Here is a 121,896-nt window from a genome sequence, read left to right as displayed (position 1 = left end):
TGTCTGAAGCTCCAGCTGTCACATATTTTACAGTGGTTTTAAGTTATTCATACTCAATTAAGTATACCATTTTAAAATAGGATCTACTATTTCCTGTAATTGTTCTTTCATTTGTTGCATATAGTGTGGTGTGTTGGGTGGAGTTCTGTGTTTCGCACTCCAATACCATTAGTGATATTAGTATTGAAAGTAGTATTATAATGCCAACTGAGATTAACATTAGAGGAGTGTATAAATGCACACACCGGTTGCAATATTTTAATGTTTTATTACCATTTTTCTCAACTTGTATGTATTTGTATTGCTTTCTGGAGTAAGTACGTTAAAGTAGAAGTCCTTGAGTAATATTTAGATAATATTTAGGGAAGTCTCCAAGAGAACAAAAAATAGGTCCTTGTATTTTTTGTTAACAGTATTTTTCAGTTTGCCCAATCAAAATAAATCAGAAACAAATGATCTTTGATGGATTTATCTACAAGTTTTCCTTGTATTACTTAATACATGCCAATAAGCCACTAGCTATGGCTTGCTTAAAACCTAGCAACCATTCATGTCCTGCCACACAGTGCATTCATCAATCATGGTGTGTATGATAACAGGAGTAGTTTGCTTTGCAGCAGCTAATTCCAAGCACAAACATGAACTTCTATTTAATATTTAATCACTAACAGAAAATTGGCAGCTGGGGTGTGAATAATCTCCTTGCTATTATGTTTAAAAAGCTGTTAAGGGCAACAAAAGGATTGGACTTCAGCCCATGCACTTAAAAGTTTTCATAAGATCTATTATTGGTCAAACTCATTAATGGGGCTGAAGTTTTTATATACTAGATTGCGGTAAAAAAAGAAAAAAAAAAGTCCAGCATCATACCATCACACGGTTATGACGTCGTGCTTTTGGAAAGACAAATAGACATATGTAAGAAACTGATCTGCGGCCTGGATAAGCAGGCGTTACCAATGGTGGCAGGCACTCGGGTTTAGTTGGTCTTTGGTTTCAGTTGGCTTGGTCATAGATCACAGCGAAGCCTTACGTCACTGTTTGGAAATGAAAAACAGCCTCACCTTTCATTACCACTGTTACCAGCCTTGTTAACACTGGTCAGCAAGAGCTGCGGTACTCATTAATTATGGTGCCGGTGATGAACTCTGGTAGTTTGACAATGTTAGATCAATATTATTGATTAGATTTAATCTCTGCGTCACTGCATAGCTGCTGCCCTGGAGCTGATGTTCATTCATGTATTTATTTCAAGATCGGCCCCTAAAGTGATTGTTATTTGGAATAGTTCTTTATTAAACATACACAGGAAAAGTACAAGCATGAAGTGTGGTTACATTATGCTAGTATGAGACTTGCTGCAGTCTAAGTAGTCCGATATTTAGTTTAAGTGCATCTTTCACTTCAACCCCCATCCGCCCCCCAGCTCATTTTAGTAACCACACTCCTGTGTAAGTACAGCTGACGGAGAACTCCCTGTTGCAACAGCTGCTGCTTATTGTTTCGTCCCAGTTAATGAACATGTATTATGTTGGTTCTATCAAGTGAAGCCATAGACCTGTTGAAGCCCCCAAAGCTTAATAAACTTCCAGCACCTAACTAACTTCCTTTAAACAGATGAAAATCATATATTTGATTTCTTACACAAAGCACCCACACAGTTTTTTATATGAAACAGATTACCTTTGGGTATTGTAAGGAAATGTAGTTTTCCTGTGAGTGATCTTCGTGTTGGACTTTATAAGACTACATTCGTGTAGGAGCCCTCTAACTACTGATCCCCTGGGAATCTATTCTCAAAAAGGAATTTCTGACTTTTTTTGCAATACGGTAATCTATTTCCTATTACCAGGCTCCTTCTGGGAGTGAAATAAATGCTGGGATGACATTGTGACATTTTTCAAACACATTAAAAAGATGTAGCTTAATTAGAGCGATGTATCACAATAAAAATGAATGTGAAGCAATATATTAAGAAAGTAATGTATTAAGAAAGTATGTTTAGTGTTCGTATAAATATTTTATGGCCTGAGAATCATGCCGAGAATACATTTTAGTGCACAGAAAGCCTTTGTCAAGCATTGCTTTTAACACCACTGAGAAATACATGAAGGTACAGGGAGGGCAGGAGAAGAAATCGAACACCACATGGAAACACTGCCGACACAAAGTAAACACTGGAAAGCAACAGCTACATTTTATTAGGCTTTTTGTTCGGTTCCAAAACAATAAACACGCGACTGCTTTGAGAACTTCATCATACATTTTACACATCAATTTAAAACAATATAAAAACAGAAGTGGAACACTCACAACAACATGAAACCAACACGCGGTGCGGACGCAGGAGGGTAGTGCCTCTGCCCCTTTGTTTCCAAAAACAACTGACAAATGTTACAAAAAAACAATATGTACAGCACATGCCAAGTATTTACATTAAGGCATCTCACATACAAATGATAAATTATTTGCTTCCAATGTATACCAGGCTATATAAATAAATAAAAATGAAAAAAGGAACTTATGTACCGATGAACCAAGCAATCTTTTTCACAAGTGCCTAAAAGATCATTAATTTAACCAGAAACACATTTTTTGTTTTCTGAAAGGGCCTTGAAAGGCATTTGACTGAATTTCATTTTTAGAGCTTCTTATAGACAATTGTTTGTGTGGTTTTATACATTCATTTGGCTTCAAACAAGATTAGAAATAAGAAAATGAAACATGCACATCAGTAGAAACAACTAAATGCTTGTACAAATGGTACCTCTATTTGAACCAGTTTGATCCCATGTTGGGTAATCCCTTTTTTACGCTATATAAAATTAATTAATTAGTAGTTAATTAATCACTCCCTTATGTTTAAAAACAAAATCAGTAGTAATACATTCAATTTTTGTTAAGGCGATAAAACTCAAACTGAAATCCAGTTTGAAATGCAAGTTTTAATTTAGAAGTAATAAAATAAAACTCCAGTCCTACATTTTTCTTCCAGTGCGATTGAAACTAAATATCAAAAAGTCTCTGATATTTTCTCCAGTATGGTTACTGAAAAATAGTGTCCAATGGATTGTAAACCTTATTAGTCTTTTTTATGAGATCAATCCGGCATTTATACCCATTGTTAATAAAGGCCACATTTTTATTTCACCAGTTTCAATGGTTTTGCATTATCCTGTGTGTGTGTGTGTGTGTGTGTTATACCATAAAATCACAGCAGGCCTTTTGGCGATTCTGACATCGGCAGTAGTATGGTGTTTATCTCTTGTAGGCAGGAATTAACAGTGATTTTAAAGCTTCTAACACTAGTTGTGGTAAACAAATAAATGTAGTTCAAGCCCTTTACAAATATATGCTGTACAATATGTGTGCTATCACATAATATTATATTATGTAAATATTTGTCATAATAAAAATGTCTAATTCAAAGTAAAATATTCCATAAAATTTCAAGTAGATTCCAAGTTTTGTTCTTTGGTTTGAAATTCATTTTCATATAAGGCCTGAAGGTTTTTTTTTGTTTGTTTGTGTGTTTTTTGGTTTTCTTCATTTAAAAGATTATTTTGTCTCGGATCTCTGCATCAGCTTCTCTTCATTGAAACATGCTTTGGTCAAAAAACTAAAAGATAGAAATGTAGAAACTTTGGTTTCTTGTCATAATGTGAATGATAAAGGTCTCTTTAATTTATTTGAGAAGAAACATTATATTTTTGGTTTTCGAAAAATAATGCATGGATCCAAGCTTAAAAAGAAAAGTAACAATCATAATAATAATGATAAACAAATTCTTCCGACTTCCTCTTCAGCCATGTTGCATTAAATCTATACAAGTAAAAAGTTCCTGTCCCCCCCCACCCCCCAAAGTTTACTGTGAAAATAGTTCAGGCAGCAACCTCCAAGGTTTCGTGCTGCTGTCGGTGGCAGGCTAATTCTGGTGGCGCTTCATGTGCAGAGCCAGGTGGTCTGAGCGCGAGAAGCTGCGGCTGCATACGGCACACTGGAAGGGTTTTGCTCCCGTGTGCTTCCTGAAGTGACGTGTCAGCTCATCTGACCGGGCAAACCGCCAGTCACATCCCTCCCAGGTGCATTTGTAGGGTTTCTCACCTGAAACGTGGAGAGAAAAATGATCAGAAATGGTTTCTCGCCTTATGCCCACCTTCAACCTTTAAAACGTCTTACTGTAAACTCATTTTAAACATTTAAGCTGTGTATTGTTAAGATGCGTGCAATGAAAATGTTACCTCATCAAAAATTGATGGCTTTGTGTAAATGATAGGCTTGTGAGTAGTAGTGTGATTATCATTACTTTTATTTAATAAAAGACCAAGTGCTTTAATGCAGCATTGGGCTGTTAAAATAAGCAGAGAGAAGAAAAAACACTTTTTGAACAGCAAAGGCTTTACTTGTACACACACACATTCAATTTAAAATTCTAAATTCACCCACACTCTTGTTTTATTATTTAAAGTAAAGAATTTCACTACAGTAGCCATGATGTGTTAAGTAAGAAACTTTCGATAAGCTCAGAGTTTTCCATTTAATGTTCTTGATTTCTGACTGGTCATATATCTTTCTGGTTTATTTCTGACGGTTTCATAATAAACACTGTATCAGGGATGTTACACAGGGAATCTCCAAGCTGCTTTAGGATTTGCACTGACGTTTACTTAGTATTAAGAATTATATCTGCTTTTGAATCCATCTTCAAAAAAAAAAAAAAAAAGTCAAAGCTAGTTCTGCCATTTCAATTTGAAAGATTAAACATGCTGAAGCTTGAAAAGGCCTAACAATATTTGGCTTTCAGAGATTTCTTAATAACCCGTTTTTGTTGAGTACAGAATTCAGAAAAGTAACTCCCAATGTTACTCAATTTGTGACTATTCTAATGCTACAGTGAGGTACTTGGTAATTCAAAGACACAAATGTCAAATAAAATGTTAAAGTACATTTATCTGAAAACATTCCCTTACAAAACTACATAAGCCAACTATAAATGAATAGATCAGAATACATCTTAAACCAGGACTGCTATGACCTAAGATTATTATAGCAGTTTTCAGGCACATGTATGGTAGGAATCCTAAGCGAATTTTAAACTTTGCTTCAGCTGGTGCTTCTAAAATGTAGAACATTAAAGTCATGAGATTACAAACAAATGCACAACTGAGGGTTATTTTGAATAGAGCTTTTTACAAATTTGCATTCAATTATTGGAAAAGAATATTTCCAGAAAACTACTGTGATTTTAAACAAGTAGAACAAGTACAAGAAAGCAGCTCAGAAATAAACCAGCTTTATTTTTCTCCAGGCACACTCCCTTCTTTGCATTTCTGAGAAGTCTGGTACACGTTTCTAAGGAATTCCACCTCAGCTCTCTAGATCTTAATTGTTTCACAAAGACATGACAGGTTTTTAGAAAAATGTATGTCTTTAAAGAAAACATGACACTTAAGCTTTTACATTCAGTTTTCATTACAGTCAACTCAAAATTATAAGCCACAAGCAATATAATACTAAACAGTTTTTTTTAATTACCACCTTAAATACACAATGAAGCAGTATTGAAATGTACTTATAAAAATGTAATGTTTTATGAATTACGCGAATGCATTTGAACCATAAATAATTATAGGAATCATGGACCACAAAAAACATGAGGTAGGCCTAGACATCCATTAAAATACAGTACAACCACAACAAAAATATTGTGCAGAATGCACCTCTTTTAAAATGTAAATTTAAAAGAGGCATTTAAAATGTATATTTTTGGTTCTGGGATTCTAGCTGACACAGCATCTCACCGAACAGTTTTTATAATAGCTAAACCCTGTCTTTCGTTAAAAATGGCATAACTGATTTGTTCATAACATTTTCTTAAAGCACATCTGTTTTTCATGAACAGTCTGTGTGGTAAATGCAGACAGTGGCTACACAAGCACAGAATATGAGAAATGCTAACACATTTAAAAGTTCTTTAACATTCATCCAATATACTGTGGTTTACACATTAGCTTCTCCCCAACTGGTCAGTAACAATGATAATACTTCTCACAATGTATGGAATAACTAAAATCCAGGGACAGGCTTTGCACAGACCATTGACAATCCACAAATAAACTACAGCCATTCTACGGACAGAAAGAGTAAAATCCCCAAGAACAGCTCAACAGAGACCCGAAGCCTAGGTAAACACGCTGCTGCAAAGGGGATGTGCATTAACCTGTTTAGACTAATGGTAGACAAACTTTGCCTAAAGCACTTTTCACCTTAAAAGACAGACAAGATTGTCTTCATTGCAGGTGATTATAGCGCTTTTGTGTAGACCCTTTCAGATTAGAGAAAAAGCCCCCTTCTTCAAACAATATGGGATTTCTTAAGATAATGAATGCTGAAAGAAATGATGCAGGGCCTCCCAGCAAGTTTTGAAAGGAACATTGAATAGGCAGAATGTAACATCAAAAAAAACTTTTAAGACTGATTATGTTAAGAGGGTTTAAATAATCATGTGGAAATGTACAGGTTCACATCAGATCCATTATAACCTTATATATCCTTCTGTTGGATGTGAACAAAACCTCCAGCTAATCCTTGAAATTGATTAAATAAATAACAAAAACAGCCAGTTTAGTAACATGACCTTTATGCTGATAGATAAACATTGCAAAAACATCATTTTAGATTTATAGAGGCTTAAAGTAATGCAAGAGATAACTTCACCATTATCTTAAACTGCATTTCCATAGTAACACCTTATCTAAAGGGTCTCTTGACCGTAAACAAAACATTTAGATTCACGGAGTCCTACGGTAACTGTGAAATACCTGTACTATCACCTCAGTTATGGCAATAATTGGTTAACAACAACCAGAAAGATAATATTTATGAAATCCCAAGTCCTGTCCCCTGTAGCCCAAGAATGTAAAACACTAACCGCTGATAATCTCGCTCTTATCAGGTTATTGGATGTATAAAAAGCACCTTGCCTTATCAGGTGCATATGTGCAGAGCAATGCCCCCCGCGCCCAAAAAAATAAGCTGGAGTATTGTTGAGGTTAAATATAACTTTTCAGCAACTCAATATCATATATAAGTATGTCAATTTTGAGAAGCAAACAAACCAAAACAAAAACTGGTACGCACTGATTAAGCCGACTGATAAAGTTTTTTTTCCATACACCGTGCCTTGCCAAGACCAAACCCACCGAATGTCAACATACTCCGTTCAGCTTGTTTGATGTGGAAGGAAAAGGCCAGTTCAAGTCAGTTCAAACATTGCTTGGCATTCCCACGTCTCTGACTGTATGCAGCTCTAACACACGCTTAACAACATACAGACTTCCACGAATGTTTGTACACTCTACGAAAAAAAAAAAAAGAAAATGTACTGATGGTCAATCTTTCAACACTAATTTATATAAAAGAAATAATTTTAAAAAGTATGCTTATTAAACTAGCATTTTGATTTTTTAAAGTACAAACAATGTTCTATAAAGGGGCGGGCAAACATTAGTCCATAACGGTGCGTCTTTTCTTGTTGCAGGAACAGACATGTAGGAAGATATTTTATAACCACATCCAAAAGGAAATATATGACCCTTCACCATAAAACGCATTTTATTTGAATAGCTTTTATGTATTTTTACATATTTCCGTACCTCAGAACAAAAAAACATTTTATAGAAATCATTTTTTCACAGGAGGCAAAGTTCTCACAGAAATACAGTTCTTTAGATGCTTCCTTTCCCCTCCCTCCGAAAACACTTTCCATTTTTCCACTAAATAAAACACCAAGAATGTGTGGAAAAGAGGAGGATGGCTACATTGGGGTTTGTATGCGATTGTTTTATTTTCTGGCAACACATAAAATCCATGTTGATGCCAAAAGTAAAATTCTGCTGCCTGGCAACATGACATGGAACAACCCAAAAATAAATTGACTGCCTCTTAAAACAGCCCCCCTAACATACAGGGATAATCAAAGTGCTTACCAGTATGAGTCCTTAAGTGGGCTTTCAGGTGAGAAGATTTGGTGTAGACTTTCTTGCACCCTGAATTGGAAATGAAATAGAATACAACTTAAAAGGCATGCTAGGTACAGTAATTATTCTACAAAATAGTTTTTATATGTTGAGTTTGTTCAATTTTTCCATTGCCACTGAATAGCTTGTGATTTAGTCTGGATAACAGCTTTTATAGATTAAAATAAACACAATTAACAAATTAGTATTGTGTTTTTAAAGACACAAAAATAAAGCACCAAATGGATTTTATCATTATGCTTCTTCATACGTTTCAGTACTTGAAACAAGAAACAAAAATCTAATCTGCTCTTTTAAGTAGCACGCACTAGTGTAGCTTTAGAAATAAAGTATTCTGCTTAAATGGACTTTTAATGTCTTTATCCCTCAATCATTTTTTATTTGTTGAAAACCTTTTTGAGGTAACAGTATTGAATCATTTGACAGCAATTTCCTTTCACATGTTGAGAGTTGGTAAAAGGCTCTGTACCTCAACTAAATAATTCAAAGCAAGACCTGCAGTCATACTAAAGTAAGTCGGAATATTTAAGCAAAAAAAATAATGCGTTCTCTTAACTTAATTGTTCCTTTACCTTCGATGTTCGTATATATCAGAAAGTTGAAAGCAACACACTCCTTACCTGGAAAGTCACAGTGGTGTATTCTTCTTTTCTCCAAGTCGGGGTTAGTCCTGCGATTATACCTAACTGGCATAGACTGCTGGGCTACCTGCAAGGCCGGGGTGAGGTTTGGATTGTGGACTCCCAATTTGGAGGCAATGCTGGCCGCATAAGAGGGAGGGGGCGACAAATTCTGCAAGAGTTCTGTTTGTCTGTCTGGGCTGCCAGGCTCGGAATTGGGAGGAGAGGGTGGGAGATAGGTGGGTTTTGGATGTTGTTGTTGTTGTTGTTGTTGTTGTTGTTGTTGTTGCTGCTGCTGCGGTTGCTGATGATGATGATGATGATGATGATGATTATGAACAAAATGGGGGGGCAGGGAATATGCCCCACTGTGCATATGACAAAATGATTTGACTGAAGTCTGTTGGGTGGCTAAGTGCAGGTCATTAAGAGCGGGCATCGTGGCCGTCATTTGAACGCTGCCGTGAGAGTCCGCACTGGTCTGGTTTCCAGTCAGGGGTCCTTCCAGATCTGGAGAATTCAGGAGCTGAAACAAGGGCCCATCATGGGGGATATCAAGAGAAGGCATCTCTTGTTTGATGAAGATGCTGTTCATGTCCGTCCCCACTGAGGAGCTGAAGACGCTGGTGAAATCGGGAAGGGCCTGTGCTGCACTAGTACTGGGGCCATTCTGAGGCACATAACAGGGCATGGGTTCAGTCTTGATCTGAGGCATGGGCGACTTCTGCGGTCTGCACAGGCCGGTCCGGAGGTATGTGAAGTCAGGGAGGAAGACATTCATGTTGATACTGTAAGGTGACCCCTCATCCTCGTCGAAGAACTGGTCCACCACAGAAGCACTGTCACGGCGGAATTTCTTCGCATCTGGAACGATCAGGGGTGGCGGCGGCTGGGGCGTCAGGTACTTATCCATCTCTGATCTCGTCTAAGACAGAAAAGGCAATAGAGTTACTTAAAAGTAATTCAAGGAAGAGGTACACACTTCCACAGTGCCTAAAGATCATCTCTCTAAATAAATAAATAACCATGCATGCAGATACATCATAACTGAAGTCACTCATGTCAATGTAACTTTACCAAACTAACACCATACATATAAAATCTCATCCTTACATCTGGCTATAGGTTTGCCTGGAAGCCCAAGCACCTCCTAAACACTATATAGGTGTTGCCAATTCTAAAAATCCACTCGAGCGATTTGAACTATTTATAGTCTTTATTCTTTTCTTCGTCTTGTTTTTAACTAGAACATGCCTTGACATTAAGTAATTAGGCACCAATATTGTTCAAGAGCTTTTAAAGGAAACCAGAAAATCCAGCACTGGATGCGTAATTTTTCCTTCGTACCTGTTAGACCTGTATTCAGTCTCCTCCCCCTCCCCCTAACCAGCCTGCCTACTCTGACTTGTTTTTGCTTTATTGGTATCTCCAACTTCAGCCTCGAGGATCTGTAGCATAATGTTAGTCTAATAAATCAGCATGCCCTTTCCATCACTCACAGCTGATTTATGAATATCAACTGCTGGCTGGATTTCTGGGAAATTCAATATAAATAGACAAACAAACAGAAAAGGGAGCTATTCAGATACACAACCACCATGCATTCTTGCGGTTTGTACACCTTACAAACATGATCAGTCTACAACATATTTTTGATATTAAAATATCCTGTATGAAAAAAAGGATACTATTAGTATGTGTTTAGTAGGCACTTTATCCTTGCTGATTAAACTAGAAGAGCTTTTTCCTAAGGGGTTTTCCCACAGAAAATGAGAAAGGTGACAAAATAACTCCCCCTGTAAAAGAAAGGGATGCAAGCTATAGTCTGAATAAGTATATTTCACATATCTGTTCAAGATTAGATATTCTTCAGCTCGAAACCGTCCCAGCGTTTCATGTGCAGCTATTAAACTGTAACCCTAGCCCTGACATTTTGATGCCGAAACTGTACCCATTCTGCGCCGCGGCTAAAGCGCATGTGGGTGGACGGAGGCTGATCTGTTACTAGCACAGTCATCTGCAAAACATTTATCAAGTCCTCTTCAATGGGCTGATGCTACATTCCCCCTTCTGCTGTAAAAAACTCAGCTCATACCAAATCCCAAAACAGAATCAGCTGACCACTGGGAAAAAACAGGGTAAAGCACTCAACTTTTCCCCGTCTCTCCTGCACACGCAAGGGTGGGGTGTCACAGCAGCACATGCATGGGCAAGTTAATGAATAAATAAAAGTAAGAGGACCTGTAGATTAGAGTAACTGACACATCATGGAGTACCAGCAGAGAGGGGGGGAAACTCCTTTAAGTGGGAAGTGTCCTGCTTAGGCTGCGGTTTAGCTCTTTCTGAATTTAGCCCCTCCAGCTGTTCGCCGCACATGTATCTCTTTCAGACCGGTTTTGTGATTCAGGTCGGCGTTGCTGGGAAGTCTCTCCCGGTGTCCAAGCAGGGCTGTGCGGGGGCGAGGGGCTGCTGGGGGGGTGGGGGAGGCAGTTGTTGACGGGATGGTGGTCAAGTGCATGTGCAGCAACTGCGCCTGAGCAGAGCCTGCCAGAGCTAAAAACTGCCCTCCGCCCACACAATGCCTCCCACCTCCTGCTGCGCGGCTCGGGAAAGTCACTTCAAAAAATGGCAGGTTATCACTGCTCTCTCTCTCTCTCCTTAAGGTATGCAGATACCAATGCTAAGGTCTATCCTGACAGAACAGGGAATGCATGCTTAGCCTATCGATCTATCCACGTCATCCCCTATTATTATTATTATTATTATTATTATAAACAGTGGCCTTTGTCATAAAATGTATATCATCAATGTAAAGCAACAAAACCCTCGGTCACAACCAACAACACAACGAGTCACGCTGCCACTAATTACAGATCATGCCACTCATCTATAATAACAATCATAATGGAAAAAGTTGAACCGATTCAAGAGCGAAGTCACTAGTTGCGTCCCATTCAACTCCAGCACATGCACACACTTTCACACGCGTCCGCTCCTCGGCTCTCTCAGCCCTTACCTGTGCGAAATCGCCGCCCAAAGCCCTGGCCGAGGCGGCGCTCCTCAGCTCCCCGGCGGGCTCTCTGTGCGGGCTGCCGTCGCCGTGCGCCGCCGGTCTGAGCAGCGTGTAGAAGAGCTCCTCCTGCCCCGGACCCAGCCCCGCGTTCATCGGCAGCAGAGTGGTGGTGGCCATCGGCGACAACTAAAAAGGGGGTCAAAACCCGCAGTGTAAGTCCGAGTTACGAGTGAAGGGTTATTTCTCTTGAGCGCAGGTATGGTGGCGAGCTCTGTCTTCACACGCCCTCCTGCCTCGAAGCGCCGCGCTCTCTGCTCCAGCGCCGCCCGGGTCACTTTTCTTTGCTCCGCCGCTGGGCGGGGCCGAGGTGTCGACTGACGCCGTGAGACGCCAATAACCGCAACACAGCCCGCAACGCGATTTACAGCCGGCTCGGGGTTTCAACGTGTGCGGCTCGGTGATGACAGGGCAGACCGGTGTCATCAGCTGGCATTGTGTAGTGGGAGCATGCACACATTATTGCTGCGAGCCCCGTGGCTCGGTGTGCAATGAAAACCGGGTCATCTTAGCAGCATACCGTGCAGTTTGCTCAGCTAGGGTTAGTTAAGGTCCCGCACGATGGCATGCATTATACACGTGTCAATATGTGTAGTCTCTAAATATTAAGGCTGTGCGCTTGCAGGCAGTCGTATTGAGTGAGGGGGGACTTCCAGTTGCGGTGCTTTATACTAAGCAGGCCATGCATAGGGTGAAGCCACGATTCAGCTATAACTCCTAATGATGAAGGCATGCATCCCTATTTTTAAACAGTGTAACAAATCAAGACCCGGGGGACCTGTGAGCTTGAGAAATATGTCGCACGTCTTTTTCCGAGGCAAGGCAGTCCACTCAAGAGCGGACGTCCCACACATGCGAGATCTGTGTTGATGGGAACAGTGTTTTTTTTCCTTTCACATACCTTCCGACTACTGTATTGACAATGCACTAACCCCAGCAGCAGCCGAAACACTTGACGACTTTAAATGTAAAACACACAACGCTTTGAGGACTAAGCCGGTTTGTTTGGGTGTGTTGTTTTAGCCAGATTGAGCATTTGAAAACAACGCCCAGGACAATTATATACTGCCATCTAACCTGCTCCGCTTGCGTGAGGAGAAGGACATTATTTACTCAAAATAAGATTCGTTAAGGTGTTGACCTTTTCTTTTTCTTTTTTTTTTCAATCCGAAAAAGGGAAGAAGAAGAAAAAAATGAATCACGCAATGCAAATAGAAGCAATTAAGCAAACGTCTTTGTGTGCAATTAAATGTAGTGGATTCACAGTTCAGTGCGTGTGCTGCCACACATCAGCCAGAACTGGGCACAGCACAGCACTCATTAGACTTTAACGGTGCTTACTGCAATTGACACACAGTAGGGTATTTACATTGTCCTGTGAAGAGCTTAACAAATAACAATATACCACCCGATGCTTGATTGTAAACAGGGTTGCTTTCCATTGAATCTGACAGCAGGTGTATTTCATACTATTTCCAAAGGAGCATCAATAGAACGTGTGCAGAAAAAAAAAAAAGAATTTATTCCGATACCTAATTACTCTCTCCTTCCAAGTGTCCATTTTAAACAGTAAACGAATAATTTGTTCAATTAAGTTATATCAAACATGGATTTCAAGTGTCTTTTAGCGGCAAGAACATAGGGCACAACCCTTGTCAAAATGTACTTGTTAGAAACCCATCAAACATATATATTTTTTCTAGATTCTAGAATGTATATATGTATATATAGAAAAATTGTATATCAATCTATATATGTGTGTGTGTGTGCCTATAGAAAGTCTACACACCCCCAAACGTTGTTCACATATCAGTGTCAGTGCCTCGGAGTTTCATGCATTTAAATTATGTATTTTTTCTCTTATCTACACACCATTCTCCACCCCCCTGAGTTAATACTAGGTGGAAGCAGCTTTGGCAGCAATTACAGCCTTGAGTTCTGTAAAGAGCATTGATGGACGGCAAACTTTAAATCATGCCACAAGTTTTCGATTTCAGGGCTCTGACTGAGCCACTCAAGGACTTATTTTTTGTTCCTTAGCCGCTCCAGTGTAGTTTTGGCTGTGTGCTTTGGGTCATTGTCATGCTGAAAGGTGAACTTTTGTCCCAGTTTCAGCTTTCTTGCAGAGCGATGGCCTGATCTAGGCAGGGTCTTAGTGGTGTCATACACCTTCCACTTCTTAATAATTATCTTGACTATGCTCAAAGGGATATGCAAGGTCTTCAATATATTTTTTTATACCCATCCACTGATCTGTGCCTTTGTCCCCAGAGTTCTTTTGAAATTGGTGCTCATTGTAGAGTTTTAGCTTTGAAATGCACAACCCAGCAGAGGGAACCTACAGGAACTGCTGAAATTACCCTGAAATCATGTGAAGCACTACAATTTAACACAGGTGGAGAGCATTTTTGAAGGTGACTACTTACACTGGAGCTAATTTAGTATTGCTTTTTATTTTTAATACATGTTTATATGTCTAGAATATTTTATTTCACTTGGATGTCTACAATGTGTAGATAAATAAAATAGAAGGTGACAATTTTGAAAGGGGGTGTAGACTTTCTATAGGCACTGTATAGGTTTATTTGTGAAACACTGACTAACATTGTATGTAAATCACTAGTTTAATGTAGAACATATAATGGAATATATAACATATTCTACAAGGTCATAAATATACATTTCACAAGAATTACATTACTGCAATAAGCAGTAAATTGTCCTAATAGAAGTATCCAGGCAACCCATAATGCTCTGAATTGGAAAAGCATAGATTACTATCCTTTTTCATCATCTGGTAATTTGCATGGCCAGCAGCTTAATCTTGAATTGAAGCTAATTTGTATGACTGGGCTACAAAACCCCTTATTAACATGGGATTCATGAAAATATGACTTATCTTCAAAATGCAATTACAAATGAGCCAAGAAATTTAAGGAATGTAATTAATGTTATTTGTATATTTATATGGGCAGCAGGTCAGTTCGGGATGGAGTACATTTCTTCCAAACTTGCTAATTTATTGGAACAGGTGGAATTCTTGGCTTGGCCATTGAAAATACTATATGAGTATTAAAACAAATATTAAAAACAAAAAAACACATTTATCCCAGTCATTTCCCAAAGTGTAGTAATATGCAAACTAACAAAAACAAAGAAAGCAATTTCAAAGTCAATAAGCAGGCTGGCTTCTCCATGCTAATACTTGTATTAAATTAATGTTAATGCATTGTTGTGTTTGCCTCAATGTTCTCAATAATAAAGAATTACTACCTGGAATCATTTTCTATTTTGTACAGGAATATCAGTTTTGAGCTACATTTCAAATAAATCTTAAAATGTAATTTGATATAAACTGGTCAATTGAACAAGCAGGACAATTATACACTGAAGACAAATCCATTGAAAACAAATAATTAAAAAATGGAATAGAGGCACTAAATATCAGATCATAACTGTAGTACTGGCTACAAATATTCAATGCTAAAGCTTCAGTGTTCAGTGTGGAATAAATGTATCTAATAACTATTTAAGGAAGGAAATGTCTTCAGTAGTTTAGGAAATAAAGACCCCAAAACATGTGAATATAAATTATTGTTTACTTGATTATTTTCACAAATATTTAGCACAAAATAAAAAGTTTGACAAACATTTATGCACATTAATTCAGACCATTATCTTACAAAAAAAAAGTCTATATGATTAGTAAATACATTTTTACTTGTCACTTATTTTTTATGCTTCAGTTTCTTATACCATTCAGGAGCCTCTTTTTTTGTCTGAAAACAAAGAAGAGAGAGTATTAAACAAATGTATCATTTTTTTATAGATCAGATAATAACCCTCCAAAAGTAAATACAAACATTTAGAATAATATTCCAGCTGAAGTTACTGAGTATGACAACACCATAACGACACTGAACTGGGTTACTTTATTCACCTGTCAAAGTAAACAATATAAATTATCAAAAGGTCTAGAACTATTCTAAGCCATTTTCCTTTTAGCCACAAATGTATTACAAATCTCAACATCACAAAGACTGCTTTGATCTTCTATAGAAGACCATAAAGCACCCCCCAACCCCGCCCTCCCCCACTTACAAACAGTGTTGGTTTGGGTTTGGGATTATTCTCCTCCTCTGTGTTAGTCGAGCCTCTCGGCCCGTACACTGCTGTTCCACTCGGTGCTTCATTTCGAGGGTGAGGTAACCCATCACCATAGTGCCTTGTGTGCATATTAATCAGAACTTGCTTCATTACAGATAACTCCTATAAAGTACAATGGAGATGATAAGAGATGTCACTTAACAGCAATTGACAAACTTTTAAGTTACTTAACACTTATATTTGCCATGGATTGTCCTATTCATTAAATCGGAACAATTTGATAATTTCCCCCCTAGCTGTCTGTGATGTATTTCACACTTACATTTGCTCAATGCATTTAAATCAACATTGCAACTGATGTCAAAGGGCTTCCTTTTAGTATTTTATGGTAGATTAATACAGAGTACTGTGAATATATATATTACAATTTTATACTTAAATGTGCAAAGACAAAACCCACATAATAACACATTATAAAATTAATATACAGATCAATAAATATGACTATAATATATATTCTATTATATATTTAAACTGACAAGAATAAATAGGTCCAGAAAATTGAATGTATGCATTTTTTATGTTAGACTGCATGCATCTCATACCATCTACTAGTGAGAGAAACAGGATGGCTTGTTCAAGGACTCAATTTCTTCAGCTTCACAAGTTATTTCCACGATTGCCCAAGGAACAGTACAACTGAAGGCAAAGTGGTCCTTAAGAAGGTTATGTTAATTAAATAGGTAATCTTATATAGAAGCCAACTAGATGCCTTAAAGCAGGAGGACCTTGGAAGCTTGGATGTCCACAATAGCTTTCGAACACACCTTGCAGAAGACCTAGGAAAGCAGCTCATACTTTGTTCAACTGAACATTTCCCTATACAGTATGAAACATCCATGTCCAGATTTACATGTACTTGTCCCTGCACGGCAAACCTCTGTATGGCTTTATACATTAAACTATTTGATAGGTAATAAAATACACATTCACAATTTGTTCAGGATTTCTCTAGGATTATCTGTGGCTCCTGGAATAGCAATGCAACCCGAAATCCAAACCCCAAACTTAACCCTCAATTCCAGTCTGTTGAGGTTAGTGCCGGTTTAATAAAATGCAAGTTACTTTTATTTGGAGTTTCTCTCTTTAAGTGAATGAGATTCGTTTTAAAAGGGAAATGCTCTGATTGCTAAAGTCTTCATTATTTGTACATGAGAATAAAATAGAACCTCAGAAATTGATCATTATAACTATATAAATAAATAAAATAAATGCCCCTGTCCAAATGGTTCGATATCCTTAATTTAAATCGAAATTAATATAGGGATTTACAGATTTGTCTTCAACTAATTTTAAAAATATATTAAATATAATATAATCATCAATACAAATTCGGATGTCTCTTCAGCAGAATGAGCCGAGGTCATTTAATATTTTTATTTATCACTCCTCAGCCATATGTGCTGGCATGTAAAAAAGCTCAACTGCAGAGCAGCTGTCTACGAGCGCTGCATACTTTATGCCAACATGCTGCTAAAAGTTGTGAAGTCGGCAAAGACGTTGCCAAGGGGATGCATTGAGAGAATGTTTTGATGAAAATAACTTGTATAAGATCATATAAGAACTATGCATCTTCAATTCATGTAATATTTGCACAGTTCAAACACTTGACTCAAAAGTCAACCTTAGCTAAATGACAACTTTTCTCCCAAGGTGAATGTCAAAATTATACCCTTTCAATGCCCTTAAACTCTTCAAATCAATAAAAAAAATATTATATATATATATATATATATATATATATATATATATATGACAAATAAAAAAGGGTTATTTTAAATACATATTTCAAAATCCAAAAAAGCTGAAAAATCGTAATGTACTTTTGAATCAAATATGTGCACCAAATTAATCACAAACTATAAATGGGTAAACTAACAAAACAAAACAAATGGGCTATAATTTCCATTACATTTTACATGAATCCCACAGCAAAATGAATAAATAGTGAAATATAAACTAGGTTTTAATAATTAATAATGAAAACAGAAAATACATGTTAGATAGAAATGGCAGAGCTTCTGTTCCAAGGGTCTCACTAGCTCAACATTAAAAGCATGATTGGAATGACAATGGTAAACATTTTCTTTTGGGGGTAATAAAACTCACTCATATTTGTCTTTGTTTCTAGTTCTAACCATTTGTTCTTATTCTGCAATTATTCTTATTTTTGTATTGTTGTTTGAAAACATGGCTTCTGATAGGAGCACATGTTGTTGTAACATAACTAAGAGAAACTGAGTGACTAAGATTTGACAAACTGCAGTTGCACATGTCCAGCCATAAACTGGGGACAAACCTGCTTAAGAGGTAATTATAATGGCACATTCTTTGAGTGTCTCAAATTATATTTAAAAGTTAGTTTCATTGCATTCAGAATGGCGAGCACCTCCCACTGTCAGTTGAAAAATCTTTTCAAGAGTATGGTTTCAGTTACACCTAAATATTTTGTAATCTATTGCATAATGTACTGTATGCTGTGAAGAAAAAGACTGTTACTGACACTAAAGGCAATAAATAAAAAGTGTATTCCAGATATAGGCTACTACCCCAGAAGCTAACAGTTAATCGAACACTATAATAGTTATAATAATAATACAAATAAATTCTATTGATAGTGCATGCATACATTATATCAGGCATTTCACATATTGTTTAAGCATCTGAATCAAGCATCTGAATCAGGAAAATGTCTGACCTTCTTCAAGATCTAGAATACAATGATTTATTAAATTATTTGAAGAGTAAAATCATTTTCTTCCCCACGTCATAAACATACATTTTTGACGTTTGCTCAAAGCACATGCGATTTTCCAGTATTTGTTTAAGCAATACATGTCAAATTGGTCGTTAATACTGGCTCTATTGACCTTTCCAAACAAGTTAAAAAAAAGTGAGTATACTCTAGAACTGAATGGTAAACAAACAAATTTCTACCATTTCTAACAAACGTATACGTGTTATTGAAGAGAAAATGTGACAACAAAAGGCCATGTGTGCATGGAGGCCCTCAAAACCACTGCCATGGTGAGCAGCGTATCCAAATACAGAACACTTACCTCACGATGATTTAGAAGTCTTTCTAAATCTGCCGCCATGTTATTCTTGACATGCTGTAGAGCCGTTTTCTCTTTCTTTAGTGTTCTGAAATAGACAAAAACATGCTCTTGTTTTTCAATTTTAAATCTCAAAGCCTGAGAGCAAAATCTTCACATCGGCAGTACAGATTCTTAGTGGAACTATAAAGAGATGAAAGAATGCAAATGAAAACCCAAATAACTTTTTTAAAGAAAACAATGTAAACCGAGTGTAAAGTCCACATATCCAGTATTCAATCACTATTGCACAAACACAATAAAAGTATAAATTGCCAAGGCAGGTTTACTTAGAGGAATACTAATTATTATAATTAACTTTATAGGGCCACATAATTTAAGATCGTCTGTTGTGAAATTTGAACAAACCGGCTCACTTTACCTTGAGGGTGATTCAGCAAGCTGCAACATAAACCTATGAAGTAACTTTGCGTGCAGTGGTGTTCAGGTCGGAAGATTTCTTTTTGGTTGCTCAGTGATTTTAAAGGAATTTTTATACTCCAACTCACACTGATGATAATCACATATGCTTTTGAGTAAGAGGTTGTGTCCTTTAGGAACTGGAAGTATTGTAGTGACATACTGTATCCAGTTTCGCAAGTATAAAAGAGGCAACAAATAAAAATAAATAATGAAATGTACTCAATTGCTTGCAATGCAGTGTTTCCCTCCAAGCCCATGAGAGAAAGCTACAAATGTTTTAATATAGAGACTACAATTAGAACCACGATTTACACAGAATTGCATTCGCTAGAAATTAATTAATTTGTGTTAGGAATAATGTCTCTATAGATTAATGACATCCTCCTTTGCATTCTGTACATGCTTTTTAAATAGTGGAGTAGTTTTCAAGGGTTCACACTTCTGGTTTCTTGAGTGAAAGAGATAATTAATAGACGATAACAGACCCAAATTATACACAGTTTTTTTCTTTTTCTTTTTTGAATATATGCAACAATAATTTCTGTGTCAGAAAAGGCAGGAATGTTAAATTCATTTGTTAGTGTTTAAGTTTTAAGTGACTACATGATTTGCTTCTTTTATAGTAATAGTAATTTTCTTAATGTTTGAAAATTATTAAACTATCAAGATCAGAATTGGTTTGAAACAATGTACATTGAAGATAACTGAACAGTTAACAAAAAATAAATGGGGCTGTATACCGAACATCCTCCTCCAGCTGTGAGACGCATTCTTTCAGCGAGAGGATTTGTGTGTCCCTCTGGCGAACTGTCTCTATCAGGTAGCTATATGGCTGCTGTGCCTGGTTAATGAGGTAATTGGCTCTGTCCAGCTGAAAGAAACATCAAATAAATAAACACATTTATTTTCTTCATATTCAACTTTAAAATATTTTGTATGCTTATGTGTATTGCATTGCAGTAGTAAAGCCTACTTGAAAATCACCAGGAAAATGTTTAAACATCATTGTCTTTTGTTAACAATTGCAGCCATAACTTGCGCATGTGTCATATCTTGACTTACTATCAAGCCAAAAACTTAATCTAGGACTCAATCTTAGCAAACAAGCAATCTAAGCTCTTATTTCTGCATTTAAAATCCTTACAAAAACCTGAATGGTTAGGACTTTCACAGGATGCACAGTTACATTTAAATCTAGAATTATCTTATCACATCTCTATTGATTAATAAGAAACTTGAAAGGGTTAAAAGGTGTAGAATGCATTGTTTTCATAGCTGATCACCATAAACCTGTTCAAGGTCTATCAGTGACTCGAAAATACATGTAATCACATTTTGCTTCAGTACATCCCTGTAAATGTTTTTATTATTATTCACTTACAGTAACCTAAGTTAGAAGTACAATTCAATCACTAAGACAGCTTGCATTCAGTGCAACAGCAGTGTCACCAAAGATGTTCTGTCTGACATTACTAGCAGCTTGAAAAGGCTCATCAGGATTTTAACAATTAAAAGAAAATATACCATTCATACTATTGTATTATAAAAACAATTTCCAATTTCCAGTATTCATGTGTAGAGGAATGTAGAATTTAACCAGTTTTTAATAAGAGACAAATACATGTGGTGTGGAGAGACGTTTATTTTACCAGTTGCCAATACAGACTTTTAGATAATGTTTATATGTTGTATTAAACATTTGAAGCATTATTTACTATATCTAAGGGGAAACAATATGTAAACTAAAAACTGTTCAAAAAATGAATAATTTGATTTATCCTACTGCCGAATTTAGCAGCTTTAGTATTATACTACTTGTTACTTAAGTGGGTGAAATGGCTCTAAAAGCTAGGGCTGTACCCGACTCAGAATTGTGTCAGTCGAATTGGATTTGACTGTTCAATACAGAGATTCGACTATTCGTTCCTTTTTTTGTTCTTGTTCATAATAGACTATCTGGCAATCAGCAAATCCATTGGCATGAGTTTCAGTGATGATTTCGACCACATTAACATAAGCAAATGCAACAGAGTCATGGGAACATATTTTTTTGCATTTTGCAATCAATAGAAGACAGCTGCATATGATGCAAGATTTGAATTGTTGTCTATTTCAACTGCCGACAACGTCAGGCTACCATATGGATTTGTCGGAATAATGTGATAGGCAGCATACATGTATTTCTTTTTAAATTAAGCTAACCCAAATGTTTTATTTGAGTAAATGAGTAAAAAAATGACTGTTTAAAATTAATTCAAGACATTGCCTAACTGACATCTCTTCTTACAACAGGATAGGCCTACTTCTTTATTTATCTTTAAACAACTAATAAATAAATCGAAATGTTGCAATACTTTAGACTTCTTCTGAGACACAGCCTTTACCAACAATTCCACCACCTCAGGTTTCAGCTTCTCTCATCAATTAGGCCGTGTGTCCATCAAAGCATTTTTTCCTGAGGCCAGCGTATATTTTCAGTTGTTTACAGTGGGAGTGCTGCGTATTTAAAAAGCCGGCAGCGTGACGCGGTGCTGCGCGTCTATTTCCTGCTGAGCATTTTTTTTTCTGGTCGCCGAGAGTTGAAAAATGTTAAAACGCAGTGCTCGTCACTGTCACTTTTTACCCAGCTGTCCAATCACAGCAGAGGAGGGGCAAGACAAATACCACACCGACCTCCTCTCTCTCTACATGCTTTAGCCTTCCCTTCATCCAGAGCAAGGGCCAGAGTGATTACTCTACCTTGTGCCGACATTTTACATTCAGTGTTTGTTAGCAACACAAACATTCTGCGACATTAGGTACTTCAACACATTGCTTCCGCAGATATTCCATATCATAGCACTGAAATAGTGCTGTGCCTCCAGAGCACTGAGGCGCTGCCAGCGGGGTGCTGTCAGACGAGCGCCGGCAGTGTCCGCTGCACAAAACGCCTCCACCAGGCAGCGTATGTTGCCATGCAGATTCTTTTTGGTGCAAATAAAATAAAATTTTATACAATTTATTTATTTTACCAAAGCCTGTATTCACAGACAGCCACATTCAACAACAACTGTATATAAAAATTACAGCAAAATGTAAGAGTGTATATTGTTTAGGGAAACAATGTAGAATACAGCAAATGGAATGGTTATAGGGAATTAAACAGTGTCAACTGACCTAGTCCTGCTGATAAAAAAAAATTATATATATATATATATATATATATATATATATATATATATATTTACATTATATTTTTTGTTTGACTGTTGAAAACATAAAAAGTCCTTCATAAACATGCACACATCCTGTGGGAAAACATTTAGATTCTGTATTGACAAACACAGAATTACTGTTTAAAAACAATTTTAAAAAGTCAATGCCATGGAAAAGTATTCTACACCAAGACAACTGCATCTTCCAATATATCCTTCTTTAAAGCAAACATATAAAAAGCTACACAGTATAGAGTCTAATCAGAACAACATTTCAGGAAGTCTCGCGGTAGGTCTTTAAAAAAGCATGTTAGGATATAACCACAGAAACACACTAGGAACATTTAGAAATGACAAAAATATTTTTTTCAGCATTCTGAAAGTAAGGTCTTATTTCACCCTTTGGGCATCCTAAGCCTTTAACTAGAGCCTTTGATCTTTTTTTTCATACACTGGGTGGAGCAGTACATTTTCACCATGACAGCAGTTGTTCTAAGGTTGTCTAAACCAGACCTAAAAGGAAATCACTTACAATGAATTGTCATGAGTTCGTGTCGAGGGAGTCAAGTAGAGAGTAGAATAGCTCCAACAAAAATAATGAATGGGATACCTCTTTGGAGACCTGTTCAACGTGAGTCGACTTTCGTTCCAGGTCTCTTCTCAGTAAGGTGTTCTGTTTCTCAAGTTGTAGTAATCTCCTGGCCAGGTGAACACTGTACACAACAAAAAGACTACTGCTTGAATCACTCTTTCCCAGATGTGTTTGTCTGAAAGCAAATTCTTTAATTGACTTTACACAAACAAACAAGAATTTAGATAAACATCAGACATACAACTATACAACTCAAACATACATATGACAAATACATACGATTGAAGGCTATCACAAATGGAAGATCTTTACAACCTTAAACAACTTAAAATTTAGTTTACTTTAAGCAAAAAGCTAGAAGGATTTGTAACATCTTTCAGTAGCTTGTTTCTTCATTGTGTTTCAAATCCATACTGATGAAAGACGTACTAAAAGCTCAAGCATTGCTTTGTACGTCTGCTTGCCAGTCTATTATGCTATTTGTCTCATAACCTTTTTTTTTTTTCCACTTCAAATTAGGTATGACTGAAATAAAATAAATAACAATTGTCAAATTGGTTTGGCAGGTGAATAAACATTTTCAAGCATAAAATCAAAGAAATCTAAATTAAAATCTAAGATTTTCATTAGTCTGACTGACCACACACATTGTTCTCTTGGAGGAAAAGGCATATGAGTTATGATGCCTGGTCCCAAGATAGTTTTGCTAATTTGATGCTTATTGTGTTTTCTTAGTAAAATCCCAGTGCTTCACTGAAACCAGAAGATCTAGTCTTAGTATTTCAAAACAAGCTTGATGGATGAATTAGAAAAACATAAATGTCTTTTACACAATACAGGTTTAATCATGCTTTCTTGGCCTGAATTCAAAACATTTCAGTGCAGGGCTTTTATACATGTACACAATATAAATACCATAAAAAAGAAAGAAAAGAAAATAGAAAGAAGAAAGAAAAAAAAAATCACCTTTGTTTTAGGCGTCGTTTAGCTGTTGTAGGAACATTTGCTCCATAGCCATATGAAAAAAGAACTCTCTCTGCCTCATCTTCATTTTCCACTGTAAGTAAAATCAGTTTTAGAAATCTTGTCTGACAGGATTCAGATTAAATGAACAACAATATAACAAAGGACAAGTAGACATGTTAAGCTTATGTTTTTTAAATTTCTGCTGGTTTGATTGAATTTTCATATGAAATTATAAATTATCTGCCTCATCCCAAGGAGAAAAAACAAATGAATGGTACATGTTAAGATCCTGTCATCATTTACATGAGACTAAGTATTCTGAAAATGCACCAGGGAAACAGATTGTCTGAGAAAGATCAATTTTCTGTATTTACACAATATTCCAGGTAAATTTCCATCGTATGCATGGAGATAATGCTAATCAGAAAACAAAGCACTTGTGCATGGACAGTATAAGGCGAAGCAAAAAGTCCAAAGTTATCACATGTGTAGCTCACTTTCAGAATATGCATCAGAAAAAATATGCTTTTTTTATTCAGAAAAGTATTGTATATTTGGGGCTTTTTACATTTATTTAAAACTGCATTTACATGACTTGACATTACAGAGTACATTTTCAGAAACAAAATGCCCTATTTTACTGAGGTGTACTCACAAAAGACCCAACTTCACTCCTCTAAAGGTGCAATGTTTTCTGGTTCATGTTGACATTGAGCTCTTAATGACAATAATGCTGATAACTAAACTCTGAATGTGCTGAACTGAATCAGTTCAAGCTTTTGAGGGTGTTGGTGATCAAACTAATTCCAAGAATGTTTATTTAGATAGATTGAAAATACAAATGTGATTAAGTTACGTTATTTATGGCAATAAATAAATGTGTACTATATGGATATTTGGGACCTACTTTCTGCAGCTTGCATGGTGACATCATCAAGCTCTTGTTCTAATCTTTCATAGGTTTCCAGGCGGGCTTGGTACTCTGAATTCTGTGCTTGCAGCTCAGTAATACGTTTCTCTGATGATGTTTGAAGGCCATAAAACTCCTTTGTCAAGACCTGGAGGATAAACAAATTGGTTATAAAGATGGGATTGTCTGATGGGATCTCTTACAGATTATTCCGAAGCCACAGTTTTCTAACATTGATCAACCTACATCTAAAAAGATATATTTATATGTATATATGACAAAATAGAACAAGAGAAAGAAAGAAATCCTATGATGCATCATTTTGCTGAGTATGTACTCTTAATGTAAGAATGTAACACTTTTCTCCAATAGTAGGTACGTATAGCAGGGTATCATCTATGACACAGTAAAGTGGCTTTAGATGTACCTGTATTTCTCAAACAAATATAAAAACAAATTAGTAAGAGCTGATACAAATGTAACAAATAACTAACAAGGTGTAACATGGCTTATATCAATAGAGCACTTTCATAACAAGCACTGCTCTTTACAGGTATCAGCAGGTAGGGACTTCAAGGTTAAGTTAAATTTTAAGCAATGTCAGGCTGGTACTTGTGGGGAACCCCAAAGAAATCACAGAGAAGCAATCTGTAGCATTATTATGATTAGAAGTGCAGGCTATGAAAACATTCCAAGAGACATTAGCAAGTTCCTCTAGTATAAACGAGAATGCCTTTCAGTAAATACATAATTGAATCATACTATTATACATTTAATTTCATACACAATAGGAAAGTCAGCTGAAAAGGAACTTGAAATATAAAGTATTTGATTCATGTGTTCATCTCAGGACATGTCATGCATGAATCCTTGTATTTTCAGTTCTGGAGTGAAGTTTACAGATTGGAATCTATAAGTTAGAACATACGGAATCTATCAACAAACCTTGCATAGTTTAAAATAGCTGCATTTAACAACTTGTCTTTGATTTTACAGTTTAAAGAATTAGGCCTTATGGTCTACACGTGGATTCTATTTTACTGATCTAAACATTGTTATATCAATTTTTGGCATCTCCAAAATGTTTCTTAAAATGGAGATAAAATTATATTCATGCTTCCAGAATTAAACAAAATAAAACTAAATCAAACAGACAAAACAATGACAGAATATAGGTTTGTATATATACATAAAGAATAATAGTACAAGAAGAGAGGTCTACTATAAATGGGTGACTTGCCTCTAGCTTTTTTTGATGCTTCTCACATTCTATCTGGCACTGGCTGAGATTCCTGGCAGTTTCCTCCTGAATCATCTGAGCACGCTCCACTTCAAAGGATTTCAGTTTCACTTGATTTAGCAACTCAGCCACTCGGCTGTCCATCCCAAGCTGGAGCTGCCTGAACCTGGAACAACAAGACAGTTGGCAGTGTGTGCTGACTTCCACTGTCAGGGTGGATTCTGTGCTTAAAAATGTACAATGATAAGAAGTTATTTAGACGTACAAACGCTGCACACAAAAATGTTTTTGAATCAAATAGCCACGAATCCAGCCTGAAGTCTTAAAACGAGCATTTTAGTGCCATGAAGAGAACTCCACTTGCCCCTTAATGGTGTTCTTGGGCAGGTCAAAGAGGATTGGAAATGAAATCTTCGAGTTGTCTACTGGTATAGGAAACTACTGTTTGACCACCACTGTTTTAGACAAAGCAACCAGTGAAGCCTTGTTTAAAATGTCACAAAATAAACACAAGAACATGTCTCTGCATAATGCAAATGCTGTGAATACACAGAGAAAGGGCTGGAAAAACATACAGAAAATGCATAATTATAATAACTGGTATAACATGAGTCAAAATTTTCCAATTAGCACAGTTATTAATACTGGAATTCCACCCTGGCCAGTAAGTAATGGATCACGTTGCTATGAATTAATAATTGTAGGTAAGTGTGTGAAATTCACAAGTGATTTTGGAAGACGATATAACGGTCTTCCAGTCCTAAACTTTAGACACTAATTGCATTGGACTGACAACTTGAGGGTTTGGGATGAAAACCAGTAAGGTTGTTCAGTCTTACTCATGAATTCAGCAGGACCGTACACAGCAAATATAGCTTTTTGGCACCGTGAAAAGTATTTTTTTGAAACAAACAAACAAAAAACACAACAAACTGTTATTTACTTTACTACTGCATGCTAAATAGCATCTCTGCAAGCACTGATCTTTTGATAAATGAGGACTACCTAAATCAAACAGCACCAGAATAAAGGCAAATGTTTCACTATTGGTCACTATTATTGTTGTGAAATGTTTTACACCTACCAAGGAGTACCATAAAAAGGTAAAGCAAAAACATTCCAATTCTATGACTGATTCTTAGAACCGATTGCTTCCCATTTGTCTTGAAACACAAACTGAAAAAATGTACATCTGATTTCATGGTTAACTTAAAAACTCTCAAACTGTGACAGATAGTGTTAAACAGAAAAGTGATTATTTTACAGGTTTATGACAGCTGGGTGAGTTCATGCCATCTATCATGAGTTCTCAAATTCTTAGATTAAATCTCTTGTCTCAACAGTCATACTGCTCATGTACCTGACTTTCATCTACTCTTAATATCTGGCATCACTTAACTAACTTGGTGAGTTTAAACAAGAGTGTGAAATCGAATACTGAGAAAATATAAAAATATAAATATCTTGGCCAGAATATTTTAGCATTTTATCTATGTGAAATGTACCAGTAATTTAACATGTCCTACCATCTAACTAAATTATAGTTAGGTGCAGATAAAAAAACATAGTTGAACTTAAATGCTAAAGTAAATAGCACAAAAAAATGCTACATTTAGAAAAATCACCAAAATAAAATGGCATACTATTCCAAGAAAACATCACTTCTTGTGGAATACAAAAAAGTGATACATTTAAATTCACATTTACATTAACATCTATTTGTACCGATACTGGATTATTGTATTTTAAAATCAGTGCTGCACTTTAAATATTGGCACAATCCCAGTTCAATTCCTTCTAATCCCTCATCTGCCATTTACATGTGCAAGTAAAACTAGTTGCTTCTCTTTGTTTTGCATTATTTGCAGCGTAGTTTAGCCTGGGCATCTTTACAGCTTCACTATAACCCGTCTGAACTTGTATTCCATTCTTTTACATATGTAGCCAAACATAAAATTTGCATTTTAATGGCTTCTCCTCAGTGCCTAGAAACTGACAAAGATTAATTGCCACTGGGCACTTTCCAGTGGTGTGCCATACATTTTTTAATACCCATTACAGAATTAGGGCCCTTGAGACTCAGAAATAATTTACAAATATTTATTTATATCTCTCATATTCTATTTTCCATTAAGTGCAAAAAGAGTACATGTTGTCCAAACCAACAAGAAAATATGAAAAAATAAAAAATAAAAAATAAACATAACCTTCTGATTAACGGGCCCAATCAGCAGTGGAAATTAAATTAAATGTTCCGTTTTGACTGGCAATAAATTTAAATTGATTTCCAATGGTATTCATTTCAATTACAATGAATGGCTTGTCAGTGCAAGCAGGTCTTTTATGGACTCAACCCTAATATCATAAGATTTTAAATTATAATGAAAATATTCATTGTTTTTAAATTTACTTATTCAATTAATTCAAGTAAACAATTCAAGGTACATAGACTGTGGATGAAAATAAGGACAATGTGGCATATAAAGCAAGTAAATATTTACATAATCCAATTTTAAATTTGTTTTAAAATTAAAGAGCTTGTCACATTAGATTTCTAACACCTCTGGAATGTTGTGACTAACTTATGAATACAAAATGGTTTCTCAAATAAAAGATATCTGACAGAAAACTCGCAGAGAAACCTTAAATGACGTAGGTGAAAATACCCTAGGGTGTATTACTTTGTGTTCCCTTGTATTGCAGTTTCTGTTTCAGGATTAGACAAGTCCAAGCAGGGAAATTAAAAACTGGTTTACATATTGTCCTGTTTGTTTACCTGTTCAAAAGTAAAATAATATGCAATAGAGTGTGTAATACATTTTGAATAATACATCAGTTATTGGTATTATGATTATAACCTACATTTTGTTATCATCACTGTATGCTTTTTCATCTGCATACAGATCAAATCATACTTAAATAACTTAAACAAAAGCCTGTTGCACTCGAGCAATACCGAATACTGTAGGTAATAATATTATGACAAATTTGAAATGCTTCACACACTGGGGCATTGTATTTATGCAGCAAAGTGATAATGTAAGAACATAGCCTAGATCTGATACATTGGCTACAACATCATCAACACTTTATGACTGCACTACTGGCAGAGCCAAAACAAGCTGAGAACTATGGAACAGAAATTGCCAGAAGCAGATGAACTACTACTTTCTAGTGTATTTTAATATTGGTTACCTTGAAAATCATTTCATGCATAGGGGTTTGCACAATGAAATATCTGCCGTCTTATAAATGATGCATACAGAACTAATTTTAGAACATCTGAAGATGTATTTTCCCATGATATGCTTGTCCCAATAAATATATTATAAGTTGACCCCTTTAAACCAGAAAGCTTAATTTGAAAAAATACTAAAATCATGTAAATTTGTTAGTCTTGCAAGCAAAAGTGAAGAAAAGTCAAGAGCAGAAAATACTTAAGACATATAAAAAAATATTTCTACACTACAATTAAGTTAAATAAATTGTCTGAAAAACAACCTTTGATTTTAAAATCTTGAGATCCTGTAATAAACAATCTTGTGATCTTTCAATAACAAATGTATGTACACTACCAGTCAAAAGTTTTAGAACACCTCAATTTTTCCATTATTTATTAAAATGTACACAGTTTAATGTCTCAATGTACTCTGAAGATAAAGCATAGAACAAAAACAATTGGAGATAAAGAAATCATGGAATCGTTTTAACAAAATGTAACCCCTTAAACTGACAAACCCTTCTGGTACCAAATCTGTGTGCTTCTCTTTAATCCCATGTGTACTCTTCACAGTGTTTGGTATCCCATGAAAGCTGAGACACTCAGCTTTCTAACGATGTGAATTATGTCTTATGTGAAAAAAATGTTTTTAATACCGCCCCCCACCCACCCCCCTGTCCGCATTGTGAAATGGGGGGGGATACTTGGTCTGAGTAGGAATACAAAATCTTAGAAAACGCTGACAATCATGACGTATTCTGGAACCATACAGTTATGGACAATCCATGCCAAAATTAAAAATAAATATATAGAGAAAAGAATAAATAAATAAATAAATAAATAAATGTCAAAATAAGTAAATACATACAATGGATATTTATGCACTTGTTTCTGTATTTATTTCAACATTTATTGATTCATTTATTTATTTCTACATTTATTTATTTCCCATTTGATGCTTTGCTATATACATTTCTCAATGCGCTTTTACATTTGGTAACCTGGATCTGTATTTCTTTTTCAATGTGACAATGCCCATTCTGTCAATCACAGCTAGTGGGCGTTATCCAGTGCGTTTATTGTGTAGTGGGTTTCCTGTGGGGTTTAATTTGTTTTTGTACGCAATTACATTAGTAAATAACTGAAGCGTATCTACAGGAATAAAAAAAAAAAAAAACATTTTGACTCTTTCTTTCTTTCTTTCAAACTCTAAATTTACACTCAAATTTAATCGATCCACATTACACACAGTAAATATATTTATTTATTTCAACATGTATTTATTCATTTATTTAGTTATTCTTTTCTCTCTGTATTTATTTTTATTATTTTTGGTATGGATTATCATTCATAGACAGTCTACAGATCAAAACAAGACTATCCACATTTTGGTAGAAGCAACACACACCTGTAGAGAGCTCAAAATGTAAAGATGGAAAACTGTTTACAGTGTACTAATACACAACAATTTTATATAATTGGATCTGAACTTCTCTGCATTTACTAGAACATCAAATAATATATACTGTATTAATAGTTAGGTTGTTCTGAACAAAAAAAGCCTATTTTCAAAGAAATCCGTTCAAAATGGAACCCACCCCCCCCAGCAGACTGCGCGTCTACCCCCCCGGGCTCTAAACAATGGCGGACAACACAGAAACTGTAAATCGGATGTGTTTGAGATTGAAACACACTGGTAGCCAAGAGAATAAGCTTTCAAACGATGTACGCATTGTAGGAACACAGTGTAACTTCTATGCACAGGAGCTGCATGTAACACTGCCAAATAGTGCTTAAGAGGGTGTAGTAACAGTATATATCTCAGAAATATACATTATTTTTCACTTTTTGGTAACCTAAACTTTTTTTTTTTTTCCTCTGGAAGTTTACCGCTTACCTTTGTACCATTTCAGGTTATTCACTGGACTTGAACTGCTTAAATTTCAATAAAAACTGGAAAAATGGGGTGTTCTAAAACTTTTGACCAGTAGTGTGTGTATATATATATATATATATATATATATAAAAAATCATACTAAACCACAAATGAACACAAAAATATTACTTGGGAAGAAAAACAAAAGCAGGAAATCTTATTATAAATGTGTAAACTTATGTTAATCACAAAATGATTAAAAACAGAAGATAACATTTAAAGTAAACACATAGGAAAACAAAAACTAATGTTAATATAATATAAGTGACCACAACAAACATTGCGGTCATGCCTTAACCATGCATAATGTGAGAACATTTTTTCTTTTCTTTATCCAAGAATAGAGGATAGTGAGCTATTCCTCAAATCTTTAAACATCTCAGCTGCAGCTGAGCATCTGTCATTTTTGGCTCACAATCCAGCTCTTATGTGAATGTGAGCAATCTTTTTCCCTTGCATAAAAACTCTGAGTATGCTCAACAACTGTACTGAGGATCTGCTGGAATCTTCGGCATGCGCTTACAGCAATGTAGCCCAGCTCTCCACTAACATGAGCAAATAAGGCATGCAATGCATAGAAGGAGTAAAACAAATATGTGGATATACAAATATATTTTCATAACTGGCTTTGTATATCAAAAGATTTTATATGACAGTCATAGAGGCAAACTTTATTAACAAGTCTACATGGGTACATAAACTGCAAATGAAAAAGAAAGACATCTATCATGTATGTAAGCACTGGCCACAATAATGCAGGCCTGTCAGAACATGTGCAAAAGTTGCTAGATCTGTTATTCCAACAATCCCATAGTCTACAGAAATCCACGTGACCAGATAATCCATACAATTAAATTGAAGTTGTCATTATAAATGGATCCACAGCATATTTTAACTATTTGATTGTAGCACATATATAATTGGTGGTGAAAACATAAATGTTTAAATGTCAATGCCAAAGTTATGTTAAATGATAACTGACCCCTGTGACCAACAGAGACATTATATTTAGTGTCCTGCATTTCACACAACCAGCTTAGGCTGTACTTTATTCCTCCACCAACAAGGTGGTGATGTAGTCTGCTTAATTAAACCACTTACTGATTACTCCCAATTCCTTGAATCATCTCAGTTAGTCAAGCTATTGGAATTGCTCCCACATTTATTACATTTGTTCAGAAATGTCCAGTTTGGCATTATCATACTGTCTAGGGGCATGTTAGAGCAAGTCAAATCAAAAATAACTTCTCGTTGGTGTTCAGAATTGTCCCCTTTTGTTTCTACAGGAGGAAGTGGTGTCATAGCTGTCAACCTCAGCTTTTCATTTATTGGTGATTAATGTCTATCTATTGTTTATTTTCAAGTGTGGGCCAAAGATAAAATTCAAGTGTATAATGTTGTGTGCGTTTGCTCAATTAAATGTTATTTGATTGTGGGGTCTTTGAATCCATGTTTAGGTCTCTTAATGTTTCTTTTCCTACATCAATTAATTCCATTACCATTTATACTCATTACATGTAATTTTTATTTTTCTAATTAGTCAAAGCATAATGCATTGATTTATTAATTGTGAATTTTATTATTATAACTGGAATGGCTGCAGGAACATCTAGGGGATAGTAGTTGAATTACAATTGAAAAAAACAGATCAAATCTCAAGGTGTAACGCCATTTTCCCCAATCATTTTTAAATCTTAATTTTATCATCAGATACCTTAATATTAACAGCATTCAATCTTCAGCAGATGAATTTGAATTAAATAATCAAAAATGTTTGCTGTACGACAAAACCACTGACATATCATTCAATATGGTTAAATTTGTTTCAATAGTCAGAATCCCTCAGTGTTATTTTAAGTATCTGATGAAAAAAAACCTGTCTGAGAAACTACAATGTTTGGAAAGGTGTGGTATTTTACTTAATACCTCTAGGATTAAAGCAATTCTTAATAATGGAGCCATTAAAAAGTGAACTTTCAAGTCTTATATTGCCTGATACATCAAAAATAAATCCAGGTAATTCTGCATACAGTTGTAAATAAATGGTGGAAGACCATGGGAACGGACTTGTTGCGTGCATTGCCATTTTTGTATCAGTGTTCTCAGGACATGGCTCTTAAGTGTGTGGTTTCGACCAGGAAAGACACTTACAATAAATACTGGTATTACTTCTATATAATCTTTTTGACTCTGTTTTAAAATGTAAGTTTCATTTAAAGAGACAAGAGCTTTTAATCAACACAAAGATCCTTTAGATACTAAAATATTCAAATATTATTTTGTTACTAATAACAATATACAGTTTATTTATACAGCTAAAATAAATATAGTTATCATGCAATATTAATTAAAATACAATATAATACCAATTAAATCACAGTATTCTTTAACATCACATTCTAGTTGCAACTCACTTCTTACAGGCTACAGACTATGACATGTTAACACACCCTAATAACCCTAAAATGACAGGCTGCAAAGGATGGTTCAGTTCATCCCATTAAACTAATCTCTCAAACAGAAACCTGCTTAGCTTGTATGGTGAATGCTAATCTCCAAAATACCAAGCTATTTCAAAAGAAATGGCAGCTAATTTGATTAAAATGTTTTACACATCCCACTAAAAAACATTAGTTTGCAAGAACACACAAACCCTTTTAAAAATTCAGTGTGCCCAACAAGGAGAGTAACGTAAAGAGCAGAAGCCCTCAAAATAAAGTTAAAACTCACTATCAAGGTAAGTAACAAAAAGGGTTATTTTGAAATAATATGAAAGGGCCTTTGAAAGTATGACGCAGGCAACTAGCCACATAATGCATTCACTCCCAAAGGAGGCCCCATGTAATCTACGAGGTAATAAAGAAGAAATCGGGAGCTTCATGTTCCCAAAATAAAAAAAATGCTACCACCAAGTATTATACAAGCATTAGGACTATTTAAGGATCAACAAAACCAATAATCCAAAATGCTGTTGATATTTGTTAGTTGAAATGGTAGTATATAGTTTCCAGGTTACAAATGAATACGTAAATAAATAAAGGCACAGGCAAGGGAAAGCCTGTTTTATGAAAACACATCCTAGCTACTATATCATGCCCTGGAAATGGGAAACTAAATCTTCCAGAATATATGTCTTGTTCTATCCTTTTGGAATATTTGTGCAAGTGTGATGCAGGCTCACTCTCCCAACCATGTGAATGCATGTAAATGCTATTATATCATCAGTGCCAAGAGTATGAGGAACCTTTCACAAGTGTATCATATCACATGCCATGCAGGCCTTGCAAATTGTGGTACCTCTTTCCTTCCCTTTGGGCAGGCTATTGTAGATATTTGGTTGTCAGCAGCTAAAAAAATAAATAAAAAAACCTACCCGTTTTCCCGGGTAGTTGGGTTAGTAATTTTGATTGCTCTGCCATGTAGCCTATTGTTTCAATTTTTTTTAGGCAGCACAAAAGCTATAATGTCTCATATTTACATCCAATGCAATTTTTCTTGACACCAAAGCAATGTAATGAAATGACCCCAATGTCTTATACCACAGCAATTGCAGCTTGGCACACCTCCATAATAGTAATGAAACCATGTAAATTATATAACTGATTAATTACTGTTGAATTATATTGATTACATAATATAGCAATGTGATAGACATTCATATTTTGCTTTTTTTTTTTTTTTTTTAAGACTGATCAATTTTAGGACCTCCCTTTTACTAATGATTATTTGTGATCGCCTGACATTGATTAAACTGATTGGAACTGGTTTGTTGTCTTAATTAAACTTGGGATCATAGCTGATAACAACCAAATAACTGCTCCTTTTTACCTTCCCCTCTCAATTAATCAGCTGATTTACATTTTGCCACTTTTGTCATTCAAGCACTACACTACAGCTCAGTCTCTAGACTTAACTAAAAGAAATCTTATCCACCTCTACAGAGCTACGTTAAAGTAGATGGAGCTAGAACAGCAGGAATGTTACAGAGCTCAAATAGGTATTTAATTTCCTCTAGAGAGTCTGAGCTACTGGAACCACAGGAAAAAGCTCTTGGAAAATAACGAGACATCAATTATCGGGAGAATTAGTAATTGATGGTCATTTTAATTATTTCTTCCTATGGGCCTGTAACACGATGAACAATTTACAAAAATGTATTCATATTAAACTAACAAAACCTAATTTTATTACTGTCTTTTTGGGACAATTCCAAGTCTGTACATCCTGTAGACGGCAAAGAACGTGAAAATTAAAGTCCATCACTTTAGAGCTACATCAAAAACAACACACTCTTCTCTGCAGGGCCTATAATTGCTACTTCCAAAAATGAATTGCATATTAAATTGCAAGGATGATTAGTCAGTTAGTAAACAGATAAATAAATCTTTCAAACCTACTGTTCCAAAAGCTGGTCGTATTTTGATAGTGCATCCTTCTCTGCTTGAACAGCTCTTTCTTTCTCGGCAATGGAATTCTCTCTTGTTTCACGAAGGTTTCTCGGGAAAAAAAAACAGAATTACTTCAAAAGGAGAATAAAGCCTGATAACAAAACAAAAAGCTTTATAGAATAGTGTCTAGTTCTGTAAGAGTCTCTGTGTGACACTGAAATAAACATTTCTGTCAGCTGTATTCATGGCATTGGTGTCATTTTACCGGATATTGTTTGACAACTGTACAAATTGTATAATGATAATAGTAAAAGTGAATCACCATATTAAATAAAGAATGTTATTTGGCAGAAATAAGTAAAGCTTCAGTTCTTAAATCCATGATGTTGTTACAGTGAAGTTTAATAGGGTATGGGGCATCATGAAACTGATAGCACTATGAATCTATAATTATTAATACTGTATCAAGCTGAAGTGATTCATAAAAATGAAAAACAAAACAGGTGTTCTGCTGCAAACATTCATGCATCATATAATATTTATATATATATATATATATATATATATATATATATATATATATATATATATATATATATATATATATATATATATATACACACACACACACACACAATCACCCAAACTTTAGACACGTCTCTTACACATTCTATTTGTATTTCAGTAAAAGTACATCATAAATAATACCACAGGTTTTATTTCACTTTAGTAACAGAACAGTAGAGAAGCAATGCGTAAAGGTGTGCTTCCTGTGATGTTAAAACATGAAAAACTGGTTCCAGGATTGCTGAAACGTACATAATAAATCAAATTATAACAAACTAGCATCTGGTTATTACAACACATACACATATAATTCAGAGGAATTGGAAGGGCTTGAAATCAGAAATATGGACATACAGCTGTAGGGAACTTGAGAATGAGTTCTGTAGATTATTGTATTGTTATGTATGGAGAAATATTTACTTGAGTCATGTCTTAACTAGTAAAGTCATTGCGTTCACATTACCATACCATTAAAGCAAAGCACTGAAGTGATGGTGGCTAGCCTTGGTCCTGGAAGGTCGCAGGGCCTTGGGTTTTTTATTTCACCTGAACACTCAATGCCTTTATTGAAGCATTTCTTCACCAATCTGAATCAATTCAACTTTTTTGACAGTAATGAGCAGGCAGGGGAGTTGTAATACCTACAAAAACTGCAGGACTGTGGACCTCTGGGACTAGGGTTCCCCACCACTGACAACAGAAGCTGTATTGTCACTGTGACGTTAATTCTTTAGGAAGACAGTCCAAGTGAGAGGCTATGTAACTACTTGGATTCTTCTAAAATGGAAAACTTCAACAGTCAGATCTCTTTGACTGAAATCCTTCATTGAACTCTAAGTGAGGGTTTTGGTTTTATTCTGTGAATTCTCAGGTGGAGATAATTGATAATTAATTTTGTTTTAGCTTCCCTGACATGACCTGATATTTTGGAGAATTACTAAGCTATCAAGCCTTTGAAAAGATTAAAATGATATACTGATGATTTAACACAATTTACCAATTAAACCCCTACCTGTTTTCCCGTTCATACATCTCCTTAGAAGTTCTGCGAAGACTCTCAATTTCTTGATTAGTTTTCATTCTGATTTGTTCTATCTCATCACGTAGCTTGTTTTCATATTCTGTCTTGTAATGATCTCTACAAAACAGAAATACTTTTCAGGAAAATGTTAAATACTGACATCAAACGCCCCAAGAACAAGCAGGAACTAAAGACAGCTGCAGTGCAGGCCTGGCAGAGCATCACCAGGGAAGAAACCCAGCAGCTGGTGATGTCTATGGGTTCCAGACTTCAGGCAGTCATTGACTGCAAAGGATTTGCAACCAAGTATTGAAACTCACAATTTAATTCATGATTATGTTAGTTTGTCCAATTACTTTTGAGACCCTAAAATTGGGGGGACCACATATTAAAATTGGTGTAATTCCTACACCATTCACCCAATTTGGATGGAACTACCCTCAAATTAAAGATGAAAGTCTAAACTAAAGAACATATTGATTATTTCCTTTCAAATCCATTGTGGTGGTGTAGAGAGACAAAATGATGACAATTGTGTCCTTGTCCAAATATTTATGGACCTAACTCTATATATCTGACTAATTTCAGTCTTACTGGTTGGTTAAGGTTACAAAACAATGTATATATGAAACCCCAGGTCAAAAAACAAAATATGCAAATCAACATATTGTAAACATTGTAATATAGGTATACAGGAAGTAATTTATCCGCTGTGGTGAAAATAGCTGTAAGGTAATCCATTACATTAATTGTGCCAAAGATTGCAAAAGATTACATATGACTAAAATATGAGCCTCAACATTTAAAGGGGCAGAACTCAATTATTTTCAGACAATACTTGTAATTTTAGTCCTTTAATCTCCTGTAGGATAGTACTTTACAACATTTTAACATGCTTCTTGCATTACTTGTACTCGTATTATTTTGATTTCCCCTTTGCTCCCTTTCCCATAGCCCTTGACTGTGACTTAACATCTTGTCCGCACTTTCACTTTTACTATCCAGGATGTAAGGCCTCATTTATTATATTCACTTGTGTAAATTGGAATTTGTAAAATGTATTATGCTTTCAATTGCTTTGTATTATGTAAATCTGAATTTGTAATGTTTGATGCCTTGTACTGAACTGTATTTTTGCACTTTGTATTGCACTTATGTTTTTTAAGTAGCCCTGGATAAGGGTGTCTGCCAAGAAATACATAATAATAATAAGTCATCACCTTGAAGCAACATATTTTTCATATGCTTCTTCACGGGCTTTCTTTGTTTCTTCAAGCTGAATTTGAAGTCTCTCCATACGATCTTCTTCGTGGGCACAGCGGACACTGAGCTCAAGGTTCTGCCGATTTAAATACTCTTTATCCTTCTGAAGTAACGTGGAGGACTGTTGCAGCGCTGCCACCTATTCCCCATTTGTGACAATTACACAAAGGAACAAAAAAAAAAAAACATTTAAAATCACTTCTACTGAAAAAGAAATTTCCCACATTAACGGCTCAACTCCTGCATGCATTACAGATACCATAGAGGGTTCCTAAATAATTAGTAACAACCTTTTGTATTGATCAGTTATTACAATTTAATTTCATTTATTTTAATGAACACAAACATATGATATCAAATTAAAAGATTAATTGTATGATGGGAGTTGGTATATTGCTTGATGGTTAAATCCAAGAAAGAGTGAATGCATAGAAATCTGTCATTGATATAGAGGGACTATACCTCTACAGCCTGATCATATATCTAAAAAGTATAGTTGATGTCATTTAATTACATGAAGAGTATATTGCATCTGCATAAACAGTCTCTTATTTTATGTTTTGTTAATTGTACAGGACAATGACAACAGCTCGATTATACCTCTTTGCCCAGATCATTCCTCTCTTTTGTTTGTGCTTTGTGTGCAACATCAAGTATTTCAAAGCGTTTTCTTAAGTCAGAGATCTCATGTTCAAGGTTGTCTCTTTCTCTGGAAAACATTAGCAGAAATGCACCAAAACTTATACCCTTCAAACATACAAAGCAAGCAGCAAAACTAAAAAAAAAAAAAAAAAAAATTCAGACATCATGGAAAAGCAGGACAAAAACAGTGAATGATAAAAAAAAAACTGAATAAATGTACTGAATCTTAAAACTAAGGAAGATTAAATCAAAGCAGGGATGTAATTTATTTACACTCCTGAAACTGCAGTCTTACCGTTTCACTTTGTCATAATTTTCTCGTTTGTAATCCCCTTCCTGTATGAGCTGTTTTGTGTCTGCTAACTCCAGAGTTAGTCGCTGACTCCTGATTTCTAATTCTGAACGCATTCGTCTTTCTTCTTCATAACCCTGAAAAGCAGGATCAACAGTTGTTGTCTTTAACTGTAAAATAAGACACTGGCATCTTTCCTTAAGTATAAAACCAAGACATAATGCAATGAAAATTAATTGCAGGTCTTTGACTGGGTTATAGCCCCGATAAACACTAGAATTGGTTGTTTAGTTGGTTGTGAAATATTAATCATTATATTGTATTTGCTGACCTATTAACACATTTGTTTTAATGAGGGGAATGGAACTAAAATCAGCAGCTACTTTGCACATATGGAAAGATGGATACTTCATCAGAACTGTAGTCGTGATCATCATTTGGGAAGTATTAAACATGGTTTTCTTGCTTTCATAAATGTACATCACCATTTGGAGTTTAACAATGATAACTGCACTTTTCTTTTCACTGGTGAATTCTACCGATTATGTACAATCATTTGTAACACCCTCAGCTTTGACTACTGCCAAACCACTTCTAGATGGATGTCTCTCCATAATTTGCCCTCTTTGAAACCCAGTCCACGTTTTCCTTGGTCCAATGTTGATAAAATCTTGCTGCTCGGCACTTGACCCATTGTTATTTTACAATGATGTCACATTCTTATTTGCTCTCTAAGACATGTTTACTGTGTCTGTTATTCTGAGCACACATTATTTTACGTTTGTGGGACAAATTCATATTTCATAAAAATGAAAAACTAGGTGTTCTGCTGCAAACATTTATGCATCATATATACACACACAGATATGATATAAACATACACAAACACACACACTTTAAACACGTCTCTTACACATTCTATTTGTATTTCAGTAAAAGTACATCATAAATAATACCACAGGTCTTATTTCACTTTAGTAACAGAACAGTAGAGAAGCAATTCTTAAAAGGTGTACATTCACAGACACGCTTCCTGTGATGTTAAAGGTAAAACACGAAAAACTGTTCCAGGATTGTTGAAACTTACGTAATCAATTGAATTATAACTAAACTAGCAGCTAGTTATTACAACACATACACTTGTAATTCAGAGGAATCGAAAGGGCCTGAAATCAGAAATAGGAACATACAGACATTTCTGTATCACTTCTATGTTCAGTCTTACTTTCAGATACATACATTAGAAGCAACACCTTGGTCAAACATTTTATTTTTAAGAAAGGCAGTTTGCCCTTCAGGACTCATCTGAATGTACTCCAGACCATTCTTGCCCTGCTTTCGGTTGATAATAATATATCTTTCATTTTCATTTTCTTTACTAAAATAGAGTACCATGCTTATGTTCAGCCAAAGCCAAGCTAAAGAAGTGATTAGCCATAATAAAGCCTTCAGAGTTGTATTAACCTCTGTTCCTACTTAATGAATAACTATTCTTTCATACTTACTTCCATTATTGATTTTAGCTGACGTCTTTGATTCTCCAAGTCCTCAGACAGGCTGCGCTTCTTTACCCGCAGTTCCTTCACCTCTGTTATCCATGGATTAACCATTTCATAGAATCGCACCTAACCAAGTTAAAACCATGTTAGTATGCACACACTATAGCTGCAAGAATCTTACATTTCACTTCAAGTAACCAAAGAGCTTCACAACAGTGCCACAGTCAAATTAATGGCCTAACAGTCATAGCAATATCCCTTTTGAGGCATCAAAATACACAAGAGCTTACTTTATCAGACCTTCATGAAAGGAAAAAAATAAATACAAATGAATTGGTAAAATATAGTAGGACCGCTAGAATTGATACCCTGCCTGTGTAAAACACCTATATTGCAAAGTTAATTCAGTGTATCAGACATTCTTCCATTACAATCTTTATTGAATTCACTCAATAATTTAAACTTCATGCTATCAAATTCTTTAAAACTTTAGATATTAAATTTAAAATTTAAATTGCAATTATTTTTTGTGGAGCATAAACTTTCACAGTCTAGTGTCAGAACTCCCAGTGAATTATAGAATGTAACATTACTAAACAATATTACCAGAAACAAAGGTACAGAGTTTGAAAAATAGACTGCAGTATTAAACTAGTGGTTTATACCAGGTGCATTTTCACTTTCATTTCAGGTGTATGTGTTGCACAAACTTTGGTATGTGTGATAGTTATGTATACCAGTATTTTGACATAAATACCTGCTGCAGCAACATATTACACATCTACTTATGTGATACTGCCCTCTGGTGACATTTTCTATGATCTGCGTCAGTAACAGTGAGTCAGTAACAGTGTTTGTAAAATTCAATGTGGTATTGTAAAAGGCTCTGTATTGATGATTTCTCAATTGCAAATACACTTTAAATAGAGTGACAGGAGGCTTACATTATATCAGCTAAATATGTGATTTGCATAATAATATGTTATTAAATGTGTTCACAAAACCTATCAATTAGCTTTTGAAAAATGTTTATAAAAAAAAGAAGTTATTTTTCACACAGTACAACACCCAATTGGACTAATATTCTCGTGCTTCTCATAATGGACCTACATGCATGACTCAAAATCACCGAAACTAAGATGCATCATGAAGTGGGCAGCTCTCACTCCATGATTATATTATTGATATTATTATTATCTAGCTCTGGAAGCAATATAACGGTACAGACACACCACAAATGAACTCACTGAACATTGGTATTATTACATTGAGCAATGCGATATTACCCTAATTACACCTACACAGGACCAACTTTCACAAAAATGTACCTGCTGGCTTTTAGTGAGAGATCCAATACTCACAGAAACGTATTCTGGGATTGAGAGCTGGTCCTCCGGGAGCTCTTTCAGCTCAGAGTATCTTTCCTCAGTGAGCTCCAAGTCCCGCAGACTGCGTCGTATATCCCCCGCCTTTTCACGGAGCTGCAGGTTGGTCTCCTCCAGCTGCTTCTGCCGCAACAGAATAGTGTCCATTTCCTGTTTCCGGAAAGCTTGTTGCTTCCTGTTGGAGAAGCAAAGGCCTCCATTAACTAATGTTACCAAGAAACTACAAATTAATATTACACCTTGCATAGCAGTGTTCATGGACTGCAAGAGAACTGGCGCATGCACATACCTTCTACCTTCATGTAACTATCAATGCAAGCAACAGTATGGACATCAAACAGGCTCTCACCTGGTTTCCTCCTGCTGCAGTTTGAGTTGGCTGTCCAGCCGTAACGCCAGCAGCTGCTTCTGGTGAAGAGCATCATTCAGCTTCTCCTCCAGCTCCTCGATCTGCATTAGAAATACTGCAGTCAAGCTGGATAGCTATGCCATCTGTTATAAGCTGGTCCTTAAATGCATATCTGACCAATGGATCCAATCGCATACATACGTTTATTTATTGCTCCTCTATCCAACATTACTTTCCTACATAAAATGTATAATCATAAGCATTTGTCTCTGTGGTAGCTATAATATTGAAATGCTCAGAAATTGAAATCTGCCAAGATCTTTGTCTTCTTGACAAGTTTTCCTACGAGTGAACTCTGCAGTGCCCATGACTAATTCCACACACGTATTATTTAACGAGTAAGATGTGGTTTTGTGGGAGGGGAACAGTATAACACCAACTGAGGTGATTGACCCTTCAAACTGGAGGAACAGCTGCAAGACTTTCCATTGATGAATCAGTGCTGTGGGAAGGAACGAGGTAATCCGAGAGAGAGGAATTCAACTATTTATCACCCAAGCGAGTGTCAATGTGTACCCATGTCATAACATGCCATTCCAACAGCTGAATAATCATTCTAAATTGAATGGACAAAATGCCCAGTCCTTTACCTCTCTAGCCAATACTAGTGTAACATTCCCATTCCCACAGGCACCCACCTTGGTAAGATACTCAGCCTTCAGGTTGTCAATGATGAGCGTTTTCTGTGACAGCTCAATCTTGAGCAGCTGAAGACTGTGCAGCAGCTCCTTCCTCTCAATCAGCTGCCTGGTGACTTTTGTGGTGCCCTCTCTGTCCGAGGACGAGGAGATGTCCTCAGTGGGAACTGTGGTTTCCAAGCTCAGGTCTTCCGACTCCAAGGAGCTGGAAATATTGACCTTGGGATCCTTATGCCTTTTAGGGGGCATTGTCAGGTGCTGTAAAGTATCACCAACGTGTAGGTCTCAAGCTACAGGCTGCTTGTTACTGCAAAACAGTAAGAAAGACAAATGCACAAGCTGTGCTATGAGCTAGCATCACCGTACATTTGATCACAGACTTTACCATCTACACAATTTTCAAACTGGCTTGCATATTTCTTAATTACACTGAAGAAATGTGATGCATTTGCAAGATAATTCGCCAGCCCCATTTTAAATACGAATCGTGCATATTCTTTACAGTATAGTTTTCTAAAATATTCAAATGAATGCTTGCAAGTGTTCATATTTTTCACATTTTATGTACTGGCGATGATACTTGCTGTAGTCAAGAGGAACACTGTGGCACCTATTTTACATCACAAACAGCTGCTTAATGGAAGAAGTACAAATCAGCAATATATTACAAGCTCAATTTACAATAGCATACGCGTTTCTTTACTCACTGTTATTATTGCCACGAACCCTATTTTTAAAGATAGTTAACTTCAAAATTGAAATGTCCCGCGCCGGCCCCCTTAGAAACCGCCGGATAATAACAACACAGTTGGGATCTTGGAAACGGACGTCGCAAACACGGGCGGCACCAACCGTGCGATATCCGCGCAAGAGCGGCTCTGTGGAAAGAGACCCCGATTTCTGTTCACAGCGCCACCTAGTAAATATCGGTGTAGTTGCCATCTGTATAATTATTTTCTGTCTGTGTGTAACGTACAATACGCATTGAATCGACTCAACCACCAAGCGGCGCCGTGACTGTTTCTCAATATGAAAATGAAATGTGCGTCGACTAGGCGACAGATGGCCAGCTAAAATGTACACTGCGTTTAAAAGCAACTATCCAGTAGTTATGTTTCCCAGAAGATACTTTATCAGTGTGATTGCTGCCTAGCTCTGCCGATTATGCATCTACATTAATTTGTGATGTGGGTGATTAATGATTTCGGATATGTTTCCTCAAAAAAGGTGTTCACAAACACCGGACAACTTAAAGTTAACGTAATTATGCACGCATTATCCGTAGCAGCAGTAGAACTCTTGGAAAGTCATAGTTGCTCAGTTTCTGACACGTGTGGTCTCATGTTTTGGTGGTGGGTTCGGTTAGTTTGCTGTGTTAGAAAGATTGTGCTTTAGAAAATGCTGAAATCTAAAACTTTCGTAAAGAAAACCCGGTCAGGCCGGGTGATGAAGATAGTTCGTGAACACTACCTGCGAGATGATATCTGGTGTGGGAGTGCAGTTTGCGAGATATGTAAGCAGGAATCCACGGTGTTGCAGCGGGATTCCTGTATGGAGAGCAGCCTGTGTTCGTCTGCCCACTATATTATTCCAGATACAAATGTGGTTTTACACCAGGTACTGTCGATTTCTAATTCATTTCACACACACTGCGCCTCTCTTAGTGTCTTTTTGTATAAGAAGTTAAACACACCTGGGTTATGCACTAATATACAATTATTCGCTGTTTCATTCCAGATTGACATCCTTGAGGATCCACTGATCAGGAATGCGATCATCCTCCAGACTGTTTTGCAAGAGGTCAGACACAGAAGTCCCACTGTTTACAAGAGGATCAAAGACGTCATCCATAATGTGGACAAGCATTTCTACACTTTTACTAATGAACACCACAGGTATGATTGATTAAGGACTTTCCCACTGTTGCTTCATTAACACTTGAGTGCCACACAATGTAATGTCCAGTGGGGATATGTTTATGTATTGTATCTCTGATCTCGGTGCCTTACACTTTCTGTAACAAAACCTTACTAATGATATTTGTGTATATGTTATTAAATCAGATGTTCTTGTTTGTGTAATGTCTGAATGCTCCTCACACTTCATTTTTCTTTTGTAGGGAAACCTATATAGAACAAGAACAAGGGGAAAGTGCCAATGACCGAAATGACAGAGCTATCCGGGTGGCAGCAAAGTGGTACAGTGAACACCTGAAAAACGCAGAGAAAGCCAAGGACTTGCAAGTCATTTTGCTGACAAATGACAGAGCGAACAAGGAGAAAGCTGTCGAAATTGGCCTGATGTCATTCAAATGTGAGACTCTTTTCAAATGTAGACTAGTAGGCTGTGTGTTAATAAACCTTAGATTTTAACTTTGAGGGATTGCATGTAGAAGAATACTTGTATTTTATAGTAAATAAATAAAAAGCATGTTAATTCTGAGAGCAACATTAGCATTATTATTAACCTGATATTTAAGCTGTAAAACTACTGCTACTACTACTACTACTACACATAATAAAAACAATAAGTATTAAACAATTATTTATTTTTCATTTAAAATACTGTGTGTTTGTATTGCAGGTGAAGAGTACATAAAGAGTCTGATTGCAAACCCTGAACTTGTGGATCATCTTGCTTTAACATCAGATGATACTGTAAGTATATGCAGTGCGTTCTTGTTGTGTCATTTGAAATAAACCACCAGGCTAAACTGATAGAGCCCTCTGGTTCAAATAAATGTTTTTGTGCATGTACAATCACAGATGTTTGCAGTGGTCAATAAGAAATAGCACACAGACACATTTGAAAAACAGTTTTTTTTCCTTTTACTATAATACTAAAATATTGTAACCTTTATGGCACCATAATGGTTTGTGTTATTAAGCTCATTGGCTTCTTTGACTTCCACAGAATGAAGTTGAAAGCAGTAAACTCATCTTCCCAGAGCATCTCCCACTGTCCAAAGTGCAGGCTGGCATTAAGTCTGGTACTTTCCTGCAAGGGACATTCAGAGCCAACCGAGACAATTACCTGGAGGCCACTGTGTTCATCCATGTGGATGGGGAAGAAGCTTCAGAGGTAGGTCCAGTGCGCTCTCTGGATGGAGCAGTATTGTAAAAGCGTCACTCTTGTGATATAATATGCTGGGGTAAATCTTCATACTCATTCAAAAATCCGAATCTGGTTGTTTCACAGTATACTAGACATGTATCCTTTCACTTTGTCATCAGGTTGAACTTGCAAAAACCAATGTAATGTTGTGTCATGTAACCATTTAAGTGTAGAGTTTACAGAGTAGTTGACTCTCCACATTAATGACCTTGATGTCCGTTGTCCCCAGGTTCTCATCCAGGGCCTGGTCAATCTGAACAGGGCAGTGCACCAGGACGTGGTGGCAGTGGAGTTACTGCCCAGGGACCAGTGGGTGGCCCCCTCTTCTGTTGTCCTGCTAGATGAAGCCCCGAAAGAAGATGAAAATGAGGAAGAGAAGGAAAATCTGGTGAGAGTTCAAAGACCAGTTCATCAATTGTATTCCATTTATTGTGCATAATGTATTACTTATAGTTACAATCAATACGTTTGGAAAAGGTATGACTGAGGACAGTTTTAGGGTTTAGAATATCTAATAATTAATTTGCATTTGATAACCCTGTGGTGAAGATGTTTTAGGCCTGCAAATATGTATTTGTTTTTGTTTTAATTTTCAGCTGAAGAACAAAGCAAATGCAAGTAATCTGAAGCCCACGGGGAGAGTTGTGGGCATCATAAAGAGGAACTGGAGGCCTTTCTGTGGGATGCTCTCTAAATCACAAATCAAAGAGGTAAAATGTTGTATAATTAGGCACCTTTGGCAGAAATAAAGGTCTGGATTATTTTCATTTTAGTAAACATTGCTATTAAATATGCGTCATCTTCCAGAGATCTTTCTAAGACATACCAACAAATGTAAAGAGTACGAGTACAATATGAATGTTTGTGTTTCATGTTTTTTTTTTTAGTTCGGTAGCAGTTGTGACCAATTCTACAATACAAACATTTTACAGCTGAGAAATCAACTCTTTTGTTCTTAATGAGATATTTTGCATGATATAGTTCAGAAATTTCTAATGCACTTGTATTGATAATTATAATAATATATTATTTTTGTAATTGTACAGGCTACAAGACACTTATTCACTCCAGCTGACCGCAGGATCCCCAGAATCCGCATAGAAACTCGCCAGGCTTCTGCATTAGAAGGACAGAGGATTATTGTTGCGATTGATGGCTGGCCCAAACATTCTAGATATCCCAACGTAAGATCATTTAAGACTATACGTTTACAGCTTCAAACAGCTGACTTCACAGAGGCAACGCTATGTAACGAGGAGGATTCTTCTGGGGTTTATTGCAGGGTCATTTTGTAAGGAGCCTGGGAAACGCTGGAGACAAAGAGACCGAGACAGAAGTGCTGCTGCTGGAGCATGATGTTCCTCACCAGGCTTTCTCTCAAGCTGTCCTCAGTTTCCTTCCCACAATGCCTTGGCACATTACAGAGGAGGTAGAGACATGGCTTTGTCCTTTTTGCTGGGGAATTCCTTCTATAAGATAAGGTTTTGAAACTGGAAATGCAGCTTTATATGTTTTTAACCGTATTCCTTAATTATTGGGTGTCATCTATCTGCGACTCGTGGCATTTTATTTTTTGCCTGTCTCTCAGGATTTGAAAAAGCGTGAAGATCTGAGGCACCTTCACGTGTGCAGTGTGGATCCCCCTGGGTGTACCGATATCGATGATGCTCTTCACTGCCTCGATTTGGAGAATGGCAATCTCGAGGTAGACGCCGCGTTATTTACTTGAATACATTCAAAATGGAAGCCTTTACACAATTGTTGAATACATTATTATTGCAGGAAAAGAAAGGTGAATGTTGATAATGTGTATTATTATTTTGTATGAATGCCACACAGTTAGGAAATGTAACATTAGTTTCAAAGACAAATTAAAAAATAATAGTTATATTTAGATATGACTGTTAAAAACTAATTTCTTCATACATTCTCATTGGAGGATTTACTTAACTGCATTATCCTGGTAACCAGGTGTTAATCAAGAAGACGACAAGCGTAGATTTATATCTCCTCTAGATAAAATATTGAAGTATCAGTAGTCACATTAATTGTGTTAAAGGGAATGCTTTAAAAAATAGCTTCTTCACTGGAGTGCTATTCTGTGTCACTAGGTTGGAGTTCATATTGCAGATGTCAGTCACTTCATTCGACCTGGAAATGCTATGGACCTGGAATCGGCAAACAGAGGAACCACAGTGTATCTGTGTGAAAAGGTAAATTGAAGCACGTGTTGATATTAGTGTCAGAATTCATCGTAGCCTTCAACTTAAGCATTCATCTTTTTCGCCAATAGAGAATTGACATGGTTCCCGAACTACTGAGCTCCAATCTGTGTTCTCTGCGGTCAAATGTAGAAAGGTAACTACTTTCCACTACTTAACACACTTTGTTAGTCTGGCAGAATCCATATTTGTGCTTAAATAATAATTCTTCATATCGTTGACTCCACAGGTTTGCATTTTCTTGTATCTGGGAAATTAATCACGAAGCTGAAATAATCAGCACACGGTTTACTAAAAGTGTTATAAACTCCAAGGTAAGTGAGCATTCAGCATTTGTGCTTGATTTATTGTTTGTGCTTGACTACTACATTCATTATGGGGATGTGCAATGCATGCACACTTAGTACGGCCTAATACGGTCTCATTGTTTCCTCACAGGCTTCCCTAACATACGCCGAAGCCCAGATGAGAATAGATGACCTCAGCATGAATGATGAGATCACCAAGAGCTTACGTGGTTTAAACGCATTAGCCAAGATACTTAAAAAGAGAAGAATCGAAAAAGGGTGAGTTCATCATTTCCTGCTATGTTGTATTGTTGGAATAACATCTTTCATCTTTAGAAAAGCCACATGCTTCAAGGATGCCCATATGGATCAAGTCTAACTGAGTGTTTCTCATTGTCATTGGTCTGGATTCTGCAGCCGCTTTGTTAAATCTTAACATAAACCATCCCCTCAAATCGTTGTGTAATTAATTTTAAACACAGTTTTGTTCGTTCTATGTTATTTGTAATTACGCTGGTGGTGTCATTGAACTGTTGGGATATATTCATGGAATAGATTCTATAAAAAGAATAAACTGGTGCTCAGAAAATTAAACAACATTTTTTTCTTCCCATGTGTCAGTGCGCTAACTCTGTCCTCCCCTGAAGTGCGTTTCCACATTGATAGTGAGACTCATGATCCTATTGATCTACAGACCAAGGAACTCATGTGAGTAGTGCTTTGTTACCTTTTACATTAAATTTGCCGGTTAGCTCAGCTGGTTAGAGCGTGGTGCTAATAACGCCAAGTACGCGGGTTCGATCCCCGTACTGGCCAGTTACTGTTTTACATCAAATTTGTCATTTTCAGTAGGTTGATGAGTGTGTAAAGTTTTTTTTCTCAATTTACTAACAGCAGTGAACATTCTTATAGTTAACAATATATTTCATGTTCTACATTGTTTAAATGCTAACAAATATTTTATTCTATTATTATAAATGAGTTTCATAGTTAAACATGTTCTCTAATTATATTTGCTGTGGTGTCAGCAATGTTTGATGACTACAGCATAAAGTTAATTATATCCAACAACACTTGAGATATTAAAAAAAAAAAAAAAAATCTGATTTTTAATATATTTTTTACAGGGAAACTAACTCTATGGTAGAGGAATTCATGTTATTGGCAAATATATCAGTTGCAAAGAAGATCTATGAAGAATTTCCCGAGTGTGCCATGCTCAGAAAACATCCTGCCCCCCCACCTTCAAACTATGACATTCTGTTTAAAGCTGCAAAATCTAAGGTACTAATTAATAATAACAAAAACACTGTACTGTAAAACATGTAATCAGTTGTATCTGGACAATATAATGTAGTTCTGAGCCAAAATGCTAAATACACACATCTGGGATTATCAGGCCAACCCAATAAGGTCGTCTATATAACCCAGTTCATGTTCAGTGTCTCACAATTAAAGTGAAGGTCTGAAGGCTGGTTTGGATTTAACAAATTACAAAACATTTTGCATTAAAAATTGTAAAAGCAATAATTAAAGATTTGTTGCACTTTTGTTGTTGACTTTGCAACATTGCGTAGCATGCCAATTTAGTCCAGTGATCTTGACAAGCTGAGAGCTGGTTAGGTTGCCTGCTTCTGGTGTTCAACACTAGAGGAAAATAGAGAAACATCCAGCCTATATAATATAATAAAAAGGGTTTTTCAGTCACTTTGCCACAATATTTTTGTTCCAAGCGCCATGTGTTTTCTTGCAGAACCTTGCTCTGCGGACAGACTCGGCCAAAGCTCTTGCAGACTCTCTGGACGCGGCCCATGTGGAGGGATTCCAGTACTTCAACACGCTGCTGAGAATCCTGGCCACTCGCTGCATGATGCAGGCCGTGTACTTCTGCTCGGGCATGGACAGTGACTTCCATCACTATGGCCTGGCTTCACCCATCTACACTCACTTCACCTCGCCAATCAGGAGGTGAGTTCCTGCACTTCTGCAATTCAGCAGTATCAATTAGTGGAATATTTGTGTCATTCTGTTTGCACTCCTTTAGTTTAACTGAACATTACATATTTTGCATAATACCAGAGTGAAGTGTGACACTGCATTTCCTTCTCTTTGTGTCCCTCTTTAGGTACGCTGATATTATAGTGCATCGGTTGCTGGCAGTAGCTATAGGTGCGGACTCTACCTATCCAGACCTGATGGACAAACTCAAGCAGGCTGCTCTGAGTAACAATCTGAACTACCGACACAAGATGGCTCAGTATGCACAGAGGGCATCAGTTGCCTTCCACACTCAGGTACCCTCACTCCTTATTACAGTATATGCAGCCATGATATGTTCAGTTTCTTTACAGATTTAGAAATGTCAGTTTAATTATAAATCAGTATTGCATGAGTCCAAAGAAGATTCCTTGTTATAGTGGTTCTCATGTCTCATGTTTTGTATTTTTTTGTTTTTTGAAGTAGTCATTCTTAAAATGCATATAAAAATCATGAAATATGTATATATACAGCTTGTTGAGATTTCCTGTGTTTTAATTGCTTTTTGTACATTTTCTGTCATTCAGTTATTTTTTAAAAGCAGAGGGATCCTTAACGAAGAGGGCTTCATTCTGTTTGTGAAGAAGAACGCCATTGTCATTCTAATACCGAAATTTGGACTAGAAGGCACAGTGTTCTTTGAAAACAAAGACAAACCAAACCCTCGCTTGACGTTTAATGAGGAGGTAATTGAAAATTCAAAATCTCTGGCCAGATCTTTCAACATTTGTGTTTGGTAGTATTTCCATGTCTTCCAGTGGTTAAAAAACGTTAAGTATGGTTAGAAGTTTATTTTTTTTTTTTTTAGTTATGTTCAGTTTTGTACAATTTTGTACTATGAGCATCTATAAAATCTTATGAACAAAAATAAATCGACATTATATTAATTATATGATTTATTTTATAATCCATAAGAGGTTTCTGAATATGGTGTTTGCTATTCCAGGAACCTGCATTGACCGTGGAAGATTATACTTTCCATATGTTTGACAAAGTGAAAGTTACCATCAGCTTAGACTCATCAAATATCCAGCATCAGAAGATCAGAATGTCCCTCGTGGAGCCAGTGGTAAGAAATGTACAATATGATGAACTATGAATTAATCTGGGTGAATATGATATTTTCCTTCATGAAGCTTCTTGGATTATTGTCATGAACTGGAGAGTTATCTAACCAGGAAAGTTCCCATGTTGCTCTTCAGCCTATAATCATTTTTGATAGAAGTCATAGAAGATAAAATGTGAAATGTTGTGTGGGTGTTTTATTCTGAAACCTATTTTTACAAGAAAGCTGAATGCTTTACAAATTGTAGTGCCCTGTTGTTACTATCTTAACCAACTTAACTGGGTGTTAGGCTACAATTAAATTACAAATGAAAATTGCAAACGTGTTTATTCCAGATCCCAGGGGTTAGTGTATCTCCATCCAGTGAACCTGAAGCGAAGAAAGCCAAGCTGGACCGCTGAGTGTGGGGACAGTACCAAGATTGCTCGACCTCCCCACCTTTAAGAAATGGCAGTTGTAAATTAATATCTTGTCCCCTTGCTTGTCTGAATAGTTTTGCATATATTGGTTTTAAACTTTTAGCTTTAGTCAGTTCTTTTTTTTTTGTTTTGTTTTGTTACATTGACTGAATTATACTTATAGAAATTGTAATCCGGAGTAGAGTTTAAAAAGTACATCTGTTAAAATTAGATATTGTAAAACAGCATCATTTTGAAAATAAATCAACATGAACTTTGTACATGAGATTTCTACACAGTCACATCAGATGAATTATCATGAGGCTCTTATTTTTGTATGTATAAGCTTGTAATGGTAATTTTACTGGAAGAAGCATCTATAAGGGTTTAGGGAAGAGCAAAAAATGTAAGTTGCATACCCTCTTGGCCTGAAAGGGAAGACTGCCAAATTGCAAAGGAGTATGTTTAGTTACAGGTATATGGGAATAGCTCAAACCCACCCAAAATAAACATTTACAGATTGGAAACCAATTTTCAGAAAAGATACTTGTACTTATATGTAACCTTTTATTGCAATAAAGTTTTTCCATCAATCAATGGATACTGGGTGTTCAGCAATGCAGTAAGATACTGTACATTCAGGTTATATTAAAATAACTAAAACATATTTTATGGAGGTGACTTAATGAAAGCTTAATCCCATTATACCAGTCATCACTTTTCCACACATGTCAAACTTCATGATTAACTCCCACTGTAAATCGATTAAGTCAAGAGTATTTTCAACATATAGTTTAGTTTTAAAATAGTATTCATGAAACATTGCCTGTACAAATACATCAAAACAATTCAGAAATGGGTATCAATGTAAACCATTACTTTACAAGGTATTTCTTTATGAAGTTTCAAGTGTACTTATCAGTTTATACATCAAATCTTCAGCCATTACTGCATGAACATTCAATAAACTACAAAACCAGTTTGAAAAGTTTGAAACATTTCAAATGTTACACTTCTTATTCTTTAATGTAATAAATAACGTGGTATAACCCATAATGCACATTTTTCATTACGATTATATTAATACATGTAGCACAAAATAAAATTACCACAGATTCCAATATAGGCATGAATAGTGGAAGGAGCACCAGTAAATATTCAAGGAAACCATCACAATGCTTTAAATGAACCACGATAAAAAAAAAAACATACAAATGTAATCTGATAAGATCTTAACACACTTCAGGATCGTGAAGCACAGGAAGGACAGCCACTTCATTATTAGTGATGTAGATGAACAAACTAAAAAAGACAAAACAGATACATGTTGGTTACTTAAAGGAACAGTTCCATAATAGTTACTGAATGTGTAGTGGGATGAAAAATAATGACCATTTAGATAGAGTTAAGATACAGACCTACACAATATTGAAAAAATTGGGGACAGAACAGTTTCTCCACTTCTCCCATTTTCTTTTTTATAACCATTTAATTTTGTAACTTAATCTACAAAGAAATAGAAGTCTAAATTTCTACAGTTTTCCCTCTAAAATAAATCATTCAAATGGTTTATAAAACCTTTTGAAAGGGATGTATTCTACACTATCTTTTAAATAAAAGATAACATTTCCAGTAATTTAATGGGAAGACTAATATAACTGTATAGTCTTATTGCTAAATTAATAACATCAAGACAGCACATTGCCAATGACGTTGACCTGCTAAACAAAAACAGTGCCAAGAATATTGAAAATATATTCACAATATGGAAAGTTTTAACAATAGCAGATAAAGTTACTCCATTTAGTCTGGTCCTACTAAAGGCCATAAGATGGATTTGTGGGGGGGGGCAGTTTGCCAGTTATTAAAAACAAAAACAGAAAAACACCACCATGACCTTGGAAGTCAAACTAGGCTCCATTTGTTAAGCTGCCCTTACATCTCTTTCAGTTTTCATGCACTATCATGATTTATTTTTGTGAAGAGAGCTTTGTAAAGGTCTATTATCTTTTGTAATTTACAGGCACCAGCTCAGGAGAGGTCTAACAAGGGCATTGAGAAGCTGAACTTTTTTTTTTTTTTTTTTTTGGTGCATCCTCCACACCTTTGCTCTATATACACCACAAAATTAAATTAGCTTTTTTAATTAGCCATGTGTAAAGTCATTGTACCATTAACAGTGAATTAATTACAATGCCATTTATTTTAAATACAAATGAAATTACACAGAAGCCATTTTATGAGATTCCTGGACTCCTACACTATTATTACATTTCTCAGCAGTCGGCCTTAAAGATTCCACAAGCATTACAGTAGTGCAGTAATACAATTCAATATTCAAATTAAGCATTAACACAAAGTACCCTACAGAAGCAAATAACAGTGATCATTTTTGACAGTATTACCTTGGATTTGAAATGTTGAGTCCTAGTATGAAAAAAGGTTTCATCTGGTGTTTGGCCATCAAGTAAATCCTTTGGCTGGGTCTCTGAAGCAGCTCCATCCATAATACTATTAACACCTACTGAGTATGTGTTATAACCACTGTCAACCTAGATACACAGACAATGAAAATTAGTGTGCGGTTTGACCAAAATATTTTTTTACACGTGGATAGCAGACTATATAGAATATATATTGTTATCGTATAACAAAACAATCTGAACGAAGGTGTGCCAGTATAGAGATGGAGGGGAAAATGGGGTGCCAACTACTTTTTACTACAGTATACTATAATAGATATTTTTTTGAATAAAATACACTATTAAGCAGTGAAAGTGAGCCATATATAAACCATGTTTAAAAAAAAAACAGCATGCTTTGGTTTGACAATTTCCCCTGTACCTTTATCATGTGGATAAAGACACATACCTGCATGCTGTTGCCATCACAAGGGATGGCACTGCTCTCCGCCAGCAGGGATATAAACATGTGGGAGTTTTCTACATTGGAGATGCTTCCCGTTCTGGAACTCGTCAGCTGGATATGAGTATTGTCCGGCCCGTCCTTCGCCCAGGTGCTTTCATCTTCTGCGCTTTCCACTGGATCTCCCATATTCACAGTGTTATTTTCCTTGGCTTCCTCCACCTGTACCGGCTCAGCGGGCAGCAAGACGGGCTCCTGTCTCCCGCTGCACGACTCGGTCTTCCCCGCCATGAGGTCAGAATGCAGGCAGCATGCGTCCGTGTCCATGGGGGGCAAGGGGTCAGTTGGTGGAAAATTCTCTTTTTCCTCATAACTCAGTTCATGTGCAAAGGGGAGCTGGAAGGGAGAACCCCTGTAGCGACGTGTCCGGACACTGGTACTGGACCTCGCCGGGGAACAGATTTGTATGGGAGAGCATCCCTCAACATACGGACTTTCAGTGCAGTGGTTAGCTTTAGTGTTTGAACTGCAGAGTCCTGCTCCATCAGGTGTTCGGAAGTTGAGCCTCCTCCTTTCCGCTTTAAAGAGACAAACAAAGGGGAAAAAAGTCTCAGCAGGTCTATAAATATTCAACCAACATTACAATAAAGAATTTAACAAACCATATACCCTTCTTTTGAGCAGACTGAAAATCTTCTGTAAATTTGTTGTATTTTTACTTCAGATTTCCATCCAAATGTTAACCAGAACTATGCCTCCCACACCTTGTCGTTGGCCTGAATGTACCATGCGCAGCACTTACCTGAGCCTGGTGTCTTTCCAGCCTGGGGAATAATGGGAGATAAAGTGGGAGACTTCAAACTTGGAGAAGACCTGTCAGGGAACATAGGACTCGGCAAACTTCCCAAACTGCATGCCCTGGTACTGCCTTGAATGGGACTAGAGGAAAACTGCCCCTGGAAACACAAAAACAAAAAAAACCTTTACAACATGGCATGATTATCCCTCATGGCAGCCCAAAAGCTTATAGCCGTTACAATGTTCTATAATTCCATTCCTTGTTCTTAGGTTTAACAGGGGTGCCATAAGTTTTAAGTTTTACTTTCATTCCCCTTTAACTGGAGCAATGACAAGTCTTTCACATTATGCTCCAATGCGTTAGCACTCAGAGAAAAGGAATCACATCTGCAAGACCTCACATCTGAAATCTGAAACATTACTCACGGAGTTTGGCGTTGCAACCGCAATTCTATTTTGCAAAGGCGATAAATCCACAGAGAACAGCCCCTCTGCTGGTTCCACGGCTATGTCAATGGGGCCGCGGTCCGGGCTGGCTGGGGAGGACGAGTCGGATCCACTGCCATTCCCATCCAGGAAGAGCTTGCGTCGCAAAGACGAGGAGCTCAGACTCTCGTGCATCTGATCAACTGCATCATCTGGCTTCACATAATCCCCTGTGACCACACAGCACAGCAGCACAGGTTATACATTTGCGATTGATAGTTCAGATGCAAATCTGAAAATGCTTAAAGACTAAATTCTGTCAGTAAAAAATTAAACCGAAACATGTTAACTTTCAGTGTATTACGGGTCGCAAACTGGAGGGGAGTGTTCAGCATAAGAAATGTAATTAAAAGTAATCTGAAAGTTCCTTTTCCAAAGATATGCAAAACATTCTCCAATATACAGTACACGCAGAGCATATTAACTCTCCAGTGCCCTGTCATTAATCAAACCTTCTGCATTCTACTTCATTGTTGCTCGGGCTTAGATAGGATAACTTATATTATAGTATCTTAGAATAACAAACGTTGAGTAAAACACCGACTTGGAGGACTGCTTATACTTGCCTAATATTTTTTCTAGATCAAAATCCACCGGCAATGAAAGCATCGTCTGACAACCAGCTGCAAAAACAGATGCATAGCATTATAATTTCAATTTTAAAATCAATTTCTTGAAATATATTTTCGAGTCTAATCCTGACATGTGATTTATAATAAGTTAATAGGTCATGTGAAGAGGTCTCTTATTGTATAAGAGATATTTCATGCAGTCAGAACTGCTCAGCTTCAGTTTGTGGTCCTCTCACCCAAACTGCACGAAATCTCTTCCACAATAATACAATAACAGACACTCGTCACACAACTTATTAACATCTATTACAGACAACCTTAGTTATGTAGCTGAGTTCACTTAATTTGTGTTAAAAAAAAAGTCTATACAAAGGTTGCATTACAAAGATCTCCAAAATAAGAATATATAACTATCACTTCTAGCAAATTAGCAAATGACACTAGCAAACCCAAATCTTAGCAAATGACACTAAAGAATTGGTCAGAATTAAACTATCTTGATCTGTGAAAAGTGAAGGTAATTTCAGACTTGAGTTATTTTTCACTTTACTACTACTCAGGAAATTATATATATGGGGCTTGGTAATAATTTAAGAGAGATGCTGGGAAAGCTGTCTAAATGAGAATGTATGTGTCTGAGATGTACTCAGTAGACAGGGTACACAAGATGTATGGAGCTTCATGAGGATAAAATGAATATAACAGAAGGAGTTATACCTCCAGCATTTTTTCTTTATACCAAGTTGGATAACTTATCTAAACGTCTCAAATGCAGAAGTCAGTTCAGCAACCTAGCACAATACTATATCAGCCTTTCAATGTAACATAATTACAAACCATTGCTTTTCCCCTCTTGAAGACTTTCCTCTGGAATCACAGGAGAAACAGAACCTAAAAACAGTAAATACATTTAAACATTTTAACAAACTAAACCCAATCTTCAAAAAGAGAACTAGATGAACCAATATCCAATGTATTCTTAACTTACATTTTAAAGTATGCGTTCGTGTTGCATGTCTGCTTTCTGGCTCAGCCCATGGCGAGGGAACTATTGTATTCTTTGTGAAGAACTGGATGTTAAAAAAATATATATATTGATCAGTGTACCATCTTAGTCTGTGCTTCTTGTCCAACATGACAGAATACATTAACATGTTATAAATACACATAATATATCAACTTAAGTAACATATGTAGTAGTCATACCTGTTCAATAGCATTCTGTCTTCTTTCCTCAATATCTTTATCTGTCCTTGAAAGAGAATTGGAAAAAAGAAAAAAGAAAAAAAAAAACTTTTTTACTAAATTCTTACTTTAACCAATGAATTGTACTCTTCCAGGTACACAGAGGTTCTCTCTACCAATAATCTGTCTATTAATAATTTGGGTCAAATGTGTATCCTACATTTCTAACAAAATCCCAGAAGATTAGATTTGACTACGTTCTCTAGAAATCTAGTTTAGTGAAAACGCTCACTGTATATGTGGCTCAAGCTGCAGGAGCTGGACTGTGTGTTTATTCAAGGAGGACCATCTTGCAGGTTGTGTACAGCTTTGTCTCATAATTACCTGGTTTGGCTCAAATATAACGACTGACGATGAATGTCTTCTGGGTCAATGTCAACTGGATGCAAGCTAGCGATTTCATCTATGGACCACTTGAATTTTGCTGGTGTCTGAAAGAATATCAAACTTCCTTTCAAGAACAATACAATCGTTTGTTATAGAGAAAAACAATGGCCATGGTTACTTATATACAATTACTAACGTTAACAATACAAGACCTCTTTAAAAACAGTTGCAGGAACAGTTTGTGCTTGTTGCCAGCAGGGCTGCAGACTCCTATCGATATGAATGACTGAAACTCTCATGCAAAGGCCATCGACTTCATGTCTAGAGGATCAATGCAAAAGCACACTTACTGCTGATGTAGCTCTTGAACACTTGAAGAGTGACGGACTTGCTACAACCGATTCGTGCAGGCTGTGATAGTCGTTCGGGCTCTCAAAAGGGTTGAGGACTGCTGGGCGTCCGGGGGTTTCAGGGGTGATTTGAACACCCATTTCATACACATCTTCCATGTCAACCACAGGAACAAACAACCTACGAATGTGCATGAAGAAAGCAACAGACACATACTAATACATTGAATCACTTAATCACATAAATACTGTTCCTAATACTAGGCGACTGAGACGAAAACCCAACATGGCGTGCACGTTCAATAGCCTACATATCTTCATTTAAATCATTATTTATGTAATCAGGATAACGATTTGAAATTTTGCTAGCTAAATTCTTTCGAAAAAGTTTTAATAAATAGATGGAAATACAATGTACATCTTTATTTTAGCTACTCTGTAAATCCAATTAATACTAGTCTAAAGTTTAAACAACTTGGGTACCTTACCTTGAAAGTTGTGTATTTTGCCTCAAACCTTCCTATCACAGGGGGGAAAAAACAAACTGAGACGTGTAATCGCTTGTATTTGATCAAAGCTGTCATTCGATCGCTGAAGTCTTCATTATTTTAATAAGAATGTCTTATTCCTTCTTTTCTCCCCTGTGTATCTGATTTAAACGTTCGCTTTAATTTTCCTTCTATCCTCCCTTTATCCAATAGAAGCCCTGGACACAGTTTGCGACCAATAGAAACAACAGGGAAGTAAAAGTGACCAATGAAATTTAAACTGCTTCACCATTTCGAATGGAGCACGCCTCCCTCTTTCCCGACACACTTCCGTTTTGAAATCATCTAACTTTATTTTTAAATGAAAATACATTACAACAATAAATACATGCATACATGAATAAACAGGCGATTCTTATAGACTGTGTTTTATATGCTTTTATGTATTTTATATATTATTGTTTAAATTCAATAACAAAATCCCGTATGCGCAGATCTGCGCTGTTTCACCAATGGGAACGCTGAGGTTCTGCAGATGTGCGCAGAACTGCGGAAATCTTTGCTACCACAACGCAACCACTGGATTTTCTACTAAACTTCTTCCGGTTCATAAAGGTGAGCCACAACTGGTGAAAAAATTGTAAACATGGCAGGCGCTGCTAATTTGAATGCTGTCCGGGAGACAATGGATGGTGAGATGAGCAATTTATTGTCTTTTTGCTTGATTATATTCTTTCAAATGTGTTATGTTTCTTTTGTGTTTACTCTGTTTACGTGTTTTCCTAACACGTTACGCGCCACGGTTCCCGCCGATTGCGATCATACTTACTAAACTTAGTTATCAATGTATAATGTCTGACTTTAGTGTGTGTGTGTGTGTATTGTCTGTTTTTGATATTTAACAACACGATTACATTTTTTGGGGATAGCGATTAACACGCGTAGATATAGCTATTGCTATATCATATTGCATGACAATAATCATTATGGGCTATCTGTTATTGAATTGACTGGCGCACCTGTCAAAGCAATTAGGTTTATTTATTTCAGCATGTATGTCCACCTTTTCATGGAATCACCCATAACGTAGTCGAATAAAATCCATCCTACTTTTAATTCTACATCCCTTAATGAAAAAATAATGAGTGATGACCAGATCTCTCTAGTCTTACTGTATAGCTTCAGCTTGCCATATTGGTAATACTTTTCAACGTAATATTACTAGACTTGTCCATGCACTATAGTGGGTATATGCAGCAGAAATGTTTTGTTTTTTGTTTTATTAGTTTGCCTATCTCTGTTTCACGTCTGCAATTGCTTTCTCTTCTTTCTCTGAACTACACTTTACTGCTTATTTATGGCAGTAAACTGTAGACAGGTTTTAGGATGTTATTCAATGTGTGACGATTCATCAATTTGATGAAGGTCCTACAACCACAGTGAAAACCGGTCACCTCCCTTGTTTATTTTAATTTTATTTTATTCATTTTTACGGGTGAGGTAAAAATAATAATAATCATAAATACACAACTAATATCTAAAGACTGCTGTTGTCATTAATGGACATTAATTTTCAGAACTTTGGCTACATCTTGAGACCAGGCAAAGCACAATGAAAGTCTAGTATTTATTTTATTTTTTTACTTAAGGAAAATAGGATTTCTTAATCTGTGTTTATGTATTGTTTTTTCCCTTCATCTTTCCTAACCACCCTATTTATTTGTAGTTCTCCTTGAGATATCCAGGCTTCTGAACACAGGCCTGGACATGGAGTCTCTGTCCATCTGTGTGCGACTGTGTGAGCAAGGCATCAACCCGGAGGCCCTGTCTTCGGTCATAAAGGAGCTCCGTAAGGCTTCAGATGCGTTTAAAGTAAGGCCAGATATTGTGCTTTACATGTCTAGGAATTTGCTTTACGTTACTGGTAATTCAGAATATAACCCTGTTTTGCCATCTTGAATTTGTACTGTCAGATCAGATCAAGTGAATGATGGATAAGACTTTTAAGATATGTAGATTTTAAGTGAACTCCCTCCAGGCAGGGCAAATTGTCAACCTGATATTAATATTTCAAAGGACTGTCAAAAGCTGCACTTGAGACCAGATGCACTAGTTGCTGTCTAATCAGGATTGTTTTCATATCACCTTTGCATTTTGAATCATTTTTAAATATGTTAATTGGTTCTGTTTTTGATGTTGAGGACCTGGTCTGTGTGTTTCTACTGCTTTGCATCTTTGTTTTGTGATATTTGGTGGTAACATAGAACCTAAACATCTTTTAATTTAGTATTTGACGGATTTACTATATCTTTGTAATTACACAAGTATACAATAATTATCAGCTAATTTTGTGTACTTTACTCTTATTCTTGTTAAATCAGAAATGCAGGATTTGGACAGTTCAGTGTCTTATATAATTGTATTGGTTTGTGACTGCTTCATTAGGGAAGTATCTAAAGATGTGTTGCTAGCCAGGTATTGGATGGAAGTTCATATCGTTGATGTTGCATTCTCGCTGTCAATTATTTTTGTCTTCTAAACAAACTGTTTTACAAAATTTTAATACTATATTTGAATACTATATACTGTAGACAATATTGAAAATTCAATATTTTGATAAATTACTTTATTTTATTTGTAGCACCCCTAACCCTTGTGTTAACCAGAGACATCTTACATGTACTACTAAAACATCTTAAATATACTCTACTTTTAACTGGTATGTAATTTTATGTATAGCTGTTATATTGATTAATTGAGCTTTCTAAGGAGTGTAGATCTGAGGATTACAGTGCAACAAACGGGGCACTAGGCCAGGGATGGTGAACCTGTGGCATGCATGCCCAGAGTGGCAGGCAGAGCCGTATAGGTTGGCATGCCAAGCGAGCGATTTTGTCTACGTTTTTTATTTTTTCACAGCCCCGCCCCTCAATTGTCTAAAGCAATTGGCAATTTAGAAAAACAGTCAGTATATTTGTCAGTGACGGCACCACCCCCCAAGTAATTGTACAGCGCTCATGTTATTATCTGAATAGTCATGTTTTAGGTTGGGTTCTTATGCGTAGAACTGCAGAATCCTCTGCTCCCATTGGTGGAGCTGATAGTGTTAAAATGCAAATGCCATGTAACAACACAATATAATTGTACATTTATTTTAGCACAATCGATAATACAATTTCCGCAGAAATGTTTTTTTTTTTTGTCACAAATATATATAGCTAAAGCTAAATTGCATTTCCCATTGCACTTCATTTCCCCAAACGAAACCCCAAAACATTATGTACACTAAACATTTAATACTGTGGTCTTAAGTATTTTAAAGAAAATAACGTGAGTGATGCACAGGCGGAGGTTCGAAGCTGACACGTCCAATACCGCAGCCCAACAGCGCCCCTGTACAGAGCTGCTGTCCCGAGCTGCAGCTCTCAGCGGTGACCCAGCCCTGCCTGGGCACGGTGTACTGATTTACTATCTTGGCATATACTAATATATGAAGTCAGCTATAGGCTACATACAGCGCAATTGCATTATAACTACATATTATTAATATAATATTGCATTGCAATTCCAGTTGGGTAATAATTCCTGTACAGCAGGGGTTCCTAATGTCTGGTGATGGAGGGCCAGTTTCTGGAGATTGCATGGGATGGGGGGCCGCAGTAGAAAATGAACCACCGATGAAAAATAAATATGTCCCAAATCATACCTTTTTATTTCCTATACATTTCTATTAGGGAACATTTTTTAACTTTAATTGTTGTTTTATTATTTCCCCCAAAATTACATGTGTAATTTGTGCGATTTGTTTTCAGAGAGTGTAAAAATATAGTAACGATTCAGAAAAGGGGTGGTTGAAGGTTGGCTTTGGGATGCCGAAACATCCTCGAGGGCTGTACTTTGGGAACCCCTGCTGTAGAGCTTTCAATATATTCTCAGTTATTTAATAGTATTTAATAAAACCTTTCAACCCACAATTTGAACACTGGTTCTTATTTTTTCTCAATTTCACCAGTTTACACCAGAGCATTATTAATAAATTACATTTTGTCAATGTCAAAATCAAAAATGTAACTCTTTGATATGTAAAACAAAATGATTAGTGGTTGTGAATCGAGTTATGAGTAGTTCAGTCAGTCACAAAAGTAGTCAATGCATTGTGATTTTGCACATTTTGTTCCCCTTATCCATAGTTAGTCCGTAGCTGGAGTAGGACTAAGTTAGTCCCGTACTTGGTCTCCTAGAGGGCAGCAACAGTGATTTTGGGGTTCATTGCAATGGAGACGAACCCCCAAATTTTTTGTCCGCAGCTGGGGAATAACTTCAACCGCCCAGTTCATTGCAATGGGTATTAAGCTCGGAGCTGCGTACTAACCACAGGATCATCTCCAGTTAATACACAGACTTAAGTTCATTGCAATTGACCCATTGTGATTAACTGTGGTCAGTAATGGGCGTGTTTGTTGAACACACGGGGGGAATCATTTTGTTTACCGTTATCTCCTGTATCAAATGGAGAAATGGCCACAATCATTCATATTTAAAACTTTGACAATTTAAAAACTTAATAAAGTTGGCAAAAGAAAACTAAATTCTCAAAAATAAATTATGCCTTTGATTTGTAGAGTACATTTGTGCACAATACTCATGGTAGATTGATGCATTTTTTTTTTTTCTTAAAACATAAGTGCCACACTATATTCATCTACCAGTTTTAGTTATTTTACAAAATGTAAAAGCAGTAGATATTAAGTAAATATGCGTTGAAAACAAAGAAAGTGCACTGGTAAAGTGCAAGTGCAAACGCAACACAAAACAATATTGAAGGGTTACTAATTCAGCCAAATTAACAAACTTCTACTTCTTGTATGTAACTTCAGGTCAATGGGATAATCGGTGGGACTTTGTTTTTGGGGTAGTTTGTGATTTTAATGGGGTTTTTAAACTGATATTAGCATTATAATCCTCAAACTTAATGCATTGTACTGCACTGTATTGTTTTTTGCAAACTGAAAACTAAGATGTATTATGATTTGTCCAAGACTGGCTTAGATTGTTTTCATGTACCTTTTAAGTAAACAAATGGCAGCCATCTTGACAAATTGAATTTGTTTTTGGCATCATCTTTGTATTGCTTAAATTAACTATTAATTTGAACCATTATTGCTATACATGTTTGGGGGTACATTTTTACATACATTTGTTTTCTGTTTCTGTGGTTATTGCCATAGCAATAGGTTTGAACTTGTCCCATTACATTTAAATGGCAGTGATTTTTGAAGAATTACATCTATGTTGACAGAATTACTGACCATTTTAATGTACTTTATTTTTCATGACATGTAGGGGAAGTGACCCAATTAAGCCCACGTGCCATATAAGCCCACTTGCTATTTTATTTTGAAATACAGAAAAGACAGGACATATTAGAAGGATAATCTGTTTCACAGTGAATGCACAACGTTGTTACTGTCATGTTACTTTTTATTTGGAGCCAATCACATTTTTTGTTCTTGAGTTAATGCATGACTTTGTGCTCCCACTGTGCAGCATCATCTTTAGAAGTCACCCCAAAACTTTGCTTTATGAGGGGCAATTTTTTCTGGAATTTGGTGACCAAACTTGGTGAAAATTGATAAGAATCATAAAATTAAGAGATTAATAAATCAAATGAAACCTTATATTATGAATTTTCTTGGTATTTAAAAGCACTGTAAAAGCATCTGAAAATATTGAAGAAAATCTGAGAAAAACTGTTGATGACCATAGTAAATGAAAACATTTTAGAAGCTTCATCAGATAGAACATTAAATATTGTTTAATCAATTTATTACAATCTTAAAATGTAATTGTATTTGTCATATGGGCTTAAAAGGAACAGCGCCCTTGAGAAGCCTATTAGCACACGGCTTGAAAGCAGAATAATTATTTAATTTGTTCTACCAACAATAATAAACATGGTAAATAATAATGTATTGTATTTATTATAAAGATATTACATGTTTACATTAACCTCAATAATGTTGTATAGTGTTAATTTCCCATGGACCAGTGTTGTTCTTAATAAGCCCACTAAGCCCAGAACCCATTGTACCTCCATAATAGGGGGGTTCGTGTGCAGTTCCTGTGCATCATTCATATTTTGTTAAAACTACACGAGTAGAATAGAACAAATTGGATGCTAAGTTAGATGTAATAAAAGCTGCACCATCAGAGAGCAATATCGATCAGAAATATTGGCCATTTTAAAGCAATCGGCCAATAGCCGATGTAGTAATTTCTTGCCATATTGGCCCGATACTGATCTGTGGCTCATCAATCGGTTCATCCCTAGTCAAATGGTAATGGAAGAAAGAACTGCATTGCAATTCCCATGTTAGCAGGGACAAAATCTGAAAGGAATTCCCGGTGAATTCCACTGCACTCAAGCCAGAAAACCTCATCGGTGGCTTTCAGAGCACTGGAATATTCCCTGTGAGGCAGAGCTGTGAGGACAGTCCTTTTTGTGAAGCACCTGTTCTGACTTCCACAGCCCCAACAGTGCCAGGCCTCAACCCCAACAGCCAGCACACCAGCAGAGCAAACTGCCTCTACAAGTGCATCAATTCCGTCTCCGATACTATAAAAATAAAATTTTAATTGGTTGGCTGGTTATTTGAGATCTGAATTCAATAATCTATAAAATATGAAGTGATTAATAAATACAATTTGAAGTATTTACTGTTAACTCTTGTGGACTTATGTGGGACACATGGGCTTATAAGCCCACTCCGGACTTTTCACTTTTTGCAGTTAAATAAGTTAATTTAATTTAGTCACAATTTGTTTAGATGAGAGATTAATCTTTGATTTAATACCCCACTTTATTGGGAAGAAATTCACGTATTTATAAGAAAAATGCGGTGGGCTTAATTGGGTCACTTCCCCTTGTATATTCTTGCATAGTTTTTCCTACCTCCTACTACTACAATAAATACTATGTAAAACAAATTATTCATATACATGTTGGTTTTACCCTATTGGTATTTTAGTAGAGTAGATCATACTGAAGTGCTGCTTCTTTTTAATTGTTATATTATGTGCATGCAGCTGTTACCTTCCACAGACAGAAATAAGCTTTTTCCATGATATGGTTGCTGTCAAGATGGTGCTAGCCTTAGACTTCCCTTGGGAGGCTAGGTTTCAGGATGCTGTAATTTTGTTAAGACTTTTCTCATGGCCTGTTTTTCCTTTGTTCTTCTATCATTGATGGCAATACCAGTGTTTTTGAGAGTGGTATAAAGTATAACATCTAGGCGAGTCCAAGTGGACCTCAAAAAGGGCTAAAACTTTTGTTCCAACAACCTTAATGTTTAATGCCCTTTGTTTTTGTTTTTTTCCTAGACATCTGAAAACAGTACAAGCTAAGGAAGACAGTGATGCCCTTATATCAACTGACATCACAGCACAACAGGCTCAAAGTACAAAACTGGAGAACATTTGACTTCATAAAGGATGCTTTGTGCACGTATTGAAAGGTTACAGCTCAGTAGAGAGAGAGTCTACGTTCTTCGTCAAGAGCCTGTGTACTTAATATAATGCCATATAGGCATTTCTATCAAATGGAAAGTATTTTAAAATAAATGCTAGTGTCTGAAGTGATTAAAAAAAAAAAAAAAAACAATGTTCATGAAACTGAATACATTATACATCACCATACAGCTGTTGCAGTGCTAAAACCTTAAAAAGAACAAATATATATTGTGTTAATAGTGTAATAATTGTCTAATTTATTTCATTAAATACTAAATGAGGGGGGAAAATGATTTTTTATTAAGTGTGGAATGTTTATAATATGTATATACACTCACCTAAAGGATTATTAGGAACACCATACTAATACTGTGTTTGACCCCCTTTCGCCTTCAGAACTGCCTTAATTCTACGTGGCATTGATTCAACAAGGTGCTGAAAGCATTCTTTAGAAATGTTGGCCCATATTGATAGGATAGCATCTTGCAGTTGATGGAGATTTGTGGGATGCACATCCAGGGCACGAAGCTCCCGTTCCACCACATCCCAAAGATGCTCTATTGGGTTGAGATCTGGTGACTGTGGGGGCCAGTTTAGTACAGTGAACTCATTGTCATGTTCAAGAAACCAATTTGAAATGATTCGACCTTTGTGACATGGTGCATTATCCTGCTGGAAGTAGCCATCAGAGGATGGGTACATGGTGGTCATAAAGGGATGGACATGGTCAGAAACAATGCTCAGGTAGGCCGTGGCATTTAAACGATGCCCAATTGGCACTAAGGGGCCTAAAGTGTGCCAAGAAAACATCCCCCACACCATTACACCACCACCACCAGCCTGCACAGTGGTAACAAGGCATGATGGATCCATGTTCTCATTCTGTTTACGCCAAATTCTGACTCTACCATCTGAATGTCTCAACAGAGATCGAGACTCATCAGACCAGGCAACATTTTTCCAGTCTTCAACTGTCCAATTTTGGTGAGCTTGTGCAAATTGTAGCCTCTTTTTCCTATTTGTAGTGGAGATGAGTGGTACCCGGTGGGGTCTTCTGCTGTTGTAGCCCATCCGCCTCAAGGTTGTACGTGTTGTGGCTTCACAAATGCTTTGCTGCATACCTCGGTTGTAACGAGTGGTTATTTCAGTCAAAGTTGCTCTTCTATCAGCTTGAATCAGTCGGCCCATTCTCCTCTGACCTCTAACATCAACAAGGCATTTTCGCCCACAGGACTGCTGCATACTGGATGTTTTTCCCTTTTCACACCATTCTTTGTAAACCCTAGAAATGGTTGTGCGTGAAAATTCCAGTAACTGAGCAGATTGTGAAATACTCAGACCGGCCCGTCTGGCACCAACAACCATGCCACGCTCAAAATGCTTAAATCACCTTTCTTTCCCATTCAGACATTCAGTTTGGAGTTCAGGAGATTGTCTTGACCAGGACCACACCCCTAAATGCATTGAAGCAACTGCCATGTGATTGGTTGTTTAGATAATTGTATTAATGAGAAATTGAACAGGTGTTCCTAATAATCCTTTAGGTGAGTGTACACTATTACAGGTTTTACAGTGCATTTACAACTACTGCAAAAAAGTTAAGAACATTTAAATAAAACAATTGTTTCTCTCATTTCTGTTTAACAAGCTATAAAGTAAAATGTACTTGTCCGCTGAAGTCAAGTAATGAATAGCCATCTTTTACAGAGTAAAATAGGTCACCTTTATACTGTAATACTCACGAGGATTTAAATTACATGTATTAAGTGTTTTGGAAACTGTTTTGGTGGCAAGGAAAACATGTCTAAGTCTGCAGGGAAAGCAGTTGAAGCCCAAGCTATTCTTAGTTAAGAGATATTAAGTTTACCCCTGGGTATATGTTATTGAACAAGAAACGTAAGAGAACAGTAAGCTGATGAACCACAAGGTGGTGCAAGAGCCCTGTGGGCAGCATTAATTGAATCATAGAAGTTTAAGACAACCTGAAGTTCCTGTACTGTATTTTTTTATTTTAACCCAAAATTAATTTTTCATCAAAGTGTATATATTTTTTTTGTTCAAATGGTCACATACATACACTGCAATACAAACATGGACAATTTCCCCAAAAAATATTCCTAGAATTCTTAAATAAGTGCCTATTTTATGAGCTATTTTTCATGTTACCACAGCAGACTACTGAGTGTGGAAATTCCCGAAGCAGTCTACACCTAGTCTAATTCCACACTTTTTGCACTGTGTGTCCCACAGTTGTGAACCCTTCTCCAGCACAGCGCCTTCTCTTCTTGCTTTCAGTCGCAATGACAAAGTGTTCCATCATGTTAAATTGAATTGCATTGGACACCCGACCGTGTGTAACATGTGCATGTGATATTGATGGTCTCCCAGCTCCTAGGGGTGAGTTCTTGTACCTTATGCAGTTGGTTTTGACAATTTCCCACCTGAAGTCAAGCTATGGTATGTCCAATCCTGCCAACCAGTCCAAGATCCAAGAATTATGTACAGCAACATCAATCAGCCAAGTGAAGAGGGGCCACCACCCCTTCTCATTTCAACGTTCTCATCCATTCTGTCAAGTTCTCCCATATAGGCCTACTTGTATTGCCCTATGAGTAGGGGACATTGCACTTGGATTTTCTTAATTTCCTGGTTTGGGACTTCAGAGACCAAAATTCTACTTCAGGAAATAATCTGTTTATGGATTAAAGATCATCTTGAATCCAGGTGACCTTTTATCCAGAGTTTCATTCAGGCTCTCATCTCCCAAGCACTCCCCACTTGAAAAGATGACAAGATGTCAGGTGCTTCCTACTAAGGTTGTCAACCAAGCCTCCCTCCAAAACCAAATCCTTATCAGCAGAGTCATCATCTGATAGAACTGTTGGTTCAGGTTTAAAATCTGTACCCTCTACTACTGTCCAGCAGAGCAAGAACCTCTTTGCACTCAAGGTCAAGGTTCTGTAAATGGAGATTACTAAATTCAGGGATATTTAAAATCAATTGATTTTAATTTAAATATATATTTTTAATTTAAATAATACAATTCTAAATACATTTAAAATCAACAAAAATAAAAATAATGATTTGATGTGTTTTGAACCCGCCTAAACTTAGCCTGACCAAGTGTTAACGCATGTATTTACATGATACAAAATTGATTTATAAAGTATAAATTTAAGAAAAAAAAAGATTCATGTTATATTCTTAGACATGTTTTAGATGAAAAATAATTAATTTCATGGAAAAAAAAATCTACACAGAATATCACACATTTATTAGACCGATTGTGGCTCGGCTTGACTGGTGTCTCAGCAGGCAGTGATTGTCTTCAACTGTAAAAACTTTCTGGGAGGTGCCAAGAGCAACAATTTCTTTCCCTTAAACCATAACCTCAATAGTGAGTAATGAAAGCAAAATAAGACTTTTTCTTTTTAATATTCCTAATTTACTGGTGTTAAAATAAAAGCATGTTTTGTGTGACCATATGGTCACAATAGGTTAAAATGGGTTAAATCTTAAATTGTTACCATGTACTCGCACAGAGATCGAAAATAAACATACGTTTCTAAAAGGTGGCGGTTTTTAGATTAAATAAATAATAATCAAATTTAACTGTATATCATGATCTATACCGTGTTTTACCAATTACATCTAGAATACCGCTATATATGTTTTGGGCCACATTGCCCCACCTAGTCTATTGGGGCTGGACTGTTCTGCGAGTGCTAATTATATTGCTGACCACCTAAAGTCTTTTGGAAAATCAGTGCTGTAGATGTCCAAGTTGGTTTGTTGAAAATGGAATCAAAAAGCAACTTATTAGTGGTGGCCTGGGCTCCCCATGCCGGTAGGACTTGTTAAGTGGTAAGTGGATGGGTCGTGAACTCTGGACTACAGTGTTTATGGCCCCTTAGTCAAATCATCTGAACTAACCATCCCACCCTATAGTACAGTAAACATTTAACTAGTTTACTAAATATTTGTTCTCTTGTGAAATCATTGGCCGTAAGTGTAGGATTTTCACAAACCCTTCAAATGTGGCCTTCAGATCTTGTCAGAGCTTTGGTTGCATATATATTTACTTTTACTAAGTTTCCAGAAATACAGTATTTCAGACACTTTTGTATAACTTCTATTGTTTGTGTAAGGTAGCTTGATTTTGAGCTTTAATTGCCCTGTTTTCATCCCAATAGATCATTTAGTTTCTTCACCTAATCCTGACCTGGCTAGAACACCCATGAGAATGTGCCAATGTTTGTGTTTTAATAAATCATTGCTTAATTTGAATTGTGCATCTAATATTTACCCATGAGGTACAATTTTGGTCATGTATGATTTCAGTTTTTAAAACTGAGTTTTGATTAAAAACAAATACTGTAGATCTTAATTGCTGAAATGTCCATCTCCTATATGATTTGTTGCATTTATTACACTACAAGTTTCTTGTTTGTTTTGCATAATTTATAGATGAGTAAATGCCTTTGTAACTGAAATTATCACGTATACTAATTGCTGCAGTCAAATTGTATGTGTCAAGGTAAAGGATTTCTGTTTTAATCAATGAGTCTGGTATAGCAGCCTTAATCTATATGAAATAGCAATAAATGTAAGAAATGTATATTATTACGCAATCTTCTGATCGATACTTAGGTACTTAGTGATGAAAATCAAGGAAAGAACAGAAACCTGATTGATTCTTTGTTCTCTGAATCTTACATTTGAAATCTATATTAACTTCTAATAAATATGCACATTTTCTTTTAAGCTGTTTTTTCCAGTAAAATTAAATACAACTAGACTGTGAAGCTAAATACTGTTTATTAATATATTAAATGCACTATAAGTTACACTTGAAGACCTTTTATTGGCTGTATAGTGCTGAAACTAAGCAGACCCTTTTTTGCTAGCATACTCATCACCTCAACTTGTTGAATGATGTTGATAATATAGTATGAAACTGATTTTTGTTATTAAATTCCATCCATTAGAATATATATTAGTATATAGTAAATATCAGTATATTAAACAAAAATGCCAAAACCCTTGTTTTTTTTTATTTCTCACTTTACATTCCTATTCTCGCTCTCTTTCCCCTGTGATCTGTAAGCTGTGCTGGGCTGTATGCCTGTGTTTCAGTTTGATATTCAATAATATCACATGTAAAGCATTTGTTCAGACTGTTTAATTTAATCTCTCTACAGGCCCAAACACAGTGATAAAATGGATATCATTGCTGAATGATAGCCAGCATCGAGCAGAGTTTTTATCTGATACTTTTTGAAGCTCAATATCACAGGAACTCCAAACATGCCACAAACATTACGCTGATAGCCTTGTCTTGAATTCCAGTGGTGCAGAGACTAGATAGACTTCAATCCATCCAAGCAAGCCAACATAATAAAACATAATTTGGGCTAATCTGCCTGAAGAATGTTGTCTGTTTGAAGCTGACAGTCCCCTATCATATGTAGAAATAATTGCCTATTGACTAAAGCGAGGGAGTCTGTTGAAGTGGGCTTTTCTATGGCAAGCACCTTACAGGTGTTCTCTGTGGCAGACAATCTGTGCCTTGTTTGGGGGAGAGAAAAAAAAGTGAACACTGAAATCATGAAATAGATGGAAGCTTTACTGATCTTCCGTGGAATGCGACAAAAGAAACGGGGACCCTCAGGTCATGTTTGTGTGTAACCTGACTTAAAAGAGTTTAGTTCATTCCCTGTATTATGCAGGTTATGTTAATCCGGGGTCATTTAATAGCATGTTTTTATTCTCTGATGTCTCCTGAAAATATGTTCAGTGTAAAGACCAGATTTAATTAAGGCTGAATTTAGTGTAAAGGATATGATTGGTAAAAACATGTAAAATTTAAGTGAAATACAATAAAATAAAACAGTATTTATGTCTATTTAGTTGAACCAGATAATTCGGTTTATCTGACATTCACAATCAGGGAAACGTTTGTAAAATTCTTGATTAAAGATATGCATTAAAAGTGATGATAGAGTATCCGATGACAAGCATATGCGGCTCATTAGATGCATGTGTGCACTTTTACTGTATTATGTGAGTTTATAACTCTCACCAAACAAAGTTCATTTTTGTCTGGTTGATTTGGAAGCTCCTCAAAGGATGGGTAGGTTGACAGAGGTAGATGAAAGAGGTCTAGGAATGTGTGATCCCAGGCTGTTGGGTAGTGAAGTTGGGAGAAGATTACATTGCGACTACAAAACTATAAGAAGACTGTTACCAACAAGTTATATAAGGATAGTCAGTGTAGTAACTACTATACATTTGGCTTTATTAAGTTTAAAGTCATGTCCACTCCAAGTCTTTTTCATTGGCTACCACAGATAATAATCCAGGTAATTTATAAAACATGTGATAGGAAACTTTTGTTGGTTTGTTGGTCTTTATTTTTACAAAATGCAACTGAAATCGAGTAGCAACCTTGCAAGTGGCGGCACAAACATCACAGTATACTGAATGTGTATTAATAGTCATGAGCAGTCAAAAGGAGTTATATAAAACATTCACTTTTCTTGCACTTTCAATCATGTATACCCTTTCTAGCGGTAACTATGGAAACATGAGGCAGGATTAAATCAAAACTTTGACCCCCCTGCTAATAGCAAACTACAAACCTGTACATCATAGCGGTTACATTTATGATTAGAAGAAAGTGGCATTTAAATAAAAATGATGCCGCAACTGAGTACAGTCATGTAGTTTTCTATTAGCAGGTTGGTCAAAGTTTTTATTTAATCCCAGCCATGATTATTATAGTGTATCTGCTTCTTTGGAGCCTCGGATAAACAACGTAAATAACTAAGTTAAGTAAGGTAACTGAAGTTAAAGGTCAGAACAATTATAAAGGTTGTTTTCTTTTTGAAATGGATAATATTTGCATAAGCCAGTGTTTTATCTATAGCTTTTCAGGTTGGTTCATGATTGTGACCAGTTGTGTGCATAAAAAAATACAAGTTAGTTAAATACATGTCAGTGTGTTTGACTGATTGAATGATACATAGCAATGTTTACTGTGATATTAATTATGATGGAATTCTTTTTTCTTTTTTCCTTCTTTATTTAACATGCAACTTTTATTTGACATCTTGGTAGATTCATCAGCTTGTTGCTTTATATAGTCTAGATTTGTCTTCAAATGATACAAGAAAGTACATCACACGGTTGACACCAAAAAAAACCCAAAAAAACTAGTTTTTGTTGCCATGGAAAGTTCCAAAATCGAATTTCTTTGCGAGTTGTGAAAACATTAATTAGCTCCTAACTCTGCCACAATATTATCTCCTCAAGTGGAATTATGTTTCTTTCAAGAGCTTTGCACACTAATCACTTGAAAACCACAAAAGACAATATAGCTACAATTAAGAGGCAAAACAAAATTAAAAAAAACCACTCCAGTTTTGGAATAAAACCCTGATTATTTGTTGGAGGCTGCTTTTGTTTCTTACATTTTGTTCTGCATCAGTAGATATTGAAATTTGTAGTTCCTAATGCCAGCAATATATTCTTCTGTTATGAATACCTACAGTATCACTTGAATTTGTCACTGGGATTAACAGTACATAGCCTGTGGTGAAAGCTACAATGAAGTCAGCAATGTACTCATTTCTGATTTGTTAGAAGGTCTAAAAGATATGCTTACCCGTTAAAAATCAAGGGTTATTAAAACAATACGAGGACAAAATCAGTATGAAGAGATTGATTATTGTACTTTCTACACTAGGAATGCAGAGAAAAAAATCAATCAAAATTGTTTTACAAAATATGCCTAGTATGCACTGAGTTCTTGTTTTCTATTCTAATAAAATTTATCAATCCATTAAAGGGCAGACAAGTAAACAAAAATAAATTGTCATTTGTGTCATTTCATTAGTGTCATGTGAAATTACAATACAGTATTGACTTTTCCATGAATATTTTACCCTCAGTCACAATTTAACACGGACAAATTAAGATTAATATTGGCTTTGTATTTTTCATGAAAGTGCAATTTTTCTCTACAGATCCCTTGACTACATCAATAATAGTATTAAGTAACATGTTTATTTTGTATTACAAAAAATGAGAGGGCTCTCAAGAGATATTACACAATGTATTGATGCTTAATGAGCATTTTTAGTTGTCCTTGATTTTACTTATGTTTTAGATCAGATATCTCTTATAAGCCACTTTAAAGTGTCCCAGAGTGACCACTTCCATAAACATGTATATATCTGTGTATTATGTCTTTAGTTAATTTAGTTTTAATGGATTGTTTAATATTTCTATTTTTACACTGACATTTGATCTTATTTATAGTGTTGTCTTCATTCACCTGCATATCATTTATGTTATGCTAAGTTATGCTAGAAAATAAAATGGATAAAACACCAGAAGAACAACTTTATCAATAAATGTTTCAAGAGCTGTTCTCCAAGTTTGTGTGCCTCTCATAATATGTAGAATCACATAATACTGAAAACAATGACACATGAAACAAGACCTTAAAGCTGGTTGAATTTCTAAATTTGGGTAAAACTTCAAACATGATCAACTGAAAACCAGACAGTGGAACCAAAGGGGTGGTTAATTATGATTCTGAAGGAGAAACAGACTTTCTTTAAAAAGAAAATCTTCAACCAGTGTGCGCTACTTGTATTGATGCACAACCTTCATTCAAACAGAAAAAGGAATAAGTGATATAATTGCCAGGGTAAAGGAACAATGAGCTAGACACGTACCAAGAGATCCAAGCATTACTGGCCTGCATCTCAAGGGGAAGAAAAAGTCTAATAGGAATTCTGGGAAGATGACAAAATGAAATAAAAGAATTCCAGCTTGACGAGGATAGCCAAAGACCAAATTTCATGGAGATTTTGAAACTGGCAGTGGAATGACAAAGCCTGAAGACAAGGATATATTATAAACAGAATGCTTTGTGACTTTCGGTGGGAACATCTGACTGTAATCCTCTACAACCTTGAACATTTTATCTTACATTAAACATAAGAACATAATGGCATCATTCAAATGAATAAATGATAATAATCAAAATAAGCCCAGAATGAGAACAGACCCTTCGCCCCATTAGAGTTTCCTCAGGTCCTATTAGATTATGTCTGAATGTGTTAGTCTTCAACCAGAATATTCACTTTGGCATATATGCATGCATTTGCACAATTTATTAGTTAAACATGATCTGAGCAATACTGTTTACTTTATTCACCTTGAGAAAGGTTTGAGCCAGTTGAGATACCCGGGCTTGCACTTTATAAACGCAAGAAAGAATTCACTACTACAGCTATACAATCCGGAAAAGGAAAAAGATAAGAACCAGAGACTCAAAAATGTGATGATAATCAGAATGCTGGGCTGACTACGGAGAGTAAGTCACATTGCTTGGAAAATGACCTCTGCAATTGTGATAATTAATATGATGCAGACATTCTTAAACTTGTCTTTCATCGATAAGTAACTGTAATATTCTTACTACATGAAAAACTAGCAGAGCAGCTTTTTACTTTCATCATGTCGGTATGTCTTTATAGGACAATTTTGTAACATTGCCAACAATGCTGTTATTATGAAGACATACCGAGTGTGCTTTGGTTTCACAGGCCCTTATGCTGGAGCAAAAAACTATTGCACTGCACAACAAAACTAATGGTAAAACTTTGAAGTATACCATACTGTTTTACATACTTAAAAATAATTTCATTGATTTATATCAGCACAAATGAATGGATGTGTGCTTTTTCTGGATCATTACTGTAAGACTGTTATCTTAGAAAGCATTGACAGAAACATTTGAACAGTTGTTTCTTTTCTTTTTTTAAGGAAGCAAAAAATACATAGCACGGAAACAGTGTCTTTGAAGTTTTTTTTTTAATTAATTCCTCTCTGAATATCAGATCTTATAAACAAAAGAAACTACATGTACAAGACTATTATCTAAATATTAAATGCTTTTTGATCAGATGCTTGAGTTTTTAATGAAAATCAGCTGGGGTTTTGTTCATAGTTGTGAAGTCAATGAAGTCCACACAAAGGGGCACCTTCAGGATTAAAGAGATCAGCGTCCCTTGAAAACCAGGCCTGCCAATCAATGGGATATTTTAAAGGCAATTTTTATTAGTACGTGTTCTGCATTCTTTGCATGAACCTGGGGAAATTAATTAGGTTTCATTGGTGCAGCTTATTACAACAAAGGTACCTTTAAAAGAGAATATCTAAGTACCGTTCCTTGGAATACTTTAGTCTGCAGTAAGTTTATCTCCATGTATGTTAGTTGTTTTATGGAGCTTTCATGTTTTATTTATCTTAATTTCATATATCGAATTAAAAGGTGTCATGTGTGGAAAATGAAAACCTTAAAATAGACAGTCATAGATAGATAGATAGTCATTCAAACAAGAATACCAGTACCACAGTACACTAACTAAAGTTAAAATAATCAACATAAATCCTGTGCCACCTTTCCACATGAGTATGCGCTTTAACAAAATCTGTTAGCTGTGTTAAGTGCATTATCTCATACATTAACTAAAATACAGAGGATCTAATAATGCAATAATAAACTCGCTCTTCAAATATTCCAGTTAAGACTACCTATTTCTTATCAAAGACTCTTAACTAAGTCGACAAATAAACTGCCCTTTTTAACACTTTTTAACACCCTTTTATCCACATTAAACTGTCCTGTTGTTTTGTAATACCAAAACGTCACACACTAGAATGATGACATTAAAATCGTATTGAAATTCAAGCTTGTACACAATTACACGGGATGTAAAACATAAAATATGTTCTACTAAAAATGCAGTTGTCTTTTAAAATTAAAATCCATTGTTCAAATAAGAAATGGATTGGAAAGGTCCTGCAAATATAGTCTGCCCACACCGGGGATCAGAAGCATATACCTACAAGCCTTTTGTAATTATATCAAATCCCTGAAGTGTTTATGCATTGATTGGACTTGGAACATGGATGGTATACTTACACCACGTTAAATAATTCAAAGTATTTTTATGATTTCACTCCAATTTTGCATATTTCAGCAATTTTATATCTGTTGATATGTCTTATGTTTGATGAGTGTATGAGAGCAGATGAGGATCAAGCCCTTGGCACTGATGTCATTTGCACTGTACCCCAACCAGCTGATAAACAATTGTGCATTTCAGCGGTGAGCTTTCATCTTGCAAAAGTTGTGATATTGTCTTGCCATCTTCTAGGTCTGTCTGGGTTCCAGTGCAGCATTCCCATGGTTCAATAATGATTCATTCTTCTTGCTATGAGTCTATTCAAGCATACGCATTCCCATGCTTCTTTGGGTTATCTGTAGCTGTTTTTAATTTAATTTTAATGTGTTCGGGTTCCTAAGCGTTCAGTAAAACATGGCCAGCTGTTAAATATTTGACTTAACCTTTAACAATATATAAATCGAATGGGCCACATAAGTGTACCGCTTGAAAAATTTGGATCGCCTATTTCACAGAGGAATAGGAGGATAAATGTGCCACAGACGTTTTCATCTTTAACATTGACGAACAAAAGCAAATGTGTGTCATGATTCTTAGAAAATGGTTGCACAGGGGAAATTTATATGACACAGATAATGCTTTTCTCCAGAAAACAAAAAGAAACCAAGCTGAATGGAAATACTTATCTGAGCAGTAAGGTAGACTTGTGAAACACACTGAGACAACCCCAAGCAGACATACAGCATGAGGTGCATAAAAATTAAATTCCATTATGGATTAAATTAGGAAGAAATGTCATAATCCGTATTTTATTCCCCAGCTCCCCCAAACTAGAATTTAGGACTTCAACTAAAATACAAAACATTATTACCAACATACGAGTCACCATGGAGAAAATAAAGAATTTTAGTAGTGGGAAATAGAGCTACTACAAATACATTTTGAAAAAAGAGAAACACATATTGACTAAAATTTCCAGATAATTTGCAATTCATATTCTAACCTTATTTTGATAATTGAGAGCACTTAGGCTTCAAAGAGATTGAAGATTTGTTTAAATTGAAAGGTATAAATTACAACTTTGTTTATGCTTATGCTTCGGAGATTAACATATAAAAGAAACCGTGCAGATGTGTATGTGGAGGAAACTAATGTTCACTGTTTAATGTCACGTGTGGTTTATTAAGACTTATAGAGGACTTGAGTGGGTTTAAAACACATCCACTCCAATGGAAGGGAATGTTCATTTTCCACGGACATTGATAATTACCTACTTTGATGCAGAAATTACTTTCCCACCGATTATTTTCTAATTGAATACTGAAGATTCCTTGTCTTGCATTTGAATATCATACAATATTGAAATATTTGAAATTAGATATTGCATTTGACATTTGTCCAAAGGCACTATTTTAAACGAGGGGAAGTTTGTGTGTGTGTGATACCAACTGAACTATATTTGATTACATTGAATTGGAAGTGATTAAACTAGCTGTGGAGGCAGGCTTGTGTATTTTATTGGTTCCAAAAATTAAAATGTAAAGACTGACTGTTTTTTTTTTATTTAGTAATTTTTATTTACAAAGATCTTCATGAGTCTTAAGGAAAAGAATTGGACAGAAATGTGATTCCTTCAGTACTTGTTGATTCAGTACTTGTTAAACTGTTTAATAATCAAAAACAAGAATGTATTGTAAAGTTCTCAGAGATAAGAAATATGTTTGTATTCTTGATTCTTTGTTTCAATGTGTCCTGTTAAACTGCACAAAAGGGGAATTCAGTGCAGCTTCATTACAGAGACTCATTGCTACATCTCAGCAAAGAGGATTCATTATTATTGTAATATAATTGACAACTGTGAAACATGACATTAAAATGAATTTTAACTGTAAAATCCCCAAAACGGATGATCCTTTGTTGCCTGTCTGCTACACTGAGAGTACTCGTTTTTATTACCCCCCTGCCCTTCAATCCAGCTGAGGTTGTTTACTGGGTTCGCAGCCTTTTACTTTCCCAGTCATTGAATTCTGCAGCTAGTAATTATCCAGAAATCTCCATTTCCCCTCCATCTGTTCTCCCAGAATCGCTATCCATCCAGCTCTGTCAAGGCCTCTCTCCTGGTCTTGCCCCCTTATCACCAGCTCAGAAACCTGCCTTGGATCTCTGTCTAGTCATTTTCAATCAATTGCATGTATCTTATTGAATTATTATTATCATTGTTGTTGTTGTTGTTGTTATCACTACATGAACATAGATTTAATTCATGTATTACTATGTCACATAAAAAGGAGTATTTTTTAACCAAATGACACTTTTATAAAGAGACATTTTCCAAGTATTTAGCTTGTCTTTCATCTGGGGGCGCTGTCTTCTAATACACCACCAGTGGAGCTACAAGGTCACTTAGTGTATTGATAAATCACACGGCTGTGATTCCTTCCTGACAGCTCAAACTAACATCAAGCTGGATGGGAGAGAACAAAAGACCATCAAGCAGCCCTTTTCTTGACACTTTTATTCAATCACGGGCAGATTGCTTACGACAGCAATAGCAGCTGTTTTGTCTTCATCTTTCCACATTTGATAAAGCGTGTCAACTTGAATTTTTGTAAGTACTTCACTTCACCCCTACTGTGCAAACCACTGCAATTCAGCATATGCATTCCACATGAGCAGATCATCGAGTGGGTCAGGGTTTAATGATATCTCATTGAAGGTCATCTGTGATCTAAAAGGAAGTAGTGACAAAGCTACAAGCTGAAGGTCAAAGATAAGAACATGCACAGAGATATCTTAGATATGGACAAGAAAGTTAAACAATAGGGAAGGTAAGAGAGCATTGATTGTGTTGTTCTGTAAAGATTTTGTGATGGCTATTTTGGGAACACAATTTCCCAAACAAAATGTTTAACCTCTTCCTTAAAGGATGGAGTATACTAAGGAGAATATCAGAACATAGAACAACACTATTGTTTATTTTAAAAGTGGACCTTGAGTTAGATTTTCCATATCACTTTTTCCTTGACAAAATCAAGATTGCATTTACAGGTGTTCTTACAAACACAATGTGCCAGGAGCTGAAAGTACTTTATTCATTCATTAAAAGTACTGAAGAGAGACTTTATGATAATGCTCTTAAAGAGTATTGTTTTTAAAACTAACCAAAGTTCAGTGTTACTGAAGCAGTTGCAATCATCAAGGTCCATTCTAAGGATTAAATTTGACCTTATTGATACCTGGAAAAATAGAGCTAATTAAAATCTTTCAATTATACCTTATCTATAATATATGCAAAATGAGAGGTCTTAAATATGTAGCCTGCTCATCTGGGCCTGATTGCTTCCATAATATAATAATGCCCCTTGTTTGGATTAGTAAAAAAAAAATGTATTCTTAAAAGAATATATAACATCTGAAAATGACTGATGTTTTGATAAAAAGATTAGAAAATTTTCCCCTGAAAAAGATGTAAATACATTAGACACATCCAAAGGTATAAAAATGTACTGATTGTTATCTAAAATGTATGATAATTTTAAAATCCAAATTTGGATGGGAAACAAATATGGTTAAATTAGTAAGATTAACAAGTACATGTATTGTTAAGACATGTACAGTGTCGCTCTTCTTCTCTTATTCTCAAATTTAACCACTTTGAACATCATTCACTACAAAATGTGTTGTAAGTACCTTGTTCTTATGTTATGTGAAATATCGAATACAGTTACAAAGACTAAGCTGTCCTTTTTGCTTTAATGATGGAGAGAGCAAGTGACATGATAAAATCATCGTGTCACACATAATTGGTGCATGAAGTTATTATGTTGAATGTAAATCATTACTCAAGGTGAAAGTTTGTGTTGGCACAATTTCACCAGTGGATGGTGCTGAAAGACAGAAACCCAGATCATATAAAATGAAGTATTTGTATCATTAGGGCAGGTTAGTCTCTTGGCCATCTAGGAATGGAAACGTCTTTAATGGAAGGTCTTTGCTATTTTGTATGTTTTTATTTTTTATTATTGTTTCTGTTTTATTTTAATAGAAGCTGCACAAATACATGGAGATCCCATAAGATTGACTACACTTACAACTGTTTTTATTGAGGTAGAGCAGATCCCATAGCTGAACACAAATTAAAAGCACTAAACATAATTTAAAGAATGATCAAATTTATACAATTGATCACAGCAGTGGTTTTCAAACCAGTCCTGGAGTAGCCTCCGCCCTGCTGGTTTTTGTTCCAACTGAGGTCTTAATTGCTTAATTGAATCCTTAATTGACCTAACAAAGCAATATACAGTTAAATTAAGTAATTAAGACCTAGGTTGGAACAAAAACCAGCAGGGCAAGGGGTACTCCAGGACCAGTTTGAAAACCCATGGATCACAGTAAGGGATTTAAGTGAAACAGTATAAAAATATTGAAATGCAATGTCCAATATGAAACTAACATCAGGAAGTAGACTCTTTCTTTAAAAAAAAATAACACAAAGAAGTGTCAGTTCCCCTCAGACAATGTGTTCTATGTGCCATTAAAAAGTTGAAATTAACAGAATAAGTACCGCAGTTTGAAACCAAATATTCATTTGATTTAATGTGTGCAAGAACAAGATTAAATAATAAAACACATTATATGTGGTAATGTGGGAATTCTTTCATGATGACTACATATAATCAAATATTAAGATTGTGCTTTTAAAACTGATAAAAATGTTAAACCGATGGTGGTGGTGTTTTTGTTGTTTTTTGTTTTAAGGGGGTAAAGGACAATTCATTCAGAATTGTATTAATTCTTTCAATCTGAATTATAGTCACATTTTCAGCTTCAAGAGAGGAAGAGAAAATGTCTATTCTGAACAGGACGTGCAAAGTACAGTTGGAATGTTTACTATTATGAATAATTAATTCATTGATTGGTTAAGCAAAATATTACACTTAAGAATTTTAATTGTGATGAGACATCAGGGAATCTGTCTCCAAAAGAGCATGTTGAAAGAAACATTATTGCTGTCTTTGCAAATACTTATAGTTCTTTCTGTTGTTACACAATACTTGTCATGTTATTTAAAAGCAAATGGCAGTTAAATAAATAATTCCTTTTTTGTTTGCTAATAACGATTATGCCTAAAAACAGCAATTTGTATATAACTCTTTTTATGACCTGAATAAATGAAAAAAAATTATGCAGAATTTATCTCTCTGAGAATCTGTGTTCTTTTGAGAAGTGCACTTTCACAGCAAGAGGCATACAGCTGCAAGGGCAAAACTCACATCAAAGATAAAACTTAAATTGAAGCTTATTTCCCTGAAAAATAACTAATAAATAGTTACTGAGAAAATATGTAATGGTCTTGGTGGTATGTTGTTAAACTGAACCTTTAAAATAAGAATTAAAAAAAATGTAAGAAAAAATTGCCATGTATTGGTTCAAATAGTAACATTTATATATTTGCCTTTTCAAACAGAATGTAGCATCTTCTGTTGGGCACAGTTAAAACTGAAATCTGTTTCAAGGCCATTGTAACTGGAATATTGATATCTCACCTAAAACCATACTGTGTCCACAGACCTAAATGGTCCCTGGATCCCTGCATATTATTTATCTGTCATTGCACGACAAGTGTTATTCTTGTGAAATTTACACTAACAATACCTACAAATCAGAGATTAAATGACAACACACAGACAATAACCTAAAACTTCCACACCCACACTCAGAAGGTCACAGCTTGGACCGTTCACAACCTATACCGCTGTGTTATTATCGCTCAGTGACCTTATCGCTAATTTTAGTATCATCCAACCACTAGAAGGAGATAATTCTTCTACACTGTGCTAAAAACATGTCCATCAGTATGATTATATGTAAATCACTGGGACCAGATTGCTACATTATATTGGAGAAGGACAGTGGTACTATTATTTATTTATTTGTTTGTTTATTTATTTATTAGCCGATGCCCTTGTCCAGTGCAACTTACAAAACAGCAATGCTATGGAGGTAGTACAAGAACTGCTAATTAACAGTACATATAATTTACAATTACATATTTTCTTTGATAACTGTATAATTGGTAAAAAAAAATAAAGTAACCTAATGCATTAATAATGCATCTAACTGAATGCTAATCCTAAAAGACCATTCTTTGAATTCATACACATATCTGCAGAATTTGGACATTTCATGAATTATGCTGGTAAATATGAAGGGATAGGTCAATGAACTGGATTTTTTGGTGGTATCTGGACTTTTTTATTCCCTTTTTGTGTTTCTGTTCCTGACAGTTCCCATACAGTCAACATTCAAATGTTTATTTCCAAGTATTTTGAAATCCCAGTGTCTGTACTTTAATGGAGGACATCAGGTACTATAGTTTAGATCGATGTTGTTAATGGAGAGTCTGTTGTTGAGTTTATAGTTGTTTTAACTGACCGTAGCGGTTGACCTTTAAAAACTGTAATATGTTCTTCACTGTTCCCCTGGGACAGTGACAAGAATTGAACAGCCTGTGGCCGGCATTTGCTTTCTGCTGCATGTGGAATAAACTGATTCTTTCTCCAATGTGATACTTTTCCATGAAAGCCAAATTAATGATTAAACTTCAACTTTACAAAATTAATTTGGCTACTTCATAAGCATCATTTTCCAACTGAGATTTTGCCTTTTTTTTTGTAAATGTATTTTGATGAATTAATCAAACGTCTGCATGCAATCTCTATTCTTTCATTAACAGTGGAAACACAAGTCTGAAGCTTTCTTCTTTAATACATTAAATGCCAGTCATTTCTATTTTCAATAACTTCCACATCACTAACTGTTCCTTTTGTCATTCATGCATTTTAAAAGTACCAATTAAGTATTTATCATTGTATTTGGAAATTACACCCTACTAAACAATGGTACCAATGAACACAGTGTTTCTGACAACATTCAGACAGAGATTCACTTAAACCTTCCTATCAGTTATTGTGGTTCAACAATTAAGACTTATATTAATTTGGTCTTATGTACCTCAAAAGAAAAAGACTGTTTCTGGAATACAAGCTTGTAAATTTAATTTGCTTAATTACACCTGACATATAATCCATTAAAGCTGCTGGTATTTAAAAAAAAAAAAGAAGAAAAGATAAAAATAAAATAAATATTTTCTCTTTCTTGCTCTTTGAGCCTCTACTAAAATTACATGTATCATTTAATGACAACACAGGGTTATAATTACAAAGCTGACGTGAGTATGAAGAATTTCTGACATCGGAATTTCCAAAAGATTAAGTCATTCATCCAAACCCACAGCAACTTAAATTGGAAAAGATAAAGTTACAAGCAGCTGATGGTCATTTCCAAGAAGGTTTAAGTGGTGTTGATTGTTATATTTGAATGTTTTAAACACATACATACTTAACATTTAAATAATATATTTGAGAGTAAAACCAAAAAGGGTTTTGAAAGTCATATTTCTCTTCAACAACTGTGTGGGAGACAAATACAGAACAAAACTAGAATGGAAACAATTGCAGTGCATGATTCAAAAAGACACCTTTGTGTGCAACATTAGAAGATACTAAAAGTATTTATTAACATGTTTGTTTGTCTATCTGGGTCTTTTGCTTCCAAGGTGACTGTCCTTAAGTAGCATAGTTACAAAATTTCCATATTGTAGAGTGATAATAATAAGTAGAATAGAACATAACGCAAGCTCTTACACAGTGGAGTATAAAATGCAGAATCTGCAGCCTATCAAGGGGTAGACTTGAAAAATGAGAATATAGTTTGTGATTGTGATCTGACCCTTCAAAGCAGCTTGTGTGAAGTAGTTCTGTACTTGTGGTAAAAGTGGCTATCGTAGAGACAGGGAGAGAGGATTGTGGGATCTGTAGGATTTGTAGGTGAGTTTTCAGGAGGCACTACAGATACTTGAGTTCTGATGTTTCCAGTTGTCTGGGGTCCACCGCTGACAGGAAAAGGAGGAGATTAAACGGGCTCGGGGTAGGATTGTGAGAGGAAGGTGCAGCAAACTAGTCAGAAGAAGATGAGTGATGACAATGAGGGGGGATATAGGGAGAGACAAGGGACTGAAACAAGCAGAGTGGGGAGTGATGGATAGAGCAGCACATGAGGGCAAGAGTTTTGAATTAGATGCATGTAATCATAGCGAGGCAGTGAAATGACCGAAGAGGAGGAGTTGTGGGAAAAAGTGAAGCAGGAGAAATTATAATAATAACCAAAGGCAATCAATACACAGTTTGGATGAGCTGGAGAGGGCTGGTGAAGAAGGTTTGAGCGAACTGAAAATATACAACTTACAATAAAGAATTAAATATTTGCTTATCAACTACAGCCATTATTTTCCCTTTAGAAAAAGCCTTTGATGTTTCCCTGTCATATACCCTCTTAAGGACGGAGATGAAGATCTATAATTCTAGCCTTGATGCAGTCACCAGGAAGAGCTTGTTATGATGGTCCGATGCACACCAGATGTTCTCAGGGGTGTAAAGTAACGAAGTACAAATACTTAATTCCTGTACTTAAGTACGTTTTTCGAGTATTTGTACATAAGTATTTATTATTTGTGGCTACTTTTACTTTTTTTAACTTGTACTCCACTACATTTATGAACAAAATAATGCACTTTTTACTGCACTACATTTCCCTCAGACAACTCCGTTACTGTTACTCACTTCTGGTAGGTCATTAATATGAATATTAGCTTGTTAGCTTATGTTGTAAATCGCCCTGGATAAGGGCGTATGCCAAGAAAGCATTGTCATAACGTTCGACCTTCACAGTTTCATACAATGAGAGAGTCGCATCCTTCTAGATTTTTTCGCTGCGACTGGAAAGAATCTGTCCAATCAAAAGTGACATCAACCCACGTGGAAACACGCACTGTATATGCCCCATAACAAACAGCACGGACAACGAGAAGTTAATTAATGAGGCACAGCAATATCCATTACTGTATCATTGTAAATTAAACACAAACACATCCATTAAAAAGACAATGCAGGGGTGAACATCACAGCAACTTTACGTTAATGACAGCTGTCCATAAAATATACTGTATTAATAAATAATATGCATAATTAAGTGTGATTTTTATTTTACATATTAACTTTATTATTCACTTTATGATAAATAGTACAATTGTATATGAGAAATGGTTCCAAAATCATGTCCATGGTGATGTTTACACTTTATATGAAACAAAAGTTTTTAAGATGGCATGTGTAAGGACATCAAATTTTATATACATAATGAAAAATTGATTTGTAACCACTCTCTCACTTATTAGGTATTTATAGCCCAGAAGACACAATAGTGTCAAAAGGCGTTATTCAATAAAATTAAACTTTTGTAAAATAAAGGTAATTTCCAGATGTGCCTAAATAACATTTATTTTTGTTGGGCATGGTTTTCTACAAGATAAAATTGAGGAACCATAAAAATAAAATACCTTGATAATTTATGGAAAATAAAATGTTGGAATAAAACTTCAAATGAATCTCTTGCGTGCCACTTCATAAGGCTCACACACAAACACATCCACATTCACTTTATTACTAAAATCACAATTTACTTTTACTTTTGGTACTTTAGTACTCTTGCAAGTAGCTACTTTTTTATACTTTTACTCAAGTACTGTTTGAATGGGAGACTTTTTACTTTTACTGGAGTAAGTTTTTGATAGAATATTTTTACTTTTACTCAAGTATGACTTCCGACTACTTTTACACCTCTGGATTTTCTCCATGAGACCGCAGTGGACATAAAGTATTGAATATTTTCACATTTAATAAATACTTAAATAAATAAACAAACAAATAACAAACAAACAAATACATTCTAGCCTAATTAATTCATTCTTAATTAGTGTTTGAAAACCCCTGCAGTGCATCAATATTGAAGGTGGACAAGGAGGGGAACAAACATTCTTAAGGTGAAGAATAATTACATATAATGAAATTAAATGAATTAGAATAATTATAAGAATAGTAACTGAAAAACAAAACATTTTAGTTATACCTTTATATTCACACGGTATATCTTAACTTAAAATACAAAGTACAGGGGTTGCTGTGATCTTTATGCATATCAATACAAACATTTCAATATTTCTTTCTTTTTTTTAGAACTATCCAGTGCAACTTGATAGGGGTTAAGGCTCTGTTTCTCTCTCTGCAAACGACTGCCAATCCATATTTCCTAAGGGGTTATCATATCATGAAAGAATTTTGCTTTGAAAAGATCACAAGGGTTAACTTATGGCCGAGACCACACCTCTGGTAATTACTACAAAGTTGGAGATTACATTCCAAGATGCAGCAAAACCAATAACCCCTCATTCACCGAGCCCAATGTGCCATAGCCGCCTGAAAAAAACCAAAGCACTATGTTCTCACACAGTGCAACATCATTTACATTTATTACTCTTGCTCAGTAAGGCCCCAAAGACTCTGTGCTATGATTCTCTAAATTACTGCATCCTAAGCTTGACTGACTGGTTTAAAAGCTTTCAAGAGATTTACAAGGATTTTCTATGTAAGCATGTTTTTTTTCTTTCCTTTTTTTCAACAGACAGATTGACTTTGAATGACAGAAATTGTAGAGTAAATCTTGACTCTAATAATACTGCGCTCCTTATTCTAAACAAATTGTTTCAGAGTGGAATTTGATTGCCATTTCAGATTTTCAGGTTGATCCCATAAACTTATTATGTCACTTAACATTTCATTCAGGCTTAACATTGAAAAGATGCTTATTTTTGGTAACATGTAAATGATGTCTTATACATGAAGTGTTTGGGATAGGAATATGAATAGCAGCTTGCAGAGGGAAGTCTAGGGCACTAAAACTTCTGTATAGCATATTTGCATGACATCAAACCACTTATTTTAATACTACAGTATATTAAGAGGTCATTATGTTCTCAATATGTGTGTTTTATTTTTTTACAGTTAAATATAATACTATTAAAATACACAGTTTAAATGTCCAATTGATAGCATAATAAATAGCTCCCAACTGAGTCTGTTTTGATCAGAAACTGATTAGCATTAATATACATGTGTATAGAAAGCTTTATTGTTACTAGTGCTGATAAAAAATGACAGTGTACTAAAGAGGAAGGGCTTTATCAAGCAAAGTCGGGTGAAACTGCAAATTTTATATTTTTAAATGACTAATTTAGGAAATCAAATTAAATAATTTAATGTTTAGTGTTCTGTTGTCAATATGCAGTGGTTTTGTTAGAATATGAATGATACTTACACAGCTCCTGTGTAAAGTTTGATTTATTCTTTGAAATAGAATAAATAGAGCAAAAATGGAAGAAAACCAATTATTGTACTTCGTTATTTGAGCTTGCACCATATTTATATTTTTATCTTTACTAATTACAAGTCAATGCACCTCTAAAGATTAAAGATCTGCGCTCAATTACTGAAAAGAGTATAATAGAGACCTTGTATTGCTTTTTATAGTTTTAGGCATCATCTGAAGGCTTCCACTTACAAAATCTGAGTTTTGTTTAAATCTTTGTTAAAAATACATAAAGATAACTGTTATTTTCAGGACCAAACGTAATCCGTGTAAAAAGCCGTATACCTATATTTAACAACATCAATTAATAGCACAAGCATCATTCTTCCTGTCCTGAAGTTGTCATAACTTTCTATTGCCCCAATCATATCACATTTCAACTGTTTTGGATTGATTTGAATCAAATTAATATGTCAGATGTCACTGGAATATACACTTCCATTTTTGCTTTAATTTCTTTGTTTTGGGGCATAATGTTTAAATGTATGTCACAATAACCTTATAGAAACATTATTATGCATTATTAAATGGTTTTGTTACGGTGAAGGCAATACAGAGCCATTTTCAGTGTTATACTGTGACAGCAGAACAATAGTGGAAAATGCCAAATTCTTTAAAAAACATATTGTATAATGAATTATCATTTGCCTTGAAGATATCTTCTTCTATTTATTTCTGGACCATAGTATGTTTAAGTGCCCTATGGCTTTATAATGACTATGTCCCGGAAAAGCAAAGTGCAATTAAAAGTCACTTATGTATTTTGAAGGTATATATTTTATATCGATTTTAGTAATAATTGTAAGTAGTAACATTTATCTCTTCTGTAAAATGAGTTGATCAAAGCCCAACTAAAAGAAAGTAAATTCTACTTGCCAGTGCATAAAAATAATCATTATACTGATAAGAATTTGCCACTCAGCCTCTCTTGGAGATCCTGCAGGCAAGACTTACGCAAAATGAACTCAACAAAAATTATTCATAGAAAGTCACAAAAGAAAATCCATTCACGACTAAGTGCTATGGCAAGCTAATAAGATTTATAGCTATAGAGAATATAGATATTGTCACAGATAAAGTCTTGTAAAATATAGATAAATCATAGATCTCAAGGTAATCCAAAGTGTAAATTATATAATGCCATGCATCTCTCTTCAAGAGATATAATTAGAAGATATTTGTGGTAAACCCTCTGATGTTGGATCAGCTTGCTTATTGTTGTGTAACAGCTCTAAGATACAGTCCTTAAAGATCTTAATTTTGATACTAATTCATGTGATCAGGGCCGCCAAGAGCTGTGATGGGCCTTGTGGGAAGAAAGGATTGTAGACCATGCAAATAAGTATGCTGAATCTCCCCTAAGCAGAGAATAGCGACTACGATAGCAAAATTAATAATGCACTTACAGTGGAGAGTCATTTGCAATTAACAGCCTTACTGTTACGGCAGGGAAAAATGCTGCCAGTAACAGTGGGGAAAAAAGAAAACAAAATTCTGCTCATGACAAAAAGCAATACGATCATTTGTGCAACTGTAATTAAGCTCCATGTATTGATGGGCTTAAATTGCAGCATGACATAATGAGCCATTTTACATTTTAAATATATTTTACATTTTTAAAGTATGTTTTAGGTCCTTACATGTCATTACATTTAATTTGTGTCAATATGAGACATTTCCCAGTTGTTTAATCTTTTGTTTTGCTAATGTAAATTCATCCGTCACCATAATCTGTATATATTTTACTTTACAGTTATACATTAATAATACAGTAAGGAATTTCACAACTATGGAAAATCCATACTGTTATGACAGGCTTGAACTCCACTGATCAAGTATTGATATTGATCAATACACAAACTGTGGTGCTATGTGGGCCAAGATGCAAGGGGACTGCCTCGGGAGGCACTGTAGGGATCCCAGGGGAGGCAAAGTAATGGGGGAAGCACCTGACCTCCTGCTTCTGCACGACTGGCTGCCCTCCTTGATGAAGCAGGCAGTGGATCGCTTCCTGGTGAGGACAGGCAGGGAGGAGGACTGGGTAGGGAGTGAGAGAGTGAGAGACATTGACTTAAAACCCCCTTAATTTATCAAAATACAGATGTTTACAAAATTCATAATCCAAACAGTCGAAATTAAAACATGATCAAACACACGCTAAAATAAATCAACAACCATATCCAATATAAAAAAGTAAACCTATTAGAGAGAGAGAGAGAGAGAGAGAGAATGAGAACAAATACAAGTACAAGTATGAAAACGAATGTGAGTAAGATAATGGACGTTGATTAATGAACTCAGGCTTTGATTACAGATTGCGTTTTGGACTGGTAGGTTCCTGGGCTCCAGGGGGTGGGCTCCCAGAAGGCCGAGGTCAGAGAGGTTATGCCTTGTTGCCGTTCATCCCTCCCTCCACACACACACACACACACACACGCACACACACACGCACACACATAGACACACATAGACACACAATACATAACATGTGGTGTATTGACTGATATGGTCACAGAAAAATACCCATCACCATTTATTTTCTCTTCTTCCTGAGCCCCCTAGTGGCCATTGGGTCCTCTGAACTAATTTCCTGCCTCTGTGCCCTCTCAGTAGCACTGCATGTGACACAGTACAATGTTCAGGCTCATGGTTCAGTGCACATATCTCTGTGCATATCATGTGCATAAATCTCTTCATAGTCATATTGATATCGACCCAATCTTTTTTTAAAGCTTATGGCTCAGTGCCAGATTTTAAGTCTGAGCAATATACAGCATTTTCAATATCTCACCATATTATTTTCAGCATCTCGAACAGTACAATCACTCAGTTATATCATTGAGGTGTTTCATGGTATGGCCTCAATGTACCCGTTATACTGAGCTGTCAATCTTTGGGGTCCATTGTTCCAGTGCCCCTAAGGTTTGGAATGTCCTTCCTGAAATAAAAGGATATACAAATCTCTTTCTTTGCCTGACAGTTGAAAACCAACCTTTTCAGTGCTTCTTTTTTATATTAGGGTTTAGAACTCTCACTATACAACTATGTCTCTTTTCTCGATGGGATTGTGTGGTGAAATCATTGGGGAAAATTTAGAAATATGTACTTAACTTGCTACATACAGTTAGGTCCATAAATATTTGGACAGTGACACAATTGTCATCATTTTGTCTCATGAATCATGAATCATTAATTAAATTTTGAGTTTCAATACTTGGTGGCCACACCTAATGTTTTTGCTCTCTTTCTGATTGGTTTGTTTTGATTTCTAAGGCAAAACTGAAGGCAAAATACCCCAAGAACAAGCAGGAACTAAAGACAGCTGCAGTGCAGGCCTGGCAGAGCATCACCAGGGAAGAAACCCAGCATCTGGTGATGTCTATGGGTTCCAGACTTCAGGCAGTCATTGACTGCAAAGGATTTGCAACCAAGTATTGCAACTCACACTTTAAATCATGATTATGTTAGTTTGTCCAAATACTTTTGAGCCCCTAAAATTGGGGGGACCACATATAAAAATGGGTGTAATTCCTACACTGTTCACCCAATTTGGATGTAACTACCCTCAAATTAAAGATGAAAGATACACTTAAAGCACATCTTGATTGTTTCCTTTCAAATCCATTGTTGTGGCATACAGAGCCAAAATGATGAAAATTATTTATGGACTTAACTGTATTTATGAGGATTTTATTGAAGTATTTTATCAATAGCAACATTTTATATAGATTTTATTCAAAATCAAAGATTGCCTTGGCCATAAGGTAAAATAAAAATTCAATGATACTTAAGGAACCAATGTACTTTATTTTATGCACAGAAGTGGTCACGGTATTTTATATTGAATATGCCCTAAACTTAATTCTAAATATAAAGAAAAACGTAGTTTATGGGAAACCTTTTAATTAGTGTTTTTGTTTTCACAGACACAGACGTAATTTAGACTGCAAATCTAAAGTTTTTAAAGTGGGGTTTAAACCTGTAACTATGTGGAGGGTGTGGACTTCGTGCCCCATCCCTGTGTGTAATAAACTGTTTTACAATCATTACTGGTGTTCGTGCTGTGTGTATCTGGGATTGTCTGCCAAACCTGCGTGGCGAGAGAGAGGGGTTTACCCCTAAGAGTCCCTCCCTCCTCACTTTACAGTAAACGGGGAGTGGCATAGTCATGGTTACTGGTGGTTATCTCTCGCTGCCAGTGCCACACAAGCATTGTGGCTTCATGTAAAATGAATCTTCCAGTAGAACTGACCCATTGTAATGTGCTTAGTGATGATGCTCACTGCAAGAATGTACTGTATAAAATGGTCACTGGTTATCTGTTTGATAGTTTGCCAATACAAAAGGTGGCAAAAAGTTAACAGAAAAGGAAACACACCTTCTACTCTTTGATGCACATCACACTGCTAGAGCCAAAACAAATACAAGTTAAAGTATAGATTGCACTTAAAAGATCACAAGAAATCACATGAGTATTCATTAAGCAATATAAAAAATATAATTTGTGGACCTTGAATTCAGCACAGTTCTTTCTTTATAGGCTTTTAGCTATGGGCATTTTTTATATAAAAGATCAAATGATTCACTAATTAGTAACAGAGTCATGAGTCCTATTTATTTGTCTTTAAGGTTCACTTTATTATGCTGAGCATGTCAAATCAGCATGTGATATATTGAAAAAAAAAAAATCTACAATTTGCCTAAAATAATTATAGTCCAATTAATATTGTTTCATAACAATGACGAGTTGAACCATTCACATTATTTTATACTGCCAAGGACAATGCTGGGGAATTGCCAATGTAATAATTAAGTAATGTATTTATACTCTCTGAATGACAACTTGTATTTCACAAATCACTGTGAACCTCTTCTGAGTAATGACACTCTTTCATTAACAGGACTGTTGGTTATATTATTAATGCTTAATGGGTTTTTTCGTACAACATGCTGAAATTGTGTCTTATCGTAAGGCACAAGACTATGGAAGCTGGGAAATCAATTTATTTGGATTAAAAAAATACACTTTATGAATATCTTCTTCGTTCATCCTATATTGGATTTTGGCAGTGTTAACAAAGAAACTTTTAAAAAAATTACAGAAACTCATAATGCAGCCATTTTAAACTTTTTGCTTTTGGCCATACATAATAAAGGTAATTCATGAGTTTTTATTTTGTGATGGTCATGCTCTAATACCCTGAGAAGGTTTGTAGTTTTGGGCATTCTAGATTTACATGAGGAGATATAGATGACTAGAATACTGTTGGGTTATTGTTTTCAAAGGTGGTATCTGTAAATCAACACTCATGTAATAAGTTTCAAATCAGTTTTTAACTCCACATTAAGTTTGCTATGTGCACTGAATCTAAAATGTATGCCACTACACATTTCATGCATACATTATTTGTTTGGGAAATAAAAGTGAAATGATATATTTTTTTAAATTTAAATCACAAAAACACTTCATCATTGTTAATTATGAAAAGAGAAAGACATCCTGTATTTCAACTGGCCCTACCAGAGGGGCTTCTATAGGTATCATATACAAGCAGCTTCCTTTGCCACTGTGTGCTGCTTGTGTATAAGTTAATCGCATTGCAGAGGACTTAGATCAACTTTGCAAAAGACGAAAATAAAAACCCATAAAATGATTACAACCACTGCCTAGAATGACAAGTATTATCAACAAAAATTAATCAGGCGCATCTTTTAGTGAACTCAATTAATAATGTGCAACAACAGGGTCTCTTTTCTTAAGATGAAAATTAATTAGTAGAGGGAAGGTCACTCGGAGATGCTGACATCACTCATCAGAATGCTCTGGCAGTTCTAATTATTTGTCTTCCAGGCTTGGGTGATCAGAAATTATTGCAATACCTGAGCAACATTTAGAAAAAGCTTTGTGCAAAGCTCCTTTAATTAGACCTGGTATTTGATTAATGCCATGTAAGCATTCAGAAGCAGCCTCTTATCATTGCTTAGACGAGAAGTTTTTGGGGTATTGTAGTGTGAAAGACATTTCATTGACGCTAACCTACTCTTTGTAGCATTTTCTTTTAGTTAACTGCAATTAAAAGAGATGCGGATCTATTTACCATGAATAGAGATGTTATCCACAAAGAAATAATCTATCATAAACTAAAAATGAAATCAGTTTATATATTGTACGAATCTGTACAGAAGATAAATGCCTTTTACATTGGATTGCACACTGTCCATTTGTCCATATCTGAAGTCAAGGTAATTTGAGAAAACAATAGACAACAAAATTTGAAACCAAGTGCTGATTAAATGGAGAGTATTATTGTGCCAGGAAAATAAAAACATGTATTTAATGCAGAATGCATTTTTACAACAGCTAGTTTTGCAGGTTGTGATTAGCATTAATCCCACAATGCACTGTTAACATAGATGGAGCTGTCAAGCCATAATGTAGTCTCAGCCTGGCATTAAATCTCAATTAAATGAATTCATAAAGAATACTGGTATGCATGTACTAAAGATCTGCCAACAACTTAAAACATACCAACAGTGTGTTTTATTGGGTTTTAATTACTTCATGAAATAGTGTAGCTTTTGAACACCCCATTCAATACTGTACACCAGCATGACTCTTCCCCAGAACTCTTCACTTTACAAACCCGTTCATTTTCAGAGATCATAGTGGGTCAATTTCACACAGTTCATTTGCACCCTGACGCCTTTGACATTTTTAAACTCTACACATAATGAGGTTTAAAATACAATAGTATATATACAGAGAGACTTTGAAACGTAGTTGATTATAATATTTATAGGTGCTTCTCATTTCAGAGAAACATAAGCTTGAGATATAATCACAGAAATCTTATGAACAAGCAGAGCCACATGTCACCAGTGTGAACATATTCTGGGATATCATTTATAATATGAACCAATTTGTTTGATGCTAGTTTTAATGTTTGGAATTTAGAATGAACTTGATATATTTCCCAGCTTCAAGAATGCTGTTGTTTAGTTGTACTGCAAACTCCGACAGGGATCGGAAGCTTGCTAAATTAAAAAAAGATTTTACTAGCCATCAGCCTTTTTCACAAATTATTGCATAAAAAGAAAAGGAAGAAATATGAGAATTACTTAGTATGGATATTTCCTCTCATCCCCTTAAGCTATAATACATATAGAGTTCAGATAAAAATCTTTTAACCATGTATGTATTGCAAAACCTGTGAAGGAGTGCATATTGTATTTTGCACATACAAACATTCAAATTCAAATTATTTATTATATAAATATGATTGTTGCAATTCATTATATCCTCATATATATATATATACACCGATCAGCCATAACATTATGACCGCCTGCCTAATATTGTGTAGGTCCCCATTTTGCCGCCAAAACAGCCCTGACCCGTCGAGGCATGGACGCTAGATCTCTGAAGGTGTGCTGTGGTATCTGGCACCAAGACGTTAGCAGCAGATCCTTAAGTCCTGTAAGTTGCGAGGTGGGGCCTCCATGGATCGGACTTGTTTGTCCAGCACATCCCACAGATGCTCGATTGGATTGAGATCTGGGGAATTTGGAGGCCAAGTCAACACTTTGAACTCGTGATTCATCAGACCAGGCCACCTTCCTCCATTGCTCCGTGGTCCAGTTCTGATGCTCACGTGCCCATTGTAGGTGCTTTTGGCAGTGGACAGGGGTCAGCATGGGCACCCTGACTGGTCTGCGGCTATGCAGCCCCATACGCAACAAACTGCGATGCACTGTGTGTTCTGACACCTTTCTATCAGAACCAGCAAAAAAACAGTTCACTTTTTCAGCAATTTGAGCTACAGTAGCTCGTCTGTTGGATCGGACCACACGGGCCAGCCTTCACTCCCCACGTGCATCAATGAGCCTTGGCTGCCCATGACCCTGTCGCCGGTTCACCGCTTTTCCTTCCTTGGACCACTTTTGATAGGTACTGACCACTGCAGACCGGGAACACCACACAAGAGCTGCAGTTTTGGAGATGCTCTGACCCAGTCGTCTAGCCATCACAATTTGGCCCTTGTCAAAGTCGCTCAGATCCTTACGCTTGCCCATTTTTCCTGCTTCTAACACATTAACTTTAAGGACAAAATGTTCACTTGTTGCCTAATATATCCCACCCACTGACAGGTGCCATGATAAGGAGATAATCAGTGTTATTCACTTCACCTGTCAGTGGTCATAATGTTATGGCTGATCAGTGTGTGTGTGTGTATATATATATATATATATATATATATATATATATATATATATATATATTAATATATACACATACACATACACATACACATACACATACACATATAATATAGTATACACTCACCTAAAGGATTATTAGGAACACCATACTAATACTGTGTTTGACCCCCTTTCGCCTTCATAACTGGCTTAATTCTACGTGGCATTGATTCAACAAGGTGCTGAAAGCATTCTTTTGAAATGTTGGCCCATATTGATAGGATAGCATCTTGCAGTTGATGGAGATTTGTGGGATGCACATCCAGGGCACGAAGCTCCCGTTCCACCACATCCCAAAGATGCTCTATTGGGTTGAGATCTGGTGACTGTGGGGGCCAGTTTAGTACAGTGAACTCATTGTCATGTTCAAGAAACCAATTTGAAATGATTCGACCTTTGTGACATGGTGCATTATCCTGCTGGAAGTAGCCATCAGAGGATGGGTACATGGTGGTCATAAAGGGATGGACATGGTCAGAAACAATGCTCAGGTAGGCCGTGGCATTTAAACGATGCCCAATTGGCACTAAGGGGCCTAAAGTGTGCCAAGAAAACATCCCCCACACCATTACACCACCACCACCAGCCTGCACAGTGGTAACAAGGCATGATGGATCCATGTTCTCATTCTGTTTATGCCAAATTCTGACTCTACCATCTGAATGTCTCAACAGAAATCGAGACTCATCAGACCAGGCAACATTTTTCCAGTCTTCAACTGTCCAATTTTGGTGAGCTTGTGCAAATTGTAGCCTATTTTTCCTATTTGTAGTGGAGATGAGTGGTACCCGGTGGGGTCTTCTGCTGTTGTAGCCCATCCGCCTCAAGGTTGTACGTGTTGTGGCTTCACAAATGCTTTGCTGCATACCTCGGTTGTAACGAGTGGTTATTTCAGTCAAAGTTGCTCTTCTATCAGCTTGAATCAGTCGGCCCATTCTCCTCTGACCTCTAGCATCAACAAGGCATTTTCGCCCACAGGACTGCCGCATACTGGATGTTTTTCCCTTTTCACACCATTCTTTGTAAACCCTAGAAATGGTTGTGCATGAAAATCCCAGTAACTGAGCAGATTGTGAAATACTCAGACCGGCCCGTCTGGCACCAACAACCATGCCACGCTCAAAATTGCTTAAATCACCTTTCTTTCCCATTCAGACATTCAGTTTGGAGTTCAGGAGATTGTCTTGACCAGGACCACACCCCTAAATGCATTGAAGCAACTGCCATGTGATTGGTTGGTTAGATAATTGCATTAATGAGAAATTGAACAGGTGTTCCTAATAATCCTTTAGGTGAGTGTATATACAGTGAGGGAAAAAAGTATTTGATCCCCTGCTGATTTTGTACGTTTGCCCACTGACAAAGAAATGATCAGTCTATAATTTTAATGGTAGGTGTATTTTAACAGTGAGAGACAGAATAACAACAAAAAAAATCCAGAAAAACGCATTTCAAAAAAGTTATACATTGATTGCATGTTAATGAGGGAAATAAGTATTTGACCCCTTCGACTTAGTACTTGGTGGCAAAACCCTTGTTGGCAATCACAGAGGTCAGACGTTTCTTGTAGTTGGCAACCAGGTTTGCACACATCTCAGGAGGGATTTTGTCCCACTCCTCTTTGCAGATCCTCTCCAAGTCATTAAGGTTTCGAGGCTGACGTTTGGCAACTCGAACCTTCAGCTCCCTCCACAGATTTTCTATGGGATTAAGGTCTGGAGACTGGCTAGGCCACTCCAGGGCCTTAATGTGCTTCTTCTTGAGCCACTCCTTTGTTGCCTTGGCTGTGTGTTTTGGGTCATTGTCATGCTGGAATACCCATCCACGACCCCTTTTCAATGCTGTGGCTGAGGGAAGGAGGTTCTCACCCAAGATTTGACGGTACATGGCCCCGTCCATCATCCCTTTGATGCGGTGCAGTTGTCTTGTCCCCTTAGCAGAAAAACACCCCCAAAGCATAATGTTTCCACCTCCATGTTTGACGGTGGGGATGGTGTTCTTGGGGTCATTCCTCCTCCTCCAAACTCGGCGAGTTGAGTTGATGCCAAAGAGCTTGATTTTGGTCTCATCTGACCACAACACTTTCACCCAGTTCTCCTCTGAATCATTCAGATGTTCATTGGCAAACTTCAGATGGGCCTGTACATGTGCTTTCTTGAGCATTTGCATTTTTCCATTTCCGAATAATCGCACCAAGTGTTGTCACCTTCTCACCAAGCTGCTTGGCGATGGTCTTGTAGCCCATTCCAGCCTTGTGTAGGTCTACAATCTTGTCCCTGACATCCTTGGACAGCTCGTTGGTCTTGGCCATGGTGGAGAGTTTGCAATCTGATTGATTGATTGCTTCTGTGGACAGGTGTCTTTTATACAGGTAACGAGCTGAGATTAGGAGCTCTCCCTTTAAGAGAGTGCTCCTAATCTCAGCTCATTACCTGTATAAAAGACACCTGGGAGCCAGAAATCTTGCTGATTGATAGGGGATCAAATACTTATTTCCCTCATTAACATGCAAATCAATTTATAACTTTTTTGAAATGCGTTTTTCTGTTTTTTTTTGTTGTTATTCTGTCTCTCACTGTTAAAATACACCTACCATTAAAATTATAGACTGATCATTTCTTTGTCAGTGGGCAAACGTACAAAATCCTTTTTTCCCTCACTGTATATATATGTGTGTATGTAAAAAAGCACATCTCTTAAAGTGAATGGTTTTGTTGGTCCTGACACCTGTTAAATGTGTTGTTGCTGTGGCCAGGATATTTCTGTTTTAAATCAATAGCATTCAATTAATTTGTGATTCATATTGTCTTCTGAATTCATTCCTGAATCAGCTCTGCACATTACTTTATATAGTGGGATCGAGAGAGAGATGCATCTTATGAGTCTTTCTGTCACATTTCATCCTACATTAGTTCAAAGGACAGAATATTACTTAATCTGACCTCACATTTTCTCATGAGAACATACGTGATTTGAGTCTCAACCCTGTGAGCTTTTAACAGGTGCAAAACACATTCTCAAGCAGTCACGTGTTCCAAATGAATAACTACATTTTGACAGGCTGGTGTTTTATTTTGACCCTAAAGCAGACACTGTTCCTCTGAGGGCAACTGAACAGTAAGACCGACATAAAAAAACAATACTTAAAGGACTTTAGGTTTAGAAATCAGCATTATTTAAGTGACAATGTATACCTTTAATTATCTAAATGGGAATATTGACCAATTGATAGATTAATGACAAGGTGTAAATATTTCTAAATTCATGTTTATGACAGACCAAATTGATTACATTGAGCATTCTGGCAGATCTCAAATTGAAATGGATGAGAGCAGGCAGTTCTGAACTAGAGACATGCCTATTGTTTTCTTTTCCACTTCGGATATGCACATTTTTCAGACCCATGGAAGTGTGGCTGACATCTGACGCCAGAGATTTTCACCACAAAGTAATTACTTCATATTTCTTGTTAATACAAATGCGAAACTTTCCTCCAGAGTTACCTTTTCATTTAAAAAACAAAACACAATGGGAAATAAATTTTAGCCACTTGCTTCGGCTTTGGGCCGCGAATGCCTGCTTGACGATCGCCCTCTTTTCCAGAGCTTTTGTTTTGCTTTAGGGGCTCAGCTGCTCTGTCTCTAACCCTAACTACATCAATTCAAATTACCTGCAAATTAACAAAGTAACACTTTCAACCTCAGAGTAGATTTGATCCAAATAGACTTTAAATGCCATTTCTGTTCCTATTAACCTACAGATCGGTGTGGCAGATATTTTCATGAGACTGCCCAGAAAAAAACAGGGTGCTAATGGCTGAGTTGTGACAGCGCTATTCATGATGATTTATGATTCTGTGTTTAACTTGATTACTCCACTGCTGACTCTGAATACTATTTCAATTAGTGCACTGAAGGTCACATCACAAATATCCCCCCATAATCTATTCCTATTAACACTAATGCACAGAGTATCCATATCTTTTCACCCTTGTTGATTCAAATCATCCGCACTTCTAACAGCAGGCTTGTTTACCAGTTTACTGGTTTAGACGTATCCGAGATGGTAATTTTCAGTCCTCTGAGTATCATTAATGGCTGCAGCTTGACATGTAGCTTTTAGGGACATCTCAATAGTGCCTTTGCATTCTGTAGCTTTTATTATTCTAATTTGTTTTACAGATTGAGTGGTTTTGTATTTTATTAAACTGATTATGTTGTCCCCAAAGGCTGGTATTAGCAAATCTAGCATTTCAAACTGTTAAATGAAAAAAAAAATATATATATATATATATATATATATATATATATATATATCAGTTGCTGATATTAAATATTTCATGTGATGAAAGGAAACATCCCAAGCATAAATAACTCATCACAGGTCTAACTAAATTGTGAACTCTTTAACTTGTCTATTAGAATTACATACTCTTTGAGTCTGATTTCACTCTCTCTCTCACACACACACAAACATATCTGTGTGTGTTAATGAATATAATATTAGTTTTCTTATACTAAAATCTAGAGGATACTACGAGTTCATGCTGTTATAATATTTATAAATCTATCATGTAATTACAATAATAATTTAGCTATCTTTTTTGTATGTATTTCCTAAAGCATGGTCTTTAAATGCTCATTGTTTGAACCCCCTGTGAATATAAATCTGAGGTAAAAGCCTGTAGGGGTCACTAATACAACAATTGTGAGTGATATCATGTCAATGGAAGCCATTTTCTGTTGAGAGAAATGTGCTAATCTTACAGCTATTCTACCATCAGTCTTACTACAGTATATCACTTTTAATATAGACAAACAAGCAATCAAGCAATAAATTATCAAATATAAAAAAGCAATGAAGGAAAAGGCAATAGGCTAAATATGAACTTAGCAAGTCTTATGCTACATTATTGTTTAAAAGCTTTATGTTTTTATTATTAATATTAATGCTGTAATAATACTACTACTACTACTACTACTACTACTACTACTACTACTACTACTACTAATAATAATAATAATAATAATAATAATAATAATAATAATAACTGTCTTCACTTGCAGTGTATCCAGTTACTGGGCAGGCAGTTTCAGTACCTCAGAGGGTCTGACCTCACCTGCCATAGCTATACTACCATTCATCAAACCATAACACACACCTACAAAGTCTCTGGATACTACTAGGGTTTTCAAAGTCCCAGTTCCCAAAATCACCTGCCATTTCCCAGAAGTATTCAAACCTTAAATCCCAGCCTGACTGATGGTACAGGTGTGGATTATTGATAAAGCGATCTAATTCATATCAGCAGTTTTCTGTGACTACAAAGCTACATGATTTTTACTTTACTTTGTTTTCGTTTTTTCTCTTTGTTGATAGCTTCTTACCCTCTCTCCTGCTATTGATAGCCTATTTGATTCAAATACCTGACGGTGGAAATAGCCCACATTTATTTCACAGATATCCTCTAGGAAGCCGTCATCCATCATTTACATTGGATTTAGGTACTTTAGTATTTGAAACTTATTGGGGAGACTTCCATAATGCCAGAACTTACTATTCTTTAATGCTGAGAAACTTGAAAGTACATATTTGTTGCATTTGCGCTATCTACCTGGATTCACTGGCTACATAAAACAACAAATAATAAGAGAGGGTGAGTCGAGGGTTCATGCAACGGGATTATCTTTCCAGAGCAACACAGCCATGCTATTCCTGGGAGGCACCCCTGTAACCCTTTGCTCCCGTGAGCATCTCTCCCCAATCATGGCTCCCCCATGGTTCCCATGTGCCACAATTCCACCACACGTCACCTACCTCCTCACACACACACGCACACGCACACGCACACTGTTACACAAATAATATAAATTTTATGGGGCTGTACCAGTATTCTTCAGAATTTGTTCATAATTCTCCATCAATATTAAAGGTTAAAAGCTTTGATTTAACATGGCATATGTAGGTAATATTCTAACAGTGTGAGGTTGAAACAGCAAGTCGAAAATATTACTATGCAAATTCATACTTTGGTGATTGCCACCTACATTGTATTGATTCAGACTGTCAGCTTCTTCCCACTTCAAGTACACTTCTAAAGCCAATGGCAACATGATCAGCTGAGCACAGCAGTATGGAACACAACCAGTTCAGCAGTTTTTATATGTTAAAAAAACAAACCTGTATCTGCATTTTAAGTAAGTTATTGTAGCTAAGATGGTCAAACATGCTTAGTCTTACTTCTCATTCCAAAGTTGAATTTAGAAATCAGGTCAAAATGTCCTTGGTGTTTTCTTTAAGGAGATGAGATGTGCTTTATTTATTTATTTATTTAGTTAGTTAGTTAGTTATTTAGTTAGTTAGTTATTTAGTTATTTAGTTATTTATTCATGTATTTATTTATGTATGTATTAATAATTGTAAAGCAATATTCAATTGCATCAGTTGCTGGTTTGCTAGTAGATGGTACACATATTATCAAGTCCTCAAACTCTGTTTCTGGCACTGTGGGTAAGAAGTGACTGTGCTTTCTTCTGAACTCCATGTACCTCAGGAGAATTACCTTTGATTTTCTTTGTTATGGAGGAAGTGCTGTGGAAAGTTTGGTGATTAATTTACAGGCATTTTGACAATAAATCATGAGGCATGTAAAACAAGATCATGTTCTTGTCACTGCAAATTAGGTGAACATGAACTGAATCGTGGGATAAGGACGCTGAAAGGTGTTATATTACTGTATGAACTAATGTTCTTTGCATTTGCTTCTTCTCATCCAGACATTTTATAGATGCATGTTAATATTGCATTTACAGCCCCTTTGTGGTTCCGTATGATGTGTCTAAACAACTCAAGGGAAAGCCTGACATTTAAATGCAGCGAGTGTGTAACAGCGATGTAGCAATGAATTATTATTTTAGTTATGCAGGGTTTGGGACTTATTACTTTGTAATCAATGTAAAATGGCGTAACTCCATACATAGTAGCCATTACCTTCATGATGTAAATTTGAATGACAGTTTGGAGGTCAAAAAGCTGTACTATAATGTTACACAAATACTTACTGAAACCACAATCTGAAACTATCTAATGTTCCTTGTAAATATTTTATTATTTAAGAAATGTTAATGTTAAATCATTGTGTACCAGTTTTATGGGAAATTCAAAATTAGTAAATCAATTTCAGGATTAGCAATATTATGACTGACTTTGAATTAAGATTATGAATATGAATCATTTACAAAATATGTTAATGTACATTGTTTTTTGTATACTGTTTTTAGTAATAAATTAGTTTAATATGTCTATTTCTTAGAATAGAAGTCTTAAAATTAGAGGTCTTCTGGTTTTCATTCCATCTGGAGCACTCCATTAATTAATTTATTTGATTATGTTATCGATTAGACATTTGACATTGTTTCAAAGTTGTTTGGATTTGGTGGTTTCATATGCATTTGATTTGAGGTGAATTGCATTTAACGTAATTTGCAGTCTGTAGAGAAGTATTAATTATCCAGTTAATAATCTAATCAGTCTAAGGGCCCGAAAAAATGTCTGCTCTGCGAATCGCTTGCAGAAGCACTTATTGCAAGTGAATCTTGTGCTGCACAAATTCCATGGTATCAAGTCGAGAGATACAGTGGGGTCATTTGAAAGGAGCAGAAAGGGAGTGTGACATTGACACAAGATGACAGTCCTGAGAGATAGGCAAGACAGTTCGGTTTGGTAACATCCATTGTCAGGATGATTCACTGATAATCTAAGGTCTTGCAAAACTCATCCAGTAAGAAGGAACATTCCTAGTACCTTGATTTACCTTTTTTAGTGTCAACTTACTCATGGAACAATGTTTCCAAGGCTAACCAAGAATGACAAGTGGTCACATCTGTAGAAATATCCACATTGGTTTGATTGATATGACTCTGGTCCAATAAAAGAAGGCAATAAAACGAAGCAAGCTACTTCACAGGTAGGGAGCAGGCTGATTGAGTTGTCGAAGGCATGGTGAGGGTTAAGAATGATTATTTCGAAAGCCTGAAGGGGGTCCCATCCCATGCCCAACAAGGACACAATATATCTCTGGTTGTTCTCATGTCCAACCATGAAATCTATCCAACATAAGGCAACTGCATGTCTTACTTCAGTGAAGGTTATTTGTAGACTGAAGGTCTTTTCTTGTCAAGATATGATGAATACCATGTGCAAAGACACAAGAGCATCAAGACCTGTATTAGCCGGAAAACCCACTGATCTGTGAATAACCTAAAAAAGAAAACCTGAAGATTAGCAGCAATGCTTTTAAGAATGATCCATCAAATTCAACAAGCTGATTCGCACAGATGAATCATCTGGCTTCTTTGATTTTTACGCAGAGAAAAAGGTTATCTGTCTGAAGCACAGTAGTAAGGTAATAAAAATTACTCTGTGGGTTTTATTAAACATTGTGCTTTTAATTGTTTCCTCACTTCAATTTTCTTTTAATCAATCCCACTAAATGGTTCATACATATGGAAATATAAGTCTGAGCACCTGAGTCTTATTTTACCATGTAATATTTTGTCAATGTATAAATGTGAACGGTAGTCCGGATATTGGGGTGCTTATGTTCAGGATCATTATATATAAATGTGTGCGTGTGTGTTGAACATCAGTCTGCAATTGCAATTATAAACTGCAGCCCACAATACTTTTTAATTTAGATTTTATGTTTTATATCACTTATATTTATATAAAAAGTAATTTATCAGGCTTCAGACATTAAAAATAAACTGTCTGGTGTTCAAACATTATACAAATCTCTAGAGATGTTTGACCCTTACTCCATGTATTATATGTGCATGATCTATTTTGATTACTAAAGACAGAAGACAAAAATAAACCATCTACGGTAAAAACAGAATAGCTTTTGTTATTTTAAATATTATGCATTCTTTGAGTATGCCTGATACTAAATCTGTTTAAATCTGGTATTTTAATAAAACATAGAAATTGTGGAGAAACAACAACTTCCCAAATAAAGTTCCCACCATCTCTTCATGAGAGGCAACAATTTGATCTTTCCCAGATGACGTCAGATTGTCAAGAAGAGACATGAATACTGGACTCTGTATCACCTTTTGAACTCCTCAACCCCAAGTAATTAATTATTTGATATGTTCATGAGTAAATTTGCAATTCATGTTTTTTTTTTAATTGACTACAATGGTCAGCTTCATTTATGAATAAGCTTATGTTTCATACATTCTTCAAGCATGGCATGATATCGAAGGCTTGTTAAAACTATCAGGTAACTTTTGTAATTACTGTTCACTTTAACTTGTTTACAGTGCATTAGGAAGTGAACTTGCAAAAAGTAAATTGAACAAAGGCAGCTGCTTAAGTACTTATTATTTTCTGATAAGCCAAAATTAAATCACTTGTTCTGTCATTGTTACATTAGGATAGCTTGTTTCACTGCATGACAGGAGAAAAGCAGGAAGAGGAAAGTGTAACTGATAATATAAGCAGTATATGCAATAAAAGGCCTTGGGGCTCAAGTCCAACCCATGAAAGAACAATTGCTAAGAAATGCTATTGTAATTGTAACAAAAAATAATCTCCTCCAATTGAAGCATTGGAATATGGCAATTATAAACAATTTATATTATATATTTATTTTGAAAGAAAAACTCAATTGAGAATTAAACATGTTGTTCTGCTTTTACCACACAATCATTTTATTTTACAGAAAATGTATTTTTTTCAAAATGTCCATAGCCTAATAACACAGGAAACAAAAACTAAACCAAACCCCAGAGACCAATTCAACTTATACTCTACTTATAGTTTGTATTGCATATACTCAATCAGCTGCATCACAACATTATAGATTTCTTATTGTTGTGCAGGTAGGTCATAGTGCACACTGACAAATTGCACTGATTGAGCTGTCTAATGTTTGATGGGTGAGAACAGTGAAGAAAAACAAAAATAAGGACAGATTTTGAAAGTGCTATTCAGTTGTAAAGTTTTGAACATAAACTGACTCTTCTGACATCCTGTCACTCAAAACCCTGACTTAATTCTGTGAATGAGGAATACATTGGTTTATAATTCCAATTACATATGCTTAATGCTTATCTATTTTATTTTATACCTCACTTCAAGAAACTCTTAGTTATACAGTAGTATACAATTATTAAACTAATAATTCATATAACAAAATATAAAATATGAAAAGAGTATTGTTCAAAATATATTGGAATGTATTCAACATTGTATTTTATTTACTTATGCCTGTGACTGAACAGCCAATCACAGTACCTCAAGTATTTGATGACAGTGTTCCGATGGGAAAATATAAAGAACCCTAGATAAGTAGAAAGTCACTATGAATGGAGACCTTTGGAATTGTTAACTAGTATAAGGGTGTTCACCTTCTCAATGTACATGTCTAAGCCATGTGGTTAATTGTTCAGGTGTTTCTGTAAACACAGGCATTGAAGTCTGTTTCTCTCTGTGCTGATTAATCAGAGTGGGGTTCGAAGTTTTGATTTGGTCTGGACCTTAATTACAGTACATTGTACTCTATTTTGTGCCTTTTCTCTTTATATTAAATACATAACCTGAAGAATAGCCAATACTGTCCCTCTTTGGTGGAGTTTAATGTTTTCAACTGATGATTTTTGGGTATGTCTTGTGAGAATCATAGTTTTGGTTGATAGAAAAAATGAAAGGGTATAAGTAATTTATATGAAAATAATTACTAACTCAAAAAAGGGTAAAACTTCAACAGATACCCTTGGAGGCATACAAAGAAAGTGTAACAATCTCCATAATACAGGGGGTTCTCACAGTTCGTCTCATTGTTTCGCAAAGTCGACGGTAATGAATATAGGACATTTTTTCCTTAATCGTCGTTTTTTGGCCCCTGTCCTCAGCGAGTCGTTGTGGGCTTTTGACATTAACGCCACAAAGTCACTCCATGGTCTAAGTATCGTCCCAGGATGGTGGCCAGCAGATATTATAAACTGATGTGATTACAGTATGAAAATAATAAAATAAAAACCTGAGCAGTCCTGAGCGAGTTACTCCTCACTACGTTTACTCTTTGTCTCTTCCCATTCTTATTACTTTCTCCAGCTACAGAGACTGTGAAGGTACAAAATAAGTATTTTACACAAAATCTTAATACTGTAACTGTTGCTAGACTCACACTCCCATCATCCCACAACATTGTGTGTTCTTAGACTGTGAACAGTGATCCTGTGCGATTAGTGAACTTTTTTTACTCTCTCTCTTTCTCTCTCTCAAATTCAAGCTCAATTTTATTAATACAAATTTCTCTACAATTTTACTAACAGTACAAATGACTATTTGAAATGTCTTGATTTTACATAATGTGATGTAATGCTTTTGATGTAATGTGATGGGCTAAGTAAAAAGTGTTGGTGTTTAGAAACTGTATAATACTATGTTACAGTAGGTTCATACAGTAATGGTTACACATTTATTTTTATGTAAAATTATTGTTGTAATGAATTATAGAAGTGGTTTATGGTGTTTGAAAGACATTTGGATGGATACATTTTATTTTATTTTATTTTGGGGTGTTGGAACGCATCTAGGGCTATTCCCTTTATTTCGTATGGATATCAATTCTCCTTAATTTGTCATTTCACAGTTCATTGCAATCTTCAAGAACACATCCCCAACAATTTTCGAGGACCCCCTGTATCTGCATCTCTACCAGATTTCAACCTGCAAATAATAGGTTGTGTCCTAATGTACAGGTGTGAATTTAGACTAGTTCACATCACGTTATGTGACTGGTCACAACAACTAACATTTTTTAATTAAGTAAGAGTCTGAATGTGATGTATACCTACAAAAACATTACGCCAGTGTTTTGTATCATGTCATGAAAAGTTAGTCACCAGAGGCCTTTTCTGTAACTGAAAGAATTAACTCAACTGTTCACATGGCTGGATCTCTTTCGATATACCTAGAGTTAATAATTAATATTTATGAGTCAAAATATAAAAATATATTAGTGGAATCAGTTTACTACTAACAACATGCTAGCCCATCAATAACATTTTAACAACAACATGGTCAAGACCAGTAAAGCTTCTCAGACATATTTAAGTCTAACAATGTGAACCTGTATGCAATCCAACTATTATTTTGGAAATGCATATCCACAAATGTCATTTATACATTTATACAAATATTTAAATAATAATTTTAAAGTATATTGATTATATATAGACTGGATTGCTGCAGTTGCATTGGATAAATGTGTCAGCCAAATTAGTATATTAAAACAAATTGATATACTTAAATAATGATTAGCATTTTAATGGCACATCATCCTAAATCACACCCTAAAACCTGAAATAGGTTTAAAACCACTCTAAACCTTAATTAATCAGACTAAAATGTGCCTCTTTATTGTTCTATATATTTTACTTTATTGTCATATGGACCCAGGACATCAGTCTGTAAAGAAGTGTACCAGTTTATTTTTGTTTATCAGTATCTGTTTAGAAAGGTGAACTTTACACTTAGTTTATAATCATCTTAAAAGACCTTTCAGCACTAAAAATCAACTGACAAGGAAAGTTCAAGGATTGAACAAGTTAGGTGGTCAAACATGCATGAAACAGGAAATGACCAATTATTGATTTTCTTTTCCCTCAAAGATCAATTCTTCCCTTCCTTAGTGTTCAGACTACTAGGTAAAGCTTCCCTTTAAGGTTGTGTGTTAAACCAACAACAGTTTTGCACGACCTGCCTCATTCTAGTAAGAAAATAAAATATGAAACATTTTCTTAAGATATATATTTTTGATAAGGCTGATAACGTAATACATGACATATCAGATGATGTACATATTACATTTGACTAAGGAAGAATATATTTATGTAAGGAATCACTTTACTTTCTGTGTCTTCAACAAATGTATCCATTTATGATGACATTATCATCTGGAATACCCGTGTCGTATGTTTATCATGAGACTGTGTTCCCTACAAAAACTGCATTACATTCAAAAACGTGACCTTGTTTTTAAAGAAGACGGATCAATCCTGCTTGCTGGGTTCTGTCTCAGCTGGTGCCAGTCTGTATGGAGTCATCCCATGGCTTTGGTAAACAGTTTGAGATTAAACTCTTTGAGTATGCTTTAGGCTTATATGGTTTAAAGCACCTCAGGTTATAAAACATTAAAGTATGATGTCTTTCATAAAAATGAATAAAAAAATAATTAAATACATACTAACAATGACATATATGATTTTGTTACACATAATCTTCAATTTAATAATAATTAAGAATCATTATGGAAATGATAGAATGCCACACTGTTTCATTGAAAGATCTGGTGTAATCCTACATTATACCAGTGCACCTTTTTGCATTAATGGTTAACTTAGCTCCTGATCCATTGAGCTTGAAGACAAACAACACATTTAAAGAACACATTGCGAAACCTAAAAGAGAGGAGGCTCAGCGAATCTGATCCCACCCAGACAATTTGCTGCTCCAGTGACACACATAAGAAAGGCTTTTATTTAGCTTTTTATCCAGGAAGAGTGCCTTTGTAAGAAGAGCTGAAGTAAACAGATATTCCTCTCTGAGTCTGATGATGGTGGACCAAGTTTAACTAAATAGGCCCTTTTCATTGGTAACCTTTCTAAAGTCCTCACTGCAGATACATTGATTTTTTTTCTACATATAATAGAGTTGTATGAAAGATTAAATGTGACTCAGATCAAGATAACATAAATATGTTAACAAACACAAGTATATTCATATGTTTTAGAGGGTGACAGAATGCACTGCCAAAAGCTACACTCATTGCAAAGTAACCAATGCTTTCTTTTAGTCTCTCTTAAAATTCATGGAAGTTTCTATTTCCCTCAATCAATATCTTCTTGAAATTTGAGTTGCACTATGCATCTCCTCCACAAGGCATGATTTAAAAGATCAGCACAAAGTATTCTTAATTTTATTGCTGGCTGTAAATTAAAATTAATGACGCTGACAACCGCAATTAACAATGAAAAATGCAGATTCTTATAATTACTTTAGCAATAACATTGTTGTTCAGCAAAGACTCAAGGTGCTCTCCATATTATTTTCAACATCCACTGAAACACAAAAAGACAGCTTCATTACATTTTATTTGCTATAAGAAACAAAAAAGCAAAAGAAAATCCTCTTCTCTTTTGGGAATCTCTCGCCATGCATAATTAAGCAAATTTGATTGGAATTAAGCATGACTTCTTTGGTTGAGTTTTAATTAATGCAAATCTGGCATCTACATCCCTAAGATTAATTTCAGCCAATTAAAAAACAAAGCTTATTGGAAAGTGTAAAACTGTTCAAAGTAGAGGAGCAAAGCATTTTTTTTCCTCATCGCATCTTCATAACTTGCACTCAAGAGATTTTTTGCCGCTCAACTTTGATCATTTGTATGGTGTTCCAAGCGGGCACTATGAATTCAAATGTTGCGGAAAAACACTGCCTCCACTTGAATCAGTAAGCCATTGCTGCATAGCTAGTATGAAGTGATCAAAGGTGTAGCAAAGCCCAAATGCAATATGAAATCTAGTTAGTTCTATTTACTTAACTCACAAAGAAGACTGAAAAGCCTTATTTTAGGGGTGCCCCGAATGGCAGAGAAAATTTACATTTGCTCAGTGACTCATTAGCACAAACAAGGCAGTATAGGCTATTCTGAGGTGGCACTGTATTGCAGCCACCTCTGGGCATCCCAGTTTACTAAGCTTTAACAATAAACCTCGCCCACGCAAGGTCAATCTGTGTAAAGATGTTGGTCAAGAAAGCAGAGACCAGTGCTTCGGATCTGAGACTTTATGCCACGCTGCAAGAGAGGTTGTTTTGAATGAAATCTGTGTTGGAACTGAAGGAGAGATGCTAACCAGGATATTTTCAATTCAGAGCATCACATAGGCATTACTTAAGGGCATTGACAGACTACTTCATTGCCTCACTGTATATGTTTGTGTACTTTTAAACATATACTATAAACGAACTGATGGCTTTGTATCTGCTTTGGACTACAGATAGGCACGGCTGTAGCAGTGAAATCCAAAATCAATCAATGAAATCAATAAACCAGCTTACTGTTTGCATTGAAAAAAACTTTTCAGGCTTGGTGCTGTACATTCCTAAATGATGACAGAATATCAAAACAATGACTGAATCGGTGCCATGTGCCAATAATCACAGTAACCCTTATTTGAACTCTGATAACTATTAATGGTAAAACATCAGATCTTTCCTCCCCGCTTGTTAACAAAGCGGAAACTGCAGGTTTTAGTCAACTACTACTGAACTGTATTCCTGCACATGCTGTCATTTTTAAACAAATGTTGCTTGTTTTTCAGCAGTAATACAATTTGATTACAAAATGGTTCTAACTGAATTATTCATAATTAAGCTGAAATGAGCATCTGCAGTTTGTTTCAGAGGTATTTTTGTGACATGTTTCTTAGTACCAATTGAATCAATGGGGGGAAAGTGTGAGCTGTGGAAATCTGAAAGATGTCTTACATTATTTGATAAACAGATGATTTCTGGTGATGTAGACCACATTTTTCATAGTGTTTTCAGAAATGATGTGAAATGTGCATGAATAACAGAGACTAGCTGAGTGAATGTCAGGTATCTACTGTGTGACTTCTATTGATCAATCATTGTTGACACACAGATCCCCAGGGACTGAGATTTCCTCTCCAGAATTCCTGCCACTTGCTTCTTCTAATATCTGTTATATTTCAGCAACAGCAGGGTATCTCACACTTTAGTGTTTATTCCAAACACCTAGAAACACATTTGCCTTTTACTTAATTATGTTTTATTGTCTGAAGTATAATTTCATAAAAATAACATTGCTTGCACCGTTCTTCTGTGTCAGTGTTCAGAGATACAGAATATCCAGCCATCATTTTTGTCAAATTTAATATAAAAATAAATAAGAAACAATAACAGACAGCTGCACCGAAGTATAATGCTGCGAAATGTGGTAATATCATCTGAACGTCTTTGAAGTTCAATAATTACTACCCTCTTGCTTTATTCTATTTGTAAGTATGTCCTCAGATTTGAATTTTGTCTAACCTCACTCCTTTAACTCAATTGTGTCTAAGGCCACTAACTGTTAACACATGTTTGTGTTCACCGGGAACTGCTTGCCTTATCCTAACACGCACAGCAAGCAGGAGATGCTGCCTTTTCAACATTGCAGTAAAATGTTTGCAATTCTGTCTTGCTCTGCTTAGCACCAGGGTGAGACTTCAGAAATACAAAAGGTTCATTCTTTGTGGGTCTTTAGCTAAGACTGGTAACTCAGGATAGCAGGCTCTGATATGTGAAACCTTACTTTAGGAATCCTCACAAAGTTTTTGATTGTAATCCAATTTTATTATAATGTAGGTATCTCTTTGACTCCATCGAATGCCCATATTGTTATGAGCAGTGTAACACTGTCCGATTTTCCTAATATTCCAAATGTGAGTATTTCGAGCTCGTAAATCATGACAATTTAATGTTATTAAATTATAAGCAAATGCAAGGAAAGAAAAATAATCATTCATATGAAGGAAACTGTTTTAATTGTGTTTTAAAACACGCACTACCATATAAATGTGTGTTTGTAAAAGCAGAAATTAAACACTAATGATTTAGGGCTAGCAAACACCTTTGCCAGTGTTTGCTCCTGCATACTAATCTTACCCTACATCTTCCCGTGAAAGCTTGTACATCGATTTGATCTTTCACATCAAAAGACAAACAGTGATGCAAGTCAGCAGTTCCTCTGTCAATGTCACTTCAAGACACAATTCTTTACAAATGCATCTTTATAGAGGTTGGAATCAAGCATTTGGCATTCAAATCTATTGGCATTTCTTTAAACAAGATTCATTGTGTGGGCTACAGTAAAATTGGACACAAATGTTCCCACACCTGCCAGTCCAGAAGGAGTTATACTTAGTGTTTAGATTATACTAATCCTAGTGTCTTTACCTGTTATGTGCGTTTCATTTATGTTGTCTCATAAGATCAGTCTCCAGCAGTTGAGGGAATAACTTAAATATGCTCAAAACACTCCCTTTAAAGTACAAAGCACTATTCAAAACCCTTCATGCATTCGCTCTTAATCATTTTCAAAACAGATAACGCCACATGCATACTATACTCTGTACTTTGCTCTTTAGTGGATAGAATAAATGCCTTTATCTCGAATGTACTCTTCATAAAGAATATAGAGTGTACCAAAGCAAAGCATTATCTATTTCCAATAGCACTGGGGAATACTCACAAAGCAGGCTGCCATGCAATGCGTAGGTCTAGTATATTTAATTTTGTCATAGATGTTGTCTAACAGAGAACAAAGACATTGTGCAACAAACACACAATTGCAGATGATTGAAAGCAACATGGGAAATGATAATATTTGACTCGAATATAAACCCCTTGCATAATGTACAATTGATACCTAGTGTACAACAGATACTCAGCGTCATGCTCTAAAACTGGTTGCAGAGCACTGGTTGGATTCAAGTATCTGAGCTACATATGTTCTGATTTGTTATAATTTTCTGTATATTTGTTTTCTATGTTTGTTTTTATTCACATGTGTTTGCTTTCCACTAATAAACCCCAAAACAATAATTTACACTTAGCCTCTCAGGAGAGACATTTACAGAGTAGATATTGACTAGCCATGCTATGCTCATGGTTCTTAAAAAACAACATTTACAATTCGTATTAGTAATTTTTGTATACAAATCATGATCCACTCAGCTTTCTGTTACCTTTTTAATGTAGTGTGAACAGTACAAACTCATGTTTATGATTTGAACTTTCTTAACAACAACAACAACAAAAACTAATTTATTTTAATTTAAACCCAGCCCTTCTGAATAATGCCTTGCTTTCTTTTTATCTGTACACCTATAAACTATTTGATCTTTTAAATAACAGCCTATGTAATACCCTAGGGCAACTGTCACGATTCAAAAAACATTTAAAGTTTATGTGTAAGACTCACATACAGGTCTCTGGGTGAATGTAACAGTAAAAGCATGGCGTCCCGTGTTCACCTGCCCTGTGGCAGTCCATTTTGTGTACTTTTGTCAAATTCTCTTGTTCTGTGAAAATGTATAATCTGTACTGCCTTAGGCTTTTCTTTTTATTACATTAGAAAAAGGTTTATTGCAAGACGGTTCCCTTAATGCTTTCTTTATGCACCACCGAGTGCAAATTCTAGTTCATCGAAGCAGGCCTTGTGCCTTTTGATGCATTTGAGCTAAGTCAGTGTAAAACAGAGTTCATACATTCGTAACACTGCAATTGTAAATCATCCATCGGTGCAAAATTAGCTTTTTCTCCTTTTTTTGAGAAATTCAAAGAAACAAAGCAAACAAATGCATGTTTCTCTTTATATTTCCTGCATAATAATACGACAGATGTTTATTATTTCAAGGGTAAAATCTGTGAAAGGCCATTCAGTCCATTTGTTTCAGGCTTCAAAAAACTGGAATAATTTGCTAAGTCTTTCAAAATCTACACAATCAGCAGTGGCTTTAAAAGCATTTTAATTAATCTTCTTCAAATTGTGTGTGACTGTTTAAAAGGAGGCTGTTCTGTATTCTATCTTCTGGGTGTTATGTTGTGTGAATAAAGCGATGTAACTGTGATGCCGTGCCCAGGGGAGCACCATGAAAACAATAATGCCTCTCAGGAGGATTTTATGCCTCTGAACAAAATTTGAATATATAAAGGAAAATGTAGAAAGAGAAGGAAAAGAAAAAAACAAAAAACTTTACCCATATATATATATATATATATATATATATATATATATATATATATATATATATAGTTTACAGAGAGAGCGGGAGAGAGAAAGAGAGAGAGAGAGAGAGAGAGAGAGAGAGAGGTATTTAGTTATAGATAGGTATAGTATAACACTTATTTATTGTATTTCTAGACCTTTCATCACATAAAGATTGACATTTCCTGTAGACGTTCAACACATCAGCCCGAAAAAATCGTTGACGATAACAAGACTAAATCGTGGGCAGCGAGAGTGGAACCTGTTTTTCCAATCAAAGTTTCACACAGAAAATTTAAGTTCCACATTTCTGTGCAATATATACAAAAAATAAGTCATCAGTCAATTGAAGATTTTGTACATGGTTTCGGTGAATTGCTGCTTCATTATGAAAAGAAAAGTAGAATTGTAAAAAAAAAATTTTAATTTCTAGAGGACATTGATTGCAAACAAATATGATAGGTGAACCCCTCAATTTTAATTCTTAAATTGGGCTTTGAGGATGACAGTATTATTTACTCAGTTTCTCAAATGCAATAATACATTTTTCTCTTAGGCCGTACCTAGATCATTACATGAGTTGTGGACCAGCTTTTCAAAAAGCTCCTCACATCTCTCAATATTTTCTTCATCTCCCATATTTCCCATACATTTTCTGCTTACATTATTTTTGCTTTTGGATATTTCTATTAAAGTATTTTTTTAGGAATGTCTTCACTGTGAAAGGCACTACTATAATAACAAAAATGAATAAGAAGTGGAGTGGAAATGCACACTGAAGAGATGAAAATATGTAACTGGACAAACAAAATGTATGAGTTGAAAAATAATGCATTTCTTATGCTAGTGTGGTTTCATATTTTCTGGCATTTATGTATTTTTAATTTGCTAAAGACACATTTAGTACATTGTTCATTTCAGGACATTATGTCAAAGGTCAACTTGGAAACCTAATGGTTTTATTATTCTTGATGTCCTGTGCAGAGATCTATAACCACTAGCTTTTAGTGGGTTTAAAGTAACAATCATTGGTTTAATTGTTTTCTAATAATCTGGAATTTCTGAATATATATTTATTTTTGTTCGTGTCCAGAAATAAAACATTGACAAGAAGGTTACTGGATTATAGCACTTATTTGTTATTTTTCAGCCACACAGCTTTATAGAGGTCAAATCTAAGTCCCCGCTATTTCACCTTGTTTGATTGTCTTTGTAAGTGTTACTGTCTGTAGCACACTGTCTTGATGTAAAACTGGAGACGAATGGTTAGTCTAAGGCATTTACACAGGATTCCTTTATCCTCCAGCAGCTAGTTACTTACAAAAGAACCAATCTTGTTCAAACAGCCATGACTCACACCATTGCAAGCTACTCTCCTTAACTGTCTAAAAGGGGGATATAAAGAACTGTAGAAATGTTTTTTTAACAGCCATTTGGGGGAAAACCACATAGACACTCTAATAGCCTTCACGCCATGAAATTTTCACATGTTTTAAGTGATTGCCAAGTCTGATATTTTCCATTTACACTTCAGTGCTATCAGAAGGTGAAAAATCAATACACCCACCCACTCAAGTGTATCAGAAGATGAAGTTATAAAAAGAAGAAATTGGTCTCTTTCAAAGAAAAATGTAGGACTTTAAATAAATTATGCTGAAGTTCTGTCCATTTCCAAATGGTTTTAATCCATTTACATAGCATTTTGATTATCAGTGACAGGGTACAGATAGAACAGGCTTGGAAAGGGGGTTTCTGCAGTGGGGTGGGCTCTTATAGGGACTGAGCTACTGCCTTCAACTGGCCACCTGCATGTGGATTTGCAGTTGAATCATGCACTACACGATTAATTATGCCATCATAAATAATTGTATTTACTGAGCCTTTGGATGTTGGGTTATATGTTTGAATTAGAATCAGCAGGGTCAACACCTTCTCAAAGTTCACACTACAGCTCACATCAATAGTTCATAAAGCCATGAAGCCTGATGCCACACCTGTTACAGACGGTGGGATGTCACTACCCTGTGCATGCTAATATGCACGTTCAAAATTCAGCCAGAGCAATGGAATACATATTTATACATAAAACACATGTGTTTGTTAACATGCCTGTTTCAGACATAACTGTTCCAGCCATACTATTTTAAAAGACCATGCACACATCTTAAAGCCAAGCTGACATTGGAATTTACATTTGTGAAGAACATTTTTGTTTCCAGTTTTACATTTTTATTTGTATTATATTATTCACAAACTATCATCTTCCTCAAGTCATCTGCTTTTATTTCTAAAAATCTATCTTTTTATTCAAAAACTATATTGTGTAATCAACAAAAAATTATACAATTTCCCTTAATTATATATTACAGAATTGCTATCTATCTATCTATCTATCTATCTATCTATCTATCTATCTATCTATCTATCTATCTGTTAGTAGTATTATTGTTAGTGATAATTAAAGGCCTATTCTTGTCACAACTAAGCATTTTATGAGTGACGTTAGTGTTTTGTAACTACTAAAATTGTGTGATAACATTATTTTGAAATCCTAACATTTCTCCTGTTCATTAAGACAGTGTCTGTTTTACTCTCTTTGCCCTGCAGAGGGCAGCCAGGCTAGCCCTTGTTTGCACAGGCTGCACAGTACACAAAAACATTTGGTATTCATTTGTGGAATACAGCTCCAAACTGTTAAATCTGCTTATTTGATAATGCTGTTAAAGGGAGGTCACTCAGTCAAACACAACGAGGTCTTTATTAATAATATGTTTGATTTTATGATGGTATGTATTAGGTATTCACATTTTGAATGACTCTTCTTCAGCTTTTGTAACAATGCTGTAAATTCTTGTATAAAGCAATTCATTTGTACATTCATTGTACATTATTACATTCTGTAACATTCCTCTAAAATTCCACACTCACCAATGATTTCAAATAATGAAATACCTCAGATTCCCCTGTAAGGCAATAATGGCTTTATTCAGATTGGATACGCTCTGTGTAAAAACACTACACATCATAAAATATTATATTTTAGTTAAGAACTACTTTAGAACTAAAAAACATTCCATTTATTTATATTTATACATTTTTGTAATCCGTATTGACACTATTTTACATATATGAGGGAAAAAGTATGAAAACATTATGTACAACTGATGTTATGAACTGTGCTCACAAAATCTGTAGGTACTTTGATAAGCAATAATTTGCACAATTTGCACTACACTGCTGTAGTTTATTCCCCTGCTTTCACATTTCTAACCGTTTTAGATAGAGATATGGGCTTGCTCTGTTATTACTGAATAAATATGATGTAATTAATGAATCACATTAGCATATGTCCAGAGACGTCTTCCATTTGTAAGCTCAATTTATCTATATAAGAACCTCATCTTGTTAATCACTGAATCCCTGCATCTATGTATCTAGAAATGGCTATGGTTGGTAATTACAACTGGGCTTCATTAGCAAGTACACAAATTAGATGCCGTAATATACTTTATCCTAACTACTGGTCATCTGTAAATGCCGTTTAATTCCCCGTTTCAAGCATTACACTTCAATAGGGTAACTATCTAAATCACCTTTATATCAAATTTATCACTAAGAACAAGACGCCAGATGGCATAATTTTGATTTACCCAACTTAAGCTTGAATTAATGTACTGAGTGCCCGTAATGAATGCATCATTTTTTTTCTCCATAGCAAGAATGCAGGCATCTGACAAGACAAATTAATCAAACACAACACTCTCAAGATATGTATAGGGTACTGTTTCAATAAACCTTCCATTTAAAAGGCATTTAACTGCAATGTAATATTTACTTCTCCTTTTTTTTAAAAATACACAGTTCATCATGTGATTTGCCTTTGATAAGGTTCTGTATACGGAACAAAATAAATAAGTACAAATACTGCTGGTTTACATTTGGAAACATTAGAACGTTTACTTGATGTTTTACAGTTGATTTTTAAAATGTGTCTCTTGCGCTGATTACGGCTCATTTTTAATACAACATTTCACTTGATCTTTTTCATTATTCAGAAAAAATGTTTATTCACTATGCATTACATTTCAATTGCAGATGCAATTCCCTTACAAACCACACGTTTTAATTTAGAACGGATCAACGTACCAAGAAGCAATTCATTTCCCAGGATGAACCAAATAAAGCAAACTCCACTACATTCAAAATCTTCTCATGGAGGGTTAATTTCATATGAAGTGATGATGTGGGTGCTTATTTGGTGGAAACACTGATGAGAAAATAATTTGTGGCTAAAATAAATGTACACAGATGTAGAATATGGGTGAAGACCTCAGATTTGAATTGGCATAAGAGGAACATCTCTCTGTGCCCAAGCCACATAGCACAGATGACTGAAAAAATGCAATGTTCACAGTCTAGGTGGATATAGTCACATAATAAGCTTTTACATAAATAGGTGAATGTCATTTACAAATATGGGATATTAGGATAAATGCATATATCCCTTTGGATTTTTGGGCTAAAATACTTTCTGATCTCAGCAAGTGTCCTACACAACTATTTAATATTTTTTTTATTTTTGCTGTGCACTGTATCCTACAGAATTTTCCTGGTAGGATTCCCGAAGGAGTCCTGTTATATATTTGTAGGAATCTTAAGTTATTTGGCCCCCACAATCCTGCAAAAAAGTCTTGCATGAAGCCAACACATGTTTGAAAAAATATCTGAGCAAAAGCACAGAAATTATTAAACCACCAGGCCTCAGGCGCTTACAGGTCACTGCTGTGTTTTTATATACTTTTACTGATTTTATTTGTGAGATTCTCTTATTAAAGTTTTCTTTCCTGTAAAAAGTATTCCATCTTTAATTTGACCCTACATGCTTAACCTAGAGGTCTTGAATGAAACAAACAACCATGGAAACTTGGCCATTGTGGATAGTGCCTGTTTGTTTTCAGCTTTGGCTCATACATTTCTGGCGGTGTAATCTACATTTAATGAAAATAACTATCTGTCATGGGGGGTCGGATTTCTGTCTGAAAGTATGTATGTTGCTTAAAGCAGGGCCTCAATTAAGGTGAATGAAAATGTAAGCCACCACTCGATCAGCATTAATTAGTAAGGCATCCTCACATACATGAAAGAG

The 121,896-nt window shown here is 35.6% G+C and overlaps 5 protein-coding genes and 1 non-coding gene across 6 annotated transcripts; 3 read left to right on the top strand and 3 right to left on the bottom strand.

Annotated features, from left to right (window-relative positions):
- Positions 1-2,173: 2,173 nt before the first annotated feature.
- LOC136751184 (Krueppel-like factor 5) lies at positions 2,174-12,003 on the bottom strand. Its single transcript, XM_066706563.1, has 4 exons — positions 11,676-12,003; positions 8,660-9,584; positions 7,989-8,048; positions 2,174-4,104 (listed from the first exon to the last, which is right to left on the bottom strand). The coding sequence occupies exons 1-4, from the start codon at positions 11,847-11,849 to the stop codon at positions 3,926-3,928; spliced, it is 1,338 nt and encodes a 445-aa protein (XP_066562660.1). The 5' UTR covers positions 11,850-12,003; the 3' UTR covers positions 2,174-3,925.
- Positions 12,004-15,310: 3,307 nt separating this feature from the next.
- On the bottom strand, positions 15,311-44,402 carry pibf1 (progesterone immunomodulatory binding factor 1). Its single transcript, XM_066706562.1, has 18 exons — positions 44,284-44,402; positions 43,577-43,883; positions 42,879-42,979; positions 42,506-42,704; positions 41,151-41,270; positions 39,649-39,782; positions 39,312-39,420; positions 38,669-38,850; positions 37,440-37,565; positions 35,870-35,968; positions 26,317-26,482; positions 25,074-25,224; positions 24,167-24,257; positions 23,219-23,321; positions 20,155-20,285; positions 18,956-19,040; positions 15,831-15,998; positions 15,311-15,508 (listed from the first exon to the last, which is right to left on the bottom strand). Exons 2-18 carry the CDS (start codon positions 43,823-43,825, stop codon positions 15,458-15,460), a joined length of 2,265 nt encoding a protein of 754 aa, XP_066562659.1. The 5' UTR covers positions 43,826-43,883; positions 44,284-44,402; the 3' UTR covers positions 15,311-15,457.
- A 277-nt stretch (positions 44,403-44,679) lies between these two features.
- On the top strand, positions 44,680-53,297 carry dis3 (DIS3 exosome endoribonuclease and 3'-5' exoribonuclease). Its single transcript, XM_066706560.1, has 21 exons — positions 44,680-45,193; positions 45,314-45,471; positions 45,696-45,889; positions 46,160-46,233; positions 46,490-46,657; positions 46,920-47,078; positions 47,287-47,400; positions 47,737-47,874; positions 47,973-48,119; positions 48,279-48,395; positions 48,802-48,903; positions 48,984-49,048; positions 49,142-49,226; positions 49,351-49,478; positions 49,821-49,907; positions 50,327-50,483; positions 50,953-51,167; positions 51,325-51,493; positions 51,764-51,922; positions 52,183-52,305; positions 52,638-53,297. Exons 1-21 carry the CDS (start codon positions 44,975-44,977, stop codon positions 52,701-52,703), a joined length of 2,844 nt encoding a protein of 947 aa, XP_066562657.1. The 5' UTR covers positions 44,680-44,974; the 3' UTR covers positions 52,704-53,297.
- On the top strand, positions 49,942-50,015 carry trnai-aau (transfer RNA isoleucine (anticodon AAU)). The gene has a single exon. It is a non-coding gene; the product is annotated as a tRNA-Ile (tRNA).
- On the bottom strand, positions 53,254-60,024 carry bora (bora aurora kinase A activator). Its single transcript, XM_066706561.1, has 12 exons — positions 59,832-60,024; positions 59,344-59,524; positions 58,991-59,097; positions 58,628-58,673; positions 58,410-58,491; positions 58,259-58,312; positions 57,416-57,472; positions 56,790-57,019; positions 56,368-56,521; positions 55,572-56,143; positions 55,106-55,252; positions 53,254-54,002 (listed from the first exon to the last, which is right to left on the bottom strand). The coding sequence occupies exons 2-12, from the start codon at positions 59,500-59,502 to the stop codon at positions 53,982-53,984; spliced, it is 1,629 nt and encodes a 542-aa protein (XP_066562658.1). The 5' UTR covers positions 59,503-59,524; positions 59,832-60,024; the 3' UTR covers positions 53,254-53,981.
- Positions 60,025-60,415: 391 nt separating this feature from the next.
- Positions 60,416-67,491, top strand: mzt1 (mitotic spindle organizing protein 1). Its single transcript, XM_066706559.1, has 3 exons — positions 60,416-60,523; positions 61,558-61,703; positions 67,212-67,491. The coding sequence occupies exons 1-3, from the start codon at positions 60,478-60,480 to the stop codon at positions 67,233-67,235; spliced, it is 216 nt and encodes a 71-aa protein (XP_066562656.1). The 5' UTR covers positions 60,416-60,477; the 3' UTR covers positions 67,236-67,491.
- The last annotated feature ends 54,405 nt before the right edge of the window (positions 67,492-121,896 follow it).

This window comes from Amia ocellicauda, chromosome 6 (genome assembly GCF_036373705.1).
Source record: "Amia ocellicauda isolate fAmiCal2 chromosome 6, fAmiCal2.hap1, whole genome shotgun sequence".
NCBI lineage: Eukaryota > Metazoa > Chordata > Actinopteri > Amiiformes > Amiidae > Amia > Amia ocellicauda.
This window is presented reverse-complemented; position numbering and strand designations above follow the sequence as displayed.

What these genes read in the sequence shown, in the direction of transcription:
- bora (XM_066706561.1), bottom strand. Translation starts at nt 59,502, where the DNA reads ATGGAAGATGTGTATGAAATGGGTGTTCAAATCACCCCTGAAACCCCC. An exon ending in ACGAACGCATACTTTAAAAT is followed by an intron (nt 58,313 to 58,409) that starts GTAAGTTAAGAA and finishes TACTGTTTTTAG; the next exon opens with GTTCTGTTTCTCCTGTGATT. An exon ending in GTGATGGCAACAGCATGCAG is followed by an intron (nt 55,253 to 55,571) that starts GTATGTGTCTTT and finishes CTGTGTATCTAG; the next exon opens with GTTGACAGTGGTTATAACAC.
- mzt1 (XM_066706559.1), top strand. Translation starts at nt 60,478, where the DNA reads ATGGCAGGCGCTGCTAATTTGAATGCTGTCCGGGAGACAATGGATG. An exon ending in TGTCCGGGAGACAATGGATG is followed by an intron (nt 60,524 to 61,557) that starts GTGAGATGAGCA and finishes ATTTATTTGTAG; the next exon opens with TTCTCCTTGAGATATCCAGG. An exon ending in AGGCTTCAGATGCGTTTAAA is followed by an intron (nt 61,704 to 67,211) that starts GTAAGGCCAGAT and finishes TTTTTTTCCTAG; the next exon opens with ACATCTGAAAACAGTACAAG.
- LOC136751184 (XM_066706563.1), bottom strand. Translation starts at nt 11,849, where the DNA reads ATGGCCACCACCACTCTGCTGCCGATGAACGCGGGGCTGGGTCCGGGG. An exon ending in TGGGCGGCGATTTCGCACAG is followed by an intron (nt 9,585 to 11,675) that starts GTAAGGGCTGAG and finishes TTTCTGTCTTAG; the next exon opens with ACGAGATCAGAGATGGATAA. An exon ending in CCACTTAAGGACTCATACTG is followed by an intron (nt 4,105 to 7,988) that starts GTAAGCACTTTG and finishes TCCACGTTTCAG; the next exon opens with GTGAGAAACCCTACAAATGC.
- dis3 (XM_066706560.1), top strand. Translation starts at nt 44,975, where the DNA reads ATGCTGAAATCTAAAACTTTCGTAAAGAAAACCCGGTCAGGCCGGGTG. An exon ending in CTAAATCACAAATCAAAGAG is followed by an intron (nt 47,401 to 47,736) that starts GTAAAATGTTGT and finishes GTAATTGTACAG; the next exon opens with GCTACAAGACACTTATTCAC. An exon ending in AAAGTGTTATAAACTCCAAG is followed by an intron (nt 49,227 to 49,350) that starts GTAAGTGAGCAT and finishes GTTTCCTCACAG; the next exon opens with GCTTCCCTAACATACGCCGA.
- pibf1 (XM_066706562.1), bottom strand. Translation starts at nt 43,825, where the DNA reads ATGCCCCCTAAAAGGCATAAGGATCCCAAGGTCAATATTTCCAGCTCC. An exon ending in TACGACCAGCTTTTGGAACA is followed by an intron (nt 26,483 to 35,869) that starts GTAGGTTTGAAA and finishes TTGTTGTTCCAG; the next exon opens with GTTCAGGCAGCTCCAGCTTG. An exon ending in CACCATGCAAGCTGCAGAAA is followed by an intron (nt 24,258 to 25,073) that starts GTAGGTCCCAAA and finishes TTTTACTTACAG; the next exon opens with TGGAAAATGAAGATGAGGCA.